This window comes from Pogona vitticeps, chromosome 2 (genome assembly GCF_051106095.1).
Source record: "Pogona vitticeps strain Pit_001003342236 chromosome 2, PviZW2.1, whole genome shotgun sequence".
Lineage (NCBI taxonomy): Eukaryota > Metazoa > Chordata > Lepidosauria > Squamata > Agamidae > Pogona > Pogona vitticeps.
The window spans coordinates 178845603-178979810 of NC_135784.1; the positions used below are offsets into that span (position 1 = coordinate 178845603).

The following is a 134208-nucleotide window of genomic DNA, read 5'->3' on the forward strand; positions in this document are numbered from 1 at the left end:
TTGTTGTGGGGTTTTTTGGGCTCTTTGGCCATGTTCTGAGGGTTGTTCTTCCTAACATTTTGCCAGTCTCTGTGCCCGGCATCTTCAGAGGACAGTCCTCTGAAGATGCCGGCCACAGAGACTGGCGAAACGTCAGGAACAACAACCTTCAGAACACAGCCAAAGAGCCCGAAAAACCCACAACAACCATTATATCCCGGCCATGAAAGCCTGCGCGAATACATTGTTTGGCTTATTTTAAACTTTTTGCTCTAGCACCTTTCCATTTTCAACCATTCACCCCACTTACTTATTGTGGATCCCACAAAACAGAGGTGCAACCCAAAAATCTGTGTAAAGTCTTCTCAAAAGACTAGCCTGGTAATGCACACAAATCCACTTCTATTGAAACAAATATAATATTTATATGCACGCATATAAACGGAATCAATAAACCTTCCTCAGTCAACTTATCTATTAGTTTCTAAAGAAGAGGCTGTGGTACTCTGTCTCAGCACTTTGGTAAAAGAAAGAGAACAAAGAAAAAGGAGTGGTTGCGGAGAGCAAAAGATGGTCACATTGTAAAGACTAGCAGTTTTACTTCAGTGTAAGTTACATAGATCAAAACTGACTTCTTTGGAGAGACGTACAAACACTTGAAAGCAATGGTATGAGTGTCTCAAAGCCTGGGCAAACAGAGTGTCATTTACCACTAAAGATCTAAATCAAGGATGGCCAAGGTACATCCGTCTGAATGTTGAAAGACTGCAACTCCCCCATGGCTGCCGATGGTTGATGGGGGTTGCAGCCCAGCAACATCTGGAGAGTCATGGCCACAAATTCTCCACCACATATTAAAAGTAGAGTGTCCATGAGAAGCTGAACTATAGCATACAGTACTTACCAGCTAAAGACTTTATCAGACAGGGATTTGTCCTGCTATTTGGTGGTAGTTTCGGTTGCAGGCACTTTTTATCAGCACTTGAGACAAGGCGAAGATTATTATTTTTTTTTTAAAAAAAGAATCTAATTGATGTAGTGCATCAGTGATACAGTGGACCCTCGACTTACAGACTTTTCGAGTTACAGACTTCTCTGGCTGCAAAATTTAGATTTGACTTGCAGCCGGAGAATCGACCTACAGACCAGGAAAAAAAAAAACAAAATGGAACAAAAACGGAACAAAAATGGCTGGTTACGGATTAATCGGTTTTCAATGCATTGTAGGTCAATGGAGCCTCGACCTACAGACTTTTCGACCTGCAGCCACTGTTCCAATACAGATTAATTCCGTAAGTAGAGGGTCCACTTTAGTCTGCCAGGATTTTAGAAAAAGAATAATTTCATCTCCCCTGCCTCTCACCAAGGAGCAGGAGAAGTGTTCAATTTGCTGATATATTGAAGAGGCTCTCTTATTAAGCAGCTTCACGATATCAGGAATTGACAGCAAGTGGAAAAAGACTAAATAGGGCTGTTTGAAGACAGTGTGCCATTCGGATGTAAGAATTGCACCAAATGGCATATCATACCTCTACCTGACCTCAGGAAGCTCTGTTTGGATTGCACCAGTCTGCTCTGAAAGAGCCAAGTTTATAGCTGCGGAACCAGAGTTTAGGGGTTCAATTCCCCACTGTGCCTCCTGTGAGTACAGCCAGCCTGTGTAACCTTGGGCAAGCTGCCTAGTCCCAGGGCACCCCCAGAAGAAGGGCATGGTAAACCACTTCTGAATATTCTCTACCTAGTAAACCATGGAAAGGATTGCCATATGTTGAAATCGACTTGACAACACACAATTATACTACTACTGTTACTACTACTACTACTACTACTACTACTACTACTACTACTACTACTACTACTACTACTACTATTATTATTATTATTATTATTATTATTATTATTATTATTATTATTATTATTATTATTATTATTATTATTATTATTATTAGATGAACTCTAATTACTTTGAAATAGGAATTTCAGTTCTCTGATTGGGACAGCAGGGGGCACCGACAAACCACAAGAACTAGCTTCATGTTGCTTCTGGAGGGCTTTTAAGTCCTGAATGATGTCTCAGGCTCTCAGTAAAGTTCAACAAGATGTCTGAGTCCCTTTTCTTCCCTACCCTGCTTCAGAATTATTGCCCCACCTCTAAATTGTGAGGACTAATGACTGAATGCTCCTTGAGGCAGAATCCCACTCCACCCCCACCCCCACCCCCATTTTGCTTTTCATCTCAACAAGACTTGTCCATCCCACTACCACCCACCCACCCACCCCCCTCACTGAGCTGAGGAATGCAGGCCTGGAGCTGAGTCACCTTGCCTCAGTGTAAACACAGCCCCGAAGTGGAGTGGCTGCCTTATACGGGAGAGATTCCAGTGCCCTCCCTCGCCTCCTTCTCCACCAGCCAGAAACGGGCCTGGCTTCCAGCCCACCCACCCCACCCCCATCGCACACGACACTGATTCTATCCAACGCTGGCTTGCAGCCTTTCTCCAGTTTGCTTGAGTTCTGGAAATCAGGAGTGTTACCATGTCTGTGTGCACGTTGACAGCAGGCAAAGAGCTTGTGCGGTAGGCTCCCTCTCCTCTCGCATGTCCCGTGGGTGAACACAGGGGTGCCCTTTGGGGGCCAGCACTCCTGGTAGGCCGGGCAGCAGCTGCCCCAGATAACAGACCGGAGATGCCCTGAAGTGGCAGCAAACTCTTCGATATTGGCTTTGCCGTTAATGCCGGTTTACTGCCAGGGGATATGGGAGAGGTGCTTGTGGGATTTTCCATCTTCTGTGCCAGAATGATATGACTGGCTTAGAGAACAAGGCACCTCGGGCAGCAAAACATCTTGGGTTGGCCATGCTTTCTTATACCCTCAAACCTTCACCATCCAGACGTTTTTTTCCTCCTCTCTGCTCTTAGAGTGTCTGAGTGTTGTGGTTTGCATTGGCCGTGAGTCTGACAAGGACTAACTTAGCAGACCAGCTACAGTAGGAGCAGTAGTGTCCTTCCTTCCTTCCTTCCTTCCTTCCTTCCTTCCTTCCTTCCTTCCTTCCTTCCTTCCTTCCTTCCTTCCTTCCTTCCTTCCTTCCTTCCTTCCTTCCTTCCTTCCTTCCACTTGTCCCTCTGAACCACCTCAAAAGTCCTTCCTCTCAGGAGTATAGCTTCTGGTGTCTCCGATACATCATTCCTCACCTGCCTGCAACTAGGAAAAATCCGCCGCCACCCCCGCCCAGGTCTACTCTACTAAGGTCGCTCCTCCTGCCCCCTGCAGTAGGTTCCCTCTCCTTTAATGTGCCAGCAGAACAAACCAAGGAGGTGAGGCTTGCCACACTCCCTTTTACCAGGGAAGCCAGCAGGCATGATCTGCCTGCCACCCAGCTGGTATTTCTCAATGATGCTTGGGTTGGTCTTCATCTCCCCCTTCTTCTTCTTTTTCTTCTTCTTCTTCTATTTTTTTTCTTCTTCATCCTTGCAAGGCCAGATTCCTGCAGGGCTGAGGTAATGGGGCTGGTGGGAGGCAGGGGAGTAGGAGGGACCGGCTGCCCTGCTCACCCTGTCCCTGCTATCATCATCCGGCAGTCAGCCAAGCCTGGTTTTCTTGAGCATCCGGCTCTCAGTTCCCCTCTGGGCTGGAGCCAACGCCCAAGGCCTGCTGGAGAGCCATGCAGCCTTCCTTGCCGCTGCTGCTCTCGGGCTGCCTAGGAAGTCAGCAGTGGGGCAGAATCCAGCAGGAAGAGGCCTGTGGGGGATGCCCCTTTCGGCCAGGCTCTTCAGATCAACAGACGTCTCTCCTCTACCATGACTTCTGCACAGCCTCTGGGGTTGTCACACATGCTTTTGCCGGTGACTTGGGCTGGCACCCAAGGGGCGGAGGGGCAGCAGGCCCTTTGCGGGCCTCCTTAATGGGCAAGGGGTGCGTCCCCAGAGAGAGTGCTCCGGAGCTGTCTCACGCAATCTAGCCAAGCCCCACTTTCCTCTTTCATCCTTCGTCTTTGTCTTTGGTTCTTCTCGTTCCTAACTCCACCTTCCAGTTTTCTCACTTCCTGAAAGGTCACCTTCATCATTTTTCATTAAAAGGTGTGCTGCTCAGGGAGAGTATCATCATTCCAGGTTTTGTTTTTAGCATGGGGGAAGTAGAGCAAGAAACCTTCGGCCTTCCAGATGTTTGAAGCCTGAATTCACAGGAGCCCAAGACAGCATAGCAGAAAAGGTTATGGGAGTTGTAGTTCATGGCATCTGGAGGGACAAATGTTTCTCTGTCCCTGCTTTAGTTCCATCTCACTTTTTCGGTGCTGCCTTCTTAGTTATGGGGTCCTGGCTTCCGCCTTTTCAAGCTACACTCGGGTGCTAGCCTTTCCCTGTTCTTCAGCTTTCCCTGCTCAGGTCTTGCAAACTCAAGGCTGTGGTGGTTGTTGTGGGTCTTTCGGGCTCTTTGGCCATGTTCTGAAGGTTGTTCTTCCTAATGTTTCGCCAGTCTCTGTGGCCGGCATCTTCAGAGGACAGCACTCTGTGCTCTGGTGTAGTTGGCTTGGGAGTGCAGTATTTATGGCTGTGAGATAGGCTTTTGTCTTTTTCTTTAGATGGGTGATTAGTGTGTCTTGTTGTGGGTGTACTGTTGTGTTAAGGAGAAGAGATTATCAAGGCTGTGGCTTCCTAGACTGAGTCAATCCATGTCATGTCCTCTTTTCCTGATGCCGTCAACCAATCAGTGTACTTAAGAAAAAAATAATCTTGTAGGGAGGATGGACAGGAGCTAGAACGACTCAGTAAGGAAACCCATGGTCTTTGGCTTGCAGGACTTGAGCTGGGGTATTAATGATAGGTCTTTCTAGACACCATTAATTGATAAACCTGTCATAAGTCATAAGTGATTTGATGGCACATAGCAACAACAGCTTAATTAACACACCCTGCACCTGAAACCTGGATCTGTAAATTGTGTGCATGACTGCAGTCAGGATTCACAGCTGTTCACCTCTCTACCCACCCACCCACCCACCCACCGTGCTTCCAGCTGATGCAACTGAACCACGCTTTGGATCTGTAGCTATTAGCAGGCAGGAAGCTTCTCCCCCCCCCATCATGAAAAACGAAAACCTTACCTATAGGCTCTTCAGCAAAGGTTCGTTAACAACCATACCTCTTATTGGCAGAGAGGAGCAATGGTGGAGCAGGCGTAGGTCTCAAAAGGCTGGCGTGAAGACTTAGCCCCATCCCCTTCCCCTGAGGGTTAGCTGAAACCCTCACCCGTTGTGGATGACAAATGGATTTTCCCAGTCTTAGCCTCATTTTGGTGTTGAAAGAAGGAATTTAACAAACCAGCCAACTAGGAAGGGAGTATATTTGCTCTCCCCACCCACACCCACCCCATACTTGATTTGCCCCCTTGAAACGCAAAAGTTCTGAGAATAACTTCTTCTAACCGGCAGAGCGCCTCCATGAAAGGCAGAATTTGGATTCCCAGGGGAGAACACCCCTCTTCAAAAATTGGGAGAACCCCCTTTTCAATGCCTGTACAAGGTTTTTTGTTTTGGGTGATGCCTCTTGTAGTCCATCGTATGTTAGTGTGGCTTTGTCTTGAGCAGGCAAGTAAAAGGTGTTCGATTCACAAAGGACACCTGCCTGCTAAAATCAATATCTGACTTCTTTATGTAGATGGACCCTGCTGTCCTCCATTCTAGACTCCCCGTGATAGTATGTGGGGACGGGGGGGGGGTGTCAAGAGGAGGGCCTGCCCTGAAAGTTTCATGAGTGGAGAACAGCCTCCAGCCATTTGCAATTGCGGAAGAGGGAGGTGGAATGACCAAGCGCAGTCCTCATCATAACAACAGGGGGATACAAAAGCGTCGTGTTTTCATCTGTAAACCCCTGCAGCAGGAGTAAGCGTTGCATCCTGCCTTCTGCACCCCCCATCCTCCCCCAATCGGCCAACGGCTGTCTGCCTTTCAATATAGTCATTGAAACCACGTCCAGCCCAACCACATTTCAGCCTTTGTATGATTAGCTTCCAGCAGTCCTTTAGCAGTGTTGATAGCTTGACATCCTGTCCGGACATGGAAGACAAGCTTGCCGCTCCCTCCCAGCCCTGCGGTTACAGATGCGTCCTCCAGAGCCAAAGAGGATCAATCGTGCACAGCCTCCAAAGAGGAAAAACAGAACAAGGGATCGTCAAATGGCTGTGCATTGGGGGAGCAGGCGAAGGGGAAGCCATGCTGAAGCTCCTCCTGCACCTCTTGTCTCTGTCTTTTTCCTGAGTTTGTGCACACCCTTGAGCCCATACTCCTTATGGCTTGATTTGATTGAGGATGGCCTGTCTGTCTGTCTGTCTGTCTGTCTGTCTGTCTGTCTGTCTGTCTGTCTGTCTGTCTGTCTGTCTGTCTGTCAGGGTTCTCCCTTTCTCAGTGGCTTGAAGAATATTCTTGCCCCAGAACTGTACTGAATTAGATCTAAGGTACAGCATTCTCACCTTGTTGCTCTCTCGGCATGTGAGAGTACAACCCCTGTGCCTCCTCTAGACAGCACAACATTGCTGACTTGGAGTGATGGGTACTTGTAAAGCTGTCCTGGCTGGGGATGATGGGAATAGTATTCCAACACATCCACAAGGCAAAGAGTCTTCTTCTTCTTCTTCTTCTTCTTCTTCTTCTTCTTCTTCTTCTTCTTCTTCTTCTTCTTCTTCTTCTTATTCTTATTATTATTATTATTATTATTATTATTATTATTATTATTCTTATTCTTATTCTTATTCTTATTCTTATTCTTATTCTTATTCTTATTCTTATTCTTATTCTTATTCTTATTCTTATTATTCTTATTCTTATTCTTATTCTTATTCTTATTCTTATTCTTATTCTTATTCTTATTATTATTATTATTATTATTATTATTATTATTATTATTATTATTAAATTCCAGGCACAGTCAAAATATTAAAAAAACATTGACTGATATTATATCACAGATGCAAGTTTTAACCAAAAACCTAAGTATCTGTTTGATATCAACACAGTATTTATGCTGTTCTTAATATTGCTGGTTTTTGTAGCTCTGATTGTGTGGTTTCTGAGATCTGCAACTGCTTATAGTACTGCGTGAAATTTCTTGATATTGTTCCCAAAGCCCCAATGACTACGGGGACCACTGAAGTGTTTTTCTTCTAGAGGTGAGATGTTTCAATTACCAGGTCTTTCTGTATTTTGTTAGTTTTTCCAATTCTTTGTTTTCAATTCTGGTGTCCCCTGGGATTGCAACGTCAATGATCTGGACATTTCTTCATTCTGTTACTATTGTGTCTGGTGTGTTACGTTCAAGGTGTCTGTCTGTTTGGATCTGGAAATCCCACAAGATCTTGACTTCCTCATTTTCTGACACCTTTTCTACCTGATGTTCCCATGGGTTTCTGGAGGCTGGCAAGTTATATTTTTTGCATAATGACCAGTGCACTAACTTTGCCACTCTGTCATGTCTAACTTTGTAATCTGTGCAATCTCTGGACATTCACAGATGAGGTGTGACATGGTTTCATCTTTTTCTTCCAGAGTTGACAGATTTGACATTTGCTGTTACAACTAACAGGATGATGATGATGATGATGATGATGATGATGATGATGATGATGATGATGATGATGATGATGATGATGATGATAGGGACTTCACATAGTCGCTCACAGCAATAGATAATTCTCTACTCCTGCCTGAATGTGTCTAATTCTCTAAATTAGGGCCACTGTACCTTATGACAGGAAGTTCCAGCAAGTAATCACACCCTGTGTGAAGAAACACTTCCTTTTGTCTCTTCCCACCCAGTTTCGTTGCTTGCCTACAGATCCCTCAGAAAACAGAAAAAGAAAGATCATGTTTCAATAACATTAAACGTTGATTCCAATTTCTTCCCACATCCCCTCCCCCTCATCAACTACACACGCTCTGAGTGATTTCAGCTGGCCCCAGTCCCAGAACACACTATGGAGAATTGAAATCTTAACCCCTGCAAAGGAAATAGAGGGTGACGATTAGATTTTAACACTGGGTCATGGAACAATGAGCTCAAGTTACAGGAAGCCAAATTTCAGCTGAATATCTGGGAAAAAAAACTTCTTAACTGTTAGAGTAGCATGACAATAAAACCAATTCCATCGGGAGGTAGTGAGTGCTCCAGTGCTGGATGCATTCAAGAGAAAATTGGGCAACCATCTATCAGATCAACTTTGATTTGGATTCTTCCACTTAGCAAAGGTTTGGACTCAATGGGCTTTTAGGCCCTTCCAACTCCATTACAGTATTCTATGATTCTATGACTGAAGTTCCAAAGCGACAGCAGCGTTATTAACACCAGTCATGACAGTTCAACCTATTGGTTATGTAGACATTCCAGGAATATGTAGAGCCATCAATTTGTTCATCAGCTAATAGCAGGGGTGGTTGGCTACCTTTGAAGTACACATGGAAGTGGCTTTTTTCAAAAATTTCTACTCCGGTTCACCTTATATAGGAGGAGCAGATGGCAGACTTACTTATTTCTTTCACTTGTCTTGGAAGTTTTTTGTACTACAGTACCTAGCATGACAAAGGTTTCATCATCCTATCACTCGTGCAGCCTTGGGCAAAGCTGGATGGCTTCAGAACACCACCTTTCGAAGACTTTAGTGACATTTTGGTTGGTCCTATTACTCCTCTGGGGATTTTGATAACTGGACTAGGCTCCAGTTAGGCTATGCCAGTTTCAGGTGAAACCTAGGAAAATAAAAACAGAGTGGTAGATATCCCATTTCTGAAAACCTAGAATCCAATTGAATTTCCCCAACATCCTTAAGTACATGATTCCTGTACCTGCTACTGTGTACTCTTTGTATATAACAATAATAACAGTAACAAGAACAACATGCCATCAAGTCAATTCTGATTTATGGCAACCCTTTTTTGGGTTTTCCCAGATAGAGAGTACTCTGAGGTGGTTTAGCGTTCCCTTCTTCTGGGGCCCCCAGAAGAAGGGAATACTAAACTACCTCAGAGTACTCTGAGAATACTCTGAGAATACTCTGAGTACTCTGAGAATTCCCTGAGTGCACTTCTGAGTACTCTGGGAATTGTGCAGCTTACTCAAGGCCACACAGGCTGATTTTATTTATTTATTATATTTATTTTATTACTTTGATTTATATACCACCCCATTAGTGCCAAAGCATTGTTCTGGGCAGTTTGCAGACAGTTAAAACAAACTACATAGAAGTAAACACAACATAAAGACGCGCAGTGATGAATTAAACTCCCAACTTCTGGCTTCCCAATCAGATTACTAAACCACTGAACTATCCAGCCAGCTTTTTGTAATTATAAACCTGTGGCTCTTTTCACCCTTTATGACTGACAAAGTAGATTGTAATACTGCACAGTGAATTAAGTGTTCTAAAGATGCCACAATATGTCCGTTTTTAATTTTTTTAAAAAAAAACAATCACAAACAAGGTTAAACAAAATAACATATCTATTTCTTTCAAGACTCATGCAAGCCTTAATTCAAGTTTCATGGCTTCCCCACCACGCTGGCTTACTTCTCCCTCCCTCCCAACCCACTTTGCTTTGCTTAACATCCAGCCAGACTGAGGGCTTGTTCAAGAACCTCACCGTAACTGCGTTGGCTGAGTCCTAGGAAAGGCTCGGCCTAGCTGTGAATTTTGAAGTATCTCTTCCAAGGCAGCACAGGGGTGAGTGGAAGATCTATCAGCGTTTGTTGGTTATTTTCTGGGTATTTCAATGGGTAAGGATCACGGAGTCCCCAATTCCTCAACAACGGCACTAACAAAGCATCTCCTTGTTTCTCCCGCCCCACACAGCACGGCTGAAAGGAAGACAACTGGGGCAAGTCAAGGTGATAAAGGAGTGGCTGTTTTGTGTGGAAACTCTGAGGCAAGCAAATTCTTGGGCGCAGAATGCTTTAATTTAGTGCACGTGGTGTGTGTTTTACACCAGGCTACGGGTGGTAGATCTCAAAAGATTTTTGAGGGAGGAAAAATAGCATATCTTAGAAACCTGAATTTCTGCCCAAGCTTCAGACTTCCACCCCACTGATAGTAACACTGGATTTCAGACCAATCAGACTAACAGTCCAGCGACATCTATGAGCATGCCTGTTCATTGGGGTTACTATACAACTTATTTCAGTTTGTTTGCACTTCCTGCCTTTCTCCCAAGGGTGATTTCATTGGAAATGAGCAAGACGGTGAGATTCGGAGTAAATTCCACAGCAAACTTTGAAAAGTTGCCCGTCATTCTGTGCATTTTGGTTGGCTCTAATAAATGAGTTGCCTAGTCACTGAGAAGCAAATTGGTTAAATGTTGATCATTCCTTCATCCGTATGGAGATGGCAATTATTTTCTACTGGATTTCAAAGATCTTGCACAGCTCTGGGTTCTGGACAGGCTCTGCTAGTAATTCCCCGGGGAGGGGGGGGAAAGGGGCGGGAAGCCCAAACTAACAGAGCCCTTTTAATTTTTTCTAACCCTGAGATTGGGGTGTAGAGGTTAATGTCTTGGACCAGATTTCAGGAAACAGCCTGAAGTTTGCACTGGGCCATGAAATTAGCCTTGGGTTAGTCCTTGTCTCTTAGAGGGACTGAGTTGTTGACAAAGCAGGGAAAAGAAGAGCCATATATGCAGCCTTGACTCACCACAGGAATATAAAGTTATCTAAAGGGTGTAGATAGACAGGGAGTCTGCCCCAGGCTGATTCAGGCTGATTTGAAGTTTCCTATGACAGTTAAGTCACTGTTGTCATTCACATTGTATGTTTAATTACCTCTGGCAATTTTGGAGACAAGGGTCCACACTATGTATCACGTCTCTACAGTTCTCACTGAGATCACAGCTCGCCCGCCCTCCTTTGGCATCAACACCACCATCGTCCCTACTTCTTTTTAAAGTTCTTTCCCCCTGCAAGTGATATAGGGTTTAATTGATAGGACAACAGTGCTGTTCTGACGTAGCGCTAAATTCAAGTGCATAATTCAAGATTTTGTTCAGATGAAAAGCAAGAGGTGTTCACTTGAGAGAGATGTACCTGCTGTATTGGCATACAGCATCATGCTGAAGGGCATGGCAGTACAGCAGAAACCGCCTGCTCAAGGGAGCACCTCTTGTCTCTCCTCCAAGCAATTTTGTGGTGTCTTTCCAATGTAGCGCTATGTCAGATAAGTGCTGCAGTTTCACCGGTAATTGTATCAATTAGGGGCTACGCCACACATCAATTTTCTTTTCTTTTCTTTCTTTCTTTATTTGATTTATACCCCGCCCATCTGGTCTAAAAGACCACTCTAGGCAGCTTCCAATATAGTAAAAAAAAGTGAAATAATACAAAAAAACACACAAACAATTACATCAATCATATTGTAATAAACAGAATACAACAATAGAATAGAAAATATATAAGGAGATAATAAACAGAAAAGTCAGATATTAACTGGAGGGAAGGCCTGAATGTATAGCCATGTTTTAAATTGACTTTTAAAAGTGCCCAAAGTGGGGGCCGCGCAGATCTCAGGAGAGAGATTGTTCCAGAGGCGAGGAGCCACCGCCGAGAAGGCCCAGTTTCGTGTCCTTTCCTTCTGGGCCTCCCTCGGCGTTAGGCTCCTTAGCCTCTCCTCCTGACTTGCGCGGGTGATCTGAGTAGATCTAGGTGGGAGCAGGCGTTCCGCCAAGTATCGGGGTCGCAAACCGTTTAGGGCCTTATAGGTAAGCATTAACACTTTGAAGTCAATGCGGAAACGGATGGGCAGCCAGTGCAGCATGGCTAGAGTAGGAGAGATATATTGGTATTTTCTCACTCCAGTGAGGAGTCTGGCTGCCGCATTCTGCACCACTTGAAGTTTCCGCATCAGCTTCAAAGGGAACCCCACGTAGAGCGCGTTACAGTAGTCTTTTAAAAGTCCCACCATCAGCATCATCCTAGGACACACCTAGAATGCCCCTTTGTACTTATATATGCCAGAAACCAGGGGAAAAATTAGTGAACATGCCCAAAATGAGAGGGGTGGGGAGGTGGTGTGAGCTATTTTGCAGAGCTGGCTGCAGCTTTAAGCTGAGTGAGGCAGCTGCTTCAACTAGCAGATTGTGGGTTTTGATGAAAAGGCAGCAAATTGATAATAGTTAAGTTTATTAATGTTGTGGGGGTTTTTTAAGCTGCCTTGGGGGGCAGACAGTAATGGAATTGTTCTGACATCAAGAACCAACATCTTAATGGATATTATGCATGGTGACTTGAGGGAGGCAGTGGTTTTGCTGCTCTGCTTCAATCAGCACAATGTCTGAGGCCAGTCTTGCATCACCCATGTGACCTGCCAGCATACTGTCGTGTATGGCCGCAATGGCAGCATCGAAAATTGACTAGTCATGGATGTCTAAACACGTCAGGATGTGAAATAGTGACAGTCAGATACCATTTTACAGTGAGACATTTCCTTTCATGTTCTTCACAATATTACACAAAGCATAATTGTGCTAAACTGGAAGCCTCCAAAGGTGTTCCCCCCATTCATAGGAAAGGAGAAAATCAGGCAAGGAGTTCGAACTCTGTAGCCTTCACCACCTCTCTCCCCCCCCCACACGCTACACGAATATGGGTTCAGAATGAACTGAAGGTCTTAGGTTAGAACCAGGCTTGGCTCTGCCATTGCACAAACTGAGGTGCCCACCTCAGGCAGCAGAAAAATTGGAATGACATAAAAAGACAACATAGTATTAGTTTTTTCAGATATTTTTGCATCATCATCATCAATCATCATCATCATCATCATCATCATCATTATTATTATTTAAAAATACCAGGCACAGTCAAAATTATAAAAACATTGACTGGTATTATATAACAGACATGTACAAGTTTTAACCAAAAACCTAATTATCATTCATATATCGGTGTAATATGTATGCTGTTCCTAATATTGCTGTTTTTGTAGCTCTAATGGTTTGATTTCTGAGGTGTGCAACTGCTTATAAAATACTTTACTGCACTTGATAAACCTTCTCTGGCCTATTTGTTCAGTTATGTCACTACTTGGGTGTTTCCTTCTCCAAACTTCCATCATTCTTCTTTGAAAACCACAGGCTGTTAGGTTTGCCTTGTAATAGTTGTTTTATTATTACAGTATTGTTGTTGTTGTTGTTCCCCCTCAGGCAGCAAAGGGTTTTGGGCCCGCTCTGATTGGAACTGGTTATATCTATACCACATCTATTGTGAGATGAATCTGTGGAAACAAAGTCACTTCCCTGAGCTATCCCTTGTCTTTGGGTCACATGGAGAATTTAGAGGGCTTCTGAACCTACTGTGTGGTGTTTATGTTGCAAAAGAGGCCCTTCCTTCCTTCCTCTCTTCCTCTCTTCCTCTCTCTCTCTCTCTCTCTCTCTCTTTCTTCCTTCCTTTCGTCACCCTCCATTTGTCCCAACGCACACAGAGCGTAAGGAGACTGAGAAAGGCTGGGATGGCTCCTTTCACAGCTATGAAGGCCAGAATTGCGTTGGCCCCAGGCCCCATGTGTTTGGCAGATTCTAGAGCTTGTGTAAGGATCTTGGCTTTGATTTTGACCACCAGAAATTGAGACCTCTTGGGATTCGTCTCCTCCACCCAGTTCTAGTAAATACAGTAATGCAAAGTGTGAAGTGGGGAAGAGTCCCATTCATAGATGTAAACAAAACCTAAAGTAACCTGATATCCATTTTGGGCAGGCCCTGAAGACTACATAGTCATGGGACTGGTCCCAAGTGGATTGTTGGGGTGTGTATTCGCAAATCCTGATTCAGAAATCTAGATTTGGCAGGATTTTGCTAGCCTCTTTGCACTACATGTGTGAGCTCTGAAAACCAGATCCATGTGTGAGTATATCTTAAGATTCACACAAAGCAATCAGCTGTAGCTTGGTGTTTGTCCAACACTAAGGGACGCGTGTCACAAGAAATCTGTTAGGCTGCCCAGCACAAAAAGCCTGCTTGTTGTTTTTTATTGAAGGGTTGGATGGTCCAGCAATTTAACCGTTGTTTCTCAAAGGATTCCTCAGAGGTAGATGGCTCCAGAAGAGAGCATCACATATGGGCAGAAGGAGCCTTTTTTCAAAGCCTCACCCTCACACTCAACCCCATTGTCTCCTTTACTCAATGTAAAAGAATAGGGGAGAGTCTTCTCTTCTCTGAATGCATGTGAAACAAGTGGTTGTGTGAATCATTCCAGAGTGAAATTCTTCACAGGACACATTAAGAATATGAGCAGCACCCTGCTGAGTCAAGGGAATATGGAGCCCTCCAGATGTTGATTAACTATGTACTATTCATATTGTGTGCTATTCTTATCACTCTAGCCACTACACCACACTGCCCGTGTGGTGTAATTGCTAGAGTGGCAGCCTAGGACTGACAAAAACTGGGTTTGAATCCTCCCTCATCCATGGAAACTCACTGGGGGAGTAGAACTGGTAAAAACACTCCTTTAATGGCTCACTTACCTTGAAAAGGGTTGCTAAAAGTCAGTTCCAACTTGAAGGCAAATAACAAATTCCCATCCGTCTTGCCATTGGGAGGGTGGGCTGGCTAGGACTGACGGGAACAGAAGTTGAGCAATATCTGGATGGGCCACAGGTTCTCCAGCACCCCCCCCCCCCATCTGTCTGGTCCAACATTTTGTTTCCATGTTGGCCAACCAGCCAACCAAATGTCTATGCTGAAGGTAGTTAATAGCTATCCTAACTAGTAGCTAGTTATAACTATCCCTAGGGAATTTATGTGTAATTCCCTTTTAAAGTTGCTCAAGTTGGTGGCCATTGCTACAGCTTGTGGGAACAAACTGCATAATTCAAATTCCATCCTCTATCTCACTTTGCGAAGAAGAGCTTCTTAATTTTCCCAAATCTCCCAACTAATCAGCTTCACTGGATGACAACCCCTGCTCCAGTTCCAGTATTATGAACTATGAGAAACTTCCAATTGATGTGGAATTATATTACTGTTATTTCTTTAAAACCTGTCCAGCAGTAAAGCCTGCCGGAGTGAGCCCAAAATATTCTCTATGTCATGCAGAACGGTTCCAGGTATGCAAATATGGTCATGAGGAGAGGGGCAGGAATGCACCTAATCACAGTTCCTGTCATTTACATTCTTGCAGAGAAGCATTCCATTACGCTGACTGCTGAACAAGCTACTGAATATCAGCACTTGACATGCAGCTGGTAGTCCTGGATTCAAATCCTGGCTTGGCCATATATTTGCTAGCCCTCTTTGGGGAGGTTCCCCTGATTCATTTGTTTCATTTGGAGAGCTTTGTGGTCTAGGTATCCGGCTGTGCAGCCAGAGGTTGGGATTTCACTTCCCTCTTGGGCCTCTTTGATGGGGTCTGGACTCAAAAGTCCATAGAGTCCCTTCCAGCTTGGCAGTTCTATAATTATTATTCAAAAATATCAGACACAGTCAATCAAAATTATAAAAACATTGACTGGTATTATATTATAGATACAAGTTTTAACAAAAAACCTAAGTACCTGTTAAATATCGGTGCAGTATGCATGCTGTTCCTGATATTGCCGTTTTTGTAACTCTGGTGGTGTTATTTATGAGGTCTGCAACTGCATGAAATTTTTTGATATTGTTTCCAAAGCCCCGACGACTACGGGGACCACTGAAGTGTGTTTCTTCCTCCTCAACCCAGAACCACTTTTCTTCCAAAGGTTCACCATATACATCATGAAAAGATCTTGAGTAGCCATGCTGGGAAAGGGCCTCTGCCCAAGACCTTCCTTGGCGAGCTGCTGGTAGATGCCCTTTGAAGTGGACCTTAGGTTGAACAGGGTGTTATTTTGGGTTTGGCTAGAGCCCCTGAAGGGCATCAACCAGAGACAGGTGAGAAACAGAGGCTGAGGTGAGTGGGCAAGTACAGTATGTGGCAGGAATGGATGTGGAAGGAAAGGTGCCTCTGGGTAGGTGCCTCTGGCCAGGATCCAAACTCTTTCTCACAAAGATTCACCTTTTCTTCTCCAGTATTCACACAAAGCAGGGAGGGAATATTTTCACTGTTGTTATTGCTAGACAATTGAGAGACAGAAACCTTTGTTAACCTGATGTCAATCACCCAGAGCGATGTAATTTGATCCCAATCTGTATACGCACTCCTGGAGCAGACAATGGTAAACTACACAGATCAGTTAACGCTTTACATGTTGCTTCTTGTCCTCTTCATCCAGCTCCAGAAGAGCTCCTGCCGTGAAGCACAGGGAAATCATCCCTCCAAGGCAGCCTGTTTTGGGCACTGCTAAAAGTGAAAGACTGGTAACCAGGGTGGATTAGAGGGCAGACGAGGATTCAGAAGACCTGGGTTTGAAGCCATGGCCAGGGGAACTCACTGGGGGAGCAGGATTGATAAAAACCACTCCTCAAATGTCTCTGTTACCTTGAAAGTCCTCTTAGGGTCGCTACAAGTCAGCTCCAGCTTGATGGCACGTCACACAGACAAGACGAGAGGCAGATAGATCTGACACACACACACACACACACACACACACACACACACACACACGGGCATAATCAAGATGGAACCTCTTCTCTGTCCATTCTGCGCAGATGAGTACATGCCACATGAGGTTTTGCTTTGCATGAGACCTCCCCAATAGATTGAGACACCTAGTGAGCCTATGCGTAGCTGTCTCGTTTCAAGTAAGATCCCTGGTCCATCCAGCTCATTATTATTTGCACTGTGAGCGCCAGTGGTATATAGGCTGGGCTCCTGAGCAGGTCAGGCAGGGTGCGCTACCTTTCAAATAAAGCACTTCCCCAACCTTCCTGGCCCTTCTGCAGGGAATGCACATACTCTACCATTGAGCTATGCTATAATTTCTTTTGTTATGTGCTGTCAAGTCAGAACTGACTTACAGTGGCCATAAGAGAGCTTTTAAGGTAAGCAAGATATTTAAGGAGTGTTTTTTTTTTACCAGTTCAGCATGCCTGGTGAGTTTCTATGGCTGAGTGAGGATTTGAACTCAGGTTTCCGGAGTGCTACTCTGTCTTTTTATCCACTACACCACACTGGGTATCCCATACTATAATCATATTACCTATATCTTCCTTTTCCTTGTTAGATGATGGGATGGTCTCTGAGAACATTGCTGTATTAACTATTGGAGGGGGGGCAAGAGGAAGACCATTAGGATTTTGCAGTTTGACCATTAAAGTATCTGTGATTTCATCTGTGATCATTCATGGGTCTTGCCTGAGATCAAGTGGTTCCAAGCCTCTTTGTTATTTTTTAATATGCTGGCAAGGGGGTGTGTGCATTGCCATTTAATGCTTTTTTTTTAAAAAAATTATAAAACAAAACAATGCCCAAAATTTCCCAGAGCAATGCTCCCCAAGCAACGTTTTAGGAGCAATGAGTAAATGTTAGTTGTTATGCCAAAACAGTAATAACATTACAAGTTGTTACTGTTATGTACCATCAAGTTGCCTCCGATTCATGAATGAGCGATCTCCAAAATCTCCTCAGTTGTCCGGCTCAGCATTCAAACCTGTGGCTTCTTCGTTTGGTTTTTTTTTTTTCCCCTGCCATGCTTTCTGTCCCCACCCCCAGTCAAAAATTGCTTTATATGTGATTATTGTTAATTTTAACGTCTTGTATCTGCAATACTGTGGTTAGGTGGCTTAAGTAACTGTTGGTAGGAAGCCAGAACACAACTTTAAAAAGCAGTACATATTGTGTGCACAGGCTATTATATACAAACACCCACTCAGACCCACCAACTAGCAGGCAAACACACATTACCCCATTGAAACAAATTCCAATATGGCTGTTCTGTGACATGAACCTGCTGCTGAGGAGCTATAGCACATAGGTAATTTCACATACTTTCAAATGTGATTGTAAATGGTTTTCAGGCAAATAATGGTGCTCTTTATGTCCTTTCTGTTACAAAGAACACAGACTTCCAAGGACATGTTGGTACCTGAACCGAGAGAAAAGATGGTGTGTGTACACAGACATGCCATCCTCCATTCTGTGTCCAAAAACTGGTAAGAATGCCAGCTGAATCTTACTTTATCCATGACAGACAGTCAAGGTCTTCCGTTGCCCCTTGAAGGCTGTTGACGGGAAGACAGGCTCCAGGGCACCGCACAGCTTTGCCCACCAGCCTCTGTCTACCACTTTCTGCCCACTTCCCCTTGGGGCAGCTACCTCATTCTACCTAATGTCAGGGCCAACTCTACAAATCATGCAGTCCCTTAGGGGACTTTGGCCCTCCCGTTATTTTGGGCCACAATTCTCCTGATTTTTTCCTATTGCTGACTGGGTTGAGGGGAACGCCAAGCCAAAACATCTGGAGAATCAACGGCTCCCCACAATGTGAAATGATGAATGATGGACATGTTGTTCTTGTTGTCACTTTGCAGCCAGTCTATTAATTTCTTTCCCAAGCCATTATCGACCACAACAGTTGCTCAGGAGCTCCGGCTGTGGCAAAGGCCCAGCAGCCCCTTATCATCCTCCTGCGCTCAAAGCTTGGCATGCCTCATTTCCTGCCCATTCTTACCCTGCCCGCTTCTCTTCCCTACCTCCCCCTGCCACATCCCTCACGGGTTGGCCCTCTCCAAACCTATCCACCGCCACCCTTTGTCTTCTTGTGCCCATGATTCATAGCTAGCCAGGAGTGATGGGGCCTCATGACTAAGCTGGCAGCTCCCCGGGTTCATGTGTGGAGAAAATGGGGCAACTGAATTGCTTCCGGCCTCATCCCTGCAGCTGCCCCAAAGCATGGGGCGAAGCATTGTCGGAGCGCATCCGTGCGGGTTTGACATTTGAGGTGGAATACTCAAACCGTAGCACGCCTTGCACTTTATCACCATGGCATGCAACCTACAGGATGAGCCAGGAACATTTTGCCTGCCAGGTGTTTTGACCTGCACATTTCCATCCACTCACTCAGCATTATCAAACAAGAATAATGGGAGTTGTAGTCCAACCCATTTGGAAGAGCAGAGTTTCACAGTGCTTGAGGGACGATCTTCTGTGCAAGCCCAGTTGGAACACAGAGGAGATGAGTCGGAGCTCCCCTACTTCCAATATCGGTTGGGGTCTCTCTCTTTTGCCCTCTGACAATTCACCCCCCCCACCCTTACATCCTCAAAATGAGCTCACCTGGCTTCACTCCCTTTCCCTTCCCACCATCTCATACACCCCAGTCCCTCCAACCCCAGATGGTGGCTGATGCCCCCTAGTGGAGAGATGAGACTGGCCCTATGAGTTAAATGTCCAACCCTGCTTTCGCTTGGGCGCCCCCTAGAGGAGAAGAAATCACCCCGGACCGGCTGGCAGCCGGGGGCTCTACCCTTTCAGGGGACCGCTGTACGGGGCGGTCCCCTGAAAGGAGGGACACCGTCTTCGAAGCCGGGTCGGACTCCCTCTCTGGGCTCGGCCCGGGGGCGGTGTCTCGGGTCCCCCCGCCCTCTCGTCCCCTCCATCTATCTGCTGCTGCCACCGGCCCCCCTCCCTCATTCCTCCGGTCGGCTCTGCGCTTTTACCAATTAAGGCTTGCTGAGCCGCCCGCCCGGCCGGTGTCCTTCTCGCCGCCCCCCCGTGGCCCGGCCATTCCCTGCCCAGCTCCGAGCCGAGGCGCACCGTCTTCTCCGAGCCTCCCTCCGTCCGTCCGTCCGTCCGTCCGGCGCTGGCCAGGCGGCACTACCGCGACCCCTTGTCCGTCGGTCCGGAGAGGTGAGAAGGGACCGGACGGCGAGGGGGGGGGCGGAGGAGGGAAAAGAGGGATCGCGCCCCCACCCCCGACCAGCCGCGCTCGGGAAAGGCAGGAGGCGGACGGGTGGATGGGGGACGAGGGGGAAGGCGACCGGAGGATGGAGGGCTGGGAGAAGCGGCGGCGGGCTCGGCGGGAGGGAGAGCGAAACGGGGGGGGGGAGAGAGAGAGAGAGAGAGCGGCAGGGACAGGGACGGAGGAGTGGAGAGGAAGAGGGAAGGAGGCGGAGGGGCTGGAAAGGATGGAGCCACTCGGCGCGGGGGGGGGAGGGAGGACCGGGCGGAGGAAGGAAAGGAAGGCACGAAAGGCGAAAGAAAGAGGAGGAGGAAGAGCCCCGAGGAGAGGAGCGGCGGCTGAGGCAGGCAGGGCAAGAGAAAGGGCTGGGCAGTCTGCGGGAGGGGAGCAAAGCCGCGAGCCTGCGAGGGGTGGGGGGGGCAGGCGGGAGGGGGCCGAAGGGGGCACGTGGGGCGAAGGGGCTCCGAGGGAGGGGATGCCGGGATGGAGGCGCGACGCCGAAGAGGGAGCGCCGGGGGGGGGCGAAGGAGGGGGGGCGAGAGAAGTTTCAGCTACTCGGAGAGGAGACCTAGCGGGGGGGGGGGTGTCGGATCCTTATTCCTTTGCCTAGGCTGAAATCCATTCCAACCTGGGTTGGGACTGGTGGGTTCCCCCGTAGGAGGACAGAAGGAAGGGTGGGGGAGGCATTTGTGTGTGTGTGTGTGTGTGTGTTGTAGAGCTTGCAAAAGTTACTCTCTTGAACTACAGGATCACTCAGCCAGTGTGGTCATGGGGATGCCCGCGGGGGAATGCTGGGAACTGTATTCCCCAGAAGTAACTTTCTTTTGTGCGTTCGTGCGTCTTTCCCTCTTTCCGCGACACCCTCCCCTCCCCCCCACCGCCTCACTAGGGGACTAAGTGAGGGTGGCCTCATCGCCACCGCGGTGAATTCGCACAGCCGTGTAAAACCCGGCAGTTTGGTCCATCGCTTTGCGGGCTGTCATCCGCCGAGAAGGAAGCAACGTGAAACACGCTCACCCACATACACCCAAAAAGCAGGTGTGGGCATGGCGGAAAGTGGGCGTCCGTAAGAATCCCTGCTTAGTGGGATCGGAATGGTCTTCAACCTCCCCGCAGGCTAGGACGGGCCATCGGGCTATCGAGCCACTTCGGTGCACAAGCCTTGATAGCTAAACAAACCAACCTGCTCGGTTGACACCGCGTGAGATTGTGTATCTGGAGGTGTTTAGACAAGGCAGGTGAGGAGGGTGAGATCGGGAGCAAGTGGCACTTGTAATGCGTGTTCACCGGATCTCTTGTCTTTTCTCAGGGCTGGGGATCAGGATTAGGTTTCCCGGCTGTCCCACCACCGTCCACCAGAATAGTTGCACCCCAGTTTCTGGAGCTCCCCTTTCAAACTGGGCAGAAACCAGCCCCTGAGGAGCAAAAAGGCGAGCTAGCACCACCTTCACCCAACTAACAGGGGCCCCAAAGCGAGACTGGGAAGCTCTCTTGCCCAAGCACACCCCCCCCTTAAACTGCTGTGCTCCTCTTTGCCATTTAAGTGAAGCACCGATTAAGGCATTCTGGGGATTCCTTAAGGTGAGATGGGTGGGGACACGTTCTCTCTTCCCCTCCCTCCGCCAGGTGTGGCTGGAATCCAGCTCTCGGCCCTCCTAGCCAGTCCTGTAGAGTTAATGATGGGAACTGTGATGCAACACGGAGAAAAGCTTACTTTCTACGACCCTTATCGGGAAGGGAGAAAGGCGGACTATCAAACAAATGAACGAACAAAGGATCCCTGCCTGAAAGTTGCAAGGGATGCCAAGGATCATTTTAGTCTAACCACAGGCCAATGCGTGGATCTGCAGCTTAGCCGCAGAACTGGAGAAGCGGAAGAGTTCAGCTCTCTCTGTGCTTCATTTTGCTCTCCTTAAAGGTATCCCTAAATAAGAGGCTATCCTACGCCGCGTAATGGTCTATGGCTGCAAAAAAAAAATCCACCTTTTAACAGCTGTTTAGCCGGCCATCTCTTCCTGAGGGCAAACAACTCATTGAAGCCTTCGGCCAGGGAGAACTACACCGCCACAAATCATTTCTGAGTGGCAAACAGTCTGTGATCACTTTTTCCCCCCACATCGCAGGACACGTGCAGGTCTTGCTGACAATTGTGCCATGGGTGGATGTCTGAAAATGTGAGTAAGTGTCAGCCACAAATAGGTGGAGATGCTGAAGACTGGGCCGGGCGGGGCAGGGGGTGGGCAGGAGCGGGATGCAACTGACGTCAAATTAGCCCATGCCCGAACATTATCCTTCAAACATCTTGCTGGAGGCATGATTTGGGAGGTCTTTGTAGCCATTCATCCCACTGACAAGGTCAAGGTGGCACGTATATGGTTATTTCGGCTCATCCTCAGTACAACCCTCCAGAGTAGGCTGTTCTGAGCCATAGAAGCTCATTGGTACCCAAGCAAACTTTTTGCTCAAGGACAAATTTCCCTACAGTGCTTATTATTTATTTATTCAAAATGTTTTTCTCTCTCCTTTCTCCTTAAAAATGACCCAAGTATGTTAAGAAAGTTATCTAATCCGTAACACTGTCAAAGCTGAAAAGTGTTTTGACTAGACCATTTGAACACATACAGTGTTTCCCTGAAAATAAGACAAGGTCTTATATTAATTTTTGCTCCAAAAAAGGCAGTAAGGCTTATTTTCAGGGGATGTTTTTTTTCTTCATGTGCAACAATCTACGTTTATTCAAATACAGTCACGTCATCTTCTGGTGGCTGCAGAATGCTGCACGATGGTGGAGGGTGGGATTCACTTAACTGGGGCTTATTTTTGGGGTAGGGCTAATATTACGAGCATCCTGAAACATCATACTAGGGCTTATTTTCAGGCTAGGTCTTATTTTCGGGAAAATAGGGTATTTATGTAGAGGTCAATAGGGAATTATGCCAGATATGAGTATCCGTGAGAAATGAAGCTAGAGGATGTGTTATTACCCCAGATTAACAACAAGTAGAGTAGTACATGATGAATGTAATGTCACTTTGTACAGATAGGTGTACCTCTTAACCACCCATTTGTACTCCTGATCACTAGTACTTTTTTTCAAACCCAATGCGCATTTGCACTCAGGATCATGTAAGGCAAAATTCAATAGAATCCTGTGCATGCTTATTCAGAAATAAATCCCTGAGTATTCATTCACGATGCCCCTTTTTTAATCCACGTACTTGGGAGTAATCCTCATCAAACTCAGTGGAACCTATTTCAGAGTAATAGGCTTACCACGTGAGACACCCTGGAACCCATTTCATGTCATGTTCCACACATCTAATAAAAGCAAAAGAGTGGAATTTACATTATTTGTAGTGTCTGTGGGATCTGGATAAGGGTGGTATAATTCTTTTGGATCACCAAAGAGATGTAAAAGGTTGGGGATTTGTGTTTTCAAGATTGTGAGTACAGCATGGGGAAGGGGTGTTTAAATCAGATTAATCTGGAAGGATTGTTGTCTTTCTCTCTGTGTGTGTATATATTTAGAAAAACAGAAAATTATCGGGGCAGGCAAGAAGGCGGACAGAGTAAAAGCTGTGCTAGATGGTGGATACAGGGATTGACATCATAAAAGGAAAGGAACAAGGTCAAAGTTAGGCTCCATTGGTGTCAGGGAAGAGGCACATATGGACTTCCTGACATTTTTGTACTGGAAATCCAAGAATCCCTCACCACTGGCTATTTTGGCTATTGCTAATGGGGAGGTATAGTTCAACAACATTGTGAGGGTCCCACTCTGCCCATCTTTGCTCTTAGGGTGATCACATAGCCCTAGGAATATGTGCAAGAGAGATCATACAACCCTGATAGAGTGAACCCTTGCAGCATCTTGCAATCCACTTCGCACTATGCGTTCCTAGTGTCAGCAACTTCTTGAAGCTGAAACATAAAGGAGGTTTTGAACACAAGGAAGGACAAAAAGCGGGCACACTTTCATCACTAGATCTTCATGCTGTGTTAAAATGTGCCTGAATATGCGAAGAGGCCTCATGTCATTTGGCAAATTTTGCTTTTCACAAGCAGGATCCCTTGGTGACGTTGTCTGGGCACATCCCCTCAGCTCTGATGCCTTCCCATTCTTGGCTGTCTCTGTGCCTATGTGTCAGAGGAAGAAAGAGTGGCTGCCACCCTGTCACTTAGTGTAGTGAATGGTAACTAACGTAAGCCCATTGGAATCAGTGGGGATTGGGTGAGTCAACGCCTCTGTAAATTCCACCAATTCAAATAAGCCTACTCCAGTTGTGACTTACTACACTAAACAACAGGATTTCAGCCAGCCTCTTGTAAGATGTCAGGCAGAAGCCAATGAGACCCAGCTTCAAGTCCACACTTTTCCTACTAGATGAATTGAGGTGGTGATTATCTCACAGCTTGGCCTACCTCACAAGGTTGTAGGGAAGAGAAAAGGGAGGCGGGGGAGCCATATATGCCACTGGAGAGCCTCCAGCTCCTTGGAGGAAACATCAGAATAAAATGAAGTAATAAGGGAGCTGAGGAACCACCTTTCTGTGCCCAAGACCTTTACAAGATTGTGCAGGAAGATTCCCAGATATTTCTATTGTATCTAAAACATAAATCCTACACTGTGCATTTCAACAAACTCCCTGCCCCAACAAATGTGGGGCAGATTCCATGTGGAATTTGTCTTGTATAAGCCTCCCTGAAGCAAAGAGAAGCTGCAGATGCCCACGGCCCAGCCTTCTGTCTTTCTGTCATGACTAAACTGAGAGATTTTGCTGCCCAAGCAGACAATGAAATGGTGCCACCTTCCTGAGTCAAAGGGCATTCTCCTCAAAATCATCCTGTTTATACTGGCATATGAGGAGGCGGTAACTATCACATGCATCATCCCCTCCCCCAGCAGATATATATAACAAAAAAACCAACCATTTGCTGACTGATACGGCACCTTAAACTGGCCGCCTCATTCTGCCTGATGGCAGGGCTGGCCTTGCCTTCATGGTACCCGACGCTTACCATCTGAGGCAGCCATCTCATTTCCTTTCGTTTTAGGGTTCTGCTTCTGGCCAAGATGGCCACTCTCATTTTACTACCCTAAAGGATACCCGCAAGGATGGCAAGATAAATAAAATGAGATAAGCTATTAAATGTGCCACATTTTGTTACAGATTAATAGCTCCTCCCTGCCCTGCAAATCTGTCACCTGAAGTTGCTCCCTCACATTCCCTCATGGCTGAGGCCAGACCTCCGGCAGCTTCAGTCCCCTTCGTAGCTGTGTTGACATTGCCTAATCAGGCTAAGCGAAAGGCAGACGCCCTCCTTTGTGATCTCTGTGTAGTAAAACGAGCACTGGTCAACTGGTCTGAAAGCCGGTCCAGGTTTACCTTCTGCCCGTGGTGGCTGGAAAGGTAGGTGAAAACAGTTTTTTTTACACCCCTTGACAGTCCGGAAGGAAGTTAGTTTCAAAATGATAGTATGAACAAGCCTTGCGTGGTGTGCATGTTAGCAAAACTACAAGGGACCCCAGGATTTCTCCTGATTGCTCATCTCTCCAGGTCACCATTCATATCCAATAGGTCAGAAGTAGGAAGCATGTGGCCCTCCAGATGTTGTAGACTGTATTAGTGATGCTAATATATTCTCAGCCAAGGTAATTAAGTCACCAAAATTTACAACAAAGGAAGCTTCTGAGCACTACAGATTTCTTCATCAGGTAAAGAGGATATAAAATTGGGGTTCAGGCAAAAACAAAGAATCCACTTCCATGCTCTCACAAAGACTTGGCCTGAGCCCTTGCTAATCTGCTAATTGTCCTTTCCAGGACCTTCGGACTTTGTAGTAAGCCTTGCAGATTTTGTCTACAGGGAGGTGGGAGGCTGTACCTTGATGCCTTTTTTTACCTCTGTCTCACGTAGAGTTTAAAACTCAGTTTTGCCTCTCTGCCAGTCTGATTGCGTGAGCCATAGCTATCACATCTGGCCCCCTTTGCAACATTCTGTGTAACTCCATATTTTATACCATCTTTGTCTGATGAAGAGTTCTGTAGAACTCAAAAGATTTTCCGTGAATTGAGCAACAATCCTATTGCTAAGTCCAGAACTTGGTTTGTGTCATGCAGCTATTTCTTTTTTTTTTTAATCTCTGCTTTGCGCTTCCTTCCGTAAAACTCTGTCTCCCCTTGACCTGACAAAATCCAAACCCCACAGAGCTACCCCTGCTAATTTCCCCTAAACCAGCACCCCCCCCCCTCTGAACCCAGGCACCCAAGCCTGGCACCTCCCTGGGGGGCCCTTCCTTTCTGCTGGCTCCCCTCAGCGTTGTCTCCTAGGCCACTGCTTGATCCCCATCCCCCAGGGCCCAGGGGAGGGTCTGTCTGGTTATTTTAAAAACCCTAAGAAATGAAGCTCTCCAAATAAGGGGAAAATATGAAGCCAGGTCTCCAGGCTGGGAGATCTTTTCTGTTTGCTTGAAGGAGGAGTGGCGATGGGGAAGCAGTGCCTGGAGGGGGTTGGGGGGGGGGAGGGAAGGGAAGCAAGGATACCACCTAATGACAGAACTTTGGAATTGCAGGCACCTTTTACTGCACACACACACACACACACACACACACACACACACACACACACACACACACACACACACACACACACACACACACACACACACACACACTACTTTGCACATGCTCCTCCCAGAGCCTTTTCCATAGAGAGATATGATCACTGTGTTACCAAAAAGGCTGGGATGAGGAAGCCTTTGTAAGCATCACCCTCCCCATATTTTAGACTAGAGGTCTCACAGTTCCTTGCCATTGGCCACGCTTAGTGGGGCTGATGGGATTTGTGGGCCTTAAATCTGTAGGGTCAAAAGGTATTCGGTTAACCTTCTTTCCCAAACCCATGGAAGGTTTCTTCAGAGCAGGACAGATCAACAGCAATTGCTTTAGGAGATTGCTTTATGTATTTCTTATGTTTATATCCTCTTCATGAAAACAAAAAACAAAAAAAGAGAGAAATCATAACAAATCAACTTGTGAGGTTGGTTACACTGAGGTATAGAGGCTGGTTCAAGGTCATACAAAGGCCTTCATAGCTGAGTCAGAATTTGAACCTGAGTCTTCCTAGTCCTAACTGACATTTTGCCAATCTCTACCCGATTCTCTCTTGCTCATCCTTTTTTTAATGTTTCAGAGATCTTTGGTCTGTAGCTTGAGTCTCCTTGGTGGGTTTGTCCCAAGAGAATTTGCTACCTGAAGAAGAGCAGCACATGTCACACATGCACACACACACACCCATCTCGGTCAGTAAAGGTGCACAGTACCCAAAGCTAGTCATTTTGACCCATGAAGCAGAAAATCCTACAAAAACCTTTCCTTGACAGTAAACATAATTGGTAACAATCACTGTCCTTTCTGGACACGTGTAACTAACGGTAGTGCTCTGTCACTACACTGCTATACTCTACAGTTGACAGTACTCCATTCACAATGACATAATCCATTGACCAAATCAGAACATCCTTCAGTCATCCCAGTGCAGAAATATTCACAGCCTTTATCTTGCAGACAGTGAGTGACAGTATTTGTTAGAGTTGCAAAGAAGTAGCATAGGAGATCCAGAAGGACACTCCAGCAACCTTCCCCTTGCTATGTCAAGGAGTCACTTGCACCCCGTGTGAGGACAGTCTCTAGTACTGTATCTTCTAAAACATCTTTCTTCCGCCTTGTCATCACCATCACTGGATCAGTCTGACTAGGAACAACATAATCCCTATCGTATCCGGCCAATGTTGCTAGGGATGATGGGAGTTGTAGCCCGATACAGCCGGCACACCCAGGGATGAGGAGGACTCCTGGGAAGTATTGTAAAGGGAACTGGGAAGCACAGGTGGGCTCCATTGGTCAGAACGTCAAATTGGCTCTCGTGGGCTGCTAATTCGGAAATGCCGGCACCTTAGTTATCCATGCAAGATTGGTATCATTTGCTGTGGCCAAGGGCAGCTAATTGATAAGGTGTCAAGGTGCATCTTTGCTGCGCACTTGGGCACGTGACCAGCTGTGTGAGCAAGTCATGCCCTGGCACCTCATTGATTAACTTCAAAAAGCCACAGTGAATGACACAAAACTTAACGTGGCCGCTATTTGGAGCACCTGCATGAGATACTTAACTGGTTTTTGGAATCTTCCAGACAGTACGGTCGTCTTTGCTGGGGGATTCTGGGGGGAAAGGAATTTTTCAAAGCTTGGCATGAAACTCTTCCCCCTCCTCCCCTGGAGGTTTACCAGAGCTCTAACTTAGAGACATTTCCAGATCTAGTCCATTGTCACTTTAGGGCCAGCTGGTAGTGGAGAAAAGCCACACCGTTCTTAGTCTCCATGTGCTTGCCTGTTAGCATGCAGCAAGCCTAAGAGAGGGTGATCTTCCCTACAGCCTGGATTGCAAATGTACCAACCCCTTTGCTTTGAGGGAGTCACCCGGATAAACCACGGATCATACATTTATATTATTCATTTATTTAAATTGTTTTTATCCCACCCTTCTCCTTAAAAAGGACCCAAGGCAGCTGACATCATTAAAAATACAATATTCAAAAGTTAAAAACGGTAAGTATTCAAATATTTTAAAAGAATTAAACAAATATTATTTATACAGGTAAATAAAATCAACCCTAAAATCCTAAAGCATATTTAACACCACAGAGCACAACAACCCATTAAAACAAAAACTCCCAATAAGGCACCTGCCCTAGGTGGTAAGAGTCGTAGTGGGACTGAGAGAGCACCTGACGGATGGGATACAGTCTAGTTTCTCTATGCAAGGTGTCAGGTGTTTCATAAAAGGATTCCTCTTCATTTCAAATGAGGAAAACATTTTCCTGAGACATCCACCCAGCCTTCCTGAATGGAGTGGAATGGATAAGTTTTTCATCACAGGTAGTCAAAAGCTCCTTGCTGGAAAGGTGGGAGAGAGAGGGAACTGAAAAAGTTTGCTTGTGGTGACAGCTCTGGATAAGAAAGATGCTATAATAGCCCTCTTCAGAGCTATGAAGGGCTGCTCCATGGAGCATGGAACAAGCCGGTTCTCTCTGCTCCACAGGGTAGCACCTATACCAATGAATTCAAACGCCAGGAAAGGAGAGGTTGGACTAGACGCTCTTGGTCATATCTAACTTGACCATTCCATGAGAGAGAGAGAGAGTGGCTTGACCCAACAACTGGCTTCTAACAGTGGCTTAAACTAAAAGCCATTACGGTCATGGTGTTACGATCAGTTTCTGGGCACTTTGAGCAAATAGAGATTTCTCTTTAGGCTCATTGTGATTTGATCTAAGTAAATGTCATGTGTAGTGGTATCATTCAGTAGTGGTATCATTCAGTAGAGTGGGTATGCTGTTGCTATTCTTTATTTTACCTGCTCTAGAGTTCCATGGTGGGATTTCAACACCTTGAGATTTTCCCTCTTTAAAAAACCTGACCCTGTGGTTCTGTCACATTCTTGTGCGACCAAGAAATGGAACCCTGGATCAAGAAAAAGGAGTGCAAATGAAGGAAGGACCATGTAGTAGGTAGGTAGCTTTGTGCCCCTCGCCTACCCAAAGCTTCTAAGGGAGAAGAAATTAACTTAGGTTAGTTCCTGTGGGTAAATCCTAAGGCTGCAGGTTGAGACACAAATGGGAGTGAATTGAACCCACTTCACATATAAGGTTTATTCTTCAGGTAAAATCCTTTCCCTTCCTCCTCTGCTTATGATTTGGAAATATGTACGCTTGCATGTTCCTGTGTGTATAACTAAATGCATGATTTAAAACAAACAAACAAACAAAGGTATGCATGATGTCACTTAGTTAAGCATTCTTCTGGCATTTTTAAATTTATAAATTAAATAACTAGGGCAACGTCTCTTTTAAGACATAATCATTGATTGGATTCTGTATTTCTGTATCATTTGACTTCAGAGTCAGGAGCTCTACAAGGGATGTTCGGCCCTAAAGGGGTAGGAAGACAGTGGTCTGCACTTCCCACAGTTCTACCGTGTTTCCCAAAAAATAAGACAATAAATTTTTGCTCTAAAAAACACACTAGGGTTTATTTTCAGGGGATGTTTTATTTTACAGTCATGTCATCTTCTGGTGGAGGGCGGGGTTTCCCTTAACTGGGACTTATTTTGTGGGTAGGGCTTATATTTCCAGCATCCTGAAAAATCATACTAGGGCTTATTTTCAGGTTAGGTCTTATTTTCAGGGAAACAGGATATATGCTGGCTATGGTAACTGGGAATTATGGGAACTGAAGTCCAAAATATCTGGAGAGTCAATTGTTTCTCCCTCACGTTCTAATCTCTTAGCATCCTATTTCCCAGCCCAAAAGGGGGCAAAGGCATTCTTGTACAGGATTGTTGCAAAAAAAAAAAAAAAAGCCATAATGTCATATGCAATATGCTTGGTTCTCTTGAAATACAGACAGCACATGTGTAATATCACGTGACTGTGATCTGGATCAGAGTCAGAGATTGTGTCTGTGATCCAGAACGGCTTGAGGCCTCTCACTCTGAAAGCAGAGCACACAACTCTTTCTTTGCAAAGAGCTTCTGAGTGAACTAGAAGTATTGGACTATTGTCCAGGGACTATGGGCTCAGAGACTACTATGGGAAGCTACAGGGGGAAACCAGCAAACTGTATAAAAAAAATTCCTAGCCAGACCAGCAGGGGGCACCCAAGCATCCCTTTAGCTCAGTGGTCCCCAACCTTGGGCCTCCAGATGTTCTTGGACTTCAACTCCCAGAAATCCTGGCCAGCAGAGGTGGTGGTGAAGGCTTCTGGGAGTTGTAGTCAAAGAACATATGGAGGCCCAGGGTTGGGGACCACTGCTTTAGCTGCTAGCTATCCTGGATTCCTGCCTGCCATTAACCTGGGGTGGGAATAGACCAGGGAGGGAATGGAGGATAGGCTGTTTTTAACACAGGGTAGGTGAGCAACTTATGCTTCTGTAGCTATCTTTAGGTCCCATCATCCACTCGACTGCAGCTACCTGTGAAGGATGATGGGAGTTGTAATTCAGCAAAAGCTGGAGGGCCCCAGTTATCTCCCCTGCCTTACTTATAGCATTTTACATGCTGTCTCCACAGCCGTGCTTGGTAGGACAACGTTATTATTCCACTTAAACACACACACACACACACACACACACACAGAGAGAGAGAGAGAGAGAGAGAGAGAGAGAGAGATTACAGAAGTGGAGGAGAGGCTGAGAAAGAGCAGCTTGCCTGAGGCAAGATGCTGAGTTGGCCACTGGGTTCAGAGGGTGTGACGCAAAGATGTTCTGGTTTCTAGTGCATTTGGCTGTTGCCATGGCCAGATGCCAGAGAGGACTGCACTCCTGTATCTTTAATAGTTCTGTGGAGGAAGGAATGCTTGCCGAGCCATTAAAGGTGTAAGCTGTCTTGCCCTCTTGGGCCACCCTAACTGTTCTCCCTCTCCCCCCCCCCCGCTACATTCACAGAAAAGGCACGGGTCATGCCACTCCAAAGAGGAGGGGTGCGGAGCAGAGGCTGTCTTTACACCCAGCCACTCCAGCCCCTGCTGTCCTTATTTGTCCCTTCCCATTACTTTTGCTGTGTTGGTGGTTGTTGAAATCAGCAATCCACCTGGGGGGGGGGCTGTATGAAGGCCTGCTTGGATTGAAAAAAGACGGGACTTGCCCTCAACCATGTGAAATCAAAATGAGGTTAAAGAAGAGAGGCACTTTTTGCCTCACAGTTGCCACTACCAAGATATGAGATACTGGAATGCAAGAGCTTCTGAAGGGCCACAGATTCCCCACATCATCTCCGGGGGGGGGGGGGGCTTGGTTTGTTTGCTTCCACAGACCTTCCTCCCATCCTGTTAGGCAACCCAGCTGCTGGAGGCATCGGTTGGTCTCATCTGCCCCCCCCACCCCCACCCCAGGCCCAGGCCCTTTGAGATGAGGAAGTCCCAGGGCGGGGTTCATGGAAACTGGTGCAAAGTGAGAAATGTCAAAACGGGTTGCAGGAAGTCTGGGTGGAGTTAATGTTGCATCTGCAGAGCTGCTGGGCAGCTGCAGCTATGCTGAATCATGCCCATGTGGTGCGGTGGGGGGGGGGAGAGGAACGACTACGGTAGACCTACCTTGTTTTCCCAAAAATAAGACAGGGCCTTATATTAATTTTGCTGCAAAAATGCACTAGGGCTTATTTTCAGGGGATTTTTTTTTCCATGTACAACCATCTACATTTATTCAAATACAGTCATGTCATCATCTTCTGGTTTCTGCACAATGGCGGAGGGCAGGCTTTCACTTAACTGGGGCTTATTTTGGGGGCAGGGCTTATATTACGAGCATCCTGAAAAATCCTACTGGGGCTTATTTTCAGGTTAGGTCTTATTTTCAGGGAAACAGGGTAGGAAGGTGGTCAGAATATATTATAAGCCAGCCACCCATCCTTTGTGTATGTGCCCATCTTCCAGCAGAGGGCAGTCTTCTGCAGCACTTCAGTCCTTGACTGCTGTTGATCCACAGCGCCTGTCTTCTGCTTTCTGCATGCCAATGAATTTGTGGTAGGGAGAGAGAGAGAGAGAGAGGCCTTAAGGAAATCATGCTGGAGCAAAATAGGATGCTGTTTCATAGTGAGCCCCTCCCATGCATTTACTTCCTGTAAAGAATGTACTAGTCTAGTTTCCAGAAGAATAGCATTTCCACAGTTAATCTTGTTACAGCATCAACAACAGTCTTGTGACCCCCTGTATTATGGTATAAGCTTCTTGGGGGGGGGGGGTCAGGTCTAGGCCTCTTCAGATGTGTGAAGTGTTGTAATGATTTTTACATTTACACTGTTTGTTTGATGGAATGCATGCACATGCTGTGGGTTTATGGAGGAACAATGGCCTGGTTATTATTGGTGCACCCTTGAGGTCCATGGACATTGCTGACAAGGTGGTAAGAGCATCTCCCTTGTGTGGCCATCGGTGACCAGGAGGTGTCTCAGGACCTCATCCATTTGCCAGCAGAAGCAAGTTACACAACCCTTTACATAAACAATGATAGGATTCTGGGCAATGGAATCTGTGGAGTCAGAGAGAATGACAATGCAGAAAGGCTGTGAGGATGATGCTTATAGTGGCCATTCTCAAAACAATTGGGGTTTGAATATATGGCTGTCCTTTTTGTAGGGAATGGATCAGCAGATAGAATATAATTAAGCAAAAAGCCTTTGTTCCTGTTCGAACCACAATGATAAATTGCATCTGGTGATGTGGCCTGCAGTCCACAAAGACTTCTGTGAGTAAAATGGCAATAGATACTGTTTCTGCTGAATGGCACTGTTGCAGTTTTCTGCTGCAAGTTGGATGTCTTGAGGAGCCGTTGCTAGAGTATTCTGGGAGGCTGAAATGTTTCCCTGCTGATACCTCAATATGGTAATCTCTGGTGTCAGATTTTTGTTGATTCTTCTCTCTCCCCCCCTCCCCAATTTCACATAGAATATCAGATGCCAACATGTGGGCAGAAAAAGAAAGGCTGACTCAAATATTTGGTGGAAAACTTTAACTGCTCTCCATACCCTGTTGACATGAGACATAATCTATGGAGAAACATTCTGGGCCAGATCCCACTGCCACGGGACCCATACCCAAGCATGGGCGTCTTATCTACAGGTGATCTCTGTAGCTGTGCCATTTGCACATAGGACGTTCTCCTGCTTAACAGTGCCCACACAGACCCCACACAGACTGTGCATACCAGGGCTGGCCCAGGATGACATTTTGGTGCTGAGGGGAAGCACCAGATACTGCCTCTCCTGCTCAGTGTAAAAAAAGCAACCTAGAGTGCTAGCTGAATCTTTCTTCAGCATGTATCCTCCTCAACACGGGAGCAACCGTGTAAGAGTAAATTTGCAGATGTTCCTCATGACTGTCCCGATGGCTGCCACCACCCCATACGAGGAGAAGCAAAAGAAAAAAGATGCAGACAACCTGCATTGCTTCTGGGGAAAACCTTTTCTGTCCCAGTTTAGCTGTGATTGCAGCTAAGAGTGTGGCAAATAATGTCATAGTCCCTACTACTCAGAAAGTCCCGCAGTGAGCCCTAGTTCCACTACACCACTGCATGTGAAGATAGCTTAGGGGGCTCAAGGAAAGCCATCTGATATAGAGGCAGACACATCTCCTAATAGTTTTCCACCACCCCCTGCCCTTCAGCATATGCCAGATGAAGCAATTATACCAGGTGTGACTAGACAGCCCAGTTATCCCAGCATAAATTGATCTAGATTGTGCTGAACAGGGTCGCTTTGAGGAGTAGCATGTCATTTGGAGTGATCCTTGCATCCATGTGGGGGATCAACTGCATTGCACATCAAGCAATTCAGATCTAGACTGATCTTCTTTTCCTCTAAAGGGACAGGACCAACCCCCACTTCCTGTCTCTTCTTCCATGATTTGCCTAAGCCACTTAATGATCTTGAGAAATGGAAAGCTTCCTTCCCCCTTCCTCTTTTTTTCTTTTTTTTTTAAAGGCTGTTTCAAAGCACTGGTGATGCATTAACAACCATTAAAAATGGGAAATGTCCTCTCTTCACCCCTCTAGGTGAACAGCCAAGAAGCTTCCCATTTCTCAAGACCTTTAAGCAGCTTCAGCAAAGGGACAGCCAGGCAGCTGCTTTGGTTCAATCCTAACAATCACACATGCTGGAACTGAACCAAAAAGGAGCGATCCTAGGCCCAGAATAGGGACTCCAAAAGGTGCAGGTAGGCATGGATCATTAGATACCCAGTGTAGTGTAGGACTAGGATTCTGGAGACCAGGGTTCAAATCTACACTTGACCATGGAAACTCACTGGAGGAGTGGAACTGGTAAAACCACTTCTTAAACATCTCACTTACTTTGAAAGCCCTGTTAGGTCACCATAAGTTGGTTCTGACTTGGTTGCACATAACTAACTAGGCATGGATCAGGATCAATGACTGTACTAGACATGGATCCTTTTTCCTGGAATGTATGTCATGTGATTGCCAGAAAAAGGAGCAAACCAGCCCGTCCTCCATCTGGGCCACAGTGCAAGGCAACTGCTCCTCTGATTGCACCCCCACCCTGCCCAAGGATAGGGCTGGACCCTGTATCTCTCATTGCCCTTAGCTGATGTTTGAGACATCTTACATGAGATGACCCAACACACCAGCATATGGGAATGGGAGGACCTGGTAGGGCCACAGCAAACAGCGTGACCCATCAGCTCAGCTACTAGGGTGGCAGAGATGGGATGGGAAGGCCCTTAGTGGTCAGGAGTACTATTGTGATTCCAACAGCTGGAATGTGCTACAGCGGAGCTCGGGAGATCTGAGTTCCATTCCCCACTTAGCCATGAAACTGCTTCTTTGATCTTGGGCTTGACATTTTTCTGTCACCTTGACCAACGCTGCTGAGTAGGTTGCCTTAGGTTTGTAAGGAAAAATGTGGCTAAGAGTGCAACTAATAGATACATAAACAGAACTAGGAGCAGTGAAGTGTGTGAAGCAACAGGAGGAGGATATTCACTGCAGAAAATCAGCACAAGATCGTTCTTGGCCCAGGTGCAGTTGCCCAGATCTCTGGCCTAAGGAATCCTTCATAGCAGGGCTAGCTGGCAAAAAGCTCTGCCAGAAAGAGAAAGAAAGAAGGGGGGGTGGAAGAGAGAAAGAAAGAGAGAGAAGTGGGGGGAAGAGGGAATAGACAATCCTGGGCTAAACACTCCAATGCTCCTGCTCAATACCAAAGTTTGTATGAGGTCTAGCTTAAAGGAAGGTCACCAAGGACTTGCTGGTAAGGAACAAACTCTGCACATGCCCAGAAGTGTGCTTGTCTCTAAGGCAAAGTCGGGGCTACGAATAAACAACGGCTTAGGTCTCTGGCTGTGGAGCCAGAGGTTGGGAGTTCAATTCCCGAGGGTCCCTTCTTTGAGAGGGGCTGGACTCGATGATCCAGGGGATCCCTTCCAGCTCTGCCCTTTAAAGATTATTTATTTAATGGCCTGAAAAGGAGGTGTGCGTCCCTTGCCTTGGGAATGCCTGGTACAAAAGCCAAAGGCTAAGTGTGACGGGAGAAAAAAAAAAAAACGAAACGGGAAGGGTGGTGATGACAAGACGGGACTGGCCCCTATTCCAGTCTTGCGGGGGGGGCAAGGGGGAACAAGAGAGAGACAGTCACTCGATCTCGGGGAGATGAGCTGTAACTCGGCCCAGGAAGAAGAGATGCGCGCAGTCAGGCTGAGCCAAGGAGAACCCCAGGCGCGCAACGGAGTTTCCATCGCCTGGGGGATTTTTTTTTTAATCTAGTATTTTTAAAGGGTTGGGTTGGGTGCGGAGGGGGGGGGCGGGCAGCTCCCCGGCTGCGGGGCCTCATTGCGCAGGAATTTGGGAGACGTGCGCTCACTGGCCCGGCGGTGTTCCTCGGGCGCCCTCCCGGCAGGCAGGCAGCGTGACAGTGGTAGGGGTCGCCGATCCGCCCTCGCCCAGCCGCTGAATCCCCCCCCCCGCTTGGGATCCGTCTCCCCAGCTGGGCCAGGGCCCTTTTATTTCCCTCTGCCGGTGGCGGATCGTGTGCGCGCACGCCCGGCCGCTTGGCGGCAATTCCGAGGCCAAATGCCAGCAGCGGATAAAGCTCGTCCTCGGAGGGGCGGTGGGCAAGCCCTCCGGGTGCACATCTGTCCATCATCTCCCAGCCGTGGCTTGGCTTGGCTAAGGCTGATGGGAGCTGCAGTCGGACCACATCTGGAGGGCTACACATTCCCAACCTCTGGCCCAACAGAGAACAGCCTCCGCCCTCGCCACCCCCCGGGTCACCCTCCAAGGCGTGGAGCTGAAAAAGGAGCGAGGGCCCTTGGCTTCCTCCGTCCTGTCCCCGAGGCGTCTCCCTCCTCGAGCCTTCTTTCTCCGTCGCTGGGGGAGAAGCGAGGTAGCGGCGGCGGGATCAGCGTCTGGCTGTGAGTCACCGTGTCTGGGTTCGGCCTGGAATTCCCAAACTCACCCCCTCCCCTCCCCAATCTTTCTTTGGTCTACGTGCTCAGATCCCTCCCCCTTCGCCAGCCCGTCCGTCTCTTCAGCTCCCATGAAAAGGAAAAGAGTTAGAATCCTACCAAGTTCTCACGCACGTACAGTAGTTGGGAATCGTTACATTTTTTTAAAAAAAAAAGCTACACTTCTTAAAAATGTAAATAAGAGCCAGTAAAATATAATGAATATAGGATTTGGGAGATCAGAGCTGAAATCTCCTCTGGGGCAAGGCAATTCCCGGAGTGGGGTGTGTGGCAGTGGTAAAACCACTCCTCAGATATTTCACAGACCGTGGAAACTCTGTCCGAGGGATCGTCAGAAAGGAGAACCGACTTGAGGGCCCATAATACACTCCCATGTTCCCTCAGCGGGCCTAGCCAGGTGTCGACCGGACAGTAATTCCCAAACTCTCCCTTGGGTTTGCGATCGAGGAGGGAAACATGCCACCTTTGAGTCCTTACTGGACTGCCTCTCCCATTACGCCTTACCAGTGGCTATGCTAGGGCTGATGGGAGCGGTAGTCCAGCTCCTGGAAGACATACACACACACCCCTCCCGCACTTTAGGGCCTCGTTTTTAGATCACCGTTTGATGCTTCCAACTGAGCCAGCCTTTAAAGCGCCTAGAATAAGCCTTACGCTGTTTGCTCCCCTGAGTCTGTTCGATTCAAAACAGGAGAAAGTTACTTTTCAGGATCACGGTCGCTTAAATCCTCCATGCAGAACGGAGCGGAGACCGTCCAAAGCAACTTCAGCGGTATACTGCCACTGAATGTGGAAGTTTGGTCTGGCTGTTAGGAATCAGAAATCGCTTTCCAGAATTTTTTCTTTCAAACCAGCCGTGCTCCACCACATCCTTTGGCATCCCTCGAGGTTATCCTGCCTACTGTCCCGTGGGGGTGTGGGTGTGGGGGGGGGGGCTGGAGGCGCCGGCAGCATTTTAGCGGCCCAGCCGCAAAGGTTTTCATTTAGAAGCACATTCTCTTTGATTCCAATGGGATTCACTTCCAAATTGATGTAAGCCGCCCAGAGACCTTTGGGTAGTGTGGGCGGCGTATAAGTTAAATAAATAAATTTCCCCGGCCATCCCGCTGAGCTGCGCAAGAGGGGCGCAGCCTGGAGGGACGCCCAGCTGTAGCCACGATAATTGGGGGGGGGCGTGGATTCCTTTCCGGGAAGATAGCCCAACTTGACCTATCTTCCTATTCATCCCTATGTTGCATTTGGGGAGGGGGGCTAGTTCTCCGCTGCCCCCGTCTCTAAACTTTGGCCCCGTCCTGAGGATTGGCCAGCCGCGCCTCGCTCAACTTTTCTTTCTTTCTTTCTTTCCTGCGCCCTCCCCTCCCTTCCTTCCCGCAGGATCCTGTGCCTTTAATCCCGAGCCCAGCCCACCTAGCGCCGGGGTCCCACCCACCGCAAGCCCGGCCGTTATAATGAGCGGCTCGCAAGCGCGACTCCATCAGGCCGCGGGAGCAGGAGGCATCGGGGGGAGCAGCATCGGCAGCAGCAGCAGCAACAACCCGGGGGAGGTCGCCGCGGAGATGCCGGCCACCGAGAAGGACCTGGCGGAGGACGCGCCCTGGAAGAAGATCCAGCAGAACACCTTCACCCGCTGGTGCAACGAGCACCTGAAGTGCGTCAACAAGCGCATCGCCAACTTGCAGACGGACTTGGGCGACGGGCTGCGCCTCATCGCGCTGCTCGAGGTGCTGAGCCAGAAGAAGATGGGGCGCAAGTACAACACGCGCCCCACCTTCCGCCAGATGCAGCTGGAGAACGTCTCGGTGGCGCTGGAGTTCCTGGAGCGGGAGAACATCAAGCTGGTCTCCATTGGTGAGTCTCGGGCGCCGAGAGGGGGGGGGCGGCGGCGGCTTTTCGCCACCCCCCTTTGGGGAAGGGGGTGCGCAAAGATGCGGGCAGGCGGGCGGGCAGGCAGATCCCGACAAGCGGGAGCTGCTTGCAGGAAATGGGGAGGGGAGGCTTTGGAGACCGCAGACCCCCCCCCTTGCTTCCCTGCAGTCATCTGGAACGGGACTCGGACGGGGAGGAGGGGGGGTCGCCTCGGGCTGCGCGAGGCCCAGACCGAGCTGAGAAGCCTGCCTTCGCCAGCCTTGGGACGAAAGTCGGGTGGGAGTTCAGCGAAGAAAGGGCGGGCGAGCTCCTTGGCCGGGGCCTGCCTGAGGGGTGGGCCCGGGGAGCGGGCGCCCCGCGGCATCGAGGCGTGGCGGGGAGGGTGCGAGGGCGGCTCCGGTTTCAGCCTTTTTGTCTGCAGCGAAAGCGACGGCGGCGCGTTGGGGGAGGTGGAAAGGCGGGGGGGGCGGGAGAGAGAGAGACAGAGAGACTCGGTTCCTCGGCCCCGCCTGCTCCTCTTCCTCCCCGACCCCCCGACTCTTTCTGGCCCAGCCCACCTCGAGGCGCTTTCGTACTGCGGAAAGGCCCGCCAACTCTCCTTTAACTCCGGGAGGGGAGGGCAGGGCAGGGCACCCAACGAGGCTCGGTTGGGACGGGCTACCGCCTCCCACCGAAGCTGGCCGCTTTCGGACGCTTATGAATGGGCGGGTCACTCGCGACGGCCGGCCGCTCACCCGCCCGCCCCGGCGGTCCGCGGAAAACTTCGCCAGCGCCTTTTCCTTCCTTCTTTCTTTCATTCTTTCCCTCCTTCCCTCCCTCCCTCTCTCTCTTCCTCTCCCCACACCCCCAAGGCGTCTGGTCAGCTGCCAGATGGCGAGCGGAGTTGCCGCGACTTTGTGGCAAAGCGAGAAAGGAAGGAGAGGGGCGGGGAATCGCTGCGGCTGAGCTGCTGGCTTCCAGGCCGATGGGTCCCGTGGCCGCTGGGACTGTCATTAAGCAATATCCGATTCCCTTCCGACCACAAACTGTGTGCCCTAGCCTGTCAGAGGGGCATGGCACCCCACGTTCAGGGATGCTGCCTGGGCTTAATCCAGGATATGCGAAAGCTGTGGTCTTCTCCAGATGCATTGGCCTGCAATTATCGTCCATCCCATGGCTAATGGCTGGGGAAGATGGGGATTGTAGTCTAATTCCTGTGGGGGGGTTATTACCACCTTATGGGGGAAACTGAAACCTTGTGGATTGAAATGAGGCCCTTGGCTATCCTGGTTCTTGGAGTAATCCAGCCTATGCAAGGGTTAGGGGAAAGTGGCTTTCCAGATGTTGATGCATTGTAGCTCTGGTAAGACTTCTAGCCAATATAACTATACTGCAGTATAATACAGTGGTTCTCAAACTGGGGTCCTCAGATGTTCTTGGACTGCAACTCCCAAAAGTCCTGGGTAGCACAGCAAGTGGCAAAAGTCACAGTTTGTAGGACATGATGGGAAGGGTACAATACAGAATCCAGAAAGATCTGAAGGGCCACCCATTTCTTCACCTCGGTGGAGAAAAGGAATTCCTACTAAATTAAAGAACATTTGTCTTTCCCATGAAAATGGGATAGATGGAAAACACTTGACAATATCTTAAAGTGCCTTTCCGAATTTAGTGTCATCCAGGGGTGTTGGCTATGACAAATGTCATCCAAAGCTGAATAGATGCTGGCTGCATGGGTGGGGGAATGATGGGTGTTGGAGTCTAAAACAAACAGATTGTGTGCCAGGTTACGGAAGATTAATCTGAAACAAATTTCACATTTTGCTTTAAAAATACATGTTAGTGAAGATAGCGAATACAGTATCTGTTGGATGCCCTCTGACATCTCACATGGCTTTTGCTGCCTAAGTCAACTAGGACTATCTTGGAAATTTTTTTATTTTTGGCAGTTGCACAGGTTCCATAGTTAAGTAGTTTGTATAGCATTTGTGATGATAGTTTTTATGGTATGGAACCCAGCAAAGAAAGCCTACCTGGTGTTTCTCCACCTTAGGAGACTCCTATATTTGGACAACTGATGATGGCTTTCAGTGCTAGGAAAAGGCCCTGCAGGACACCCACGTAGGAAGCGGTGTGGCTTTACTACTTAACTTGCTATATATTTGCCCTGCCTTTCCTCAGGTGATATGGCGTACATGGCTGCCCTCGTCCTTTTTATAATAATAATTTACATCTGCAGGACTAGAAGGGACCTTATGGAAAGCACCAGTCCATCCCCTGTCAAGGAGGCCCAGTGGGGAATTGAACTGCCAACCTCTGGCTCTGCAGCCGGAGGCCTAAACCACTGAGCTATTTATCTTTCCAACAGTCCTGTGAGGTGACTCAGGTTTTAGGAGAATGAAATGGACAAAGACCTTTAGTGAGTTTTATGGTCAAAGGAGGACCTGAACCCTCATCTCCCAAGTTCTGGCCCAGCATTTTAACCACTTCCCCCACAAAGCCCTGGTGGAGTAAGAAAGTGAAATTCCACTCTGGTTGTAATGACCCAACCTCTGCTGTCGTCTAGCAGCGCTATCCTTTGAGCAACATTGAATTTTATCATTAATTCTTCAAAACTAAACTAGTTCATTTGTGTACGTGTTTCTGCCTTTGCATGGGCCTCCCTGAGCTACAACGAACCAGCTACAACGCCCATGCTCCTTCAACCTCCGTATCCTTGCTGTTGGCTTGGAATGAGGCCCCAAGATTCTGTTCTGAGGGTGAAGTGACTCTCAATGTGGTTGTAGCACTTTTGTCTTTAGCGGGCACCTGCCCTGAGGTCCCAGGAGAAGGCAGGTGGCACAGATCCTCCCCCCCCCCCACTTCCATGAACAGCATCTTTTGTCTAATGTACAGTTGGGGGGGGAATGGGCAGCCTTCCAGTTGTTGCTGGACTCCACTGTGTACCAAGGTCAACCACTGGCCGTACTGTCTGTACCTGCAGGGCTGCTGGTTCCGCAGTCCTTGCCGATTGCCGAGAGGAGCCTGGGAACAGGGCACCACCATAGCTCCTGCAAACTTCAAAACCCCTAGAGCAGTGGCTCCCAATCTTGGGCTTCCAGATGTTCTGGGACTCTTTAAGTCCTGCCCCAGCACAGCTAGTGGTGAAGAGCTTCTGGGAGTTTTAATCCAAGAACATCTGGGGACTCAAGGTTGGAGGAGCCAGAGCCCTAAGCCATGCCGTTTAATATCAAGTAGAGTTATCTCTGCCTTTGACCTACTGTTCATCCCCAAAGCAGCAGCATTAGGATTTCTGGGAGCTGTAGTCCAAGAACATCAGGGGACCTGAGGTTGGCAGCCACTGGAATAGGATAAACATGGAACATGTTAATGGAGAAACATCCAAAGTGGCTTGAAATTCCAGTTACTCCATTGCTGGTTGTAAAAAAAAAAAGCATGGGAACAGATAGCTTTCATGGAAAATGTGTGATCAGCCTAACTGCTGATGTAGGATGATGAGTTTTATAGTCAGCAATATTGGGAAGGTCGCATTCCCTCCACCCTGCTACCTTATGATGTTGTCTGCTACTTGTTCACAATCGGCTAGCTGAACTACCTGCTGGGACCGTAGGGTAAATGGTGATTCTCCTTGGAGGTCTTCTCTTGTCACAGAGACCTGTGATTACTTGATATCATGCTCCATCATTGATGGATTGCCTTCTCAAGCAGGTTGTTATCGCGAAGCAAGCACTCGCCATGATAGGGAAGGACTGCTTTGCATCTTTAGAGAGGGGCAATGTAGGCTAGGGGCAAAGGTTGCCAGTTGCAGGCCAGGTAGCAGTGTGGTGGTGTGATCAGGATAGGTGATTTGGGGGGGGGGAATGCCTAAGCAGGTACCACTATTTCTCCCTCCCTAACCCTCACCCCTACCAAGGATCTGTGGCTCTAGAGCGTTCTGCAGATGAAAAAGGTTCCCTATAGATGGAGGCTCCTGGGCTGGAAAAGATAATGAAAGATAGGAATCCAGCCTTGCTCTTTGATGCTGTGAGTCACTGGGCCTCAGACGCTGACACAGACCAGACCAGGCCTGGCTGTGATTGCTGAGAAGTGGAGACTCACAAAGGGGGAAGGGGGGGGGGAGAGGAAGGGGGAATGAGCCATGCCTGCGGGCGATCAGTCAGTAGTCCAGGTCTGGTAAGGTAGCTGGAGGCAGGGCGAGGGGACACAAAGAAGCAGCAAGCCCTGCATTCCAAGAGGAAGATGGTGTGTGTGTGTGAGTGAGTAAGAGAGATAGAGAGAGAATCCATCCTGCCCTCAGAATGATGGGTTGTGTCTTTGCTCTTTCTCTCCCTCCACAGTTTTGGGTGGGCTATGGAGCCCATCCCTCCTTCTCTCAGAGCAGCTGGAGCAGGATGTAGCAGAGGGGAGGGGGGTGGCAGGCGGGAAAGGCTTGGGGGGGGAGATTGGTGGGGGTGGCTGAACTTGGCATGTGGAAGGGATGTTCTTCTCCCCTCCTCCTGGAAGGAGGATCCAGCTGGGATGGAGGAGCCGCTGCCTGCTGGCCACTCCTTATAAGGCTAAAAAATGCTGGAGCGGGGCTGGGTGGGCGGTGCAGGGCCTGGTGGGGAAGTGGCTGGGATGGCTGGTCTTCTCTTCTCCTCTTTCCCCACCCCTCAGAAAAAGTGGCGGGGAAGGCATGGAGTGCCTACTCTTGTTGGGAAGGGAGGCCAGATCTGCTTGGGATCTCCCCAAACGAATGCTCTGTGCTTCTGCCTGGGCGTGTGTGTGTGTGTGTGCAAACATGCATCCGTGTACAAGAAGCCGATGGGAAGGGCTTCCCTTCTGGGCTTTTCTCATACTCTGTGTGGGCCGTAGGATGAATGCCTCCGGGCTGGTGAATCTCACCTGTGAACTCCCTTGGGTGCTGGCTGTTGGGCACGGGTGCCTCTCCGTCCTCGTGCCCTCTCCCAGCAGTGCTGATTCGGCTGTTCCGTTTCCCATTCAATAGTGCTGAGTGTTTCTCTCTCTTTCTCTGGCTTCCAAACCGGCCAGAGGTAGCAGGCGCTGCAGCCTGTGTCATTTGCATCCCACACAGAGCGATGTGCTCTGTGGATGTGGAGGGTGAGATTTAGATTGGGGAGGGAGGGAGGGAGGGAGGGAGGGAGGGAGGGCAGGCGGGCTGAAATATCTGCTGTCCGGAGCAAAGTGGCTTCTGTTGTGTTGGCAGCTGCGTGTAACTAGGCAACGTCCCGCTGATCTGCAATAGAGAAAAGAGTGATTTCTGGAGGTGGCAGCCTTCCCCAACCTGTTTTCCTCTAGATGGGTTAATGTACAACTCACCCATAGAGAGGGTGCTATAATGCGCCTAGGACTAAGGGTTGCATTCTGGCCGCAATCTGGGGCACCAGGGTGAGGAAGACTGGACTTTTTGGTACTACTTCCATTGAGTGGGAAATCGAGGCAATCTGTGCTGGATCCAGGCACGTGCAAGTCCCCCCCCCCACACACACACACACCACGAACCCTATCTTTTAAGAATAGAGGAAAGGGCTTTATATTGAATTAGGCCCTTGGTCTGTCTAGCCAAGTATTATCCAGCTTGGTCTGGCCACATCTCCGAGCAAGGCGTCTTTCTTAGGCCAAGCTGGAGACTGATTCCAAGCCTATCCAGATGCAAAGCGTGTGCTCTGCTACTCCGGGGTGGCCCTTGCCTCATCAATTGGGTGTGTATGAGTGAGAGAGGAAGGATTGCAGTCCAACATCTGGAGAGCCTCCTGCTCCCAACCTCTGCTGCAGAGTAGCCCATTCCTCTCAGGTGTGTTGGCCTACCCCACCGTTCTCCGCACGACAGGGGATGGTGAGTGTTTCGTGTTTCGGCTGAAGATGTTGGAAGTGTGCCAGGTCGGGGATGGCTCTGTTCTGAATACTCCCTCCCACAACCAGGTTGACTGTATCTCCTGGAAGGTGAAGGATGATGAGGCCAAGTGCGTGTTTTACCACAGGCGATTCCATGATTGTGGCCATGCCTTTTGTCCCCACCACCTCCACTTCTTGAAGGCCAGAAGGATACAGGATAAAGCGTGACCTCAGGCTTTGCTCAGATGGCGTGAGGAATCGCATGTGAGAATTCAGTTGTACCTGACTGGCCCTGCTTTTTAGATTTAGAGGAAAGCTGCTTAAGATTTTTGGGAGCTAGGATGAAAAATTAACATGCAGGTTACATTTAGCTGCAGCATCAATTCCTCCAAGAGACCGTATTGGCAAAAAAGTCAAGGCACGGAATTCATTCTCCACTTTCCAGAATCCTGTCACGTTAATGCACATGAACACTTCTTTGGCCAGACTCCCACTCCCCCACCTTTTAATTTTTCTATAATGTTGGCTTTAAGCATGTAGAAAAGATTGTGCTCCTTTGTGCAGTCTTAACAGACTGTTTTTCATAGTAGTCTCTTTAAAACTTTTATTCCTAATTCTTCCTGCAACAGATTTCCTTCAGTTTTTCCCCCTTTCAGGAGGCAATGCCTAAACAGACAACGACTAAATCAGCCTTCCTCAAGCCCAGCACCCTTCAGAAGATTCAGCCTACAACTCCCATAATGCACCATCAAGGCTCATACGGATTCCTGCTATCTGTATTTTTGCTGAAACATGCCCTATCTGGAAAACTCTGAAAAGGGTCACTGTATGTCTGAATTGACTTGGTGGCACAGAATTATTATTATAAAGGTTTGGGGGACAGAACAGAATTTTGCCCACATACCAGAATTATGCATATTAGTTAGCAAAATAAGCACTTGGAGAAGTTACTTTTCTTGAATAACAACATGGTCATGTTGTGTTGGGGATTTCTGGAAGCAAAACTGAAAAAGTAACATTTCTAAGCTGAGAACTAGCCTGGATGTTTTCAGCTTACTGCTTTCATACAGTTTTGAAAAACAAATTGATTGGTAGAAGTCTGGGACGGTATCACCGGTGTACTGTGGGATCTGTGTCGGTGTGTGTAAACAAAGTTGCAGGGCAGCAAGAATCTGCATAAAGTTAGAATAAATACAGGGATGGGATTATTGAGAAGCAGATCTAACAAAGCAGTAATGCATGCTTCTTTTTTTTAAAAAAGCAACTCTTAGTTGGATTGCTATTTACTTCATGCAATGAACTAGACTTCATCCAGATGTCTATTTAGTTCCGCATGGCTGTGCTTACACAGACTGCTAAACCAGAAATCTTAAGGATCCTGGCTTCAAACTGGTTCACTTTGCTTTACGTCTTCTGCCACCAGCATTTGATAGTTTCTCCAGTCATGAGCAGCTAAAACAGAGGTGGGCAAAATGTGGTCCTCCAGATATGGCAGGATTCTAGCTCCCATCAGCCATCAAAATATCCAGTAAAAAGAATAGGGATGTTGTGGTAGTGCAGCAACTTCTGAAGGGTTGCCATTTCTACATCCCTGAAATGAATTACTCAGGAGCTTAGCAGGGTGGAAAAGCTTAGCATTCTGGTCTCCAGCTTGTTTAACAAACCTGGATTGAGATGCAGATATCAGCCCCAGAACCTCTGGAGAAACAATAAGCCAGAAGTTCTGGTATTGGTATGGCCATACACGTCTCTCTGTTCTCTGTCTTCCTACTGGATGGCTGCAAATTCCACTGGCCCCCAATCAACATGAGCGGTGATGGTGTATGATGGGAGTTGTAGGCTGAAGCATTTGAAGAGTGCCAGCTAGAGATGGAATATTCATATTTGTATCCTGAGTAATTTGAACATCAGCAGGACAGGTGCCTGGGGAAACTGGATCCTCCCCCAGAACTGGACAGTCCACTTACCACTCACTGTGTGAAATATGTGGCCAGCATTGTTCTCATCGTGCTAGTCACTGAAGTGGCCCAGCTGGGTCTTCCCTGCCTCCCTGCACTGCCGGCCACTCTGTTGAGGAAGTAGGATGACAAGTCAGTTTCCTTGCTCAGCTGCAGAGTGGTCAGCTGGGCAGGAAGGTGAGGAAGCACCAGCTGGGCTGCTTCTGCAGTTGGTGCGACAGGAACTATGCAGGCAGTGTGAACCGCATGGCAAGTGGTAAGTGGCCCAACCAATTCTAGGGGGAGGGTCTGGTTTTCCCAGGCACCTCTGGTGGCTATATTTGTATTAGTCTCTAGCGCTGGCTTGAGGAAGGTTGGTTTAGCCATTTATTCTGGCAGGAGGTGTTAATATCAGACTTTCTTCATTAGGGCACTCACTCATGAAAGGTAAGCTTGTATTCTAGAGAATTTTAGCTGAACATTTTATGCAGCAGTTGCTGTGGTGGGTATGCAATGATGCCTGATGGATTGGCAGTCGGAAAGTGGGAACTGACTTCTAGGGAATACAAAACACTTTCAGATAACTTATTTTAAGCCACAATGGGGAAAAAAAGCACATCATAATCATCCACAGGAACAAAAGCCCTGTCTTATAATATTGTTTTGTCTGCCACTGTTGTTATAATAATCACTTAATAGATGCTATCTAAAAGTGGAAGCCGATAAAACTAAGAAACCAAAATAAAAAGCTTAGGGAAATTTTAGAAACACCTGTAATATTCCTGAGTATGTTGTCCCAAGGCAAGTGTTCAGCATTTGCAGCACCAGCTCTGCCGAGGCCCAGGATCCCTGTCTGCCATTCATCTGATAACAATGGACTGGGGACATCCTGTTTGCAGTGACTTCAATGGACTTGGGTTGGTAAGCTAGCTGCAGCTCTTGAAGTATCCTTCTCCAGGACCAAATGCACCTCTGGAAATTCTTCCTGGTGTTTTATCTGTGATGGCTCATTTAGAGTTTCAAAAATCTATTGTTTGTTTGTTTTACTACAGCTTACTGAGTCTTCCATTCGGAATATGCCATCTTTGTAAAGGGCTTCTGGGAGATGTAGTCCACAGGGTAATTTCCACAAATTTTGAGCTAATTCACATGTCCAGAAATGATGGTGTGGCCTCCCTCCCAGGAACTTCAAGATGAAATGTCTGGTCTTTTCCTGAGAGAGGAAGAGATTGCTCCAAACTCACTCTTCTAAGTCTGTGAAGATTCTCAATCATTCAGGTGTGGTTATCTGGAAGCTGAGTCATGGCAACTGGACTTCTTTTTTGTTAGGTTGAAATGTTTTGCTACTCATCCAAGCAGCTTCCTCAGTCACCCTTATAAGCTTCATGGCAGAGGGAAGTTGAGTGATCATTCTAGTGCAGATGCATCCATGTCATCTTGTACTATCCTACGGGTCTTTGATGGTTTATTGGGGCTGGTGTTAATAACCAGCGGTTTAATCTGGCATGAGGCTGCCCTTAATTCCTACTGTGGTGTCATCTAAGTTGAACTTCCCCTTACGTCCTAGCTGTGATGCCATGCCTAACATCCATGTCTCCAAGGGAGCTGCAGTAGTTGAGACCCTGGGAGAATAAGCAACCAGGTTTATGGACAGTGATTATGTAACAAGGACGTCTAAGGCAGATTTGCCATTTGGGATGGGACAATTCAGATGGAATACCCTTGGCTGTAACGGGGATAATTGTTGGAATCCTGTTGGTTTTTTATGCTGGTGTAAGTGCAGTGATGTAAATTGTCATGAGTTAGCAAGTCACTGCTTGTATTTCACCTTGTGCACCAAGTCTTTCCACTGGCCTGTGATGAGAAATGCAAGTGACAAATTTGTTAACAAGCAGCAATTTGCTCCTGCAGTTTGCAAGATTGCATTTGCACCAGCCTAAATAACCAATATGATTTTGGTTGGTACGTCAGAGGCTCTGTCCTATGTACCTGACAACATGTCTATGGCTTGTTGCTGGCCCGTTTGGGGCCATTTCCAGTCATTTCCTGTGCAGGCTGACAAGTAAGAGCAGGTTTCTCACTTAGCAAACAGTTGAGCAGCATGTTGCTTGTGCAGTATTGATACTACCTTTCTTATTATTCCAAATGAAAGAGGAGTTTGTTTGCCTTCCTGCTAAGTAAGAGCTGAAAATTCAGGCCAAGAGGCTCCTGACTTGAGAGGAGAAGTGGAGTGGGAGGCCAGGGCTGTATGCCTGCCTGCATCGCCAAGGGAAAAGAGGAAAGACTTTTTGTTAGGCAGGCCGGGATGTGCCCACTTAATCCTGACTTGTGTTCCTCCGTCACTTTCAGACAGCAAAGCTATTGTCGATGGTAACCTGAAGCTGATCCTGGGCCTGATCTGGACGCTGATCTTGCACTACTCCATCTCAATGCCCATGTGGGATGAGGAAGATGATGAAGAGGCCAAGAAGCAAACTCCCAAACAGCGACTGCTGGGCTGGATTCAAAATAAATTGCCGGAGTTGCCGATCACAAACTTCAGCAAGGACTGGCAGAGCGGCCGGGCGCTTGGGGCCCTCGTCGACAGCTGCGCCCCAGGTAGAGACAGACCCATCGTCTTGTTTTATAAGCTGGGAAAGCTTTATGTCCATCATAACAAGGCTAGTTCCTCTTCGGAGCCTCACTAACTCAGTGGTTGAAGAAAATCCCCACCAGCAGGATGGCCACTTTTTGGAAGCTGTACCCATTTCCAGGCTCTGCTTTGCTGGGCTTTGTTTAGAGCTCAGAGTTTGTATTTGTTGAGTCTCATCTGCCTACCTGTCCCAGATCTACCCGCTCAGGTGCAAAGGGCTTGGAAACAAAGATCAAGGTGGCTGTGAGGGCCATATGGATTTATCTCTTGTTCAAACTGGGCTGAGCTCACCCTGCTTTCACATATAAGCCTCCCCGTTTAGACAGGGAAAGTGATTTTATTTCTGTGAAACCTTTGGGAATCAGAACTCTTGCTGATTTACTGTGATGACGGATTCATCAACCTTTGGATCCTTATCTACATTTTTGTACCTCCCTCATGTAAAGTCACCCACTGTGAAATTAGGGAGAAAGTGGAGTGGCAAGCGTTTAAATGAGCTTGAGGATTAAGTGGGAGAGAAAGCTTTGTGGAGGGAAGAGAGCAACGAGGAAATGGCTGGATTTGAGGAAGAGATACTTGGGCAGATATAGCTTGGAGCTGAATGAGGAAATGTTTCTTCTGCCTGCAGCTGATGAGTTAACAAGACCTCTCTCCAAACAGGTCTGTGCCCTGACTGGGATTCGTGGGATGCTAGCAAACCTGTCAACAATGCTCGGGAAGCGATGCAACAAGCTGATGATTGGTTGGGCATCCCACAGGTAAGCAGTGAATACTTGGTTTGTGCAGTACACAGAAATCTGCATCGAATTGTCTCATGGCTACTCCTGGAGCAAACTCTTGCTCCTGCTTTAAACCATGGGAAAAAGAACAGTGTATGGCACAGAGTGTTGAAATGTTGGCTTCCTCTGGACCAATTAATCTGGTTACTCTTCCAAATTCTAGAAATTGTAGGCCACTTCTGCATTTGGGGGCTAAAACACTTTCCCAAGACCTTTTCCCTGAGACTCCTGTTCAGCTTTGCCTTCCAGCCAAATACTTGAAGCTGATGTACAAAATCTCTTTGTAGCCTTAAGGACTGGAAGCTTATTCTTAAAAAAGCAAAGCCGAGTTTCAGAAACGATTGTTCGCCTTATTCTTTTCACATCTGTCACCCAAGTGTGGTGTTCATTCTCTACACCTGCTCCTCTATAAGCTGCTCATCTTCTTCCCTCTGTAGGTGATCACTCCTGAAGAGATTGTGGATCCCAACGTGGATGAGCATTCGGTTATGACGTACCTCTCCCAGTTCCCGAAAGCCAAGCTAAAGCCAGGAGCCCCCCTTAGGCCCAAACTGAACCCCAAGAAAGCCAGGGCTTATGGACCAGGTGAGTCCAAGAACAGAAGATAAAGCCCTGTCACCTTGCCTATATGCGGAGGCAACAGAGATGGTTATGGGATTAGGGACAGGCCCTAGAAGAGGGGTCCGCCAGCAAGGGCATTTGCCCCTGGCCTTACCTCATGGGGGGGGTGCTTCACCTCAGCCAAGGGGAACACTTTGTTGTTTTTTTTAAAGATTGCAAGCCATGCTTTATGGTAAAATACTTTTTAAAAAATCCTGCCCCACCCCCAAGCGATGAGGGGGTTTCGCAACGTGAAATGGCCTGGGCCTCCTCTGAGCTCTAGAGGGGTCTGATTAAGGGACTGCCACAGCAGGAGGTGGACGGGTGTGTGGGTGTGTCTGCGATGGATCTTCTTGATCAAGGTCTCTGTCCTAGAAGAGGCTAGCCCTAATCAGCAGAGCCAGTGGCCCAATATCCTTTAAGGCACTGTCCTCCGCCCACGCTGCAGCAAGTAATCTTTCAGATGTAGGCAGATGGAGCCTAGAAGGGTTTGCTCGAGACCCATTCATTACGTTGGGTCGCTTAAGGTGATTTTGTTTTTTAGTCCTGCATCTTCTGGCCATCTGTCTACGGAGGCCTTTGGTGTTAGCAGCTCAAGAGGGCCTGGGCCGTGGAGTTCACCTCTGCCTCTGGTATTTCAGGTATTGAGCCCACGGGAAATATGGTGAAGAAGAAGGCGGAGTTCACAGTAGAAACCATCAGCGCTGGCCAAGGGGAAGTGCTGGTCTATGTAGAGGATCCTGCTGGGCATCGTGAAGAAGTGAGTAGGCTGGGGAGGATGGTGCAAGAGGCATCAGGTCAGGGGCTGTTTTAAGATGGGGCGAGTTGAGGGGCATCTCATAGTAAGATGTCAGTCACTAAGCAAAGCGGTGCATCGGTTAGAGAGTACAGGGCTGGCAGATCCAGATTCGTGTTGCTGTTAAGCCGTAGAATTTGTTGCTGGTACCTAGTATGCAGTGGTTGACAATGTGACTCAGACTCCGGAGTCCTGGGTTTGATTCTTCACTTGGCCGTGGATAATATTATTATTATTATTATTATTATTATTATTATTATTATTATTATTATTATTATTATTATTATTATTATTATTATTATTATTATTATTATTATTATTTATTTATTTATTTATTTATTTATTTATTTATTTATTTATTTATTTATATATATATATATATATATATATATCCCGCCTATCTAGTCGTGGTGGACTACTCTAGGCGGCCAAAGGAGGGGTAGCCCTGGTAAAACCACTTCTTAGTTCTCTCACTTGCCTTGAAAACCCTACGATGGTTCTCGTAAGTCAGTTCTGACCAGGCAGCATTTAATGTGCTCAACTTTGGGGTCCAGTTACTCTCTTTCAGCTGACCTACCTCATAGGGTTGTTGAGAACATAAAGTAGGGAAGGGTAGAGCTTGAAAAGCAGCCATAAATTTACTGTAAGAAAGGTGGGATACAGATATTAGTTGATAAACAGTAGTTTTTAAATTCTTGCATTCTTTTTCCTAGGCGAAAGTTGTTGCCAACAATGACAAGAATCGAACCTTCTCAGTGTGGTATGTGCCAAAGGTGACAGGTGTCCACAAGGTAAGAGGCTTCACACAGTGCAGAGGATTGGAGAAGGACTCCAGGAACTGGCACATTGGCCTTAAGATCAGGATTCCTGGGTGACTCCCTCCCTCCCTTCCTTTTTTTCACTCCAGGTGACGGTGCTGTTTGCCGGGCAGCACATTGCCAAAAGCCCCTTTGAGGTGAATGTGGACAAATCGCACGGGGATGCCAGCAAAGTCACGGCTCAGGGCCCTGGCCTGGAACCCGTGGGCAACATTGCCAACAAGACTACCTACTTTGAGATCTTCACTGCTGGTAAGTGGAAGGAGCACAGATCCTGTGTCGGAGGAGCTGCGATGTCCTGTCAGATAGAAACCCTGAGAGGAAGCATACCAGCTGTAGGGGTTTTTGACAAAAGTGGCTTTTCTCAAGGACGGTCAACGACTTGCCCCTTCAGGTCTTCTTGAACTTGGCTCTCATCATCTTTCACCACTGACTGGGCTCATGGGACTTGCAGTCAGACAATCTCCAGTTCCTCAGCCCTGCTCTAGAGTATGAAGACTTAATGCAATGAGTAATTTTAATTCTGAAGAACCTCCAGGATCGCCACCACTTTACCTCAGTTTTGATAGAGTGGTGGTGATACTGGAGGTTCTAACATCACAAGACTGGTGTATGTTTCTAGTTCTCAGACTTTCAGGCTTGTCTCTGGAAGGGAGGGGTTTTGCTTAGCAGACCGAGCTTTCTGTTTCCTGACAGTAATGATCACTTAAGCAGCACTTCAGTGCTTTCAGTGTTTTATTCAGGATTCCTGAAAAGACTGCAGAAAATACCTAGAGGAAAATAGCTATGAATAGGTAACTGCTCAGAGGTGAGGTGACAGTAAATTTGGAACTGCTGTCTTGTTGCATGTGCAAGTGTGTGGTTTCCCAGGTATCAAGTGCAGCTGAAATTGCAGCTGTGTGGCTCTCCTGTCTGACTACAACTCCCATCAGTCTTCATGCGACAGTACATCTGACTACAGCTCCCACCAGTTTGAGCGAGAATGGCCAATAAGGATGGATGACAGGGGTTGTAGCCTAAGAACACCTGGAAGATTACATGTTCCTCTACCCCTGTAAAATGTCCATATTTTTATTGGACAATGGTTTTTTGTACCAAATAAAGTATTACCACAATCGGGGCTTTGGAGGACATGGTTTCTCCTAGTGGTAGAGGCTGATTGTTCACGTGCATAAGGCCCTGGGGATTCCAAGCTGCCCTGCAAGCTCTTTATTGAACTTGGCAGGGTAAAAAAAAAACTAAACAATGATGCAGAGTACACAACAGTACTTGGACAAGATCAGTCATCCCTGCTCATCCAAGAACGCTCACCACCTAGAAACTGGTTTTCTGGCTTTCATCTGTCTTGAAGCTCTGTGCTTGTCTTCCTTCGGGCGACAGGCTTGCTTCCTTATTCCAATAGCCGTTGGCAAACAATTGCTCTCTTGTCTCAGGGTTGCCTTTTATATACATAACTGGGAGCTGAACAGCCTCCTTTTGAGTCAGAGGCTGAAGACGGAGTCGCCTTCAAAGCAGGTTGCTGCCTCAGCAGTCTGTCCAGTTCGCTCGTGGCGGCGTCTTCCCAAGCATGAACGTCTCTTGCTAAATCCCAGCTGAAGCCTGCCTGGCGCTAAGTAGAGCATAACATTGTATTCCACAAAACATCTATCAAAGAGGTCTCCCACTGCCATTTCACTGCTTTTAGAAATAGGTCTGCATGACTCATGAGTTTGATCAAGGTTTGAAGCCCAAGTATGCAGAGTTGAGAAAAGAGATTTCACCGTGCAGTTGTTTAAAAGCAACTGCAAATTGGAAGAGGTTGAGGCTATTTTTGGGAAATAACTATGAAGGACTTTGATACATACATGCATTGGATGAACCTGCTTATTTAAAGGGTGCAAATTAACGCTGGATACCAGGTGGGAGTCTGTGATGGCCAGGCAAGGCACAGTCATCGCATTTGATCGTCGTGCCTCCAACTTAATCCTCCTTTCCCGTTTAGGTGCTGGGGTTGGGGAAATCGAGGTCATCATCCAAGACCCAACTGGCAAGAAAGGGACAGTCGAGCAACAGCTAGAAGACAAAGGCAACAGCACGTACCGCTGCACCTATAAGCCCACTCTGGAGGGCACGTACACCATCTACATCACCTTTGGTGGCATCCCCATCCCCCGCAGCCCCTTTACGGTCACCGTGGGCCAGGGTGAGTCTCCTGCCGTGCATTGGGCTTGTTGGTGAGCTGTCTTCGTCCTTTGCGCTGTTGCCTCTGCTTGGTTTTCCACTTTGTGGTTGGGAGTGCTCTGTTCTGTGCTAACCTCTGCCCTCTCCTCTCTGCCTACTTCCTCCTGTCCTGGGCCAGCTCTCCTCTGCTCTCTGCTCTCTTCTCTGAAGAGCCATCTCCTTGGATCTCTGCTGATACTCATCTCCTCCCAGCTGCTCGGCGCCTGGACCCAGGGCCAATGGTATTTCTCTCTTTGGGTCTGGGCAGGGTGATGTGTGGCAGGGGCGCAGGGGCAGTTTTATCTTTGCGGGAGCAGCCTGTTGGCTTAAAATTTCTCCCATCCCCTTTTGTAACGAGCGGGGGTGGGGTGGGGAGACTAATAGAAAGCCTGACATGTTGATCATGGCCAAGAACCTACCAGTCAGAAATAATGGATTTGCCTCTGGTTCTAGAAGGAGAAGATGTTGCGTTCTGCTCACTCTCTGTCTCCCCTCTCTTTCTCTCTCTTCCTCTTGTAGCCTGCAATCCCAATGCTTGCCGAGCGGTGGGCCGAGGTCTGCAACCCAAGGGGGTCCGGGTGAAGGAGACGGCAGATTTCAAGGTCTACACAAAAGGAGCTGGCAGCGGGGAACTGAAGGTTACAGTGAAAGGCCCAAGTAAGTCACGAGCGAGGGTGTGCCCGCGAAGGTTTCCCCATGAATTATGTTTGTTGACTGGACTGGCACATAACTAGAAGCCTTACTGTTAGCATTTCTGTTTTCTGGCTGGTATATGTGGTTTAATCGGCTCTGCTTTTACAGGAGGAGAGAGAGAGGTGTGTTTTGTTCGCATTCTTTTAAAATGATTTTATATCTGGTTCTGCTTTTGATCCGATTGTTACTGCTTTATTGGTGAATTGATTGTCCACTGTCTGACGTTCTTCTGTTTTGTGATGTTTGTAAGGCATCTGGACTGCTATTTGTAGTAGAAAAGTGTGGCAGAAATGCAGTTCGTATTTGTATTCATCAATGATGATGACAAACGCACTCTTAATATGCCCTGGGAGGGCTTCACAGGCAGAACCCTGGCTTTTGGGTGCCAGTTTCAATGAGCAAGGCTCGGACAGTTCTTGGGGTCTTCTGCTTTGCTGCTACCCTCGGCCTTGAATCCTTTCACCCTGCCTAGTGGCCGAGTGAGCCTTGGCACTGCTAGTGACATCGGGCCAATAGGTGCCTGCTCACAAAGAGGGAAGTGCAAGATACCTCTTTCTATAAACACACAGAACTAACGTGATTGATCACTGAGGTCTTTAGTTCCATGGAACCGGTGTATTCTTGGGAAATACAGGACCTGCCGGGCCTAATATATTTTAAAATGGTTGACCGGAGATGGGCCAGCAACACAAGAATGAGGGTGTGTAATGCTGTTAACATACTGAAGACTAAGCAGGTTTTAGTGTATTCCATTCCTGGATGGAGAGAGATTAGTAAGGGGAGAATTTGTACTGTAAGCAATGCACAGTTTCCAGAGAATGAGGTGAAAGGGCTTAAAATGAAGCGGCTGCATGTCGGCGGCAAATTGTTAACATCAACATCTCCTCCTTCCCTTCACCCTTAAGGTACAAATACACTAAATTTTAGAAACCCTTCCAAGACTTGGTTGCTGTTGAGCTCCATTGTTTGCCTGGGGACTCTTAAAATTCTTGGGTCTTGCGGCAGGAAGTGCCTGTGTCATTGGCCTATCGGAGTGGCGCATCTTGGTATTTGTACTTTGGTTTGTGAGTCAAGGAAATGGAGCAGTCAATTACTTTTAAGGAATAATTGTGGTAGAGAAGGAGAGGGTAGAATTGCAGGGTGTCTCTTAATAGCAAACAGAACCACAAGTTGCTTGGGGGGGGGGGGAAGAGAGCATATTATGGGTCTTGTCTAGGCTGGAAGTAGAGGCTTGTGCAATACAAAGGTATGTGAGTGATGGAGAGGCTGCCTCTGTCAGTCATAACCCTGGGTTCAAACCACAAGCATTCAAAGCAGGGTTGGGCAGCCAGGCCTGAGGCAGACTTCTGTTGGAGCCAAAGGGACATGATCTCTCCCATTTGGGAGATAAAAATCTCAAGAATGTGTCTGTATTTTATTTTCTCTCCATCTTGCAAAGAACCCAAAGGTGCACAGGGTTGTCTTTGGGGAATGTTGTGACATCCGGAATTCTTGGATTTCCAGATAACAAGCTGGGCTTGAACTGGCTGTGGCTATGTCTCTCTCTGGGATCTGATCAGTCTCGGTCTCTTTATGGGCCTGAATTGCAGCCATTGGGAGGCTGCAATCTTTCAGAAATGCAATAGATTAAAGCAAGTGAATACCTCTCCGCTGTGGAGGGGAAAATGAGGTTTTGCCTGCCAGCCCCCAACTTCTGGCCAAAGCCATTTGGTTGTTTGAGGCAAAGGACAGGGTGCTCCTCTCTCCACACACGATAGTTGACCAGGCTGACAGTTGATTACTTCAGCAATGAAGGTGGCAGAGATTCTCTCTGCACCCTGAGGTCACAGATCTTGTAAAAGAGCCCCGGACTGCTTCTGTGGCAACTGCAGCTCTGTTTCTAATGGAAGGAAACAGGTGAGGGGTGCAGCAGGTATAGTCAGGAGGTTGCTCCTACTGCTCCCTAGCGTCTGTTGCTTGAGTCAGCGGCTTCAATTTGCCTCGTGGTAAGGCCCGCTCTGTTCCCAGAGCCAGGATGATAGCGGTCGTATCCCAGTGACAGGCTTGTCACAAGCATCAGCACTTGCATTTTTCGCATGTATGCTTTGCCCTTCTTTCAAAGTGGCATCTTGTAAGAGTTAGTGTCATTTTATACTTAACTCTGAAGAGAACTGCAGAGAACTGTATTTTCGGCTAAAAGGCTGCCTCAAGGCCACTTGACAAGCTTTGTAGCTGGGTGAGGTTTTGAACTCGGGCTCCTCTGGTGGCAAGTGCCAGACTTGTTCCTCCACGGTGCACAAAAGCCAATGACATTTTCCACAAGACAGGAACATATGTGAGAATCTTCAGTGGTAAATGACTGCCTAGCAAGTACATGGAGGCGGCTGTTCTGGGTGCTAGTGGTGCTGCTCTTCCCCCTTCATCAGCATTCATGGAAGACTCTCCTTGTCCCGAGTCAGAGCTCTTCCCTGTTGCCTGAGGTGAAGCAACAAACCATACCCCCCTGCTCCTGCCCTGTGAAAATAAACCGTGTTTGAGAGAGTTCAAAATATTTGTGTTTTTCTGCTTGATAAAGGGAGAACACCCCAGAAGCACTTCCTCTTTCTCCTTTTTCCTTGCCAGTAAAACTGCAATTATAAACAAAAATGTGAAATCACTGCCCTTTTCATTACAATCCAAACTAGCAGCCTAGGGTGGTGTTGGTTGTCTCTGTTTTGATGGTAGGTCTGGCTGTGTTCAACCACTGTGAACTCTCTCTCTCTTTCTCCCTCCCTCCACAGAAGGGCTAGAGGAACGTGTCAAGCAGAAGGACATGGGTGACGGTGTGTATGGCTTCGAGTACTTCCCCACTGTGCCTGGCAACTACACAGTCACCATTACTTGGGGTGGGCAGCACATCCCCCGCAGGTGAGTCAGAGAGAACGGTGATGTGGGAAAGCTGGGCACGAGTGGGATGATGGAGAGACCTCTGCCAGTAGGGAAGAGGTGGGGGCAGGAGGCCGCTGAGGTTGAAGGCAGCGTTATGGTCGAGGGGGATGCCCTGAAGCCCTCCCTGTTGTTCAGCTTGACAATTCTGATTACAGGCTGCTCGTTTCATCTTGCTTGAGAATATTTTGTACAAGGCCCTAAAGAAAGCATGTTTAATCAACTTGTGGAATTAAAATATGTGACGCAAAGACCTTCACAAACAGTGAAGAAATGACTTGCCATTGATCCCAAATCAACCAGAAAGTTAGGGGTAATGGCTTGCTGAGTAAGAAAGACCTTTTCTGCCAACATTTCTTACCTTTTCTGATTGCTCCAAGAACAAGTGTGCTCATACATCCTTTTGAAGCTGAGTTAGATGACGGATGGGCACTTCATCAGTAGAACTGGCGGGTGGTGGTGGTGGCAAGCAGCAACACACACACCCCAACACATCTAAGAGGCGCAACTGCACGAAACAGAGGAGGCAATGATACTTGTATGGAGGTTCATTCTTAAAATAGTGGCTTTGGAGGTGGCATGTGTTTGTTTAGTGTTGAGGACTTGGGGTCTGATTGTGAAAACACACTGCTGATCAAGCATGTAACGCAGCCTTCTTGCACCACATCTCGATGGTGGGAGTGGCTGTGGGTCTTATTTCTGAAACAATTAGTTGCATAGTTGGAGTGCATGCGATCAGTAAGTTGTGGGTGGTGGTCAGTCTCTTACTCACAGCTTGGAGAAGTTACTTTTTTGGGAACTGCAGATCCTCAGTAGCATCGACAGTATGCTGGCTGGAGGAATTCTGGGAACTGCAGTACAAAAAATGAGCTTTCCCAAGCTTGATGCTTCCCATAGGCACTTCGATGACCCTCAGCATACATTTCTCTTTTTTTTTCACTTATCAGCCCATTTGAGGTGAAAGTGGGAACAGAATGCACAAACCAAAAAGTCCGAGCCTGGGGGCCGGGCTTGGAAGGAGGCGTTGTGGGCAAGTCAGCTGATTTTGTGGTGGAGGCCATCGGAGATGACGCTGGCATGCTAGGTAAGAGGGGAAGCTGGAAGAGGATGATCTAATGTGGGCCTTGCATTCATTGGAGCAGCTTTTGAGTGTTCGCAGTCAAAAGGCAGATCAGGGTTCCAATCTGGAATCAAACTCAAGGACCCGCGTTCCCCGTCTGGGTTTCCTCTCGGATTTAGCCCTGAATCTGGATATCAGATTAAGGCAAAAACCTGGAGTACATTTGCACATCTTTATGCCAACTTTGTCCGTCCTTGAAGATGTTGTATCTGGTCACAGTGCTCCTTACATTAAAATACTTTTGGTTTGGGTTCCCTGTAACACCCTTTAAATGGAAGTCCCTTTGAAAAGTATTCAGGAACTTCATTTGGGCCAGACTGCTATGTTCTGATCTAGTTACAGCAATTTGTGACTCTCTTGTTACAACAACAACTTATTTTTACCTACCAGTCTTTGTCCAGGCACAATTCAAGGCACTGATTATGACCTATAAAGCCCCCTATGAATCAGAACTAAAGTGTTCTCCTCTTGGAGTCTGCCTGGGTGTTGAGATCATTGGGGATGGTCATATATGTATCTCGCTGCCATTTGAGGCATGTTTGATGAGTCCACAAGAGAGTGACCTCTCAGTCTCCTAGGCTTGAGAGAGGAAGACCCATTCTTTCTACTAACAAGCAAAGATGGTCTTGTTCTAGCCATTGGCATCTATGCTGTGGTGATCCTGAACAGGTTTTAATTCATGAATGTTCCTGCTTTCTTTCTGCTGACATTGTTTTTTTTCCCCAATTTAAATAAAACAAGCAAGTCCTCTTAAGATTTTGGCACTTGTTTCTCATACTGGTATTAGCATGTCTCCAAGCATAGCTGCTTTTCTCTAAAACAGCGTTGTATGCATTTCTCATACTGGTCTGTTCTTCCCTCCACCCCCTGCAGGCTTCTCAGTGGAGGGTCCCTCACAGGCCAAGATAGAGTGTGATGACAAAGGTGATGGCTCTTGTGACGTCCGCTATTGGCCCCAGGAGCCTGGTGAATATGCAGTCCATGTGCTGTGCAACGGGGAAGACATCAAGCTTAGCCCGTTCATGGCAGAAATCAAAGCTGCTCCCAAGGACTTCCACCCGGAGAAGGTAAGGGGGTCACATGCTGGAGCGCTGGGTGGGGCCAAACGTTATGGTTACAAATAGCACATCAACAGAAGTTGAAGGCATTTTACTGTTCTGTAAGTGGCATTTCAGCTGTGCTTTGTGTCTAAGCAATCATAACATGCAAAGGAAGCCTCTGTTTACTTTGCAGTGACCAATCACTAAACAAGCAAGCTCATCTGCAAGCTACATGATGTGTGAAAAGCATATGTTATGACTAGAGATGGGGGTATTCATATAGGAATACGAATATCCCCGCACAGGTGGAAATAACGAGGGTCCGGACCCATGGGGCCAGACTGTCCACTCACGGTTTTGCCGCTGCTGCTGGCTCCGCAGAGCCTTCCTATTTCACCATTGTCCGCAGTCAATTACAGTGGGGTCTTGACTTGAGAACTTAATCCGTATTGGAAGGCGGTTCTCAAGTCAAAAAGTCTGTAAGTCAAGTCTCCATTGACCTACAGTGCATTGAAAACCGATTAATCCCGTAACAGGCCGTTTTTGTTCCATTTTGGTTTTTTTCTGGTCTGTAAGTCAAATCTCAGTCTGCAAGTCAAACCTAAATTTTGCGGCCAGAGAAGTCTGTAACTCAAAAAGTCTGTAAGTCAAGCCGTCTGTAAGTCAAGGGTCCACTGTACCCAGTCCTGGCAAGAGGTGGGATGACAAGCCTCTCTGCTAGGTTGGAGAGTGGCTAATCCCTTTTGGAGAATGGTGGCAGTGGTGAAATCGTGAGTGGACAGTCCAGCCCCATGGGGCCAGACCCTCGTTATTTCCACCTGTGCGGGGACATTCATATTCGTATACAAATACCGCATCTCTAGTTATGACTAGATGGCTTTCCTCACTGAAGGAATTCCTGCTTCTAATAGTTTGCTATCTACATCGTATAATTTGAATGTAAAGCTTTCCTTTGTATTGCAACCTTGCTTCTTTCATGTATCTTCAGGAGGAGGACAGGATTAAGAACCAGTAAATGTTTGGTCCAGTGGGACATGAGAGCCAGTGTGGTTTAGTGACTTGATTATCAGACTAGGATTCAGGAGACCTGGGTTCAGATTGTGTGCAATCATGTCTTGAATAACTCACATCAAAAAAAATCTGATTAAGGTTGCTATAAGTTAGAAGCAACTTGACAACACATAGTATGAACAGCTGTTTGGTCCGTGTTTGTCTTTTCAAAGTGACCTGTCAAGGTTGTGTCTATACACAAGGTATAAAGCTACTGCTTATTACTGATGTGTTTGCTTTCTTGGAGAACTGGTAGGTCTAAGGTCTCACTGTTCCAAAGAAACCAACGAGTCACAAAAGTCTCATGGCTGAGGAGTAGTTGAATGAGGTCTAGAGAGGAGACCAGCAGTGGTAGGCCTTAATGCCACTTGTCATGGTCCTATTGGCTATCAAACCTTGATTCTGAGTTTCTAATTGCTACCCCTGTTTCTGGGGCCTCTTTGCTTCATACACAGAAGTAGGTTAGATTCAGAGAGGGAGGGAGAGAGAGCGATCAGCATGTGAGGGCCAAGCAGGCTTTGTGAGCAAATAGGGATTTGAATCTCAGTCTCCCAGACCTAGTTCATCATGAACTGCTAAACACTTGCTATCTTGCATGTTGCCTGTGCAGGGATTTAGAGTCCAGCCAGAGGTGTCACTTCACACAAAGTGGAAGGATAGCCACTTGCATATGCTCTTTTAAATTGCTTGGGGTTTCAATCCGCTGCCTGCTTCTCCTGGCTGTGCTTGTGTGCTTTGCAATGGGCTGCCCAATGTATCTCAGTGGGAGTGAAGTGGCTTAAAGGTTCACAGATCTTTTCCAATCCCTCTTCAGGTAAAAGCCTACGGTCCAGGCCTAGAGAAGACTGGTGTTGCAGTCAACAAACCTGCAGAGTTTACCGTAGATGCCAAGAGTGGTGGGAGAGCACCTCTCAAGGTTCAAGTGCAGGTAAGGCTTTGTCAGGAAGGGAAGAGGGGCAGGACTGTGTTATGCCTATCGCTCTCCAGATGTCTTGTACTATAGTGCCCATCATTCCAGCCACATGCTGGCTAGTAGCAAGGGGGATGGGGATGCAAGGCCATCCTAATGGCCCTGTCGTTGGGGGAAGTTTGAAAGGATAGCCGAGGAAGCCATGTGAGAGAAGGGAGAGACTGTTGTATGGAAGAATTACCAGGTTGGTATTTAGGACCTCCTCCTTTTCTTTCCTTCCTTCTTTCCTTCCAAATCCTCTCTCTCAGGATTCCGAAGGATCTCCTGTGGATGTCTCTGTGAAGGATAATGGCAATGGTACCTACAGCTGCTCTTACCTGCCCAAGAAGCCAGTGAAGCACACGGCCATGGTGTCCTGGGGAGGAGTCAACATCCCCAACAGCCCTTACAGGGTCAGTGTCCCCCGAAGCAGTACGCAAAGGGATATGTGGTTGAAGGGTGGTAGTAGTGGGGAGCGAGAAAATGGGACCCCATTACTCTTACTCCTGGTGAGCAAAAGCCAAAGGGATCTGGTCAAGCTACAGCAGTTCAGAATCTAGGCATCTCTTCATGTTGGCAACTGGTTTCAGTCTTCTGGTGGTGGTGGTGGTGGTGATGGTGACATACTAGCCATTGAAAAGTCACTTGCTTGCTTCTCCCAGCAAACAAGTTGTTTCTGCTGCCGTTTACTGTAGCTGCACATGAGCCTCCTGCTTGGTTGATGGGCTTCTCTTTTTGATGTCACTGCTCTCGGATCTCGATGCCTACAGTTTTCCCCTCCACTGTGGTGTGTGTGTGTGTTCAGCCTTCCATATTTCTGAAGTGGACCCTAGTCAATAAAAGCAGCTGTAATATGTGTATAAAACACCCAAAGATTTACAGCATTGTTGGGTTATTCTGTTCCATCTTTTGAGAATGAACATAATATGCTTTACCAACTCCAGTGGAACCAAATGTTTGTCCTCAAAACTTTAGGGCACGATGCATGGGACAAAAACAGTAAGGGCTCTCCCTTCTATCACAGTTAAGAACTACCATAGCTTTGCTAAGCTGTACACCCCAAGCATTGGGACATGGATGTTGCTCCATGAGCCCTCTTCCCAAAAGCAGTCAAAGGTAGCTGTGGTCTTTGTGTATCTCTCTAGGTAAATGTTGGAGCTGGCAGTCACCCTAACAAAGTGAAAGTTTACGGTCCTGGTGTGGCGAAGACTGGCCTGAAAGCTCATGAACCCACCTACTTCACAGTAGACTGCACGGAAGCTGGACAGGGTGAGCCTAAGACAGTTTCCATCTTTAATTTCATGAAATGCGTCATGCCTGGCATTGCTTAAAACAGAGAGACAAGAGCTGTCACCAGCTACTTGGTGGTCATGTGGAAAATGCAGCTCGTATGGGTGGGTCGCTTTCTCTTGCCCCATCCCCTCATGTTGTACAGCTGTCGGAGATGTGCAGAGAAGCAAAATGAACTTCTAGAAGTCATTTTATGCCATGAAGATGGTGTGAAATGTGCATACAAGCAAAGTTTAGAAAGTTAGCTTTTTGATTGCAATGCCCAGAATCTCCCATGACCTTTGCTGGTTGGGGGATTCTGGGAGATGTAGTTAAAAAGGTTCAGTGTGAGTTGCCCTATGCATGTTTGAAGGGCTCTGTAGAGGAGAGACTTCTTGCTCTCTGGCTTCCCTTCTTTTCTCCACAGGGTACTCAAGGAAGTTGTGAACAATGCCGTGCAGTCTCTCTGATCCCACCACTTGATCCAGCTTCTCTTTTCTTTGTGGCCCACCTGAATAAAGCCTCTTGTATCCCAAGAGCTGTTCTTCAATGGCTGCTTTGTGTTTAGAAGACTGTCCCTTTGAAACACAAAGTGGTGTCCCTTCCACTGCTTTAATGGGGGTGGAGGTTCCAAGGCCACACGTCCCTTAATGTAGAGCGAGAGAGTGAGGCAGTTAGAATGACGAGACCTTTGTACATGCAAACTGCATACACTTGAGCTCTTGACCATTCGAGACCATGGAGTGAGGGAGAGAAAAGAGCATCCCTCCACATGGGCTCCTGGTTTCCATCTGCCACAGCTGTCACAACCTGCCTTCGAGATCCTGGAAAAATTGTTTGGAACAAAGGGTGGGGCAAAAGCATTGATCTGCATGGGCAAAAAACAGATGTGGGGAGGAGGCAAAGGCTTGCATGGAACAGAGTGAGGACTGTGCACCAGAAGCTGCTCTACAACACAGAGTCATTCTCCCTTGCTGGTTGGGGGATACACTGCTTTTTCAGGTCTGGGCTGTAATAAAGTATCTAGGTCCTAGTTTTCAGGCAGTGCTTCTGCTCTCATGCATTGTTGACTCTGCTTTTGTCCCGTCATAAAGGTGATGTAAGCATTGGCATCAAATGCGCACCGGGTGTTGTGGGTCCAGCTGAGGCAGACATCAATTTTGATATCATTCGCAACGACAACGACACCTTCACGGTCAAGTACACCCCCCATGGCGCTGGCAGCTACACCATCATGGTGCTTTTTGCTGACCAGGTGAGATTTTGTTTTCGGATCATGGGGCCCGCTCCATATGGGAGTCCTGCAGCGGGCTGGCGGAGGGAACCCTGTTGTTCACTTGCATCCTGTCCACCTCCCTAGGCCACCCCCACCAGTCCCATCAGAATCAAAGTAGATCCCTCGCATGATGCCAGCAAGGTCAAGGCTGAAGGACCTGGTCTCAACAGGAGTGGTGAGTAAGAGGACTGTGTAAACAGGTGTGACGCGGTGAGGGGGGGGGGGAAGTATATCTTCAAGCCAGGGCTCAAGGACTCCAACTGAAAGCAGGAATGGCTACTTATTTTGCAAATGAGAAGGTTTCAGCAGCTGTTTATATTTCACGTAGAACTCGGAGAAGTTACAACCCAGGGTGAACTCATTACAGAGCGGCTAGCCCCCTTAGAAGAGGGTAGTTTGCAGATTTGTATCCCTCCTCGGCTGTGGGCCAAATGACACTGAGGGCTATTGCCTTGCCCTCAAACTTCATTTGCTCCCTGGGTGGAGAAACAGCTCGAACTCTTCTGCCTGGGATTTTGGTTTCTCATCCTCCTGCCCAGAGGCAAGTGGGGCCATGTGTGTTCTGCTGACATTTCAGGAATCAGTTAAGCCCTGAGATAGGACTTGATTGGCTCTTGAGCATCGAACTGGCTAGTCTTTGTTCACTTTCTTGTCTTCTCCACATGGGAAAGGTAAAAGAGGGGAGCACAGTGGACTTCCCTTCCCAAGGAGGGGAGCGGAAGGAGAAACAGCCAGTGGACCAAATGGGGCCTGTATGCCAGGAATGCTGAGTTACAGCTAGACAGCCAGGACCAGAAATACAGCTTGGTTAAATTTGGCAGGCAGACAATTATTTTCATTAAAAACTCAATAATTGAAGAGCTTTGGAGGAGCACCACGCCTTCCTAACCCCATCCCTGTGTTTTTATGTTGTCCATCTTCTACCATTGGAGGTTAAAAAAAAACATGAGGCCCAGGGGGAAGAGGTGGTGGTGATGCTGCCGCAATAGGTTTGTAAGACTGCCTTGACCCCTTTTGTATCTTGTTGACCTGAGGTCAGAAGCAAAGGTCTCTCCAGGGGAGCATTTTGGTTTGTCTCTTAAATAGAGTTCCTGGAGGCAGGAAGCCAAAGTCGAAAAGAGGGAAGGAGAGAATGGGAGAGTTCTCAGATGTTTGGTCAGAAGCCATTCACCCAAACCCAGTAGACAGTTTTGAATATTGTTCCACTCGTTCCCCCCAAAATGGATAGAACTTAAGTGTAGATGAGATGTGAATGTAATGCAAAATGGGCATTAGCCTCACAAGCTTGAGGGGAGGGCACTGTAGTTCCTGAACAGAGTCTACTAAGGAGCTTCTCAAGATGTCCTGTGGCCTAAAATTGAGGAACAAGTGGACCTGCAGAAATTGCTGGGCTAGATTTCCCTCCCTCCCCCACATCACCACTTACCACATAGCCAGTGGTAAGGGATGTTAGACATTGTGGTCCAACAGCATCTTGGGAGGCACCCTCTCCTCAGCATTGCTTGTGGGCAGTGACAGACCTTCTGGACATTGTTTGCCTCCAACAGGGGTGGAGATTGGCAAGCCGACCTATTTCACAGTCAACACCAAGGCAGCTGGCAAGGCTAAGCTGGATGTCCAGTTCACTGGCCCAGCCAAAGGAGAGGCAGTCAGAGACTCTGAAATAATCGATCATCACGATAACACCTACACCGTCAAGTATACCCCTGTGCAGCAGGTAAGTGGTGGGGGAAGAACAGAGTGGCTTGACAAGCTTGGCCATTACTAAGACAGGACCTGTGAGGCATTGGTGGGCTCAGTATTAGAATAACGGGACTCATGCTTTTTGGCCACGAACTGGGAAGAAGGCAGCCAAGGTTCCTGACAGCTTTAGGGGAATGAGGATATAGTGGATAGTCATCACGTAAGTTCCTGGTTCTAATCTGGCCTTGTGTCATGGGTGAGGTCATCTCCACAGGAGCATTTGTAGGAGTTTGAAGTCTGACGTGTTGTACTCCATAAGCTACGTTCCTTTCGTAGTGGAAAAATGGTTTTAAATGGGTCCAGCCCACATAACAAACCATGGGTGGAGGCAACTGTGGGTCAGACCTCTTGCCACTTGAACTGTGTTTCTAGGCTGGGAACCTCTTGAAGTCAAGAAAAGTATTTGCTTAAGAATGGGACAGAGGAATGCCTACCAGCTGAGGCTGATAATAGGTGGGGCTAAAGCCATAAGTGGGGAAATGGCTTTCTCACTTTTTTGCTGCACTTATTTCCCTTAATTCCTGGTCACACTGGAGGAGGAGGAGGAGGAGAACTCTAGTTCCCCTCATGACCTGCAGCCTCCTTGCAGCAAGGCCTCCATATTTTTGCTGAATCTTAGGAAAAAGCTGAATGGAAGCGCTGAGGGCAGGGAACGTCCATCAGGCCCAGGGGAATGGGATAACGCGAACGCTCCCCTCCCTCAAGGGGCTCCTTTTTTCCTGCCCCTGCTGCTCAGCTTTCTCCACTTTATCAGTAGAGCAACAGGACTGCAGCCAGGCCTCCCCTCAGACTGCTACTGTTTCCTGAGAGGCACCTGGGACCCCCCCCCCCGAGGCTCCGTAGGAAGGGCGGTGGAATCCATCCCAGGAGAAGAGGCTCTGTGTGATGGGAATGACTCATCCCCCCCCCGTGCTTTTTGTTTTTCAGGGCAACATTGGGGTGAATGTAACATACGGAGGAGACCACATCCCTAAGAGCCCTTTCAATGTGGGAGTGGCGCCAACCCTGGACCTTAGCAAGATCAAGATCTCTGGACTTGGAGACAGTACGTATCTTAGTCACTGAAAAGCAGAGTTTTGAAGTGTGTTTATCTGTTCCTGTTAGCCAAAGAGAAAGCAATGAGCTAACAGTAGTCTCTTAACTGCTGGGAATCCTCTCTGCTTCTGGACTCTCTGCTTCTATAGGAACATCTCGTGTTTCTATAGCATGCTTTCTAGCCACCATAAGGGCTAGAAAGATGTCTTTCAGTGCAAGCTAAGATTCTGATGATGTCTTAAATTCTGCAGTTAATGGGAAAATGTGCCTTTCTATACATGTGTAGAATGCTTCTCTTTCTCCCCGTCTCTCAAATTACGAGCCTATTCAATGAGTTTTTGTGGCTCAGAATAGCAGCTTGCAAGGATCTCTTTGGGTGACCGGGTAGATAAGGTAACCTGTCTATATTTTTTTTAATCTTTAACATCTGTAAGCACATCAACACAGTGGTTGACAGAGCTAATCAAAATTGATGTGAACTAATTAAGCAGCCAGGGCCTATTTATTCTAGAAGTCTTCCTGACTTTCAGTTTAATCACTCTTTGGCCACATTTGCTATTATTTCATCTGTCAAAAGATGGACCTGTGATCTTACTATGGAACAAATGTTGTGTTAGGAAAGAACCTTGATGATTAGACTGTGTGTGAAAGAGAAACAGAACGAGAGTCTAAACTGGAGCCCATACTGGCACCCCTAAATTCTAGTATCCCTGAAAGTTGTAGTCTAAGAACATCTGGCGACCCAAGGTTGGGATCCATGGCTCTGGAAGAAAGACAGATCTTAGGTGCTTGCTAACTTTGAGATAGGCTCAGTGGGACGTCCAAGGCAATCGTTAGACCTGAATCGTGCCATTCTTTGCACCAGGTGGCCATACAGTTAATGCTCCTCTTCAGGGACCTGGGCCTTTGTCATATTTATTCCAACAGAACCCAATGGCCTCTGGGAGGTTCATGTGGGGCACAGTTGAGATAATTAATAGCAACTTCAATATTCACATGCCATATTCAGGGTGGTGCAGAGTGCTTTCTTTTCTTTTTTCTTTTTTGCACAAGCACAGAATGGATTTATATGCTTCCTGGGGGCTTTGTTCATTTGCTGAAAGACATGGTTTTGGTTTTTAAAAAAAGCAGGCTTGTTTTTATACACATTAAGAGAGATGGAATTCTGGAAGTGGTAGTTGAATCCAACTAGAGGACATTGCCTAACCCTAGATTGTGATCGTGGTTGCTCGTGGTGCAAGCTCCTAGTCTGATATGATCAGCAAGCCCTGTTAATTTTCCAAAGAGCGCTAAACGCTGTTGCAAGGCGAGATGGCAGGTGCCTATTTAACATCCCAAGATCTAAGGAGGTTGTTAAACTTTTCCCATGAATCCATGATTTTCTCCTCATTCCCCACCGCTCCTGATCCTATTGGAATCATTCTGTGTGCATAACTAGCCAGACCAAGTGGTGCAGTCCCGTGTGGCACAGATTTCAGAGGCCTCATCTATGCTATCAGTATCAGGGCTTAAACTGTTAACAGCTCCTACCCTGACAAGAGGCTTCCGATTTTGATAAACGGCTGTTGGGGGAAAAAAACCAACAACACCCAAATCCCTTGATTCCTTCTCTAGCTATATTTTGTGCATTCCATGAAAAAAAAAACCCATGGATGGAAAACTTATTCATTTTGGTGGGGCAGGTAACTCTTTAGAGGCCTCCCTGGTGGCTGCTTCAACAAAACTTTTCCTTTCCTGCAGACTGGCCAGGGCAAAATGGTTGGAAGCACTCCAAGCTCTCTTTGTTTTCCAGGAAATGTTAGTCATGCCAGTATTGCTCCCTTCCCTTGGCCTAGTCCCAGCCACAAAGTGGGATCACCTTCTCTGTTCCTTGGGATGTAATGTCACAGATCTGAAGACCACTGCCAAGAAGGCAGGCTGAGGGATCTTTGACCCTTGAGGTGTTTTCAAGGACAGCGCCATAGTTCCTTTTCATACCAACGGAGGCTTCTGAGTGCTGGAACTTCAGAATACTTGAGGGCCCCATCCTTCCCCAATTCTAACCTAGGAATAGAGTGGTTCTTTCAGGTCTAGTGGCTCTTAAGGCAAGACGCTGTGGGAATCCTTGGCCCCAGGGTGAGGAGGAAAGGTGCTTGTCCAGAAGGGGATCATAGATGTTGAGATCTGACTACATGCCCAATACTTGCAGAAGTGGAAGTGGGCAAAGACCAGGAGTTCACCGTCAAATCCAAGGGAGCTGGAGGCCAAGGCAAAGTGGCCGCCAAGATCACAGGCCCTTCCAACAAGCCGGTGCCTTGTAAAGTGGAGCCGGGCATCAGTGCTGACAACAGTGTGGTGAAGTTCATCCCCCGGGAGGAAGGACCCTATGAAGTGGATGTGACCTACGATGGCGTGCCTGTCCCAGGCAGTCCCTTCCCTGTGGAGGCTGTACCTCCCACCAACCCATCCAAGGTAGGAGGAGCTCCCAGTTGATTGGCGGGCGGGTTGGGTTTTTGTTTTTTTATCTGCTTGTAGTTCTGCTGGAGAAGGCACGGAGGGGCAAGACCGGATGGCTCGGTGCCTGCCGTGTGTGCTCTGGAGTTTTTAGAACTCCAGGCATTCTGTTGGGCCCATTGCATTCTGGATACGTTGGTGTCACTGGACAGGTGTGCAGAGTGTCTGACCAAATTCACCCTTATGGAAAGCCTCTTTGCTTGACGTGCACGTCTCATAAGTTGATGACCTCTGGAAACAAGAGAATACAATCATGTTCTAGCTTAGCCACCCAGCTCTGGTCTAGGGATGGGAAACTTCCCAGCCAGATACAACCAGGAAATGTTTGTATCAGTCTCTTGTTTCTACCTCATGCCCACCATACTGAGTTGTGAGTCATGAGCATCCTGGACCTGGTGAACTTCAGTCGAAGGAGATTCCTCTCTTTTTTTGTTGTTGTATTTGGGCCTCTTGGGTGAGGGTTGCTTGGCCTTGGTGTAATGCAGTGGCCACCATCAGGATTAAGAATGAGAGAGAGAGAGAGCTGAGGGCAGCCGATTAATGTGCAGGCTTGAAGCCCAACCATAAAACATGGTGACTAGATTGCCAGAACATCCTGAGGAAGGATGCTGCAGCTGCCACACTTCTTGGTTACGTGTTTAAGGTCATGCCTGCCCTTGCTTGCTTTGAGTTTATTTTCAATCTCTCTTTCTCAAAAACCTTCCAGTGGATGCCTTATTTTTCCCCAAAAGAAGACTAGCAGAACATATTTGTCCATACAGCTGCCTTGCTCAGGGCGGGCTGGGGATGATGGTAGTTGTGTCCAACACATCTGGGTGACAGCAGGCTGGAGAAGAGTCTGATAGAATGTCCTCACATCTAGAGATGTGGCTTTACAAGAGGAAGCCGTGGCTGCCAGCGTGGATGTTGTGGGAAGTGGGATATGAATCTACAAACCTCAATGAGATCATTCTTCCTCCATAATATTCTGCTTCCTATATTGGAGGAAAGGGGGTTAGCGATTCTTTCAAGTATTTTAGCATCTTCGTATCACAGCCGCCGTCTTAAGAAGATAGGTCTTTTTAAGAAAGAAGAATGGTTACTCATAGGCCACAGTGATTGTGGACTTCCAAGGTGATTGATCCTGTTTTCTTGTCTTTTCTTCCTTAACTTCAGGTGAAAGCTTATGGTCCAGGCCTGAAGGGCGGAGTAGCCGGTTCTCCTGCTCCTTTTACTATAGATACCAAAGGAGCTGGAAATGGAGGCCTAGGCCTGACTGTGGAGGGTCCCTGCGAGGCCAAGATAGAATGTTTGGACAATGGAGATGGCACTTGCTCGGTCTCTTACTTGCCTACAGAGCCTGGCGAATATAACATCAACATCCTCTTTGCTGATACCCATGTGCCTGGCTCCCCCTTCAAAGCCCAAGTGGCGCCGGGCTTCGACCCATCCAAAGTGAAGTGTTCTGGACCAGGCCTGGAACATGCCACGGTGGGGCAAGCCGGGGAGTTCAGTGTGGACTGCTCCAGCGCTGGTAGTGCTGAGCTCACCATTGAGATAATCTCGGAAAGTGGCACCCAAGCTGAAGTCCATGTGCGGGACAACGGGGACGGCACGTATACCATCACCTACATCCCTCTCTGCCCTGGCGTTTACACCATCACAATCAAATATGGCGGGCAGCCTGTCCCTAATTTCCCCAGCAAGCTCAATGTGGAACCAGCAGTGGACACCTCTGGAGTGAAGGTCTACGGCCCTGGAGTGGAAGGCAAAGGTGAGAGAGTTGGGAGCACTTTGGGTACATTGAGTCATGAGCTCCATTGATAATGCTGTGGGGCAGGTCAGTGTGTTGATGGCTCTGTGGGGCAGGGCAGGAGTGCGATGGGATCGTTGAAAACAAAGATCTGAAAGAGACATGACAGGATTTGGATAAACCCTTAGAAGATTGTTGTAAGCCACCTAGAGTGGTCATATAGACCAGATTGGGGGGGGGGGTATATATAAAATAAAATAAAATAAAGATGTCAGAAGAGATTCTTTGGATTTTAAATGAATAGTTCTAAACAATAAATGACTATTGTATTTGGTTGGGCTTTTGTGGCTTTGTGTGCACACAAAGTTTGCATTAAAGTTTGGAAAAGTTACTTTTTTGGACCATGTTCCACAGGAACCGTGGCCATGCTGGCTAGGGCATTTTGCAATGTATACTCTAAAAAACGGATTCTTCCAAACTCTGGTTTTTACTCTTTATACTGCAAGCTGCTTGCTTCTCAGCTGTTGTGATGGAGCCAGCCTCCCACTGCTGCCTGACCCTTTATGGTTGGTCACTTTTTCATCCCATCTCTTGACTCAGAGGATAGGAAAAACCACCACCTTCTGAAACCATTCCTATTCTTCACTCTCCCCTTTTCCTTTTTTTCAACCATTGTTTTTGACCTTTATTCCCCTTCAGCCTTTCATTCCCCTTAAGCAACCAGTCCCTGGCACTGGTTGCCTGGATCCTCCCTTTTCCCAGGATTCTGTTTCCTAGACATCATTGTCAGTGACTCCTATTCATCCTTTGCCATTCTAGGAAGGAAGCTTACAGCCAAAGTGGGGTGAGCTCTGATAAAATGCTTACTGACAGGACTTGAGTTTGCATGACTGAGAATAGATAGCACAGTTAAAAAAAATGTGCAACTTGTGTTTTCTGCTTCCTTATTCAGTCAGATTGAATAAACAAGGGTGTTGGAAATTTTAAGCAACATCTCTGGCTCACCAGGCTTTGCCTTCATATCCTTGGGGTTGGTTTTTTTTCCAATAGCTGTCAGGACAAGAAACACAAGGTTTTAAATCTCAATACTAGTTACAGCTTGTGCACTGAGCCAGCAAACTATTCTGCATAAACTGAAGGTTTCACAGTCATGTGATGTTAAAGTGTGCAGGGCTGGGACTGAGAGGGTAGTGGGCAGGAGAGTTAAGACTCTTAAAATGATAAGTCATTTAGTGACTGTACATGGTTTAAAAACAGAGCCACTTAAGCTGTGCATCATCTTGAGGTTACATTGGTGATGAAATAAAAATTGTTTCTAGATTTTGGCTCAGGTACAAAGCACAGCCCAAAGTATTTCACTGTGTTAAGACAGAATGCAAGTAAGTTGTTACTTTTATGGACAGAGTTGAGGATTCTCTTTTTCCGCATCTGAGGCTTGTTTTGACTTCAACTCAAACATCATGTTGTTAGGTCAGGGAGTTTGACGCTGAACATCTCCCTAAGAACCCTAGAGAACTTTATAGACCTTTAGGGGAAAAGCTTATAAACTAAAAAAAAGGCGATCAAGATTCAGATAATGTATCTCTAAAACCCATCAGTTAAAAAGTATAACTTTATGGTTGTTGTGGGTTTTTCAGGCTCTTTGGCCATGTTCTGAAGGTTGTTCTTCCTAACATTTCACCAGTCTCTGTGGCCGTCAGTGCTGTCCTCTGAAGATGCCGGCCATAGAGAATGGCGAAACGTCAGGAAGAACAACCTTCAGAACATGGCCAAAGAGCCCGAAAAACCCACAACAACCATTAGATCCCAGCCGTGAAAGCCTTCGCGAATACATATTACAACTTTAAGTAATCTTTAGCCTTTATGCATATTACTGGACAGACATGTCAAATTATTAAATAATGTTCTCAACCAGCCAAGCCAGCCTTGCGCCAGTCAGTTTCCATCTATGGAGTCATAGTAAAGATGATTATCATAGTGACAGCCTACTAGATCCTGAGTTACAAGTCCTGGGATTGTGATGCTGATTGTGTTGTCAGCTTCTGGAAATGAAGCCTGCGCTGTGCTGCTACATGCCTGCTGCTCTTTGATGACTGGTGCCCAGTGACAGTGTTTTAGTATCTTGTGCATGTGGCTTCTTGAGTTATCATGACAATGAGTTGAATGTGGCTGTGTGTATACCTCCCTATAGTTATATTTCTCTCAGATGTCCATACCTCCCCCCAATTTGTCAATAATCCTTATTATGACCAAAATTTTACAAAACCTAGAGGAATAAATGCCTATAACATAAAAGATCTGGTACACATCAAGATGCTGTAAAAACAGAGTACTGTAGTTACCATAGCCAGTTTTAGTACTTGCAAATGCCATCTCCAGTCATATTAATACAGCGCAACATTTTACCAATTACAAAATAATTATTTCAGTACGGTTTCAATTCTATACCACGGCTGGACTGTCAGGTACAAAAGTAATTCTTTTTGCTAGGCAGTGTTTATGTACAGTGACCTTGCTTGGCTGGAAAGCTGGCTGATTGTTTTGCAATGATTTTAGTAAACTGCTGTTAAAGCCTTGTTTTTAAAAGCGCTTTAATTTTCATGGATATCTTTTAATACACCCCACTTAATTATTTTAACATTCTGTACACACAAAATTTCATATCTTGGAAATATACCCTACTCAGGTGTGTTCCGCGAAGCCACAACTGAGTTCAACGTGGACGCCAGAGCCCTGACTAAGACCGGAGGCCCTCATATCAAAACAAGAGTGTCCAATCCCTCAGGAAACCTGACTGAGAGCTACGTGCGTGATAATGGAGATGGTACCTACAATGTGGAATACACTCCTTATGAAGATGGTGAGAGCTTTAATGGAAGGGTTGCTCATGGTAGGGAGCCAGTGTAATATTGGGTAGGTAGGAGCTGGTGGAAGGGTCATCAACTCTAAGGCCATCATCAGTGCTTGCTTTGCAAGCCTGCCTGGTTTTCTTTGAGAAACAGAAAGATGTATAGGCTTGTGATCAGCAAGTCAAGCCCACTTCTTAAGCAATAATAAAAGTCTGAGGTGGTGAAGACGGTCTAAAGCAGGGCTAGGCCTGCTATATGGTAAAATGGCATTATGTCTGTGATTTTTCCCCTTCTCTTTGAGGTGTGCTCCCTCTTAAACTTTCTGCCTAAAAACAGGGGTGGGCAATCTTTTTTTTCCTTGTCAAGGGCTCCATTTGCCTCCACAGCTAATTATTTGGGTGATTCATGCTGTGGGTGAGGCTGAAGCTACTGGTGGGTGGCATCGGACCAAAAATGAATGAGTCTAGCCCATCGCTTCCTTCCACGTTATATTCTCTCTCACTCTCTTTCTCCCCCATTCGTTCTTCTTAATTTGTGCTTTGAAACCTTAATGGTTTTCTCTGGAAAAGTAGGTTTGAGAGTCATGGGACCCTAGGAGCACAGGTTGTTCCCCACCCCCAGCATAAATTTTAAGATTTGTAACATTATGGGCTGCTACAGCCTGACCCTAAGGCCTGCTACATCAGTAGAGTCAAAGGAGGAAGGGATTATCATCGTTCTCTACACATCTCAGATGGAAGAGGTCATCCTCTGGGAACAACCTTGGAAACATTGATCCTTTGCCCCTGAGAGCTTAGCTGGGGAATCAGCCAGTTCTTGTGTATATCTCTAGGATCTGTCTGTAGGACCTCCATCCTCAGTGGAGAGGTTGGAAGTCCCTACGCTCTAGCTGAGTAGTCTATTCTTGGTCTTTCCCATCTTTCTTCAGGTGTCCACTCTATTGATGTGACCTATGATGGCAGCCCCGCGCCCAGCAGCCCCTTCCGTGTACCAGTAACTGAAGGCTGTGACCCCACAAGGGTCAGAGTCCATGGTCCTGGTATCCAGAGTGGTACTACCAACAAGCCAAACAAATTCACAGTGGAGACCAGGTATAGTTGAAGGAAAGAAGTGGATAAGAACATTGTGCTAAAGTTGAGAGAGGAGCTTCTGTCTTGGTTTGTTCGCTCTCACTTGCTCTTTGTAGGGGAACAACTTTCCCTCCAAAATAGTTCATCAGTGGAACAGGTAGAGAGAAAGTAGACCTCTACCTAGTCCTCCGAGTCCATGTCTGTTTAGGTTGATGAGTCATCGTCATTCTCCACCTTTACACCCAGTTCCCACCAACCCACCTTGACTCCATCCCCACCCTCCAGGTGTATCTCCTCCACCTTTGGACTCCTAACTGGGGTACAGCTCTTCTTGCCCTCTGTGCCCTTTGGCCACCCTGCCACTGGGACTTCCTGGCATTTTTCCAGGGGTCATGGGTCCGAAGCGGACAGCTCCCTGGGGACAGCTAGAGTGTCCTCTTTACTGAGGGTCAGGGAGGATCATACACAATCTTGGCTGCTGTGTCCAGAACGCTCTAAGACACAGGTGGGAAGCCTTTGGCCCTCCAGATGTTTTCAACTTCCGCTTCCCCAACCCCTTGTCCATTGCCATACTGGCTAGGGCTTCTGGGAGTTGTCAGTCAAACAACTAAATTTTCTCTATGAGTGCTCAAAGTGGGCAAAAAGCACACAGTGCAATTATTTAACAATTAAGGCACAAATCGTCCTTAAGTATTAAGAGAGCTTGACTGCTGTTTTGCTATGTGAACTTCAGGGTGCATCAGCCCATAAAGATCGTAGTTAATCAGAAAGTAGCCAACATGAGACTGAACTTGTAGCAGCCCAGTGCTAGTCTTGCTAAAATTCACCTCTCTTTTTGATTTGCTTAAACAGGAGCCTCCTAGTTTTATCTCTTATTGTTTAAAGCAAGAGTCCATGGTAGTGTGTATTCCCCATGAAGCAAACTTAAATGCTAAAGATCAATAAGCTGAAAGACAATGTCCAAATTGACGTTTTTTCATTGCAGGGGTGCTGGTACTGGTGGGCTGGGCTTAGCTGTGGAAGGTCCATCAGAAGCAAAAATGTCTTGCACTGATAACAAAGATGGCAGCTGCTCCGTGGAATATATCCCCTATGAACCCGGCACTTACAACCTGAATGTCACTTATGGTGGCCACCAAGTGCCAGGTAGTATGTGGGATGGGTGGGGAGATGGAGCAACAGAGGGTTGGATTGCAATGTACAGTCTGTTACCAGAGGTGTTTGGGAACCATTGGTTGTCCAGCTGCTTTGGACTTCCAACTCTAGGGCATACCTGATGACAAGGGACTGAAGCTCTCATAGTCCAAAGCATTTGGGAGGTACAGATGTTTCCCACCCCTGCAATAGCTGATCTATCTTACTGATGGTAGTTTCTGATGCAACATACTCTCTCTGTGGTTTCTGGATTGCTTTCTTAGCATATTTGGGCTAAGAGAGGAAGAAGGTGACTACCCAACCCAACGTAAGGTGTATTTTGTGGTCTTCATTAATACCACTTTGACAGTTCTCTAAGCTCTCTCTTAGAGTAGAAATGAGACCACCTCTCTGGGCAGAACCTGGTACTGTAGTGAGAGAAGTCTTAACTGCAGTTGCCTTGACTCTAAAATGGTAGATGCAAATGAAGTAATCTTCAGCCCACATGTCTTTCCAATGTTCCTCCATTGCATTTGAGAGCCAGATTGAGTATTGTGGTTGGACTGAGTCTTGGGAGACCCAAAAACAAGGGAGGACAATTCAATCACAAAAAAAATTCTTCCTTAGGCTTTGCTTGGCAGAGTTTAGGCAAGGGGCCTGAAACAAAATCCTAAAACCATCCTGACCAGATTTGGGGCTTTAGGTTTCAGAGTTAAAGTCAAGTCCCAAAATGGAAGAGTGCAAACTGTTGGAACCACCTTGAGTTAATTAGATTTCACTTTGTGGGAGACGGAATCAGTTGTCCTAGTTCCTCTCTGCAGACAAAGAGCTGCCTGTCACTCAACATCTTCTCTATGGCTTTGTCTTGAAGCCTATAATCCCTGTTTGATTGGGAGTGGAGACACCTGGAAATATGGCAGAGAAGTTGGGGATTCAGTTTGGTTGGCATGGTGACAAATAAAATGGTCAGCTGAAGTCAGGGTAAGAGCATGTCTTGGCTTGAGGAAGAGGGAATCCTCATTGAGGTGGAGATCCAAGTTCAAGAGCCTCGTGGCGCAGTGGTTAAAACGCTGTACTGCAGCTGAAACTGTGCTCACGACCTGGGGTTCAAATCCCAGGTAGCCGGCTCAAGGTTGACTCAGCCTTCCATCCTTCCGAGGTCGGTAAAATGAGTACCCAGCTTCCTGGGGGGGGGGCAATGTGTAGCCTGTATAATTAAAATTGTAAACCGCCCGGAGAGTGCTTGTAGCGCTATGGGGCGGTATATAAGTCCAATAAATAAATAAATAAATATTCAAGTTCCCACTGAGCCATGAAGCTCATTAGGTGACCTTAGGCTGGCCACTTTCTCTTACTCAGCCTGACCTACCTTGCAAGGTCGTTGGCTGCGAGGATATAGTGGAGAAGAGCAGAGGCATTGTCACAGTCTTGTACTCACCAGAGGAAAGGCAGGGCAATAAACGTAACTTAATTAGCCAAGTAAGATCTGCATTCTTTTGAACGCTTTGGTAACTCTCTTCCAAACAAAAGAAAGTGGCTAGAAAGAGTAGAGTGGGCAGACCAACAGGATGATGAAATTGCTATCTTGACAATTTGAGGCTGGGAACTTGACCACTTGCACTCCGTTGCTATATCTGGCAGGCCTGGTATTGCCCATCGTCCCTATGTAGCCTGTGAGGTTTGGACATACTGTACTACATACAGGTTGGAAACAGCCACCAGTTGTTAAAACCTGTCACCTTCTAAAGACCCAAGATGCAGCCAGTTGGATTATAGGCTAGAATTTTCTGAGAAGGATACCAGTAGCAAAAAAAACACAAACAAACAAAAACCATTGAAAATGTGCAGTAAATGGAGTGGACTCTGGGTTGAAGCCCTCTGTGAAAGTGCACCAATCATGGAGAGTGTCTGCTTTGCCCAAGATGTATCTTCTCGGCTCAGGCCCAACCTCTCTTTCTTTTTCATAGGGAGCCCTTTCAAAGTGCCCGTGAATGATGTGGTGGATTCATCTAAGGTTAAATGTTCAGGCCCTGGCCTGACTCCAGGTGTGGTCAGAGCCAATGTGCCCCAGTCCTTCACTGTAGACATGAGCAAGGCAGGTGTGGCACCTCTCCAAGTCAAAGTTCAGGGTCCAAAAGGTAAGCAGACACCGTTCACCCCTGTACAAAATCCTCTCCTGACCCAGACAAGCAGTGACGTTCTAGAGGCTGACTCTTCCCTCACCTCTTGCACCTTTCCTGCAGGGGTGGTTGAGCCAGTAGATGTAGTGGATAATGCCGATGGGACCCAGACTGCAAGTTATGTGCCAAGCCGGGAGGGCCCGTACAGCATCTCTGTGCTCTATGGAGATGAAGAGGTGCCTCGCAGGTATGGATTGTGGGTTGAGTTGGGTGAGCCTGAGGGCAGAAACTAGATTCAGAAGCCTCTGTTGAGCAGATGCTGGATAATCCTTGACTTTAGCAATTTCTGTCAAAGTTTGTGACCGATGACATTTCCCCCTCCTTCACATTTGGGGACAATGTGGAAGTTGGTTGACGTCAAGAAAAACTGGGCAAAGTTTACAATACTGATGGGTGGGCGGGCAGTATTGCATAGAGTTACCTCCCCCCCCACAGTTTATGCCATTTCTTACTCAGTAACAGCAAGACTTTCTAAATAAAAGCAATAATGAAAACAACACTAATAATGTCAATATTATTAATCCCTAAACTCTTGAGCCATACATGATAAACCCAGAGTTGAAAAAAAAAATGCCAACTAGTCCAGATTAGTCATTTTTAACTTAACATGGAATTTACGCTGTTTAATGAAAGAAATGTGTTAAATAATTCAAATGTAGCAATTGCTTGTAACCCAACATGGATGTCAACAGATTGTGTCCCAGAACTTTTTAAGGGTAAAAAAGTGCAGGATATTCCTTGCACTTTCCGTTCATTGCCAAAATTGACGCAGACAAATGCATTAGAGCAGAATGTGCTGAATTATTGCTGCCAAACCCAACAGATCACCTTTCTCACTTAATTGCTCTTTCTGCTTCTGGTGCTTCAATGTATACATGTGGTGCAGGGACCTTCTACTGTATCCTTTGTGCCAGCTAGGCTGGAATGGTTTGTGGTACCTACCTCTCCTTCTTTGGTTGAGGGAAGGGAGAGGGGCCACTGGAGCAAGGCTGGAGACCATCTGTACCTCCTTGAACTGAGACAATGAGCCTTTGACACTCTATTAACCTCATAAAATCAGCAGGATACTTCTCTCTTTCCCCCTCCCCAATGAATATCTCCAGCCCATTCAAGGTCAAAGTTCTACCCACGCATGATGCCAGCAAAGTGAAGGCGAGTGGCCCTGGGCTGAACACCACAGGGGTGCCAGCCAGTCTGCCAGTGGAGTTCACAATTGATGCAAAGGATGCCGGAGAGGGCTTGTTGGCTGTCCAGATCACGGTAAGCATGGCATCTCTTGGAACTCATAGACGAATACAGAGGAGGTCTCGAAGAAAAGACTGGCGTTAGGGAATGGGTTGCAAGAGATGTCTGTTTAGGTAAAAGGTTCATCCGGAAGAGCGAGGGAGGGCATATTTCAAAATAAAAAGAATGTTTAACATAGAGCAGAGGCGTCAAATTCAATTTCATCTTGGGCCGCCTCAAAGGGCCGGTTGTATCTGTAAGACTATATAAATGTATCTACTCTTTATCATATTAAATATAATCCTTCTCATTCAATGATTACTGGTTTTAGTAATAACATAAAAAATAACTAGCTCTGAAAGTAAAAGTATGATTAAAGTCTAGAAATAATGGCAAGCAGATAAGAACCGGAGTGGGCAAATGTGGGGTCTACATTCCCCGAGGTGCTGTACGCTGCCCAAGCGGCTGCACTTTCTGACTCTTCGCTGCTTGGAATGCTGGGATAAGAAGTCCCACTAGATGGATTCCCAGCATCCTTGTGGAGCACTGTGGGTGACTGAGTAAGTGCCTGCATATTGTATACGGCACAGTAGCAGGCAACATTGCGAGGACCACATGAAACGACCGGGTGGGCCAAATTGGGACTGTGCAAGCTGTACATGCCCAATCAAACCAATTTCATGCCCAACCAAACAACTGTAGCTGTTTCGGCATGGTTGTCCTAGCTTTCTAGTGTGATTCTGTCTAAGCACCACGATAGCAGAGTTACCCAGGAGGGTGCACTTATTTTCCTGTACTTGGAAGGCTTTCTTTGCTATTGACAACATCTTGCAGGCATCTCTTCCCCAGTTTCCTGAGTTCTCATCCTGCACTTTTTACCAAAGTATGTGTTTTCATGCCTGTTTGTCCAAAAAGTCTGGCAGACCAGAAAATGAGCTTGCGTCTGAGGAAATGATGGTGAACGTGGGGCCTTCTAGAGTTATCTGACTGGAACTCTTGTGATTCCACCCTACTGGCTATTCTGGCCAGATGTAATGGGAATTAGAGCCCAACAACATCTGGAAGGCCAGATTTTTTCCACTCACCCCCCCATTCAAAACCAAGGCATTACATGAGTAATAGATTCTTGTATTGTTATTGTAGTACAAGTGAGGTTGGGATTCTCTCTTACTGGTCTTTTGCTTATATATGGTTCAGACTTATGTCATGTTTCCTTTGTTCTGTAAGCTTCTAAAAAAATGTTCAGCTCAAGGTATATAATTTTCAATGGGATTTATTGGTATTAGGACAAAGGCACCTGATAGTATTTGTTGTGGGGACAACGTTACTTTTTTGGACTACGATGCAAGTGCCAGTGTTGGTTTGGGGATTCTGGGAAGAGCTCAAAAATATTTTCTCCGGGTTCTAGGTAACAATCTTTGTATAATGATACTATGTGATAATGGTAGTGGTAGCTGTTTCGTTGGTTCTGACTGAAATTCATGTTTTCTTCCTGGGCTGTGCCATGATCATTCAGGATCCTGAGGGCAAACCCAAAAAAGCCACCATCCGAGACAACCAAGACGGCACATACACTGTGTCCTACGTACCTGACATGACCGGCCGCTACACCATCCTCATCAAGTATGGAGGGGATGAGATTCCCTACTCGCCGTATCGTATCCGTGCTCTGCCCGCTGGTGATGCCAGCAAGTGTACAGTAACAGGTGAGAGCTCCTTTAGGTGAGGGGGAATCTTGGGGAGGCTGGAGGGGTGGGGCGAGCCACGCTGAAACAACACCACGCCCGCCCCCACACCAACTGCTTTTTGCCGGGCACATCCGGCCACACTGCTTACCCACCGTGGGGAGGGCAATGTCATGTTGCGTGCATTTCTTGTGGTTTTATTTTAATTGTGCACTGTTTTGTGTGATTTCCTTGTCTCACTCTGATTACCCTTGCTCTTTGCCCTTTCACCTCAGTGTCGATTGGAGGTCATGGGCTAGGTAAGCAGCTTGCTAGTGGCTTTCCCACGCCCCGTCCCCAGCATTCCTGCCTGCCTGCTTCCCTTGCATGGTTCCACACCTGCCTTAGACTCCACCTCTACTCAAGAAGACTGGAAAAGTCTTCCGCCCTGCTGGAACTGGTTGATATGTTTCAATTCAAGGGGGGGGGTGTCACAACTTGTGGGTCTGCAGATGTTTGATTGTAAATCTCAGAATCCCTCACCATTGAATAAACTGGCTGAGGCTTCCTGGAGATGAAGTTCAAAACCATCTGGGGCTCCAAGGTCAGGAAGCACCGTTCTGAAGAGTTCACCTATTAAATTTAGGGCTGTTCCAATACAATAAACGTTTGTTTTAGGTTAAATGTGCATATTGCACAAAAGCTAACAAGATTATAGAGTTGTTTTTACTCCTTACTATACCCAATACAGGAGAGTAAAATGATCAAAAACAAGCAAGCATATTCCAAAATTGTGGTCCCACCATTAAATTATGGGAACCTTTAATAATTGATATATGAGAAACTTTTGTTCTAGGCAAAGGCTCTGGACTTCAGTTGTGATGTTTGAGGAACTGCTGCTGTTCAGTTTTAGCAAAATAATAGATTAATTGATTCCACATTTAAGAGAGTACAGGCTGATAGAATGCACATGTGAAGGCAGTTACCCCAGAAGTCTGTTTAATCCAGATGTGGGAGCTCCCTCTATCTTGGCTGGGTGGCTGTTGTGGATCCGGAAGGTTCTGAACTTTGGACCATCTGGATGTTTGGGACCATCGGTCCTCAGAATTTTATTTTACCATGCTTGTTGGTTTGAGTCTCTGAGAATTGATGTCCAAAGCATTTGGAGGGTCAGAGGTTGAGGAACATTAATCTGTTGTATCTTGTGGCAGCCCACTCAAGTCTCAAGCCAAAACTCAGGTAGGAAAGAGGATGATGACAATGATGATGATTAATCAAGGAAGAAGCCATTAAGTCTGGGAGCCTAGCATACGAAGTTGAGCTCTGAGTCTTCTTCCTATGTTGGGAGTCTCACTTTCAGTTCAGTTATGACTCCTACCTATAGACAGGATTGGTTGTTAAACTCGTGTTCCACTGCAGAGGCAGCCAATCGCTCTACGGAAGGCTCCTCTTGCCTTTCCTCCAACCCTAGCCATTGGTTGTGAATGAATCGAAGTGGTGGATCTAAGTGCTAGGGGTAGGGGGAGTTGCAGCATGGCTCTCCAGCAACCTCCTCCTTCCCACCTTATCCCGAAACAGTCCTTTCCCTTCCCTTAGCCTCCTCTCTCGCTGGACTGGACTTACACAAGGAGAAGGGGGTGCACTTGTACCTGGGGAATGGATCCAGACTCTGCATGTTTCCCAACCTTTCAGCAGAGGTTGCCTCTAGGGACAAGGACGTTGCAAGCGTTGCAGTGACTTTGGGGGAACACCTACATCACGGAGAGGCCTCTTGCTTTGGTTTATCCATATCTCAGTCCATTTAATTCAGGAGCTGGCCCACCCCCACCCCCACCCCCAACCTCTAGAGCACCGGGAGGGGGCAAAGTAATAAAAGTTACAGTTGTGGCCCATATTTGTACCTGGTAGCAGTCCTCTCATTAAGGAAAGCATCCTTGAGTCCTATTATGTGGAGAAAGACAGGATAAAAATATTTTTTAAAAATACATTATGGCCCTATTATGGATCATAATGGAGAACTGCAGGCTGAAGGACCATGGTTCTTCACTGTGGGCCTGGCCTCTTGGGTGCTGAGGCTTAATCAACTCTCTTTCTCCACTCCAGTGGACTTGGATATTTCATACAGTTCACCACCCAGTCTGAAACAGCGCCCTTGGCCACTTATCCTACAGGGCTTGTGATTTGACTTGGCAGGACTTTTCACCATGTTAGTCACCAAAAGCATTTCCCCAGCTGGAATAAAAGACTTGGATTATTGTATACTCTTTGTAGCATTGATCAGCTGGAAACTAGTGACACGGGGGTCTGTGGAACTATGTTTTTTCCCCTTTGTGAATGTTTCAGTGTGGCTTCTTGATGTTGCTAAAAAGAGAAACTAAAAAGAGAAGCATACCGATGGCAGCTATTATCTGCTTGGAGCTGTGATTTATATCCTGAGGCCAAAATATACTGACATGTAGCTTGCAGATGCCGATAATGTTGTTGTTTTAGACCTCTCAGTATCAACGTTCTTTTTGGTTAACTTCTAGTGAGAGGAGCTAGCCACTTCAAACCAGTCCTACATGGCATTTAAGAGCTTATCTATATGTAGCTTGAGAGCCAGTGTTCCATTTTGTGAGGCCTGGGGTTCTTTTCGGGGGTGGGGGTTGGAATCCAATGGCCTTTGGCTCCGGTAGATTCCCCAGTTCCCCAAAGCTATAACAACCCTTGCCTTCTGAACAAACTGCTTCTGCTGGGATGAAATCATAGCTTTTGGTTGCTGTAACTCCATCTTGCTTTAGTCTCCTTTAATGTTATGCTGTCTGAATGGGTCCTTGGGGCTTTTGGCCTGCAGTGGGGGGGTCTGATCTCCCTCCCAGCCTCCTGCGCGAGCCCACAGTGTTCTGTCTCTTGCTCCTAAAGGAGATCTAGACGTCCTCCCATTGCCCTTGGATTGTTCTCTACCTTAGATGAGCACCATAGTGAATGGGAGCACAACAGTGGGGTGCAAAAGGAAGAGGAGAATCTCTGGAGGGGCATGGTGAGCTCTTGGCCCTTCCTCCTTTGAGAGGGAGTAGATAGCCAGGTCCTTGCCCCATTCTCAACATGGCCCCAGGGTTTATTTAAACGAAGTTGCAGAACAGCCATAATTGTGCAAATTACAGTGGCTATAAACATTTGCGTAGTTATGGACTGGATTTCTGCCTGGTTTTACTCCCCAAAGGCTCCTGGCTAAAAACAAAATGTGGTCAAAACACAGACAAAGCATACTTCCTGTGTGTGGAAACGTATGAATTCAAAGGTCTGTCGAGAGATCGCGTGAGTCAGTGCCAGTTGCTCTTGAAACTTTTGGCATGTCCTTCCTCCTCAGCAGCTGAGTTGATTGGAAAGATGATTGGAAAGAAAGCACCACCTTTGAAGGAGCTATTTTGAACTGCAGTGGCTCATTTACTCCTGCCCTAATCAGTAACAGTAGGCTATTGGGAAACCAAACCTTTGTTTCCACCTTCCCCGGGTTGAGGGCCAGTCTGTCTTGGCTAGCGTAAGAGGCTGAGAGCTGAGGGGGACCTCCCGTGTGCGTGATGATAGGGATGGGGTTGAGGGAGCCGGGCTTGAGTTCTCCGTTCTCCATGGTTGTCCCTTCCGTCAGGAGCCGGCATCGGCCCCACGATACAGATTGGTGAAGAGACGGTGATCACCGTGGATGCCAAAGCTGCCGGGAAGGGCAAGGTGACCTGCACCGTGTGTACGCCTGATGGAACAGAGGTGGATGTTGACGTGGTGGAAAATGAGGATGGCACCTTTGACATCTTCTACACGGCACCCCAGCCGGGCAAATATGTCATCTGTGTACGCTTTGGAGGAGAACACATCCCCAACAGTCCTTTCCAGGTTACGGTGAGTCGCACAGTGGGAAGCAAGAAGGGAATTTCCTAAGACTGGTTCAGTAAGATGTAACATGTTGGGGCTCCGGCTGATGTTTTTACGATGATGGTGAATACAGTGCTGCTATGGAATGGGGAACGGTGGCTCTCCAGCTTGTTCACAGACCACATTTCCTATAATGCCCCATCATTGGCTATGTTGGCTAAGGCTAATAGGAGGGCTACACATTCCCCATCTTTGCACTAGTGGGAAGATTCCCACAAGATGGAGTCATGGAAAGGGGTGTTCCTCTTTCAGTGGTCAGACTTAAGCCATCCTGAAAATCCTGTCTGTTGGAGGGAAAGCTCTGATATTCAGAAGCTGGTTGGATGAGCACCTGAAACTGTGGCAGGAAAGCTGCAGCATGAATAAGATGTGGGGTATGTTTGCTATCTCTTTTCTAGATGTACACCTTAAGTTTGAGCTGGCTCAAAAAGTAGTCCGCCTTAAAGGGAACGAATAACCCCTGCCTTTTTAATGGAAGCACAAAGAGAAAGAAGGGTGCCAGAAAGGAGATGAGGAGAGTCTTTTGACTTATCCTCCCCACACACACCATTTAGAGTAAATGGGTTTAAGGAGCAGGACAAACACTGTTTACTGCTTACCACGACATTGTACCTTCCAGATATTATGGACTGCAGCTTCCCTTACTCCCAGAAACCATGAGGATTGGGGATGATGGGAAGACTTAGCTGAGCATACGTAGCTGAGGAAGCCTTGCTTATTAGGTAGAGGTGGACAAAGGCAATCCATTTGTGCCCTTTATTGTTTGTTCTTTTTATCAAGGGGATCAGATGTTACTCACTTTTAAAACATAAGGACATGGTTGGACAAGGAATCATGCACTGCAGGTCTCCATGTGTATTGAGGAGGGAAGGAAAATCTTTGTCCCTCTGCATGCTTGGTATGATAGTGCTTTTCGTAAAATAAATAAATAACTTTAGTGTCTTATTGTTGAGGCTTCTGGGTGTTGATGTTCCAAACATCAGGAGAGCCAGATCCCCTCCCTAAGTATATAGTTTTACCTGGAACTTGCTAGCCAGGTGGCTCCTCTTTCTGAGCACTGAGCTGACATCTAGCTTGACGAGCCGTCCTCCTCTTGCTTGCTGCGTAAGGCAGGTGCTTTGCCCGTCATCAAAAACCGGTCTGTCTCTCTGTTCAGAGCCATGTGAGCCTTCTCTAAAGTTTGGAATTGGCAAACTGAGTCGCTCTCTGTAGTTGTGCATTTTTTGTGTGCCAAAAATCCAAACGTACGCAGCATGGGCTAAAAACTGATGTTGTTTCAAAAATCAGAACACTGCTTCCATATTTTTTTTTTAAATTTTGAGTTTTTGTTGTTAAGGAGATTCAAAGAGATATTTAGCTCTGAAACATATTGAACACCTATGGTTGCTTACTGGAAGGTATCTCAAACTTGATCTTTGTCTCTGATTTTATTTCTCAACTATTTGAAGGGCTCAGAGCTTGTTCTTAAACCTGTCAAGGTATTTTAATGTCCTGTGCTTGCCTAGCAGCCCTGTAGGCAGGACTTCTGTTCATTGGTGGATCTGGCAGTAGTCAGAAGCTTCGTGCATACACGTGAAATCTTTCAGCTGTACTACTTTAGTGTACATGATAGAGAACTGCATTTCTAAATACTTCCCTGCATGAACTCCCTCTGCATAGTTAAGTCATGTGCAGTTGACTTCAGGGTAGCTGCTTTCTTGATATGCTCGTGAGAGGATGCTTCTTAGAAATGATCTGCAGCCTAAAACGTCTTCCATTTCATTCTTTTTTAATGCACAGAAATGGAACTGAGTGTAAATTTTACAGATTGCAGGAGTTCAAAATCTGAATTGGGTTGTGTGTGTGTGTGTGGTGTATGTATGAACTCTTCAGTGGCATCTAAGTCAAAATACCTTCTGACAGTTAAGGGCGAACTAGCAGCCCACAAAGTTAGACACGGCTTGTCCTTCTAGAACTTGTGACTCATTGCTTGGCTTTCATAAGTTGGGCCTTCCTGTTCAAATGTTTAGTCACTCTTTCCAGGTTCCAACACAAAAGGAGCCCTCTGGGCTCATCACAGAAACGTTGGGGTGGAAGGAACGTTGAACAGGGCAGCATCCCTTTTCATTTTTATTTCTCTGTATTGTCTTGTTTGTGGAGAAGCCAGAGGAGGTCCCTCAGCCAGGGAAGCTTTGACTCAGTGGAAAACAATAACTTGATTTTTCTTCATGTCCACACCCACCTCCTCACACACCCCCATCAGAGCGAGCTAACTGAAATCTTCCCACTTGAGCACAGATTTCTTGCTGACAGTGCCTGGCATAACAACCACCCATCTTTAGTTCAGTAAAACCTTTATATTAATTTTCTCACCTTTCCCACAGAGTTTCTATTTTATAATTTACGTCTTTATGGCACTTCCAGTACCGTTTCTCTGCAGGTTGACTCAAACACGAGTTCCCACCTTGCACAGCGTGAACTGCACCCACAAATTTCTGCCTAAAAAGTTCAGTGTGTGTGTGTGTGTACCCCGTGGGACAGAATTTTTGGGTGGACACGCCTTTAATTTAAACCAGCAGAGTCCTTTTGATGATTTTATATTAGTTTGGTCATCCATGCTGAGCCCGAGAAGGTCAGTAATGTCACATTGCTGATCTGGCAGATAAAGCCAAGAGGGTTGTTGTTGTTTGCCTGGCCATCTTTCTGTATCACGGATAAACACCCAACATCTCAAGGCAGTGGTCTAGCTCGGGGGGGGGGGGGGCTGGACAGACCAACGGGCACACTCACATCTGTGTCCTTCTATACCTTGCCACACTCCATGGAGCAGTATCTGTTGTCTGATGCTGTCACCTCACTGTGTAATAGGAGCACTGTCCCCAGAGAGGCCTGTCCCTCAGCCTCCAAGCAGTCTTCCAGCTTGACACTTTAAACCCCGCCCAGGGCTGTTTGGCTTTTCCGCGCCATCTCAAGCAACAGAGTAGACGAGTGTGGGAGGGAGGCTCTTCCCACCCTACAATTCTAAATTCGGTCTTAGTGCTCTCAGACACAAGGTGCTGTAGTGACGCACACCTTGCATACCCATTATGTTAATATGGTGCGATGCATCTCCCTCTATCCTGGCTAGGAAATATTCAAGTGGACACTCCTGGCTCCTACCTATTAGAATTAGTACAGTAAGTGCTCAAATCTTTTTTACTTCATTCCTCTGCAATGTAGTCAGAATAGTGCTCTCTCTCCTCCCAGACCCTAATATATTCAGAGCTGTTTCATGCTGGCTTCTGAAAATGGTACAGTTCTATTTTAATGAATGGGTTAAATCCATTGTGTAACTTATTTCAGGTAGGTAGAACTGTCTTTAGACGTATGTTTATGTTTCTTCCTCTGTCCCTGAAGGCTCAAGCACAGGGGGTAGAAATCATAATCATGGCCAGATACTGGTTGTTTGGTGTGTGTTTTTAAGCACTGTACTATGTCGTGGGTATATATGCAAAAGCAAGAACCACATTCTGAGCCTACATGTTCCATTCCGTGGCTGCCCCATCCTATTCATAAGTTTGGCACACTGCTGCATAAAATGCACGTGTTGCAGTGAGATCATTATTTTGTGTTGGCAAACAATGCTGCCTTTCTGGTGTGTTCTGGCCTTGCAGTACACTCTCACTAGATGCAAACTTCAGTACTTAGAATCAGAATCTTAAACTTCTAGAGTTTCAGGAATGATATGGAGACTGGGGGACAGAATTATTGTCATACCCCGTAATCTCTTTTGTAGTGTGTCTGAATTATCCTAGGGCTCTTAAAACCACCCTTACCAAGATTGGCCTTCTGAAGATGCTGTCTTGAGTTCCTAGCTCTGATGGTTGCTACAGTCTTTGGAAAACACATGGCAATGCCAGCTTCCAACAAGAGCCTGTTCTGCAGTGGATCCTTCTGCACAACAGAAGGATTACATTTTTGGCACATAAGAGGCACTGTTTGGAGATGATGTTGTGGGAGGTCTCCCTGGGATACAGCCCCTTTTACCAGGGGCTGGTTCTGTGCCATGATCAACTATTGAATTTGTCTGTCTCTCTTTCCCTTTTTTGCACCCCCCCTTTCATTATTTTTTTATTCTCTCTCTTTCTCTGTCTCTCTCTCTGCAAAGGAATTGGGCTTATCCCAAGAAATTGGTGGTTAGTGCTCTTCAACTGTTGGTCATTAAGCTGTTTTTCTACTAAGATCTGAAATTGATGTGCGGGGCTGGGGAGTACATATGCCCTCCGTATGTTGTTGGATACCAGTTCTTGTCAGACTCAAGCAATTTTGCCGGTGCTGGGCAGTGTGCTGAATGTGTAATAGATCAACATGTGTGGAGGACCGAATGTTCCTCACCCCTGCTTTCATCATGATGTCCTGACCCTGAGATGGCCTCTCCACTGGTCCTTTCTAACATTCTTGCCCCGTTCCTGCCACAGGCCCTGGATGGTGAGCGCCCGACCCCCCAGCAGATGGCCCCGCCGATGCGTGCCCCAACCTACGCATACCCACCTGGTGCACAGCAGCCTTGGGGACCAGCAGTAACAGTTCAGTTTTCTTGGAGGAAAAGCTTGCCCAGCACATTCTGCGTGGGGGGAGCTACCCCGTGGAATTCGGTCCCTTGCTTTGCACTGTTCTGCCACTGCTTGCAGGGTATGGGGTGGGGCGCTCAGCTGCTGCTTGAGGCTACAAGGTCAAAGACCCTCAACCCCTTTCCCTGGGGATAACAGGACTGATCAGATTTTGGGATCAGAAATCATACAGAGATACAGTAACTCTGCTTCTGGAAACTGGAGAACTGGAAGGGAACCAAGTGTATTCCAGATGGCTTGGACTACAACTCCCATAATGCCCCTTCATGCTACAGATTATGGAATTTGGAGGCCAAAATAGCTGGAGGATGCCAGAGGGACTAATCTGGAATGTAACATAGCTGCAGGAATGAAGGAGGGAAACTAACTACCAACAAACTCATTGGGAACATTCAAGCCAAGATACACCAGGCTCTCTCTTCTCTCTACACCTGATACTTATGGCTCCATGTTAAATGGATAGATTTTCAACCCTTGTCTAAATTGGTCCTGCACTGTTCCATACAAAAGAGCAGAGGCACAGCTTGGAGAACCTGCTGCAGGAGGCTTTCTCTGTGTTATTTCCTTTCTGCAAGAGGAATTGGTACTTTAGTCCAGAGGAATTCTCATAGAAAGAGGGCACCGTGTGATACGAAGCATTTGTCCTTAAGACCGAAAACTTACGAACCTTAGGCCAACCACATAGCTCCTATCTTGGCAAATATGTCTAGTCTTGAATTCAAACTCCTTTAGAGCTGCTGCAGCATTACCAAGTAGCAAGGAGTTCTAGAGAGCTGGAGAAATTTTGTCCTGAACGGCATGGGGTCACCTAGAAGTAGAATTGGGATGACCCCGTGCCTTTCAGGAGTGGCTGCCATTCCTCAGCTCCTGCCTCAGCTTACACAGAGGGCTTTGCGATGGGGGGTGGAAGGGGATCTTCAAGAGACCTCCCCAATGGGAGGGACCCACCGGGGTCTGCAAGAGTCTCCAACCAAAGCTATAAAAAGCATCTTACCATGAGATACGCTTTATAAGCTCTTCACTGCTAGTTGTCCCACCCCAAATGCACACGCCTGCTTGAATGCTGCTGCAGATGGGTGCTCGCTGAAGCAATTTTCGGGGGGGCCCTCTTGCCCCTGTCCTGGCTTTGCTTTTCCTGCACTTGAATTCCAAGGGGGGAAAGAGACCCCCCCAGAATGTGACAGGACTGGGGCTTTTCAGAGTGTCTTTGTCTGAGGTCACATCCCTTCATCTTTTGGTGCTGGGAGGGGGGCCATCTGTGCTTTGTGTGTTGTCTGTGTCAATGTCTCTACTCTGGGGTGGGGGTGGGGGGTGGCGGCTGTTACCCACTCAAGTCAGCCTGGCCTTCTGTTGCCACCTTTCCAGGATATGAGAGTGCAGCAGGTGGAGCGTAAGGCTCCTCCTCTTCCCCACCCACTAGACCTCGTATTTATCTAAGTACAGTCACCACTAGAGTCTGGCCGAGCTTGATGATGCCCTCGGGTTTTATAGCAAAGGCAGGGAATTTTGGGTCCTTTAAGTACTTTGGACTACAATTCTCACTACCTTTTGCTCTTAGCCATTCTGGCAGGGCCTTTGGAGAGCTGAAGTCCAATGTGTCTGGAAGGCCAAAGTTTCCCCACCCTTGCTTGAGAGGAAACGTGGCTGTTTGGGCGAACTGTGAAGCCTGTTTGCATACTAAAGGGGTTCCCACGCTGGAGGCTGCAGTCAAACACAGCCACACTTGCAGTACTCAAGCAGCAGGCAAATGGGACAACATAGCACATTGGGTATAAGGGGAGGTGGGTGCCCTGCGGTTGGTATCCAGCAGTGTAGGGCTATGCTTTGGTTATTCCTTACTGCAGGGAGGAGCTGTCCAACCCCCCTAAAGGGCAAGCTGAGCTCTTGGGTTTGACACCCCACAGAAGTAAAGATATTTCTTGGAAATAGGGTGCAAAGTCCCCGGGCAGCAGCTTTGGATACTGCAAGGAGGATTACCCTGCTGGCATTGTTTCCTGAAGCAGCCAATACTTGGGCTCTTGTTTGAACCAAACAAATATGTTCAATGAAAAAGGGAATTAATGGACCATCTGCCCTAATAGCTTCTGAGGTTGGGTGCAAAATGGAAGTACTAAAACCTACCAACTGGGAAAAGTATGGTGGTTGGGGGCGGGGTTGGAATCCCCCTGTTACCCCCTTCCATTGAAATGCTGATATAGAAACTCTTGATTTATAGAACAGCTACTGAGCTGTGCAGCAGAACCTCCTGGTTTTTTCTAAGTTCAAGATTCTAGTTTCAGAATTCTTGCAAACCTTCTTATGGTCGGCATCAGATCTTGTGAACCTGGAATTCAGGTACTGAAAAAATGTATAGGGAGGGGGAGTGGGAAAAGAAATGTTGTCCCATTTATTCCATAGTTCAGGTGGCCTGCTAACCTACGTCCAACCTGCACATTCAAAGTTAGGGACTGTAGGGGGGGAGGAACGACCAGGGGCTTAGCCTTTGGGGATGTGTCTTTGTCAGCTCTGTGTTCCATCGCTGTTTTTACGGACTCTTGCCATTTCTTTCCACTCCTCCATGTGCTAACTGGCACTGAAAAGAAAAATGATTCTCACTTCTCTGTTGGTTTGGTGGGGGTGCCCTCTGTCTTCCAGGCAACAGACCGTCCTGTCAATGGATTGGATGCTGGACTCCGGCCTTTCGACTTGGTTATCCCGTTTACCATCAAGAAAGGAGAGATCACAGGTAAGGGGGTGTGGTGTATCGATGGGGCAAGTGGGACACTCCTTCAATGATAAAAGGCTTTTAGGATAGGTTGAAACCTAGAACAAGAAGGCAGATGTCCAAGGAAGCAAGTGCAGCAATATCTCAGGAGCATACGGGCTGAAAACAGGCAGAAATCAGCTTCTGGATCTCTGCTTTCATTTTATTTTTAAGAACACCCCAAAGCCTTTACAGCTATAAAGGTAGCATTGCTGAGAAGTGTGGAAGCAACATTGCTGAAATTAAGAGATCTGGCAGAATTAAGATTTGCAGTGCAAGCAGGTGTTGGTGTTCTGCTTCGTTTTGTATGTATTCCTGTAACTACCAGAAATAGAATAAAAAATAATATAGAGTAGAGGAAGGGTTGCTGAATTCTGCTTTTTTTAAAAATCAAAATGAGGATTTCTTGGGTGTGCACTGACTTGCTTTGAGGAGAGGCACAGAACAGTCATCTGCATAACGACAGATGCAGCAAATTGCTCCTTGTGCTGTTTAGAAATGCAGGGGATGAATTTAATTCAATGTTTTAATCACCACTCTTCAAACTAGACTGGGATTTCTGTATCTTGTAAGCAGATGGGAAATGTATCCAGTGAAGCTCTAGATGGAAGGACGCAAGCCCCCCCCCCCATTCCAGACATTTGAGAAGGGAGAGGGGTCTGCCCATTGCCCTCCAGATCTTGTTGGATGTGTAGCTCGCATTAGGGCTAGCCATCATGGCCAAAAGCAAGGGGATGATGGAAGCTGCTGTCCTGTTCAATCTGGAGAGCTGCCCATTGCCCTCTTCTTAAAGTTGGAGCTCCAGATTTCTACCCCTGCCACAGACTTAAGCATGTCCATGCTTGCCGCAGCCCTAAGGAATTCCAGCCTCACGTGAACAAATGCCCTAGCTCAAATCCTGCCTCCGATTCCCTTCTAAATATGTGATATTGGCTCCCTGCTTTCCTCCTCTGACCACGGAGCCCTACTGGGTGTGAATATTGTCTGTCTTGCAATCCCTTTGAAGGTGAAGTGCGTATGCCTTCTGGCAAGGTGGCCAAGCCCGACATCACCGACAACAAGGATGGCACAGTGACCGTACGCTATGCTCCCACCGAGGCTGGCTTGCATGAGATGGACATCCGCTATGACAACATGCACATTCCAGGTAACGCTTGCTTGGAGAGGATGTCTGTGGAATCCTTCGCCTTACTCTCTCGGGTTAGATGTGAACATGCACAGATTGGAAATATTATTTTTCTTTTTCAGGATCTTTCACAGGCCCAAATCCTGTTCCCGTAACTTTGTGTGGTAGAGGCTAATGACGTCAGCGGCTCACGTTGCTAAAAAATGATATGAAAGTAATTAATTCCAACAAAGAAGGAATTGATTGAAAAGATTTTGGAACTTGCAGAAAAGGATATTTTGGCAGAAACACCATAATTATAAACTGGATAATATTAAATGGGAACCTCTTTTCACCTAGATTAAATCTACACCGATTTAAGAAGAATAGATTAGATTAATATTATGTTAGAGAGTACAAGACAAGATTAAATGAATTGAATACATTGTAATAAATCACTCTGGTTACAATGGGTAGAAAAGTAGAAAAAATACAATTTTAAAAATAAAATTAATTAAATCATTCCTGTCCCCTTGTTTTAGGTTCCAAGGCTCCCTTTTGCTCTGGGGAAGCCTTCGGGGGTGGGGAGCCTTTAATTACGAAAAATTGTCACTGGATTGTCAGTAGTGGTCCCAATCCTGATGGTGGCAATATGGAGGTCTTCTTCATCATCTTTCTTTCTTTCTTTCTTTCTTTCTTTCTTTCTTTCTTTCTTTCTTTATTTATTTATTTATTTATTTATTTATTTATTTATTTATTTATTTATTTATTTATTTGGCTATTAAAAACTCCCCAAATCCTAAGGCTCCAAAAGATCCTCCCCACCAAAAAAACCAGGGAGCCCTTGGCAGCCTCAGTAACTAAAAAAAGGGGATTGTTGTTGTTGTTAAGTCGTGTCCGACTCTTTGTGACCCCATGGACCAGAGCACGCCAGGCATTTAATTAATTTAAAATAACTGTTAGTAGCATGTTGTAGCATGATGACATCATTAGCTGCCACTGCACAAAGTTCCATAAAAAGGATTTGGGTAACACAATCCATTAGTCAGTGTGGTCTTTTGCAATACAAAGGGGGTGGGGGTGGGGGTGAAGAAAGAAAGAACTTTCCAAGATTTGGCCTAAGTAACACCCTCTTGCCTTCTTCCTCAACAGGCAGCCCTCTCCAGTTCTATGTGGATTACGTCAACAGTGGTCATGTGACCGCATATGGGCCAGGACTCATCCATGGGGTGGTCAACAAGCCAGCGGTCTTCACAGTCAACACCAAAGATGCAGGAGAAGGTGAGCCGAATCAGGCTTTTCAGTCCTGGGGTTACTTCTCACCCTCTGTCGTCTTGCCCTGTTTAAGCTCATGTGCTTTTGCAGCCTATTTTCCTTGTTTAAAATGGTCTTTTTGAGCTCTTGTGAGTTAGGCAGGTCCTCATCTTCATAATGTGCAAGGGTAGAAGTTGGCTGGCTGTTTTTTTTTTCCCCAGCCAGTGGTGGAGAAAAGCTTGTCCTTAATTATGGGCTTAATATTCCGAGGCCCATGTCTAGCATTATATTTCATTTATAGTATTTGTATCCTGCTTTTTAGCTGAAAAGGCTTTCAGTCCAGCAAAGGTTCAAATTGGACGCCGGTAAAGGACAAGACATTGTGTTGGGCTTCCGCTCTCAAAAGAAACAACCAAAAGGGAATAAGTGGGGAAACTCGGGCCGAAGTACTTCATGTTATGAAAATGCTTAGCCTGGTGGAACGATTGCTAGAGTAGGGTTTCCAATGATAAGGGGCTTCAGTGCTCTAGCAAACCCCAGCTGTGTTCTAACTCACAGAGTAAAACAATGCAGACTGTACAGACACAAACCGAAGTGTGGGTGAAGATGGATACTTTGAATACATAGTGTTGGGTTGTTGTTGTTGTTGTTGTTTGGTTTGGTTTTTTAGGGTTTGGGAGGTTAGTGAGATGAATAGATCCTGTTGCCTTCTGAGTCTAACCTTCTCAACTCTTGCAGGTGGCCTTTCCCTGGCCATCGAAGGGCCCTCCAAGGCCGAAATTGGCTGCACGGATAACCAGGACGGCACATGCACTGTGTCATACCTTCCAGTTCTGCCGGGTGACTACAACATCCTAGTGAAATACAATGACAAACACATCCCAGGAAGCCCGTTCACTGCCAAGATTACTGGTGAGTTCTGGGATCATGCTTAAGGAGGCTAGAAGCGGGCGAGTGGCCATTCGTCTGGCTCCCGCACAGCCACGATCCCTGTTCTTTTGTCTCTGCTCCTGTAGGTGACGACACGATGCGCATGTCTCACCTCAAAGTGGGCTCTTCTGCTGATATCCCCTTGAACATCACTGAGACAGACCTGAGCCAGCTGACTGCCACCGTCATCCCACCTTCGGGTCGGGAGGAGCCTTGTCTGCTCAAACGCTTGCGCAACGGGCATGTGGGTGAGTGGCTGAGGACTCTCTGCCTTCCAGCATCTCCTCACTCCAAGCTTCACCCACCTGCCCACCACCTGTGGGTTGGAGAAAACAGCTTAGATTAAATTACGTCTCTCTTCTCTCCTTCCCCTTATATTTTTATAGGAATTTCTTTCGTTCCCAAAGAAATTGGAGAGCATATTGTGAACATCAAGAAGAATGGGCTGCACATCCCCAACAGTCCTATCACAGTGATGATAAGCCAGTCGGAAATTGGCGATGCGAGCCGCGTCAGGGTCTCTGGCCCAGGACTCAGTGAGGGCCGGACCTTTGAACCTTCAGAGTTCATCATTGACACAAGAGATGCTGGTATATGCACATACTAAATATATTTTATTATCATTGTTTTGTTCTGAGATGGGACTCTGAAGATGCTTTATGCTGCTAATATGGTTTTTTAAAGGTGGCATTAGAGTCTAAGGTTACTGTTTTACATTAAGTTGAGTGCTTCAGGTATAATCCTTCAGGGACACACAGTAGATCAGACATGTAGCATGTAGTCCAATTTAGCTGACTGAGCAACAACTAAGAATCTTATCCTATTCTCCCCTTCTCACTGTTTTAAATCGAGATGATTGTTTACCAGTCAGTAAACTCTACCTTCTGGTACCAGTGTGCCAGGAAAGCACCCAGAGACAAAACTAACATGTTAGTGGTCAGAGAATTTGAAGTTTCAGTTCTATGCCAAACACAGTGCCGTGTCTGGATAGCTGTCCTTTTGAAGCATGTCTCATGTGACTTTACAGAACTAACCATGTCTGGGCAAGCCAGGATTGGCAACCACCTGGGTGTTGAGGGGTCAAGTCATGTTGATTAGCAGACCCACCAAATACATGGTTTCTGAGCTGAGTGCTTTCTGAGAATGACAAGGGAGGTTCCTTCATATCTTTCACCAATCACAGTATCTGTGGCACTGTTTAAGCTTTGGAGGGATTGAGGAACTCGTGCATTCTGGTGATCTGGGTTTTTAGCAAAATAGCTCTGCTTGGTGGGAGCAGAAACTCATTGGATCGTACTGTGTGGTTTCTAGCAGCCAACAACCTGATTCTGGAAGCTGTGGTGAGTGCAAGTTGGAAGTGAAGACAGTATCACCAGAAGCAATGGTCCTGAACTCTTGCTTCCTCCGAGTGCATTGGATTTCACTTTTCTCAGCCAGTATGGCCAGCATTCAGGGATTCTAAGGACTGAAACCCAACAACATTCGGAGGTCTAAAGGGTTGAGAACCACTGGCCTTAAGAAAGGGAGGGGTCTTGGTGATCACTGGATCCCAATGCTGATATCCTGTGCACATAAGCTAGGAATGGGTGAACTTGCCATTTCACTTTCTCTTCGATTTGAATCATTTAAGTTTTTTAATCTCAAGTTTTTCTCCTCAAATTTATGAAGACATTGTTGTTGTTGCTCTATCACATATATGAAGCAACTTGTGACTTTAGGAAATGAAGGCTCATCGGTCCCTGGTATATGCACCCCTGCATATGCCTGTAATGATGTTCGCACATCAAGCTGAACCCTCCAGGGTCAAACTGCCTTCCTCTCTTGTAGGTTACGGTGGGCTGAGCTTGTCCATTGAAGGACCCAGTAAAGTTGACATCAACACGGAAGACCTGGAGGATGGGACTTGCAAAGTCACCTATTGTCCAACGGAGCCGGGCAACTACATCATCAACATCAAATTTGCAGACCAGCACGTGCCAGGTGAGCACAGTCCCCTCTGTTGTCAGGGGCAACCATTGGTAGGGAAGCAAAAAGTGGGTTGAGAAGGGGCAGGTCCATTGGGAGTACTTGCTCCAGAGCTTGCACAGCAGAGACTTCGCCTAAACTCACTTTAGATCATCTCTGCCATACAGTCCATCTCAGGACCTAAAGTGTTAAAATGGGCTTCCAGATACATTTTGGGAGAGTTGAGCTTAGAGAACCAAACTTCTTCATGCCAGTCTTTCTAGGACCCTGAAAATACTGTACTGGGAACCAAGAGGCCCTGCTGAATTGGACATGCATTTATGATGAGAAAAGCTGGCCCTCGGATAATATAGGCTCTTTCTCTATGCGGTGTTCCTCTCACAGAAATCAGCTTTAAATGGATTTCAGGGATTTGGCTTCTCTCTTCGTTGTAGCCTGTAACACTCACCATGGTTTTCCAACCCTAGATTTTAAGGGAGTGGGGAGCAGAAATGTCTGCCATGCCAGCTCTGTCCCATCTGTCTAAATATCAACCCAACCCAGGATCATCAGGGGTTTTTTTTTGGGGGGGGGAATGGGTGTTAAGACTGTGGCATGTTGCTCATCGGGTCTGTGGGATCCGCAAAATAGCTGTGCTACATTTCAAGCAGGAGATGATTTGGATGCTCCGTATGTCGGCTTTTATGGAGCTCATCTATAAATCCTCCACCTCGATTTGAAGTGAGAGTCTAATCCATATGTGACAAGCTGATCATTGCAATTAATGAGATTTAACACTGGAATAGAGAGGCTTACAGTAGACCAGGGTGGAGGTGGTGAGGGTGATGTGTGAAGTTCAGAGCTTGATGCCAGGAGCGAAACGGGACCATGGATTTCTTGTCTTTATCTCAGACATCTTTCTATCCCTACCCAATTTGATGATCTTTCTCTCACAGGAGCAGGAAACTTCTGGCTTCTGGTCCAGACGTGGCTATGCGTTTGATGCCCTGCCCTATTGAGAAGGGGGTGTGGGGACAGAAGAGCTGCCCACTTGGTCAAAGCTCATTTGGGCCCAATCCTGTCTCTCCTTGACTGGGGAAAGAAAGGGGGAAGCACAATGTCTTCCGACGTGGCTCTAGACCTGAGAGTGCCCTGTGAGGCTGCAGCTGGGCTTGCTTCCCCAATGGGAGATACTGCAGGAAGGGTAAAACTGGCCCCTTGCTTGAATAGCACTTGGAGGAAAAGCTCTTCCAAAAACAGACCAAGTTGCTTCAACAACCACTTGCTATCTCAGTAATGGACAAAGCCAAAAGGGGAATTTGCCCAGTGGCTCAGTGACTTTTGGGAAGGGGGTTCTGGGCATAGGGGCCACCCCTTTGCATATACTGGCCTTCTGCTTCAGTGTCAGTAAGAGAGAGGGCCAACCCTGGCCCTCCTAGAGGCTTTTCCTCTTAATTCATCAGCTTCTCTCTTTCCCTGACCTTGAAGGACAAGATGAAGCTGTTAGCTCAGCCTGCAGAAGTCTTCTCCAGTTTTAGAAAGCATCCATCAACTGCCTGATTATTTTCTTCTCTCTCTCAACTCCTCTGGTGCAGGGAGCCCGTTCTCTGTTAAGGTGACCGGAGAAGGGCGAATGAAGCAGATGATCACACGACGTCGTAAAGCCCCTTCAGTTGCCAACATTGGCACAGAGTGCGACCTCAGCTTGAAAATCCCAGGTGAGTGGCTCGAGAGGGACATGGTTTTGAGAGCAGCAGCCTAAAAGGCATCCAGCCCAGCTGTCCCTGGTGCGGGGCAGATGCTGAACAAGCTCAAGAACCTGCTTCTAGACCTCCCTTCCCAAATGGTGAAAGGAGCCCAAGGCAAAGCAAAGTGAACTCAAATGCCCAGACAATGCACAGAGCACATGAGAAACCTGGTGTGGAAGGAGGTTCTTAATCTTGGCTCTTTTTTCTTTCAAGTGAGCCCCTGGTTTTGGTGGAGGAGGCAGCTTAGAAAAATACATGTGGCCAGGGCTTTGCAAAAGTTTAGGAGCCAGAAGACTGGGCCTAATGTTAGCATATTCACACTTGAATGTTCTTTTTTCAGAAATCTGAGTCATATCAGCAGCTAGTTTTGGCACTCTGTTCTGACTCCTATAAGGAGGCACTGATTGATAAATAGGATTAAAACCTTTTGTGGCCATGGTTAAGAGGGCAGGATAAGAATAGTTATTTGGGAGTCATTTGAAACCTTAATTAAGCCATTGTAAAACCTTAATTTAAACCATTGTAGAGCATTTCCCTGAGATTGAAAATGGTCTTCTTAGAAAACCGCCACCCGCCATATCAGTTATCCTGCATCATTTATTATGCCAGGTATAGGAAGGTACAGTGACTATTTCTAACACATTTCTATATTTGCTAAGTTCAAACACATACGGCTCTATCTCAAAGATTATGATGGAGAGGAACCTCCCCAGTTAAATGGCAGTTCCCAGCAATCCTTACCATTTGCTGTGCTACCCAGGGCAGCTGGGAGTTGTAGTCCAACAACATAGTCTGGAGAACTTCATGTTCCCTATCCAGTCTGTAGTGGAATATTAGATATAGAAAAAAATACAGTGGTGCCTCACATTACGACGTTAATTTGTTCCAGTGAAATCGCTATAGAACGAAAACGTTGTAAAGCGATTTTAAAAAGCCCATAGAAATGCATTAAAACCCAGTTAATGCGTTCCTATGGGCTGGAAACTCACCGTCCAGTGAAGATCCTCCATAGTGCGGCCATTTTCGCTGCCTGTGCAGCGAGGAATCCGTCCCAGAAAACAGCGGGTGGCCATTTTGTTTACCCGGCAGCCATTTTGAAACCACCGATCAGCTGTTAAAATCATAGCTTTGAGAGAATCAGTTCCCGAAGCAGGGAACTGATCATCGCAAAGCGAAATTCCCCCATAGGGAACATTATTTTGCGATCGCAAAAACATCACCGTAAGCGGTTCGTCGTTAAACGGAGTGCCCGTCTTGCGGGGCACCACTGTAGTTAGGACGTTGTTATTCAGAGCAGGAGAAATGTGGAATATACGCTTCTTAAAATGGTGTGACAGATCAGTGGGAAAGGGTAACTTGGTTAACTCCATTAACATGAAATTAACTCCTTGGTATTCTGTGTTACGTTGTTGCTTTGTGTGTCCTAGAAATCAACATCAGAGACATGACAGCTCAGGTCACCAGCCCCTCCGGCAAGTCCCACGATGCAGAGATCTTGGAGGCGGAGAACAACACCTATTGCATCCGCTTTGTGCCCACTGAGACAGGCATCCACTCCGTCAGCGTCAAATACAAAGGGCAGCATGTCCCCGGAAGTCCGTTCCAGTTCACCGTGGGGCCTCTTGGCGAGGGTGGTGCACACAAGGTCCGGGCAGGTGGTCCAGGCTTGGAAAGAGCAGAAGCTGGCGTGCCAGGTAGGTCTGTCTCCTGGAGGGAGGAAGAAGCATATTGCCAGAAAGAATTGCTGAGGGGCTGCAGTAGGGAGACGGAGTGGGTGAAACAGAGTGCTAATATGCGACTGTTTATGCTTGGGCTTGAAATATGTAGGGTGCTTGGTCTCACTGTTATATCTTTGGATTCAGTGAGCTGAAAGCACTATACAAAGTAATCCCCACCCGTCCCTCAATACTTTCCACAACAACCCTATGAGGTTGGTCAGGGTGGAAAGGGGACTTGGGATCTGAATTGACCAGCAGGTTTTGGATGGTTTGCAGAAGATTTGCATGGATTTCTTGACTCCCAGTTGTGCCATAAAAGCAGCAACTAAGAAGCTTTTCTTCTCCACTTAAACTTGGTTGTTGGGGAGATGGAGCCAGGAGTGGTGTTTTGTATAGTAGTTCCGGGGCTGAGCTTGTGTCCAGTGCCACCTTGGTTCCTTAATTCTTGGCACAAATCTGTCTGTTCCCCACCACTGTTTTGTAGCTGGGCTCTGAATGGTAGACCTTGGGAACCTGTACAGTGGTACCTCGCATTACGAGCACTCCGTTTTATGACAAAATCACTTTACGTTGAAGGTTTTGCGATCGCAAAAGCAATCGCAAAATGATGTTTCCTGTGGGAGAATTTCGCTTTGCAATGATCGGTTCCCTGCTTCGGGAACCGATTCTCGCAAAGCGATGATTTTTGGCCAGCTGATCGGCGGTTTGTTTGATGGAGCCTAACGTTAAGAGACCTGCTCCTTAGCAAAAGAAGTATCTCTAACGGGACCGTTTGCCTTGTCCTGCAGCTGAGTTTAGTATCTGGACACGGGAAGCTGGAGCTGGTGGCCTCTCCATTGCCGTGGAAGGCCCCAGTAAGGCAGAGATTGCTTTTGAGGACCGGAAGGATGGCTCATGTGGCGTTTCCTACATTGTACAAGAACCTGGTAAGTGGTCATAGATCAGGGGGCCGGGGGGGAAAGCTGTATATCATGTCTAATGGCTTTAATAGTTGGCATGCATAAAGAGGAAGGGAAGCTGCTAGCAGGTGCCTTTGGGGAGAAGAAGGGGCAAGGGCAGCAAATGCTTCAGGGGAGATCGGGTCTGGCCAGAGGGATTAAAACTCGCTCCTTCATATCCAGTGTGAGGTAACTCAGCGCTCCTGTTTTCAGAGAGATGGGGAATTGGGGGTTTGCTTTGGAACAAGCATGGAGCATCTGCAGTGTGCTACATGTTGCTGGACCAAAGTTACCCTCATCACAGATGACTATGCTGGAGATCCACACAAGATCCAGATGGAATCCAACAAAATCTAGAAGGCCTCTTCAGATAAATGGGTAGCTGATGACCCAGAAGGCTTCCTAAAGTTTTAGACTACAATTTTCACAATCCCTAACTATTAGCCATGCTGGCTGGGGTTTATGGACATTATTATCCAAGACCTCTAGAACATGGATGGGCAAAGTACAGCCTGTGAATTACATGTTGCCACGAAGGCCATTTTTTCAGGGCCACCCCATGACTCCAAAAATATAACATTTTCAGTGTTTCCCACATCTTATGATCTCTGCAGGACATCAGTCTCTGATGTGCCCAGACTTAGGAGTGGAACAGTATTAGGCAGTTTGTAGATGGGTGTAGTAACCTTTAAAACTGGAGCATATTCCAAGCAGGGCGGGTTCTGGAGAAGCTCCAGTGTCAGATTACAGAGCTTGTTGTAGTTCCGTCTCTTGGAAATGGGTCTGGCAAGCTCCATGGCAGCCAGCTTCTGGAACCCAACAGGGCTGCCTACTGCCAACTACCTGGAATGGGTCCAGAGCTGTAAAGAGCTTTCTTGTTTGCTCAGGAGGCTGATAGTTCATTTCAAAGAGCCATCTGGAAACGCAGGCTAGGTGATTTGTCATCCCTCCATCTATCTCCCAAGAGTGGGGAACTGAAGACAACAGACCCCAAACCATCTAAAGCCAATGCAGGGCTTGTTGGTGGAAGTACCTAAGTATTATTATTATTCACTAGAACTTTGAATATTTGAAGCGTCAGTGACTGAAAAACAACAACATTCAAATATAGATATCTACACATATATGCCTTTAAAACATTTGGGAACATCTCTGCTTCGGTTATTTTGGCCGTTGTCATGTCAACATGCAAAATCAGATAAAAGCAAACTCTGTTGCATGCTGTATGTTCAATATTGTCAAACAGTAACTGTGTGAGATTTGTTCTGTATGGCGACTCCTCTGCCTAAAAGACTGAGAACTTCTGGGAGGTGATCCCAATTTAGAGCTGCCAAACATTCAAAAAAAATATTCCTTCTACAGGATCTGTAACCTTTTGTTTTTACTAAAATATTTCTAATGTTCTTTTGATATTATTTTTTATTGAGTCATTGCTGTTCAGAATTGGCACCGATCCACATTGTAGAATAAACACCCCTGCTGCAAAAAGTTGGATTTGATTCACTGGCTTGAATTTATTGATTCACCATGTAACTATCAGTGTGAATATCTCAGGATCTATCTGGCTAAGGACCTAATTAGATGATGCCCTTTTCAGTGATGCATGCCCACACCAATGACTCACTGTCTGATTGTTGTTTCCTGTGTCTCTCTTTACCGGCAGGCGATTACGAGGTCTCTGTGAAGTTCAATGATGAGCACATCCCAGATAGCCCCTTCGTGGTACCAGCCACCTCCACCTCAGATGATGCCCGCCGGCTCACTGTTTCTAGTCTTCAGGTGAGGCACTGGGAGAAACCGCCCACTTGTACCCCCTGCTGGCTGGAATGAGTTGGCACTGTTCCTCTCCTGGGTTTGGCTGTTCTTTTGACCAGAGAGGTTGAAAACAGGGTTTTGTGCAGTGATGTATAGCTGGGTCGGTTGGAGACTGGGCATCTTCGTCAGGTAGAGGGAGAGGAAGGGGAAGAAACTTCAAACATGGGAGAGTGTCCTATGCCAACCTCAGAATAGTCACTGTGCCAACTCTGCTGGCCATCCAGGGATCTACTCTGGGGTTTTTCTCGTGTCTCGTTTAAAGGCTGCTAACAGTCCCCACACCTCAAGCCAGGGTTTAAAGATGGAGAGCTTCCCTGGGCATGCCTCTGCCAGCCTTGCTGCCAGCCTCAAAAACTGTCCAGCCTCCCTCTTTCCAGGGTGCGAGTCCAAACCTTTTCCCTGTTTAGCTTGCCTGCCTGCCTCTTGCGCTACTGCCCAACCTCCTGGGGGAGCTCTCCCTCTCTAAGCCACCTGGCTCAGGTAAGTGAGCTTCTGTCTTTTGCTTGGGGGGTGGGGGGGGAAGAGGGGTTCATATGCTTGCTCATCAACATGTGATGCCATTGCCCGCTTGGTCCTTTCTGCTGTCTAACGTGCTCTGTGCTTCTAGGAGTCAGGTTTAAAAGTGAACCAGCCAGCCTCGTTTGCCGTCAGCTTGAACGGGGCCAAGGGTGTGATTGATGCCAAAGTGCACAGCCCCTCAGGGGCCTTGGAAGAATGCCATGTTACAGAAATTGATGAAGGTAAGACGCTCTTCGCCTGGCACAACCAAGGCCACACTGTTCACCCCACACAGCCTAGGAGGAGCCAGAATCCTCCACCAACACTCCCCATGAAGCCTTAACCCGATCTGGGTTTGTTTTTGTTTTTTGAATTATTGTTTGCTGCTTGGTTGCCTGAAAAATGAAGTGTATGGCTTGTGGCACTTGCTGTTTCAGTTTCATTCCCCAGAATGCCTAAAATGAGGGCTTCTGAGATATTACTGGGGGGGGGGGGGGGGATAGCAGCAGACTTAATGTAAGACCTGGCACCACACTACCCCCCCACCTCTACTACTCCAGTTCATAGGCAAGTAATGTTTAAGTGTCACCAGACTTCCTTTACAGAGTATTTTATAATTCTTCTTGTTGTTTAGTCTTTCAGTCATGGCTGAGTCTTCGTGACCCCATGGACCACAGCACGCCAGGCCCTCCTGTCTTCCACTGCCTCCCGAAGTTTGGTCAAATTCATATTGCTCACTTCAATGATACTGTCCAACCATCTCGTCCTCTGTCATCCCCTTCTCCTCTTGCCTTCACACTTTCCTAACATCAGGGTCTTTTCCAGGGAGTCTTCTCTTCTCATGAGATGGCCAAAGTATTGGAGCCTCAGCTTCAAGATCTGTCCTTCCAGTGAACACTTGTGGGTTAATTTCTTTCAGAATGGATAGGTTTGTTCTCCTTGCAGTCCAGGGGGACTCTCAAGTGTTTCCTCCAGCACCACAGTTCAAAAGCATTAATTCTTTGGCGGTCAGCCTTATGGTCCAGCTCTCACTTCCATACATCGCTAATAGAAAAACCATAGCTTTGACTGTGCAGACCTTTGTCAGCAAGGTGATGTCTCTGCTGTTTAAGATGCGGTCTATTTTTGTCATTGCTTTCCTCCCAAGAAGCAGGCGTATTTTAATTTCGTGGCTACTGTCCCCATCTGCAGTGATCATGGAGCCCAAGAAAGTAAAATTTGTCATTGCCTCCATATCTTCCCCTTCTATTTGCCAGGAGGTGATGGGGCCAGTGGCCATGATCTTAGGCTTTTTTGATGTTCAGTTTCAGACCATTTTTGGCGCTCTCCTCTTTCACCCTCATTACAAGGTTCCTTAATTCCTCCTCACTTTCTGCCATCAAAGTGGTATCATCTGCATATCTGAGGTTGTTGATATTTCTTCCGGCAATCTTAATTCCGTTTTGGGATTCCTCCAGTTTGGCCTTCCGCATGATGTATTCTGCATATAAGTTAAATAAGCAGGGGGACAATATACAGCCTTGTCGTACTCCTTTCCCAGTTTTGAACCAATCAGTTGTTCCATATCCAGTTTTAACTGTCGCTTCCTGTCCCACATATAGATTTCTCAGGAGATAGGTAAGGTGGTCAGGCACTCCCATTTCTTTAAGGACTTGCCATAGTTTGCTGTGGCCCACACAGTCAAAGGCTTTTGCGTAGTCAATGAAGCAGAAGTAGATGTTTTTCTGGAACTCTCTGGTTTTCTCCATAATCCAGCGCATGTTAGCAATTTGGTCTCTAGTTCCTCTGCCCTTTCAGAATCCACCTTGTACTACTAGGAGTTCTTAGTCCACATACTGCTGAAGCCTGCCTTGTAGGATTTTGAGCATAACCTTGCTAGCATGTGAAATGAGTGCAATTGTACAGTAGTTGGAGCATTCTTTGGCACTTCCCTTCTTTGGGATTAGGATGTAGACTGATCTTTTCCAATCCTCTGCCACTGCTGAGTTTTCCATACTTGCTGGCATATTGAGTGTAGCACCTGAACAACATCATCTTTTAAGATTTTAAATAGTTCAACTGGAATGCCATCACCTCCACTGGCCTTGTTGTTAGCCAGGCTTTCTAAGGCCCACTTGACTTCACTCTCCAGGATGTCTGGCTCAAGGTCGGCAGCCACACTATCTGGGTTATCCGGGACATCCAAATCTTTCTGATATAATTCCTCTGTGTATTTTTGCCACCTCTTCTTGAGGTCTTCTGCTTCTGTTAGGTCTCTGCCATTTTTGTCCTTTACATATGTAATCAATCTGATTTCGGTATTGCCCATCTGGTGATGTCCATGTGTAGAGTCACCTCTTGTGTTGTTGGAAAAGAGTGTTTGTGATAACCAGCTTGTTCTCTTGACAAAACTCTATTAGCCTTTGCCCTGCTTTGTTTTGAACTCCAAGGCCAAACTTACCTGTTATTCCTCTTGACTCCCTACTTTAGCATTTCAGTTCCCTGTAATGAGAAGAACATCTTTCTTTGGTGTCACTTCTAGAAGGTGTTGTAAGTCTTCATAGAACTGGTCAATTTCAGCCTCTTCAGCATTGGTGGTTGGTGCATAAACTTGGATTACTGTGATGTTGAAAGGTCTGCCTTGGATTCGTATTGAAATCATTCTATCATTTTTGAGATTGTATCCCATTACAGCTTTTCCCACTCTTTTGTTGACTGTGAGGGCTACTCCATTTCTTCTACAGGATTCTTGCCCACAATAGTTGATATGATAATCGTCTGAAGTGAATTCGCCCATTCCTGTCCATTTTAGTTCACTGATGCCCAGGATCTCAATGTTTATTCTTGCCATCTCCCGTTTGACCACATCCAGCTTACCAAGGTTCATAGATCTTACATTCCAGGTTCCTATGCAGTATTTTTCTTTGCAGCATCGGACTTTCCTTTCACTTCCAGGCATGTCCGCAGCTGAGTGTCCTTTCGGCTTTGGCCCAACCACTTCAATAGTTCTGGAGCTACTCGTACTTGTCCTCCGCTCTTCCTTAGTAGCATGTTGGACGCCTTCCGACCTGAGGGTCCCATCTTCCAGTATCATATCTTTTAGCCTTTTGTTTCTGTTCATGGAGTATTCTTGGCAAAGATACTGGAGTGGCTTGCCAGTTCCTGCTCCAGGTGGATCCCATTTAGTCAGAACTGTCTACTATGACCTGTCCGTCTTGGGTGTCCCTGCACGACATAGCCCATAGCTTCTCTGAGTTACTCAAGCCACTTAGCCATGACAAAGCTGCAATCTGTGAAGGGGATTTTATAATTACTTGCTGCCAATTTGTGAATGGACAACCTTCATCCCATAGCAGCCATTTTGTTTTAGTGCTCATGACCCCCTTCCTAACATTCCAGGTCTGACCAAAAAGTGTGGGTCCCCCCCCCCCATGGTAAGACTTACTGTGCAGCTAGTGATGTTATCCGTCCACTTCCTTTCCCATGGGTAGAAGAAAGAACAAAATGGAGCCTTTTTCTTTCTCTGTACAGTACCCCTTTATTTTCTGTGGTGGCAGATGGTCCCACAAATGCACCATACCTAACTCATATGTGGCACTTCCATAGCTGGCCTTTGAATAAAGCCGAGAACATGCAAGTGGCTTGTAGACTTAGTGAGTTTGGCTGCAGTAGATTTAGCCCAGTCAAGATGTGGGCAGTGGAGGTCAGTGCTAGTTGGAATTTCCAAACTATCTCAGGGTCAGGCCTTTAAGTGTAACATTATGTAGCCAGGTTGCCTGGGCATGGAAGACAGCAGCTAGGCCTCTGTGAGAAAGTAGCTTCTCTGTCTTGGCCACAGCCATAATTGATGCTTCCGACAGAGTCGAGAGGCACAGCCAAACTGCAGAGTTTGTTCTGACGGTATCCAGAGCAAATAAATGACCCTTGCATAGGTCAATAAACCCTTTCAAACTGATTTAGATGGCCTCCTCTCAAATGCACTGGTTCACCTATAAGAGCTTTAATTCATTGTCTCAGCAGTGTCTTCTGGAGCAGGCAGAGAGGGACTCTGTGCTCATGTGGCATTTAATCAGGGTGGAGAATATTTGGCTCTCCGAAATGCGGTTGGACTGCAGAACCCATCAGCCTGTGGTGAAGGAGGATGAGTGTTGCAGCTCAGTGGCATTTGGAGTGGCTCACTGTTCCCCACCCCTGGCATCAGGGATACATCTGCCCTCAAACTACTCCCTCGGGGTTCCCCTGGGATGCTCATTATATAATTACAGGGCTCTAGCATAGGCAGAGCAGCACAAGAAGGCCTGTATCTGTTCGGTTCCCCCCGCCCACCCAGTTGAGAGCTGCTGACTCAGGAGGCAAAGCAGAAGGGGAAGTAGGAGGGGGCAGAGGCTGGCCCTGCACCAGCACAGCAGCACATTCTTGGCTGCCAGCCTCTTCCTGCTAGCACTGGGGCTTCCCTCTGAACAATTGTGTTTGCAGAATCCAGAGTGGAAGCAGGCAGGGGAGCAGGATGTCTTTTCTGCCTGGGATGGGAAACGCAGCTCCCCTCCCACCTTGAGGCGAAGCTCATCTGTGGTGGCACTGGTGTGTGTCCCATGGGAGAGGGAGGAGTAGGTCACACTAGCCACCCCCACTTCTCTTCTGCATGAGAGCTGTTTGTACCAGTCCAGAATCTAATATCTGGCATGACTGCATTTTGAGATAAGTGCAGAGTTGGAGCACTGGAATTCAGGATGCAGGATACAGTGGAGCAGTGGGGAATGTTGAAGCATGGTCACTCCTTTGTCCCCATAGCTAGCCCCCCCAAGACTTAAAAAAAATGCAGACATCAAGACAGATCGATATCCACAATCTCACTCCAGCAGTTTTCATTTTCCTCCCAGGAGCAGGTCTTTTGTCTCGCCTATATTACAGCACCCAAGCTATTTTGCATCATGCCTCGGTCCCTCATTCACACTGTGTGAAATTAAGACTCCCTGCTTAGGATGCCCTATAAAGTTCAACTGATGATGAGACAAAGTAAGGCTTTTTCTGTAGGGACCCTTGAAGGAGAGATGTGCAGTTGAATTAGCTGCAGTGCCAGCCGGACAGCTAGTTCACTAAGTCAGGGAAGTGCAAGTTGTTATCTTTAAATACCTGTCATCCCTCATTGTTGGCTACGCCAGCTAAAGCTGATGGGAGCCATTGCTCTGCCAGATCTTGAGCTAGGCTCCAGTCTCTGCTACTCTGAAGGAGTTGGGAGATGAAAAATCTCTAGGATCACACATCGCAAAGCCTACCCTGAGTGATGCAACCCCGCTTCCTATACACTTTCTCTAAACTGGGTCACCCCCTGAACAGGTTCCTTATGTATGGTTTGACTCTTATGTTAACATTTAAGGGTTTGTGTACTGTCCCTGCCTCTCTAAAAGTCTTCCCTTAAACTGGCTTAATTAATGGATATATCTGGTTTAGCGTATTGGATTTATTAAAAGATGAATGAAGATCCACGTTGCTTCGGATATAAGAGGGGGAAACACAAAAAGTTAGACACCACTTCTCCATTTGTTTGTGGACATAAAAACCATCATTCATGTTAGCCTTTACTTCTCCTGGGTCCACCTTTTTTAAACCTGTTCTGCTTATTTTTCCCTAACTTTTGTCTTGCCACAGATAAATATGCCGTGCGTTTCATCCCCCGTGAAAATGGCATCTATTCTGTCGATGTCAAATTCAACGGCAGCCACATTCCTGGCAGCCCCTTCAAGATCCGTGTTGGGGAGCTGGGCCAGGCGGGAGACCCCGGGATGGTGTCTGCCTATGGCCCTGGCTTAGAAGGTGGTGTGACAGGTAAAGAAAGGTCCTGGAGAAGCACAGGGTAGAACTGGGAGGGCTATATACACACACAAACACACAGACATAATTTAAGGAGAATGTGCTCATCTTGGCTGTGTGTTTTCTGTCTTCTCCTGCAGGGAATCCTGCTGAATTCATAGTCAATACCACAAATGCTGGGCCTGGGGCATTAGCCGTCACCATTGATGGCCCCTCCAAGGTGAAGATGGACTGCCAAGAGTGCCCAGAGGGCTATAAGGTCATCTATACACCCATGGCTCCTGGCAGCTACCTCATCTCCATTAAGTTTGGAGGCCCCTACCATATTGCCGGCAGCCCCTTTAAGGCCAAAATCACAGGTAAGCATCTGTTAACCTGCTATAGGAGTAGAGAAATGATCCACTCTGAGCAAGAGTGGGGTAAGTGTTGCCATTCAGATATTTTTGATGTACAGATTGCATGAGAGCCAAGACTTAGTGATTGAGGAGGAACTATTGGGAGAGTCAAAGGCTTTTCATCTTCATTTAGGAAAAAGAAAAACTCTGACTCTTGAGGTCAGAAGTGGGTGATTTTTGCAGGCTTCAGCAACCCCACCCCCCCAGAGGAAACCGGAATTGACCAGAAGTTCAGTTTTGGTTTCGCATGGATCTTTTTCTCCCACTAGAATAAAGCTCACAAGGGCTGCTATTCTGAAGGCGAAACACATTACTTGAACCTTTCTTAGTGGGGTTTAAAAAGAAGAAGAAATGGTATGTGGCTACAGGGACTACAAAAAACTGTAGGTAGGCACCTGCAGCTTGAAGTCCGTGTGTTGCTGAGCCCTGCTCTAAGTCTGTGGTTCTCTCCTTAGCACCCAAATATCACAGCCTTGTCTTTCATGCCCAGGGTGAGGCTACGGCCTCGATTTATGCACCTCATTAGCGCTCATGCTGTTAACCTCCTCCTGCAGGGGCCCGCCTTGTTCCCAGCCACAGTCTTCACGAGACGTCCTCGGTCTTCATGGAGGGAGTGGCTAAACCTGATGGAGCAGTACCGAAGTTTGCCTCTGATGCCAGCAAAGTGATAGCCAAGGGGCTGGGCCTCAACAAAGGCTTTGTAGGGCAGAAGAACTCTTTCACAGTTGACTGCAGCAAAGCAGGTGGGTGCAAAATTTACTTGTAAATGATTTCTGGGGAAGGGGCAGGGGAAACTGGCCGGAGAATCCACGTGGCTGCAGTTAGATGGGCTTCCTGCTACTCTATGGCTAGCTTTTACAAAAACTTGATGCAATAGTGATTAGCACAAAAGGTGATCTGGGTGGAGCTGACTAGGTGTTCAGACTCAACTCATGCATTTAACTGCACTGCCAGCAACACAGTATCCCAGGAGCTTTCTGTCAGTAAATGATGGGCAAAGAAGATGTATAACATCTAGCTCAGACGTCCCTCCCCCATGCCCTGCATCTGACCCCCTCCCCCATCTCCTTACTCTTTTTCCTACAGGGAACAATATGCTGCTGGTGGGCGTACACGGCCCCAAGACCCCTTGTGAGGAGATCGTGGTGAAGCACTTGGGCAACCGGCTGTACAACGTCACCTACCTGCTGAAGGACAGAGGGGATTATGTGCTGGTGGTGAAATGGGGGGATGAGCACATCCCCGGCAGCCCCTTCCATGTGTCTGTGCCTTAATCCCTCCCTCCTTGCCTTATTGTAACACTGCCTCTCTTCCTGAGCCCCCCTTGTAGTACCACTGCCCTCCACCTGAGACACTGCCTCTTACTTCCCTGGCAGGGTTTGTGCCACTGAGGCTAGTTTATAGGGGTGGGAGGGAGCAGGTTGCCCTTGGGGATGAGTGAGGGGAGGATTCCTGTGGATCTGTTTACATGCAGCACTAACATTTTCCTCCCCAACCAGTTTGTCAGTGATTTTCCTTTTTCCTCCATTTGGGAGTGAGGGACAGGACTGATCACACTTTTTCTTGCCAAAGCACTGGCTTCGTGCCCACGGACTGAATTTGTGCCTCACCTGGATTTTCCAGGGAGGTGTCTTCCTCCCCAACAACAAAAATCTGCACCTGGATACACCACATTACATATCTTGGCACCCATCCACTGCTTGAAAAGAAACCACTGCTCCCAAGGGAACTGCAGACGGCCTGTCTCTTTCGTCTCTAGATCTCCTCTTTTCCCTTTTTACGGCTTGAGATGGAAGCTCTGTTGATCACAAGATAAACCAGTGGTGGGAGCTGCTCCTTGCTTTGCCAAGTTTTATAACCAAAACTCTGTTTAGTCCTTCCAAGACTTAAGTTGTTGTTGTGCGCAAAACTGCCAGGCCCCTTTCTCTGAAGAGAGAAGGGAATAAAACATTCTGCTTCAAATGGCTCTCCATTCTCTCTCTCTCTGTTTGTTTGTCTCCTCTTCCATTTACTCAGTATTTTGCAATGCCAGATTCCAGTGTCCATGGAGGTGGGCAGAGGGTTGGGTGACTTCAGTTTGCAGCTGCCAAATCCTTTAAGAATCCTTTCCATGTTCATTGACTGTCATGGAACCCCCCCAGTGTTGAAAAGTATTCTGGGACATGGTCTGTGGTGCCCCTCTTTCTTCATTCACCCAAACCTCCTCACCAATCTGTCTGGCTTAGCTGAACTTGGTGGGCAAGGATTTGTCCCGCCACAAGGAAAAGATGATGGACAAGCTTACCCCAGAAGGGTGTATCCAGCCATTTCAATCTTAAAGAGGAATTTGCAAGTATAATTTGAGGTATTTGCTCAGTTCTGGTTTAAGCTGGTGAACCTTCTCTCCAAACATTTCTCAGCTGGATCTATAGATCTGCAGTTCACTGTCAAACTGCGCCTAGAAAATAAGTGGGGCAAATACAGCTCCTGTGGCCACTATGTACACCCTAGATAGAATGGCTTACAAAGCACACGATAAATAAAGTGATTGTTTTTTGCAACGGGCAGGCTTTCCTCAGCAGCCTCTCTCTTTTTCTGATGAAAGAAGAGTAAATGGCAGAACCTGGAAGTTCCTGGGATACTGCAGTTCACCTTTTAAATAAATCATGGGGAATGAGGGGTGGGTTTGCATAGTTTAACAGCAAAAGGTCAGTTTCTCAGAATTGAAAGAAAATGTCTAGTCTCTCTTGATTTCCATTTTTGGTAATTCAGCAGGGCATTTTTGAGGAGGATGTGCTGCCTGGGGAGGGTATCGGTGTTGCCCAACAAGCCTTTACAGGTCCAAACGGGCTGGGGAGTGGGGTAATTTAGCTTACAAAAAAATCCCGGGGAGGGGGGGTATGAGATCATATTGAGTGCCTATTCATCCAGAAACCTTGACTGAACCACAGCTCTTTCCGACCCATTGGTCTTCCCACCCCCACCCCACAACAAACACATGATTGACACAGTGCGTATTGATTACCCAGGCAGAGTCAAAACGTACCTGTGTCAAAGACAGTTTGAAAACTCCCTTGCCCCTCTAGATAAAAGCAATGTGAATGGCCAAGAAAATTTTGCTTTTTCTGAAGGCATCTTAAGAGTAATTTTCCTGGTCTCCATCTAAAAATACCAAATGTTTCCACAATCATCAAAGCAAGTGGTTCAAGGATCTCCTACTCCATCATTTCTTCAAATTTTACCTCGTAATAGAATCTTTTCATGATTCTTCCTTAGGCTTGTGCCTGCCTAGACCATTTTCCCTTGACCTCCATCTGGGCAAAGCAGCCCCATTTAATTCCACTATCATTTAAATCTGGGCTTCTGTCCTAAAGTTGGGGTTACAATGATTAACTATGTGCATATGCCGCCCGCCTTAATAACAGGCTTGTTTAATGTGCTGTAGTTCTGTAGACCTGCAGAACATAGTTTTTTGGCAAGGACTCTCACTTCTTGACAACTGCTTTTTCCATCTTTAGAAAAGCAACTCTTCTAGTATTTAAACTTTTCAAGACACCACAGGAAAGCATTTGGGCCAAGTTTCATGTGATCCCAAGTTGGCTGAATACCTCAGTGGTTTAAGTATCTGGCTGCAGAGCAAGAGTTTGGGAATTCGGTTCTCCTCTGTGCCTCCTAGGTGTCGAGCCAGCCTGTTTGGCCTTGGGCAAGCTGCGCAGCCCCAGGTATTCCTCCCCCCTTCCCCTGCAAAGACGGGAATGGTAAATCACTTCTGGGTATTCTCTACTTGGAAAAACCTAGAAAGGATTCCCATAAGTCAGAATTGACTTGGCGGTACATGATGATGATCATGATGATGATGATTAATGTGAACCCACAAGCCTACACAGAGCTGAATAAGAACTCTAGGTGTAAGCTAGGAAAGTTACTTTCTTTTTTCTTTTTGGGCCTACAGCTCTCATAGTTTCCTTGGCCATTGGTGGGTTCGGTGAGTTATAATCCAGAAAGTTATATTCCAAAGCTCTGGATCTATTGTGAGGTCTTGGTTCTTCACAGTTGCTTCTTTCAATGAGCAAAATCACAAACCTGCATGACAAGACACCGTAGTTATATAATTTATTTGTGGCCCTAACATGATTATCTTGACCCTGCCTAAATAGCAGTCCTTATCCATCCTCCGCCTCATAAATAGAGGGTGTCGCATTCCCAAATACTAATGGAGCTTGCAGGCCAAGATTGGAGAGAGATTCCTAACAAGTAACTGATTTTGGATCAATCACTGGCCAGTAATTGACAAGAAGGACAAACGTTCACCAATCTCAAGACCTCTGGAGGCTAGAATGCCTGAAGTGAAGGAGAAATGTAGCTAATACAACATTAGCATATTTTGAAGAATCTGAATTCTACTACAGTTGACAGAGAAACAGTGTGGTACGAGGCCATATCACCGTGAGAACCTGGTAGTTGCTAGCTTTCCAAGCGGATGGTGGTGGAGGTGTTAAACTGTAACTGCAGCCACCAGTTGTTTTTGGCCAGCAGTCCTGCTTCATCTAAAAGCAAGAAAGCTTGTAGGCTGCAGGGGAAACCTTAACATGCCTAGGGTGCAAACTGGGGTGGGTGGGTTCTTTTCTTTGCACACTGGGCACCAGGAGTTTCCAAAAGCATGCAGGAGGCAAGATGCTCAGCAGTGACATTTGTGCCTCCACTTAATAGTTACTGTAGAATAATAAAAGAACTGTAGTCGAATCTCAGACTAGTGCTGAATAGGCATTGTCTATGGCAGGACTGGAGAATATAGTGGCCTTCTGGAGTTGGTGTGGTCACATCTCCAGTCATTCCTAGCTGGCACAGGAAATGACAGACTGTGAGAACTGGAAGGCCACACATTAATCAGATTGGATAAAGAGACCTTCCTAAAAGTCCTGCAAAGCTTTAAAGCTCTCCAAGGAAAGAACTGAGTCCAGGCAGAAACAGTTTGTCTAATTCTACCAGTTTTATTAATCTACATTGTTTCTATGTTCCAAAAATGCAAAATACTTAAAAGTTGTAGTAAAACATCCAGAAGTCTTACAGCTATAAAGAAAACTGTAGGCACAAATATTTAAATAGAAAATACAGGAACATAATTATAATAAAATAAGGAGAATACTGTTTAAGTTGTGCTCTAAAAATGTAGGAACGTATAGCCTAATGAGGCACATTTAAAAACTGAGAATATATCTCTAAAACACTGAAATAGTTAAACTTAAAAATGAAAGTAAAATATATTAGTTAGATTTTCATCATATTGAGGCACAATGAAAATTATTCTCAGAGCTCGCTCAGCCAAACCAGTTTGAATCTATGGAGGAAAATCCATGATGATTATTGTTTGATGTTTGGTAACCAAAGCACTGTGGAGTTGTGATGATATAATGAATTCCAGATTCTTGTATTGCCTGTGTGTATGTCTTATCTCCCTATATTTATAATTCTTTCATACCTCCGTGCAATCTATAAATAATCTTATCTCTAGGATTTGGAGATCCAAAGGCTCAGTATTCCAAGATCAATTTTTCAATAGGAAATGTAATTGTTTTTGCAGCCTTTGTGACTCCAGAAATCTGAAACCTGGCAGGCTGCCACTATGTTACTGTTTTGACTAACGTGTTGCAGACCAGAGGAATAAGACGCTGTAGCATAATGCCCTTGTAACACTAGGACTTCTTGATTGCCAGAATATTGTCACCCTAAAATCCTGAAACACTAGACTATTGTGAGTTCAAAATCACCAAAGGAGTGCACTACTACAGGACTTCAAATGCTACTTCATGTTTAGGCACGACAACATAAATCAGTTCATTATAACAAACAGTTCAGCTGTCAGGAATGTTTTTGTTCAGTGGCATTGTTCCGTTGGTTGATTGTTTTGGAATGACTATGGTAAACTATTGTTCAAGCTGGAATTTTAAAAGCTCTTTCATTTCCAGGGCTGCTTTTTCTATACCCACTTTAATTATTTCTCCACTCTATATACAAAATGTCAAACCTTGACACATTTCTCATTTCCACAGCAGTTACAATTATATTATATAGTCTGGGCTGCTTCTTTACATGCCAGGATTTCTGTTGGGTGTGTGTTCAATCGACAACTGCAGGCATCCAGAACAGAGTGAAAATACTGAACACATCCTGATCAAAAGTAGTTTTTATAACTTCCTTCCCAAGTATCTGACCATCTGTGCATGTTCTCTGTGGCTGCAGCAGCACTGTCATGTAAAAACTGGTTTGAGCTTTTAAGCCACCACAACATACTATCTTTCTGTCTGTATTTCACTTTTGTTTTGTTCTGTGTTTCTTGCTGACATAGCTACAACTTCAAAATTATGAGTTGAGTCCCAGTGTCTCTCAGATTGATCTAATCTAAAATATGCCTTAGAAATAAGATATTTTGATAGGTTTTGCCAGAGTGTGGCTAAAAAGGAAATTATCCTCACTCATTTCATGGATTCTCTCATGAAGAAAGCCTCATAGGATCTTTTGACATACAAAGCCATTGGTGGGTAATTGTTTCATGCAAAATTGCGTATTAAAGTCATTAAATTGTTAATGTATTTCCACATTTAGGAACCAGTGTGGTAGTGAACAAAATGTCAGACTAGAATCCAAGAGACCTGGGTTCAAATTCCTGTTTTGTCATTCAGACTCCATTGGGAAGTGGTAAGGATAAACTCCTCCTTTAACATTTTGTATACCCCAAAAAGATTATTTAAGTTGGAAGGAACTTAACAGCACATAAAACTACACATTTCCACATTACCTTAGTGGCTCTGAAGGGCAGAAAGTTCATGAAATAATGTTTTACATAGGTAATAAAATTCCATACATAGGTAACACAGGGGTTACACTGGCTAGGAGAAGTGGTCTTTGGTTGAAGGTCCTGAAAGTATATTTAAGTATGTAAAAATGGTATGGAGTTTCCATGAGACAAAACTGTCTTAAAATAGAGGAGGAGGTAAATTTTTGTGTGATTCCTGATATATTATCAATGGTTTCTGACATGCAGTGCTTTAAGAAGACAACTAGCACAGATTTATTCCTCCCCACCTTCTAAATTAAATAGCTGAAACAGAAAGAAACAAAGAAGGGAAAACTGGAAGTTTGTACAATGGAAATCTGAGTCAACTTCCTTGGCCTGAGCATGTGCTCAGAGGCACTCTTGTTGTGAGAGTGTGCTGCTAGGCAGTTATCCTAGGTCCCAACCCCATTTAAACAAGCAGAAGCTACATGAGCCTAACAATACTACAATGCCTTTTTCTTTTTGATGTGGCCCACGAAAAACCCTTGCTGCCCCTGCTATGTGAGGTACATATTTGTTTAATTTTGGTTGTTCTTGATTGAATCTATACAGAAAGGCACCCAAGTCAGTTCAAAACTACAGAATAGACCCAAATGAGCCATCAAAATAGCTACTATGTGCTCCCACCTTTCTTGGAAACCCTTGTGTACTTATGTGCCATCAGGTCTGTTTCAATTTAAGGAACCTTAATGGTGTTTTTAAAATATATTTGAGATGTTCATGGAGCAGTTTGCCACTGTCAGTCTCCAGTAATTTTCTGTGACTGGGAAGTGATGTAAACCCAGATCTGTTGTGTCTTAGGGCAACACTCTATCAAGCACACCACACTGCCCCTCAGGAATTCTTACCCTGAAGCATTAAAAGGAAGATGTGCCCTCTGTCCTAAAATCACAGTGGGAAGAGCGGGCTGAACGTGTGAGTCTCACAATGAGATTCATGAAATGTTCAAGCTCAGCTCCACAACATGAGGAACAATGAAGTAAGACTGTGCAGAGTGCATTCCTCCACCGCTCAATACTGAATTGACCTGACAGCTGCCCTAGAAATACAAGAAATGTCCTAGGAACGTTTAAAAGCAGCTCAGTCTCCAGAGTTGTCCTAAGAAATTTGGCTCCCTGAAGAAAAAGACAAGATGGCACCTTCTCCCATGCCTCCATGGGAGAAAAAAAAAAAACCACAAGAGTGCCAGTTGGATCTTACTTCTATACTGGTGACAAGAACAGAATGTCCTGCCCTTAAGCAACACATTGGCTTAGGGGGCAGAGGAGAGTGCAAGTGCCACAGACATCTGGGTTCACTCCCTACCCCTCAGAATCTGCTTCCTGAAGCGCATGGATGGATGAAGAATAAAATATGGCAAGGTTCTAAATGGTCCAAAATTTAAGAGAGCTCCAAAGCTTTATTTAGAAAAATAAGTATATGTTGTAACACTTAATAATGGGGGTAGACTTCATAATCTAAGATCCTAAACTGTCGTTTACTCAGCTTATGCATAAACCAAAGAGATTGCCTTCCTATTTTAATAATACGGTTGGTTATTATTATCTTCACCACAATAAATCAGCAGCTGTGGGAATGTTTAATGCAAGAAGCCGGTTAAAAAACATACATATGGTGGTGAAGAGAAAAGATAGCCCAACCACCGAGACAACCAAATGAGTAAGGACTCCTGTCAGGGGAAATCTGCCGAAAGGGTTTTTCAGGCCGGCTTCCAATCAGATCTAGCTACCTTTCATTTGTGAAAAGTACAATGAGTGGCCCAAAGGCAAGGCAGAAAGAGTTAACCTGGTGCCATGCGAGCAATTTCCACCCTCTTCCCCACCCCCACAATACCATTGTCAAGCAACATAAATCAGGCCCAGGCGCTGGCGTCAGGCTGGTCCCACCCAGTTGGCAAGGGAAGGAAGAAGTCAGGCTCTGAGGCACAGAGGAAGCAAAAAAGCCACAATAGGGCAGGGGCTCGGAGGGAGGGAGGTAAGCGGGGTGGGGGTGGGGAGGTGCTGGGCTCCGGCTTGTTTCTGGCAGCAGAAAAATGACAACAAGAAGAAAACAGGGTGGGGATGATTGCAGACAGCTTCTCCTAAGCCTTTAGCTGCCCCCATGCTGAAGCCTCATGTGCAGAAACGAACTGTGCAAGCTGGCCATGATTGGGGGGGGGAATTTGCACATCTGGAAGGCATCAGGTTAAGACAGACTGCCTCATAATTACTATTTTGCTTGCCCTGATCATAGCATCATTCAGAGCTTGGAAGTGAGGAGTTATAGGCAGTGGACTTATCAGTACAGTACTGCATGGCTTTTGGATGTTACATACATTTCAAAAATGACAGGATTTTTGTTGTTGTTTAGTCATTAAGTCATGTCCAAGCTTCGTGACCCCATGGACCAGAGCATGCCAGGCCCTCTTGTTTTCCACTGCCTCCCGGAGTTTCATCAAATTCATGTTATTACTCATTAATATCTTCTGGTTTCTGGGCTACATTTTGAGGCATTTTTGATGGCATTCTGAGTGCAATTTATCAAATGGTATACCATTCTCTCAGAAAAAGCAACAATTAATGCAGTTAGATACATTTTATAAATTCAGACTGAGCAGTAATGAATTACTTTTAGAATCTATAACACATTAAAAGTCCTGAAAGGAATTTTCCAAATTTTCCCACCACTCCTCCAGCATCTGTTATGAGCGTCACCTGACTATAGTCCCATTAAAATTTTAATAAAAACAATATGAGGTAAACAGATACATTTGGGAGCACATATAGAGTGCCTTTCCCATAAGACAAGTTTCAGGAAAAACAGGAGGTCACAAATGAAAACAATAAAGCTGAACTCTTTATTTGATGGTTATGCATAGTGGACATTGTGTACGCTAGTTTCAGAGCCTACACAAAGTGCAACAGCATAGCAGCACAACACTCTCGTAACTAAAGTAATTTCTTGAGCTGCTTTACATCCCAAAATCGCAATTCCAGCTTTACATCCCAAAATCCCAATTCCCCATGCTAACAACTCATCAAGCTTTTTTCTCCCTGGAAACTGCAGAAAGAGCAGTTTCTAGCTCCCTCCCTATTTGCAGCTGAGGTCTTTTATTTCAAAGAGACTAGGAGCAGGCTAGCCTGAACACGCTTTCTTCTCGAGAGATAAGGGGCTAGTGTTTTCACGCCCATTGCAGGGCGAAATTTGACCATTACAGGTAGAAACCATTTTCCCTCACTCACACTTCGGCTTGACTTTAAGACTGATCCCATATTCCCGAGTTTCTTTCTTGACAACATATGCTGTCTGGAATGTGGACCCTGCTTGTTAAGTGGTAGAGATTTTGAGGGAGATAAGCACCTCCATTAACTGGAGCCAGGAAAGGGAGACGGACTGCTTAAGGACGAGAGACCCGAGAAGTTCCAGTAAGGCTACAAAATGGTAGCAGTCAGAGGTGCTGTGATTTCGAACCTAAACAATCAAGACAAAATCTTCTGCTTTACATGCCTTCTTGCCATATTCTGCACCTGGAGGGCTGGTAGCTGTTATTCAGAATTGAGCAAAAAAAAAAATCTTCTGTACATGCTCGGAGGTACTCTTTACATTTACCCAGTCTCTCCCTTTGTGTTGTTTTTAAAAAGGTTCTGAATTTAAGAGTGACTGAAAGGAAGCCACATGTTTCGGTACAAATACTCCCTCCTGCTTCCTCCTAAGTGAATCAGGAGATGATGAAGTTATGTGCAGGAATAGAGACACAAACCTGAGAAGTAGAACCGCGTTGCCCTCCATCCACACTGTTTGCTCAGGTCCTGCCGATTGCTGGCAGGCAACCTTAACGGGTTAGATATAAGTGAACGCATCCCAGGGTCTGAAAAGAACCATTACTCCTCCGTTGGTTAAAGGGTCTCCCACATGCTCTAATGCCACATGGGAAAGAGGTAGGTCTGACAAAACCCACTGGGACGTTCTTCCCAATGAACACCGACGTGAACAGGAGCCTTCCCAGTTTGTTTTGGCCTGACTCCCATTCATTCCCATGGGGCCCCTGCTGTTGGAGGCTCATCCAGTGTGTAATTGTGCTCTGTGCTGTTAAGTGGTACCAGATGGATTTCCCACCGCAGGCCTTCCAAAGATCTTCGAGGAAGCCTCGGTCCACAAGATGATAAAAGGGCCTGGGCCGGACAAAAGCAAGGAGAGGACATAGCAAAATAAAATGGTGTTTATATATGTGTCAAGAGAATTTTATGAAAAATGAAGAATAAGATTTTGCTCCTGTTTTCTGGCCTGATACTGATTGTGTGGGTGGAGTAAGGAAGGAACTTGAAAGTAAAGGCAAACATGACAATTGCATTTTTAGAATAGTGTTGCAAACTGAGAGATGGGCAGCTTCTGTTCAGCCCATGTACATTTTATTTCCCGAAGGCTGAGCTCTGAATAGCAAGAAAACATTCAGGAAATGTTGCAGAAAAGCCAGCTATCCATGCTTCTGATTGGCTAATGCCTAGGATGTCACTAAGAACTTCCCTTCCCCACAATCCCCAAAGGAATTTTGCACTTCTTAAAAGGTGAGAGATGAATGAATGTACAAGTGACTTTAAAAACTAGCGAACAAAAGGTAATACAAAATAAGGAAACAATGGGTCTGAAAGGTGGGAGAAGTTGTAAGACTGGTGAATGAGTTTAGTGCACTGGAATGCTCTCTCTCTCTCTGTTTTATTTTGTTTTTCAGATCACCTGTAATGCCCAGGGAAAAAAAAATAGATTGGCCATATAGCTGAACTCCCTTTTTAAATCCAAGCCACTACCTTTCTCCCTTAGGCCTCCATCTGTAAAATGGAGAACCATGGAGAAATAATAATAGTGACGAACTTTATGGCAATTATAAGGGACATGGTGGTGCTGTGGGTTAAACCACAGAAGCCTCTGTGCTGCAAGGTCAGAAGGCCAGCAGTCGTAAGATCAAATCCACGCGGCAGAGTGAGCTCCCGTTGCTTGTCCCAGCTCCTGCAAACCTAGCAGTTCGAAAGTATGCAAATGCAAGTAGATAAATAGGTACTACCTCAGTGGGAAGGTAACGGTGTTCCGCGTCTAGGCCTGGCCACGTGACCACAGGAACTGTCTACAGACAAAACGCTGGCTCTACGGCTTGGAAACGGGGATGAGCACCCCGCCTATAGACGGACACGACTGGACTAAATGTCAAGGGGAACCTTTACCTTTACCTTATGGCAATTACGAGAAAAATGTACAAAAAGACTTTTAAATGATAGAAAGAAGTCTATAACAATTATATTTTTATGACCTCTGCAGTTGTGCAGGATATTAATTTAGAAAGCACGTCAGGCAGCCAAATTACAGCAGAATATAAGAACCCTGTTGGGTCTCACTACAGTCCCAAGCAGGAAAAAAACTCTGAAGAATGGAACTCTGTTATTGGAATTTTGGACCTTTCCTGAACCCTGACAAGCTCTTGTGCAAGTAACAACAGAATGATCTGTTGAGTTTTCTAGTCTTTGCTGGGCAATAATAATACAAAAAAACCCACTACATCCTCTACCACAGGGGTCTCAAACATGCAGCCCGCAGGCCATTTGCAGCCCACTGGATGATAGTTTGTGGCCCCTGCCTTGCCTGCCCCCCTTGAAGCGTCCATGCGTCCTCTGCTGTCAAGAGTCAAAAAAAGCCTCGCTCGCCGGCTCTCTCCCAAGGCAGCGCCTCTTGCACCCTCCACCCGGAACTGCAGCCTACCAGCCAGCCCACCTGTCTGCTGGCTGCAGTTCCGGATGAAGGGTGCAAGAGGCGCTGTCTTGGGGGAGAGCCAGCGAGCGAGGCATGCTGCCAGTCCTTTTCCGCAATGCCCGAGCCACTGCCAAGCGATGGCTGAGAGCAGAGCTCGCTCCTGTCCTGTCCTCGAAGAGCGCCTCCAAGCCACCAACAGCAGCTGCCGCCGCTGCCTCTTCCAGGGAATAGCGGCTCTCTGGCTCTTTCTCTCTCGGCACCCCCAGCACCAGCCCAGCCAGTGGCCGCCACAGCACCCAGCGGTGCTTCCTCCTCCTCCTCTTCGTCCTGCTTCAGCCACCTCAGCTCTGAAGGCTGCCTGAGCTCGTCTCGCAGTTTGCTCCTCTGTTGTGGTGGGGGTAGCTGCTGTTGCTGAGTGCGCCTTTTTTTGAGGGGTGGCCCTGAGAAGGGGTGGTTGCCGGACCTTTGTGTGTGTTTGTGTGTGTGCATGCGCGCATGCACGTACCTGTGGGTCCCCCCCACTCCGTTCTGTTTAATTTTGCGGGTACCGGTGGGGGCTTTTCTCCTTTGGCAAGGCAAATTCTGTGAGGGATTATTTTTAATTTTATGTCGTGCCCTCCCCACCCCCACTAGGCGGTCGCCAACACTCCCTCCCTTCTCCGCTTCTTCGTCCTGCTGCTGCTGGTGATGGTGGTGAAGAAGGAGCCGGAGGGGGTCGCGGCTGGCGATGAGGGCTCGCACACCCCTCTTCCTCCTCCTCGGAGCCCCAGCCGGGCTAAGGAAACTCCTGGGCAGCTTCCTCGGGCTCTTGCTCCGCTTGGTGGAAAATCTGATGCGGCCCAGCCTCACCCAGCCTCTGCCTCCATTGGCCCCCAGGTAAATTGAGTTTGAGACCCCTGCTCCACCATAAGATCCCCTCTTATGAAAATCACACCTGCCTCAGAGATGGTCTCATTTCTTGTCTGTGTTAGAGGCAAACATTTAGGGTTGGAGAGGACTTTGGGTCCAATGGATCCATGTTTTCCCCTCGCTTTCCACTTTCACATACCCCTCACCTTCCTTTCAAGGCACTTGACCTTGCAAACACCACAGAATCCTGTGCAATGTCTGGGAATCCTAGGTAGATCCTCCTCCTCTGAGGAGAGGTGTTCAACTAAGGTAGCGATGGGCCCCTTGTGCTCCCTCCCCCAGCTGCTGCTGGCCCGTACTTCCTACAGTATCAACCCAAAGCAGCAAAGCCAGTGGTGAGGGATACCGTTCAAAGACATCAAGAGAGCTGGCCTTTCTCTACAGTCTCATAAGACAAGGGTGGGCAACAGCTGCCTTCCAGATGTTTTTTGGGCTGCAACTCCCATCAGTCTTAGCCCGCCCAGCCAATGGTGAGGAATCATGGGACGTGCAGCTCAAGAGCCTCTGGAGCACACTGGCCCACCTCAGGAGGAAGTACTGCTCCTTCCTCTAGTTCTTGAGGCTCTGTTCTGGGACCACCAGATGAAGCTCTTAATCCCATATAGCATACTAGCTGTCGGCCAGATACCTATGGAAAGCAGCCAAGCAGGGCATGAAGGCCTGAGCTTTCTCCCACCAGGCTTTCCCACCCACTCCCAGCATTCCGTGTTCAGAATTTCCTATCCTATACAGGATCTCATTAGCTATTACTGTTTAGCCAGTAGCTATTGACTGGGATAAACTATGTTTCTGAGCACCCCCCAACTTTTCATTTGTTACCCCTATGCCTTTTGGCAGTGAATTCCCTCAATTAATCATCCATTGTGACTAATAAACTGGTTGTACTGTCTACAAGCTTTATTGAGCAGCCCTATATATTAGGATTGTGATGAAGTGGAGAAAACAAATCCGTTGCTGCCTGGAGCTTCCCCACAGCATTGCACGCAAACCTCTGTCATGTTCTCACCGACCTAGTTGTTTCTCTCCACCCTCAAACTAAACAGCTTTAGTACTGCTCTGATCTCTGGACTTCTTTAGTCAAACCTTTTTGCTTTTTTCATGACTTTGGCAGAGTTTGGGGAAAGTTCCCTGTTGGATGAGAATCCCTCAGTCAGGACGGTTGGGGAATTCTGGGAGTTGTAGTCCAACAAGGAAGTTTTCCTAGTTCTGTTTTGGACTCATCAGTCAGCTCGCTACAGAATTTTGTTTGTTTGTTCTTGCCTGATCCATTCTCTGCCCTGCCACAGCCCCCAGTGATGGACTCCTTCCCTAAGCAACCCTACTTGGGTATCCTCTGGATTTCCCTCAGAAGCACGCCAGTCAGTGATGGTGCCAGTCCTAGGTCTGTCTCAGCATAGATTTGCAGAGCCTGCTAATGATGGCTCCTTGGGCTTAGAAAGGCTAAGGTGAGCTTAGAGGCTTAGATCCCCTGAGCTGTCTTGGCTGGGCGGGCACATCTCTTGAGCTGGCACCAAGAAGATGTTGGCATGCATGGGAGAAGCTAAGGAGGAACGTCCCAGGCAGCAAAGCTCTGAAGCTCACACATTCCCTTGTTTGGGCATTGTTCCCTCTGGCAAGCTTAGCAGCTGGCTAAGAATCCAGCACCTCTCGCCTGCCTTTCCGGCTGCCTTTCGCACTGGGAGGAGGGGGTGCTCCACTGCATTACATCCCAAGCCCTTCTTCTGGTATCCTGATGCCACCAGCTGGACTATCCAGTGTTTCTGTCTCTCTTTTTATCTGAGCTCGGAAATGTTGCTCTTTTTTTTGGCTTAAAACATCTAGAATTCCCCCAGCTATCCTGGACTGTGGATGTGGTTGTTGGGAAATTCTGGGAGTTATAGTTCAAAAAAGTAACTTTCCTATGCTCTGCTCTCCCCCTCACAAAAAAAGCATACACTTTTTTTTGTTCTCAATCTGAACTTGGGGGGAAAAAAAACTACCTTTTCCAACTGAAGCTTTCAAAATCCCAAATGCCCGTGCTAGTTTGGGATTCTGCAAACTACAGACCAAAAAGCAACTTTTTCAGACTCTACTTTAGTCTCTTTTTCTTTTGCTTGCTTAGAAGGACGGAGTGGTAGATCACTTCTGAGTCTTCACTACCTGGAAAACCCTGAAAAGGGTCACTGTAAATCAGGATTGACTTGACAGCACATAATGACTATTAAACACTTGCACAGAATCCCCAGCCTTCACCAGCCATGCAGCTGGATAGCTTCAACCACACTTGAGGAAAGGAAGGAACAAGATATTTCCTCTCAACAGCTGTTTGCAGGCAGCAGCCGTGCACAGCCGATTCTCTTCCAACCACCATCCAGGAAGACATCTCACAGAGGGTCATCACATTCTGTACAGGATGAGGCTTTTCTGTCTTTGATAGCAGAATATATGAAATCCACCTTCTTCTAATGCTATAGGTCCATCATGGGATAACATCTGGTATTATTTATTTTATTACTCCAGTTTATATCCCACATCCCCTCCAATGAGCTCAGTACTACACATCAGGCTTTTATCCCCACTTTATCATTGAAATAACACAGTGAAGTAGGCCAGGCTGCAAGAGACTTGGAGCCCCAACATCACCTAGTGAATTTCACGGCTCAATGAGGGCCAGAAGCTAGATTTCTCAAATCTCAGTCCAGGATTCTCACCACTACACAGTGTCTACAGTCCCTGCCTGGCTGCAGTTATGATGGCAGGAGCCCTGTGTCCCAGGTGGAATGTATCCTGTCTACTAAATACCAAATGCAAACTTTCAGTCAGCACCTTTTCTAATCCTGTTGGTAGTTCTGAAAGTAGGGCAGGAAAAGAATTTGGGTGGTTTTGAGAATTCCCACCTCCAAAAAAGATCTGATCTGAGCATGGACAAACAAAACTTGTATGAAAACAATTTTTTCTCTTACTATGTTGGTGTTTTGGATTCTAAAACCAACTACTTCCTTGCTTTCACAGATCTTTTAAGAAAAAAATGTGGATAGCTTCACAGAAAAATATTTCAGGGAAAAGATCTACAAAGAAAATGAAGCCAAAGTTGTTTCATGGTTCAAATTCTGAAGGAAAAAAGCATAGTTCCCTCCATCCCCAAGAACCACATTTCATCACATGAGTCTAACCTAGGTTTTTGGCTGGGTGGAGTGTCTAGTCCAAAGGGTCAAGGCTACACCCCCCAGGCTACACTCTTCTCTCCTCCTTGCAAGGAAAAGGTTAACAGCAATCGTTCCTCACCATCTAAGGGCAGCAGGAACCCAACCCATTAAAAGCCATAAAAGTCCATTTTTAGGAGAGAAACAAGGCCTGTGATGTATTCCCCTTCTCATAAATGGCAGTGTTGGATGAATTAAAGGATTAAGAGAAAGGAGAACTATTCGGGAAAGATGCTTTCAGAACCAAGAACTGGGCATGAAACAAGACTCATGGTATAGAATGAACACAGATTTCCTGGCATTTTAACACACACTTTTGATTTTATATATACAGTTGGGATGCCAAAAAGAAAAAAAAAACATGACAAAAAGATGGCCTTCTCATTAGCCTTCCCCCCTTTTTTTGTCGTGCCACAGATTTCAAAGAAACTTTACATTTACATTAGCATCTCTGTAAGAGGAGACCTGGGAATGGAAATAATTCTACATTAGTAAAAAAAAACCCAGGTACCTGCCTCTATGTTTGTACCCCTGAAAAAAAAGAAAAAGAACCACGTAATTACCCTGTTTCCCTGAAAAGAAGACCTAACCTGAAAATAAGCCCTAGTATGATTTTTCAGGATGCTCGAAATATAAGCCCTACCCCCAAAATAAGTCCCAGTTAAGTGAAACCCCACCCTCCACCATTGTGCAGCGACCAGAAGATGATGTGTCTATAAAACATTCCCTGAAAAAAAGCCCTAATGCGTTGTTTGGAGCAAACATTAATATAAGACCCTGTCTTATTTTTGGGAAAACACGGTATATACACATGTATTTGTGCTGGAGCTTCTAACAACCTATGTGATCATGGCACAGAAGGGAAAGTCTTCAAGGGGCGAGTAGCTTCTTTTTGCTTACTTTCTGGAAATTAAGACCTGTAAATAAACAAGAGTTCAGCACCATAAATGAGCATTGCCAACAACTTGTTCTTTCTCCAAACTTCAAGCACCTTGGTGTGGAAGATAGAAGACCATTAGGAAAGATGCTAAGGAGGCATTAGTCCACATGAATTGAGTTCTAAGGCACTCCTGGCTTAAGTAGCTGGCCCCTGTGGAAGTGCTTCTGTTCAGTCCAAGATAGCATGGCCCTGGCAGAGCCAACCCAACCAGAGAGAGCAGCCACTGGCTGTGCCTTCTGAGCTCACTGGCCATTCTTCTCTGTTGGAGAGCAGAGCTTTGTGTGCTTTTTAAGTGATCTTCCCCACCACCTCCCTCATTCTGATGTTATGCCTTCCTTTGGAGACCCTTAAGGATCTCAAATTCTGAAGTTTTCTAGCCACAATGCCAGACCCAGCAACACTCACATTTCCTCTAAACATACAGCCTAATTCTTAAACAAATATTAAAGCCCTGTTTATGATTACATGAGGCCCTTTTTTTCAACTGCTGGCCTGACACAACCTTGTTATGGAGTGAGGTGAGGTGGTTGCTTCAGGTTTTAGCTGGAGTGTCATTAAAACAGGGTTGGCGTGGGCCTGAGACATTTTGCTGCCTGAGGGAAAGCACAAGGTGGCACCCCATTCTACCTTCAAAAACCAGTTGGGTTGGGCAGCTCTTACTTTAGCCTAGTAATAGGATAACATCCTCCATGGCTGCAGGCTAATTTAGGGAAGTGTGTCTGCATGCCGTAAACAGCCTTGTCCTCCCACCGAAGAAGGGCCGGGAGCCTCTGAAATAACAGCCAGAGGGATGTCATCATTGTCCCTCATCCTATAACAGGTAAGACAATCAGCTCACCTTGTGTAGTCGGGGGGGGGGGAGAAATAAAATACTCTGGCCCTGGGGACACAAGTACACAGCGCAGCCCCTACTCTAATGAACAGGAGCTCTGCAAGATACTACCATTTATTTCTTCCACGGGACCCAAAAACGTCTGGCCCAGCACCATCCTAACCATTGTCTCTGGTTTGAGAGAGACACCTAGTGGTGATCATAAGGCACTGCATCACCTCCCCCACCCTCCCCCACCCCGATATAGCTGACATTTCCATCTGGATTCTTCAACCCTTATAAGAGAAGAACAAAGGAAGGAGGCGTACAAAGAGAGAGAGAGAGAACTTTTGCACATTGATCATGTGTGGTGGCTAAGTATAACCAAGGCTTAGTCCTTAAGAAGCTTCACCTACAATTGGAAGTGTAGGGAGCATCTGATCTTCTGCTGTACACTCTTTTGGATCCCATTTCAAGGCAGCACAGGCAACCAGTTGGCGTTGTGACCCACAGTTGAAGGCAGCATGGAGCCAATTACAGGGGCTGTGTTTTAACAACCCAGTAAGGAATATGTGAAGGAGACAGCCCTGGCCTATGAATGACCAACGGGTTTCTTTCCTTACATGAAACAAGAATATACAAGAGAAGGGACACCTCAATGGTGGCGCCACAAGTAGCCAGGAAGCACCTGCCACTGGCTGCTACCTCATCACAGGAAGAAGAAAATTATTGTATTTTCATAGGCATGTCAAAATATGAACATTGTTTCCTTTCTGTTTTGTTTGTTGTGTATGCTGGAAAAAGAAATAATGAGTGGCATGTAGCTTAGATCAGTGGTTCTTAACGTGGGCGATAATGCCCCCCAGGGGGCGATTTCATTTTTCAGGGGGGCGGTACAACGAAAAGGGGTGGCGTGGGGGCGCTGGAGCAGAAGGGGGGCAGTAGGGGGGCGCTGAAGCAAGCCAAACCTGTGAAGATGGCTGCAGCCTTTTTACAATGTGCATGAATATATATTTTCCTCCAATCTTAATTTAGTTTCAGAGTTTTTGTCTTGAAATTTTTAGTTCCTGCATTGCGGTTTGTTTTTATGCCCTTTTTATATTTCTTTTTGCGTCTTAAAATTCGCTTACAACTAAATCATTAAATGTTACTTTATGGGAGCATTTCATTTTCTTGGAATTCAATTTTGTTTTCAGGGGTCATTGGATTTAAGTGTCTTTAAATAAATAAATAAATAAATAAATAAATAAATAAATAAATAAATAAATAAATAAATAAATAAGATATTACGGTACTGCGGGGAGGGGGGCGATGATAACTTCCTCAATGGCTCAAGAGGGCGTTGCTTTCAAAAAGATTAAGAACTACTGGCTTAGATCACTGGTTCTTAACCTTTGTTACTCAGATGTTTTTGGACTGCAACTCCCAGAAGCCTTCACCATCAGCTCTGCTGGCTGAGGTTTCTGGGAGTTGCAGTTCAAAAACACCTGAGTAACAAAGGTTAAGAACCACTGGCTTAGATGACTGACAGAGAGGTGATTTTTCTTAAAACTATAAACAAAGAAGCCAAGTGGAGGGATCTAGTCACTATCTGGTGTGAAAAATACACCAACAGGGATTTGACAGAAGGATTTTCTAGATGTGAAAGCAGCAGGGGTAGAAGGGGAGAATTTAGCAGGATGCCGAAATGGAGGACTAATGCATTAATGCTACAAGACTAACATCCAGATTTTTCAGGATGGAAGTGAGTTTTCGTGAACACACTCTTTAATTAAGCTTTTTAAGGTCAGTTCATAAATTGACAACCTGAAAAGGAAAGCCAATTCCACTACTTCTGCTTGCATGTTATTCGAAAGTACAAAACACAGTATTTGGCTGGTGTAGAAGCAAGCAAAGACCTTTCTCTTCAGGAAAGCTTTCCCTTAGTGACTAACTGCCTGAATGGGTTCCTTTAAATGGACTACAGTATAGTACTTTACTGCTTATAATGTGTTTGTACTGTACTTTACCCCTTAGAATGTGTTTTTAGTTTACTGTTCTTTAGTGTGGCATGTGTTTGATCTTTCAGTATTGTATACTCACTGTTTTTAGCTTTTAATCTTGTGTTTTAATGCTGTAAGCCACCTAGGGTCCTTTTTTAAGGAGAAAGGTGGGGTTAAAAGATTTTAAATAAATAAATAAATTGAATAACTGCTGGACAGGCATATGTTCAGCAGATACAGCTTTGCCAACATGAAGAATCAACAAATGGAAAAGAGGTTATCAGTTATATTTCTGGAAACCATTAACATAAATAGCTGTTTCACATAATACTGGGGAAATTGATCAACGACTGTTCCTGTTTCAGTCTGGCCTCGCTTAAGCTGGTTGCATACTCTTTCCCTCCAGGCACAGTTTGTGGTATCTGTCTTCTGATTTCCACATTTCGGTTTGTGGTTAGTGACTGAATCAAAACTTCATCTGCAGTTTCAATCTTTGTCTTCTCTATGCAATCTGTTTTTAACAGTATGTATACCTACACTGCTACAGAGCTACTGCAGGAGCAACTGTGTCTACTGTGGTGCAAATACTCCCCCTATTGTGGTAAAGTCAGAGCTCTCAGGGGACAAAGCTGTGGAACAGTTTGCTTATGAAGGACAGTTATAGCATTGCCCAACCCCTGGTCCCCTAGTTTCTGTGCTCCCTCTAAGCTTAGTTGTAATGTTTACGCTAGCACATTGTCTCTCTCTCACACACACACACTCACACACTACACACAAATGTGGATTAACAGACAGCTCTCTGAATGTTTGGATTCTGCTTGAGGGCATGACTACGGGAACAGTCACGATGAGAACCAGTAGTTCTGAATTTATTCTTGCACCACTACATACTCCTGTGAGAACACCCTGGACATTTTAACATGGAAATACATGACTTTGCATGCTGGAATGGTCACTCCTCACCCTCCATCCTTAGACTTAGTGTAACATAGCAGATTGACAGTGGCATTTGATGTCCATTGTGGCTGATGGGTGGAGCCATCATATTAATTATTCACATTGATACAGAGAGAGGAGGAAAGGGGCAAGCATTCACACATACAGCAAGGCCCTCTGTTTCTACTGCAGCAAGAGTGAGAGGGCTGGGAGTACTCTGGGTCTGAGACAGGCCAACACTCTGCTTGTCCTAATGGACAATTGCTCACTAGAGAGAAATGGGAGACTTGCTCCCAGGAAATCTCTGGTCTTAATAGAATAACAAGTAATAATAATATTAATATTGTTGAGCTGGAAGGGACCATATGGATTATCGAGTCCAGTCCCTATCAAGGAGGGACAGTGGAGAATTGAACTCCCAACTTCTTCATTCCCCAGCCAAGACATGAAACACAGGTGCTAATCTTAGGCCACTGTTCCTTATTGCTTAGATTAACTACTCCCGTGCACAGTTTATGGAATACTAACAACTTTTTTCATGGCCCTCAGCTTCCTGAGGAAAGAGTAAGAGAAAAGTGTAATTAAAAGAACAGATACATGCAAACGGCATTTACAGAACTTGTAGAGGCACTGCAGGAAGTGCCCTTCCAATCAATAATTACAGTAGTGCCATATTAAATCAGATTTAGCTGACCCCTCTAGATTCAGCAATATAGTCTATCAGTAGTGGTATTAGAGCAGGGATGGGGAACCTCATCATTAAGTCGGTGATGAAGCTGGATAGGAGCTGTAGTCCAAAAACATCTGGAGAACCACACATTCCCCAGCCCGTACATTAGAGCATGGCTATTGCTGCAATGCAGACAGCAATGAGAGGCAGGCAGTACAGATGACATTTATGTTGTTGTTAAAATGAAGGATAGAAATAAAGATGAAACACAACAACCAAATTACAAGTACAGGACAGTCAGTTCTTAAGTGTTCGAAACTGTCACAAAGCACTTCAATTTGACAAACTGCAGATTGACTGATGCTTATTGGACAGGTCATTGTTAGAATATGAAGGAGCTTGTTTGTGTCAATAAATCCTTCCTAAGTTAACAAGAAGTGCCAGAGGAATGTACTATGTCAATTATTATTGGACCACTGGTTAAATAGGAATAAAATGTATTAAGATTTACATGTATTGAGGACTGTTAGGATCACGCCAAAAATCGAAAAGGGGGGGGCATACCCCCCTCTCCAGTCCTTACCTGCTAATTGCTACCAGGACCCTTCATGTGCCATAAGAAGCACAAAGCTTATTTACAGTATATTATGAATAATGGGAGACTCAGTTTGCAGCCACATACTAGCCCTTCTCACAGCTCCCAACCTAAGAGATCAGCAACTGGCAGTTTGTAGGGACACATGCAGTTAAATGTAAAAATTAACTTTAAAAATTAACATTCTGCCCGCCGCTAATCAGGCAGCTTTCCAAGTCTCAGAAAGCTCTTCTGTTATAAAATACTGTACTGTGGAGCGAGCCGGCCTCTTGTCCCGCCTCCGCACTTCTTTCGTCCAATGGGCAGCGCCAAGCCGCCAAACGGCAACCAATGGCAGACCCAGCCTGGTGGCAAAGCTGTGCCTCACCGGACTGAGCCCAGCGGCCGCTTCGTTGGTCGGCCGCGACGTGCTCTGTAATTAAGACCGTATTATTAGAAGAGGGTTGGTTCCTGCCGCTGGGTTTCTCTGCGGAAGGGACGTGCTCGACGCTGCTGACAAAAAACGGTTAAGACCTACTGACTACTAGGACGGGTCTGTAAAGTTACCGTTCCAGAACCAGGCTACGGTACTTGCTGGTCAAAAAAAATCGTGACTGAACTTCATGAGACTTAATTTGAA

The 134208-nt window shown here is 46.6% G+C and overlaps 1 protein-coding gene across 7 annotated transcripts; it reads left to right on the forward strand.

Annotated features, from left to right (window-relative positions):
- The first annotated feature begins 19489 nt into the window (after positions 1-19489).
- On the forward strand, positions 19490-112998 carry FLNA (filamin A). Of its 7 annotated transcripts, XM_020792955.3 has the most exons (48): positions 19577-19709; positions 38165-38638; positions 48757-49005; positions 49700-49797; positions 50256-50403; positions 51060-51178; positions 51928-52005; positions 52122-52284; positions 54014-54214; positions 54751-54888; positions 57684-57810; positions 58776-58912; positions 59822-60015; positions 61853-61966; positions 62257-62400; positions 63133-63256; positions 64351-64511; positions 64617-64707; positions 66080-66249; positions 67203-67320; positions 69499-69761; positions 70959-71556; positions 74222-74395; positions 75313-75475; positions 76440-76600; positions 78556-78726; positions 78832-78955; positions 79872-80028; positions 81509-81698; positions 81953-81976; positions 85285-85532; positions 90002-90109; positions 92789-92879; positions 93904-94044; positions 95155-95283; positions 95995-96168; positions 96273-96434; positions 96573-96776; positions 98014-98166; positions 99726-99848; positions 101306-101572; positions 102385-102522; positions 104198-104313; positions 104957-105089; positions 110476-110652; positions 110778-110996; positions 111587-111775; positions 112119-112998. In XM_020792955.3, the coding sequence occupies exons 2-48, from the start codon at positions 38239-38241 to the stop codon at positions 112304-112306; spliced, it is 7959 nt and encodes a 2652-aa protein (XP_020648614.3). In that variant the 5' UTR covers positions 19577-19709; positions 38165-38238; the 3' UTR covers positions 112307-112998. The 7 variants fall into 7 exon arrangements, with proteins under 7 accessions (XP_072847537.2, XP_020648614.3, XP_072847541.2 ...); XM_072991440.2 differs by lacking the exon at positions 90002-90109; XM_072991438.2 differs by lacking the exon at positions 81953-81976.
- The last annotated feature ends 21210 nt before the right edge of the window (positions 112999-134208 follow it).

Bases quoted from the DNA above. Each gene is read 5' to 3' on its own strand.
- FLNA (XM_072991436.2), top strand. From the start codon at position 38,239: ATGAGCGGCTCGCAAGCGCGACTCCATCAGGCCGCGGGAGCAGGAGGC. The intron at 81,699-85,284 runs GTGAGAGCTCCT...CCCTTCCGTCAG, and splicing joins CAGCAAGTGTACAGTAACAG to GAGCCGGCATCGGCCCCACG. The intron at 95,284-95,994 runs GTGAGCCGAATC...CAACTCTTGCAG, and splicing joins CACCAAAGATGCAGGAGAAG to GTGGCCTTTCCCTGGCCATC.